Source organism: Mytilus galloprovincialis, chromosome 3 (assembly GCF_965363235.1).
Source record: "Mytilus galloprovincialis chromosome 3, xbMytGall1.hap1.1, whole genome shotgun sequence".
NCBI lineage: Eukaryota > Metazoa > Mollusca > Bivalvia > Mytilida > Mytilidae > Mytilus > Mytilus galloprovincialis.
The window spans coordinates 77,315,384-77,459,562 of record NC_134840.1 but is presented as its reverse complement, the minus strand read 5'-3'; the positions used below and the strand labels follow the sequence as shown (position 1 = coordinate 77,459,562).

Below are 144,179 nucleotides of genomic sequence, written 5' to 3'. Positions count from 1 at the left end.
ATTTACATTCCAAATAGGAGTGAAATAGTGAGCAAAGTTTTTTAAATATTATATTTTTTTTATAGTACCAGTATAGTTTATGTTTAGACCATATGAAAACATACGAAATGTCATGTCATTCTCATTGTAAAAATTATTTAAAAAAATATCAGGAGATGGGGTATGATTATCAATGAGAAAAATATCGCCCTAAGACTAGATGAAAAGGTTCTAAACAATTGCAAGTCAAAGCGAAGCCTTATACAATAAGAACAACCCATAAATCATTTATTGCATATTCAATGTGCGAAATGAATATACAACTGCAGATTTGTTCTGTTTCATATAAACAACAAACAAACAATTGAAATTTGAAATTTTGCTGATTATTTATCATGGCATTTATTCAACAATATTCAACAATATAAACCAACAAACAACCAACATCAACAAACTAGTCAACAAGTTAAAACTTGATGACAATTGGTCACTGAAGGGAAACCAACAGTAAATGCATAACTATTTCTAGCTGCTGAGCAGATCCATAACAGCTTAATGAACGATATTTTAATAAATCATTGCCAATTGAATCATGTTGATGATGACATATAACGCACTTTCCACATTGAACGGAATGCCATGACGATAGACACTCTTTTTTTTATTATTCCTGCAAATTCCTTGAATATTTAGGTTTCATTGGATATTGAAACGTCTGACACTTTTGATGATAAAAGACAATCTAATAGGAACATTCAATACATTTGGCTCTGTTCACCATGTCATCGGAAAAATAAACTAAAAACAGCAGCAATTTTGTTTGTTAAAGGGAGGGAGGGTGGGTTGTGCAATCGTTGAAAAATACTCGTGGAATGGAAATTTAGCGGGAGCACGTGTTTATATATGACCAAAGTTCACGAGGCGCTTCAAAGCATATTCTTTCGTATGTTTAAATATATGGTTGTAATTATTTAAATGGCAAAACGTAAATAATGGACTGATGTACATTGAAACACAATAAACAACTAAATGTATTTTTAATGCAATAAATCAATTTAATTATTAGATCATTAAATTTTGAAAGTGAACTACCAATAAAACTATCAATAAAATCATAAATATTTTAATGGTTTAGTGTTTGAACATTGCTGTTAAAAAATATTGAAAAATATACAAAGCTAGTAAAATTTTGGTTCGAAAGTTATCAATGGTAGAAATTAATGGATTTTTAAAAGAAGGACGATAGGAACTTCTGTAGAATTTTTGTTTGGAAAAGAATGTTGTCGTTCCTTTTTGAAAACAACACATCGTAATGTGCAAAATTCTTTTAAAATTATAGTTTTAAGAATGAACACCTCTGAGGAGCAAAACATTTCTAGAATTAAACTTTCCTTCTTAACCTGATTTTTGGGTTTATAAGACTGTAACAAAATAATTGGTGAAGAAAAAATCATATGGTGGTGCACTTCTTTCTTTGCTACGGCTCTCTAAAAATGCCCAGTTTTGATGATTTTCCCATTTTTCATCGATTTTTACCTATTTTTGGGCTATTATCATGAAAAAAAATCACAGTTCAACTTTTTTCATACTTTATAAAAAGATGAAGCGTACCAATCTGAATAAATTTTACTTAAAAAAAACTATGAAGGCTGGTGTTAATATAAGAAAGTTTTATCATATTTTGACGCTTTTTTGTGTAAAATTTACCATGAGGTCAATTTTTGTGATTTTTCTCAGTTTTAAAAACAAAATGCATGTTATTTCAACATTTTTTGTTATAAATGATTGAAAAAAGACATATCTAAGAAATTTGAAAAAACCAAAATGGTATGGGATGTACATGATTCCTATAAAATAATTTTTTGTATCCCTTACCCAGTTTCTCAAAATTTTGGCTAAAAATACAGACTTGATTGGTCGTAAAATTTGAAAACTGGATCACTCAAAAACCATTCATTGTAAATACACAATTTTTTCACAGAGTTATGCTTGATTATGATATTTTTAAAATTCTTTGATATTTTCTACTTGTATCACATGTTTTGGAAATTATTAAAGAACGTGATTTCAAGGAGTCTGAACGAGACTAAAAGTCAGAAGAATACATCCTTAAGTCATCTTTTGTTATATATAATTAAACTACATGTTTAGAAATATTTAACAACGTTACTACTATCTAAAACTTTATGTTTGATTGTGTGATACAATAATATTTCTTTAAAAGATTGTAGAAGTTTTAAAAACTGCCACAAGTTTGAAATAATTCAGCAAAAATTGGGCTTTCTTTTCATCTTTCATTCTTTTCTCTAGCTACATCGTCTAAGGACTTTGATCTGACGATGATGATATGTCTGCTGCGCAATATAGGAGGTTTAGTAACATCTTCCACTGGATGGGATCAACTTCCGCATCCGAGTGATACGTTACCTGGTGCACATTTAGCTACAATGAAATGGTACAGAAATCAGATGGCCCACACAACTCTTACTTCTATGGATAATAATGAGTTCACAGACAAATGGACTCGGGTTGAAAAGGTAATTATAATTGTAATTAAGACAGATCTTTAAAAACAAACGCGTTAAGAATATATTGGAAGCTTCAGTTGGGTTATACGTGGTTCAAAATTGATTGAGTTCTTAAAAAGTGAAAGATTTTTTTTCTCACAGCTGAAAGCTCATGACTAAAGAAACACTGAGTGAAATATCCTTTACTATAAAGGCGGATTGATTATGACAAGCTGACGAGATAAATGTTAATAGTTCATTTCCTTATTACCGATTTACATCTGTTATTACACACTGTTGACACAAATAATTTCCCTTTATCAATTCTAGACTGCTTTGACACTATACAAACACTATACAAATTGGCTTATGTCCAAGCAAAGCAAGAAGAAAGTTATTTAGATAGAAAAAGAAGAAGTGGTATGAGTGCCAATGAGACCACTCTCCAGTCAAAATGTGTAAAAAACTCACAAAAGACTAAAAAGTAAACAATTATAGGTCAAAGTATTGCCTTCAACACGGAGCCTTGATTCAAATGGACAGTTAGCTATAAAGGGCCCCAAAATAAAAACGTTAAACTATTCAAACAGGAAAACCAACGGTCAAATCTATATAAAAAACGAGAAAAGAAAAACAATTATGAATAAAATCAACAAAAGACAACCACTGAACAACAGGTTCGTGACTTAGGACAGGTGCAAACAAATGCAGCAGGTGCAAACCTGAAGTAGTAGTGTTACATTACAACTTTAATAGAAAGACACACTATAAAATGTCAATTGAAATAGCTTAACTCAATCAAATAGATATAATAACAAAAACAAAACATAGAATGAACAGATGCATTTGATCTATGACACAATAAAGGTACAATATTGGTAAAACGAGGGGATGTAAAACAATATCAGAAAGACAACATATTTGGGTAGTATTTCTAAATAATTTGTAAGTAAACGAGTACGGAAATATTTTTATTTCAAAATAAATAAATTTGTTGTTCGTAGTACTAGAACAGAATTGAAAATTTATCTTTATACTAAATACTTATCAAAGGTGGAAAGTGAGGAAGGATATAACACAAAATAAATATGTTTCCAAAATAAATACTTTCTGTTCATAGTACTAATTTATCTTTATACTAAATACTTATCAAAGATGGTGTATATAAGAAATAGTGAGACGAGATATAACCCATAACAAGCAAACATTGAATAACAGAAATTGTGTCAACAGGTCAAATTAAGACGAAAGTAGAATATGAGAGTACTTGCAGTAATAGAAAGCTAGCTAAATGCCAAAAACAATTAATAATTAAATATTATGCATCACAGACTAAAATCAACTAAAACAAAAATACCTTATTTTATAGAAAAACAAGGAATAATTACTGGTATCAAAAACTTTTAGGTTAACAAAAATTTGACTATTTTAAACCTTCTATTGTATACAAAATGTGCTTTACAAAAGGTCATAAAACAAGCATTTGATTTATTGTCTATGCTAAACAACCAATTGTAAACATAAAGATATAAAATACATATAGAAAAAAGAATTATTATTATTTGACAAATGTTGAGTCAATTTAAACAAGAATTGCGGAAAGATTGTTAAAGTATATTACTCGTTGTTTTTCTAATGTGGACCCTGCTTTGTTGTCGTGGTACAAAACTGTACAGCACACAGCAAAAAATATTAAAAGTTGTCAGGTTTTCACTATTACCACTAAACTGTGTCTAAACTGCCCCGGATAAAAAATGTTTAGACTCAATGGTAACTTATATCTGGGAGGGTGATCAACCATCAACAGACAGAAAAGGGTAGGATTTTTGTTTATTTGATTGTTATTGTTATGATATCGAATAATATAAATACATACATAACTATTTTCGTTTAGAGGACAATTTATCATTTACATGAAATTATAAACACTTGAATTCCTGTTTTAATTTTGCATTTTTTTGTTATTATCTTCAATATATCATATATAATGATAGAAAGAATAGAAAACAGTAAAAATGGTTAGAAAATTAGGAGTTAAACAAATGTCCAAAATTGTCAATTGAACCACCAAGGAGTTTCCTTTAAAGACAATTTTACGCAATTTGTTCATCATAATTGTTATCTTCAAAAAATATTCTCCTCTGAATTTACGGAAACAATATAAGATAAACGTAAGCGGAATGATCCTTGTGGTATCTAGTATAAAGTTTGTGTTTCATATTATGTCTCATAATAAGGCCACCATGGCTAAAAACATGAATATAGGAGAAACATGTGGTTTTTGGCTTATATCTTTAAAGCCAAGGTATTTGAGCAAATCTGACAATGAGTTAAAGTGTTCATTAGGACAAGATCTACCTGCCCTGACATTTTCAGCCAAACTGGATAACTTATTTTTAGGTTATTGACCCTAAATTGATAATTTAAAAGATTTGTTTCTGTTTTTGGTTATTAGCATGAATATTATAATAGATAAAGATAAACAGTTCAGAGTAAAAAATGTTCAGTGAAGTAAGATCTACAAACAATTCGCCCTTTTAAGTTAATTTAACATAATGTGTTCATCATGTTCGTTACTTGCAAGAAAAGAAAAACTTCGATAATTTTTTAAAACTACAGTTGAGCAATTCATGCTATTGAGAGCCTCTTGTTCTCTTAACTTGACCCTCCGTCTCCCGTCTTCGTGCGTTAAATTTTTACAAAAATGTTCCTTTGATATTACTGGGGAAAATTTAACAAAGTAGTTATTAAAGGTACCAGGATCCTGTATGCAATCTTTTGTTGGTTTTTAAAACTCTTTAATATGATATGGAAAAAAGTGCAGAAAAACGTTATAGCTGGTTGTTATCACAACGTTTCTGTTGTTACTTTTGTTTTATATATGACTTGTGCGATATTTTTAATTAGAAAGCAATACGTTCGCATTTAATAGGCGATTGCATAATAAAAAAGATTGAACACAAAATATTTCCTTACCAGTTTTAAAATGTACTGCGATGTTTGGAGATATCAATCTATAGTTTTTGATACAACATCACTTATAGAGAGGTGTGGAGCAGGTGGTGTATCCTTTTCATGTTCCTTCGTCATTTCAAATTCCTTTGGCACAAAGAGAAAAGGGGAAATCCTCTCTTTTGTTCCATTAAAACAGGTTAGACGATTTAAAGATTTAAAGCTTAACTTCAAAGCAAACCAAAGATAGGTTTGTACATTTAGCATTTTATGGATATACATGTATTTACTCTTGCAGTCTTAAATGCGTAGATACTTTGTTTAAATCAAAATTTTGGGTATTAGCTGTTTATAAATTAAATCTTAGTGAACACTTTTCACATACATTATATTTGTTAAAACAGGTAATATGGTCACAAGGTGTACTAAACAGTGCATATGAGCTCAATAAATGCACGCGTAACTTTTAAAAAAGTGTCCGTGTAACACCCGTTATTGTACGGGTTTTAGCTCAGCTGGCTTAATAAAATGTTTGCGTTGGTATAAATCAATCATGTCGGCGTCGGCGTTATCAGCATCATCGGCGTCGTCGGTAGACACATTTATTTACCGGATAATAATTTAAGTATAAATGAAGGTGTAATATCACAAAAGAAAGGTTGGGATTAATTTTCAAGGGTTTAGGTACCAACTTCAACCACTGAAAGGAATAAAACCAAACGTGGCCAGAAAGTATCTTATGAGGTGCTGACCAAGTGTTGTTACTTTGTATCAAATCAATCAACCAAGATGACTGCCAAAAGAGGACTTAGTTAAACAAAGGACCATATGGGAAATACTAGTATATACAAATGACTTATTTTAGAAAATCTTACATGATATCAATGTTTCTTTTGAGGTGCTGAACAAGCGTTGTTTCTTTGTAGCTGATTTGTCACCCAAGATGGCTGCCGGCTGAGGGAGTTAGTTTAACATAGGACCCTATGGGAAATGCATACAAATGTTTTCTTCTAAAGAACCACTGAATAAAATCATTTACTCATTTATTCATTCATTGACGGACAGTACCAGCTTCAACCACTGAAAGAAATAAAACCAAAACGTGGCCAGAAAGTATCTTATGAGGTGCTGATGAGTCTTTTGTAGACGAAACGCGCGTCTGGCGTATATACTAAATTTAGTCCTGATATCTATGATGTGTTTATTAATTATTACGATAAGTGATTGTTTAAAACAAATTTTAACAAGACGGATATGTTTTAAAATAACATACAGTCTACGCTTGTTATCTCGAAGTCAGTACATACATATACATGCATGTATTTTGAATTTCTTTCCAATAACAATGTTCAAATCAGTGTTAACGTCGTTTTTAATAAATTCGTGGTTTCAAAATGAAACAAAACCGGGTCATAATGTAGTATACAAAATTGACAAAACCGGGTCCTTTCATTTTAATATGACCATATACTTTCGTTCCATCCACAGAAATACAAATATGGAGGTACTCAAAGTGGATAGTCTAGAAATCTCCATGATAATATCTTTCTTTCTGTACCTTTCTTTTCTGTACAACATGCACTATTTTAAAAGAAATAAAACAAATTCGATGCAAGGTTCACTTAGTTCATTACATGTATTTTGGACGTATAAAAAAAGAATATGTGGTATGATTGCCAATGAGACAACTATCCACAAAAGACCAAAATAACAGATATTAACAACTATAGGTCACCGTACGGCCTTCAACAATGAGCAAAGCCCATACCGCATAGTCAGCGATAAAAGGCCCCGATAAGACAATGTAAAACAATTCAAACGAGAAAATTAACGGCCTTATTTATATAAAAAATGAACGAATAACAAATATGTAACACATAAACAAAACAACAACCACTGAATTACAGGCTCCTGACTTGGGACAGGCACATACATAAATAATGTGGCGGGGTTAAACATGTTAGCGGGATCCCAACCCTCCCCCTAACCTGGGACAGTGGTATAACAGTACAACATAAGAACGAACTATAAAAATCTGTTGAAAATGGCTTAACTTATCAGATGGACAAAAATACAAATGGACGTGGCCCGGTACTTATACATCCCGACACAAAAAGACACAATGAACAGATCTGAGAGTACTCGCAGTTATCTGACAGCTAGTTCAAAGCCACTAACAACTAATAAAAAAATCATGCATCTAAGACTAAACTATCAATCCGTACACATCCAACATCCAATGGATTTAGTGTAAAGACGTCATAAACAGCCAGAGAAAAAACATGACCTTGTGCAATGCCAAGTTACAGGTATCGACAGATTGTAGATCCATGAATATGTATATGCATATAACATACTAGTAATATTTAGTTAGCTTTTAATTTACTGATAACAAAATCAATATTTATACCAATAAAAACAATATTCAATGGTCTTATTACAATGTTGAATAGGTAACCTTTTAGAATAAGTTTATTTAAAGGAGCGACAAGTTTACATGGATCATTTCTAAATTTTCGGGCACGGTTAACAACATTTCCGTAAAAATGAGGATGTGCTATCCCGTTTGAAATAAGTTTTCTACAGGTACAACCAAACTTCAAAACCTAATCTTTATATCTATGGAAAAATTTAGTAAAGGTTTTAAGTAATTTATGGTAACGATATCCCTGGTTTAATAATTTACCAGTTATACATAGGTTGCGTTCGTTAAATCAAAAACTTCACAACAGACACGGGCATAGCGAACAAGTTGTGAAATATAAACACCGTAAGGTGGTGCCAAAGGAACATCACCATCTAAAAATGGAAAATTAACAATAGGGAACGAAAAATCGTCTCTTTTGTCGTAAATTTTAGTGTGGAGTTTCCCGTTTAAAACCGAAATATCTAAATCTAGGAAAGAACAGTTATTACCGAATAAATTTGATTTATTTAAAGTAAGTTCCTTGGGGTAAATTTCAGCAGTATATTGAGAAAATTCTTGATTATTTAACGAAAAAATATCATCAAGATAACGGTAAGTGTTGTTGAATTTATCAATTAAATGCAATTTCGACGGGTCTTTACTGAGTTTAGTCATGAACTGTGATTCGTAACAGTACAAAAACAAGTCTGCTATTAAAGGGGCACAATTAGTGCCCATGGGGATACCTACAACCTGTCGATAAACTTTGTTGCCGAAACGTACATAAATATTATCAAGGAGAAAATTAACAGCTTCAATCATCTCATCACACCTCCAGTAAGTATATCTAGCATATTTACCTTTCTCATTAGAGAAGAAGGCTTTATATGAGTTGCAGCAAATATATCTACATTCAGCTTTACCAAACGACCATTTATTTAAATAGGAAAACTTTTGTTTAATAAGATAGTGTGGAAGTGTAGTGTAAAGAGTAGAAAAAATCAAAACTATTAACAGAATCAAAAGGACCATCAAAAGCACGTAATTTATCTAAAACAACCAAAGATTTTTTTTACACTCCAAAAATGGTTTAAACCACTATGTTCATATATTTTATTACAATAGTTTACGATAAGCTCTTTAATAGTAGTCAATGAACTAGTTAAGAGCACTGAAAGATTAGTTGTAGAACACTTACTAGAGGCCGAGATGAAACGACATTTAAATGGTTTTTTGTGTAGTTTAGGTAGCCAATACATAGTAGGGACCTTCAAATGTACAGAAGAAGCCTTAAGCTTTAATGTGGCTGTGATATGCTTGTGTACTATATGACTCTCTGTGGAGCGGATGGACTTGAATGTAGATGAATTTAAAATTTCATTTTTAAGAACGTCCGTGTAGTATTTACGGCATACCACCACCACATTGTTGGCTGCTTTGTCGGCCGGTACAAACACAAACTGCTTTGAAACTATTTGAAGTTTATTTCTTATTCTGGAAATAGGTGTATTATGTACTCTATTATTTACTTCTAAATTATTTTCAAAATGTGATATTCTCTTATCTACTACATTCATACATTTATTCAAATAAGAATCAAGAGATTTTTTATCAGATTTTTCCCGTTTACACCATTTTTTACAAAACGAGGAAAGAGCATCTTTGGTGACTTGACGACACCCTTTCCAATCTATTTTAGATCGAGAACGATATTTTGGTCCTTTTTTTCAAAAAGTTTTTAACCTCTCTGTCCTGGACGATATTGAGGTCCCCTGTAATAACATGGCCATATGGAACATATCTAAACTTCGACGATTCACAGTATCAAGTTAAGGGAGTATTACTATCTATATTCACGTCTGATGTAACCGACGTATAATTAAAAATTAAACTTCTACTGGGTATTTTGTATACATGTGTATGAAATTATAGGTGGTTCTATATTATCAAAATAGGGAGGTATAAAGTTTTGATCGGTAGAGTCATTAAATATACTAGATAAGTTGATAAAATCAATACTTCTGCTAATATATTTAATTTTCAAAAAATGACGTTTATAATCTTCAGGTTTATCGATACGCGGGAACAGCCTATGGTGGCAAAAAGCTGTAATTATACGAGAATATTCATACAGTGGGCTGAAGAATGAGATAGTGTCACACTCTTTGAAAATATCGTGTAATTTACTAATGGGTATTTGACCCAGTTTACATAATAATTGATGCCTACCATTATTTTTAAATATAGATAGGAGATTATCAAGTGTATAATTTATACGATGTTTAACTCGTTGATTACGATTGATACGTTTTCCATGAGACCTATTATTTCGTTGTTTTTTATCAATAATATTCATGATATCAATAGAAGAAGTAGTAAATATGTTCCCTTGTCCAAGTATATTGTCATTTAGACCCAGGGGATAAGCTGTATGAAGTCGTTTAATCCAAGACAGTTCGATAATTTTACGGGAATCTTCAAATTGTTTATGCGACTGCCCTTGTTGTTTCTGGACCGTATCGAGCGGTTGAAATCTAATAAATTTAATATTGTGGTGGTGTTTACCTAAATGTTGATAAATTATGCTTTTGAATTTCTTAGGTTTTCGGAAGCGGTATAGATGTTCCTGTGTTCGTTTAAAAAACTCCCGTCCTGTTTATCCTACATATTGTATACCAAACTTGGGCTTAGTTCATGTAACCAGATAAATGAGGCTTTGGGTGCCTTTTGACTCATTTCTCTGTTAATCTAAAACAGTTGTAGAAAAAAGTACAGCTCATAATCGGAAATACTTATATGTATTTATATTTTTCAATATCATAAAAATAATGAATAGATAAACAGAAATCCTACATTTTTATGATTGGTGATGGTCATCGTACCAGATAATAGATATCATTGGGTCAAAACTTGTTTTGCCTAGGTAGTTCAATCAGCATGTTCTATAAACTAAAGAATAGCACAGCTGATTAATGCATAACCTTTTTACAAATTTCTAAATTAAAATGTTTTAAAAGTTATATATATGCTTTTAGAGAGAAGGTTTTCAACAATTACTTGTGTACTCTTCTCAATTTAGGCATTGACAGCATTGAATAATGGACAAATACCACACGAGGTAACTGAAATATTGAATTACGATCTTGATGGAGAGCAAGCAAAAACTCTAGCAAACGCAGAACTGACGCAACTGAAAAAAGAATACATGGATTGCGAAAAGGAAAAGGAACAGATAGAAAGTGATTTCTCTTATTACAAGGAAGGTAATCTTCCGAAAAACATTGAAGGTTTGTTTCAATTTTATATTTAGAACAAGGTACCTATAAAAAATTTTAAACTTGTGTCAAGGGCGTAAAACAAATTAACAATAGACACAATAGATAATTTCTGCAAAGTAAGCCAACAGGATGAATGGTGCGAAATTTAAACTGGCATTAGAAAAATGAGGATTTGATTGAAATGGGTTATTATATAACTAAATATGTTTGTTTCGTGACTGACAGTTGGTGTTTTATCGTCGCTTGATACAATTTTGTATCGGTAGATGGAGCAATGGTGTTAGTAAAATGACAATCTAGTTTTTTGTACTTTTAACCTGATTTTCGAAGGAAAAATCAGTTATTAATTTGGGGATGAACAGTATTAGGCGGGCGGGCATCTGCTAACGTTCAGGATAAAATTCGAATATCACGCCCAAGGCCATGTATAAATTTCCAACAAATCTATGACTTCCATGAATTATTTCTTTATAATGTTTGAGTTTTGTTTCAGTTGTGTAATTGATGCTGACTTTGTGGTATTAGACATTGAAAATTGTATGAAAATATAAGTTTTCCGTACTGCTTACTTTCTGTTTTGATTTAGAGTCATTTTATAATATACTTCAGTTCGAGTTTGAGGTTTGTTACATTTTTGCAATTAGTGAAGAAGTTGTGGCACTGAGATATTTACAATTGCTTGAAAAATATCAGTTTACGGCATTTATTTCAGCTGTACCTGCATCAATTGATTGCATATTTTAAGTGTGTAGTCATAATAGTTATCAAAGGTACCAGGATTATAATTTAGTACGCCAGACGCGCGTTTCGTCTACATAAGACTTATCAGTGACGCTCATAAGTCACAGATCAATTCTAGTTTCACGCCTGCTAAACCATCAAATCTCAACCAAATGATTAAGCGAGAAAAACAAAATATTTACAGATTAACATAAATCGACGAAAATTCATCCTACCCTATATATATTTTTATTACATTGTACCAGGAAATTTCAACAGGAAGTGCGAGAATATTTGTTTATCGTTTAACCATCTAGTTGAGATTTCATAGTTTACATGGTGTTAGTTTATAACAAATGAGTGATGTTTGCGGCACTTGTAGCCCTCGGACATAAAATTTTATGGAAAAATAGATTGCGAGGGGTTGCAGTTGTTAAAACATTCAGCATCCTAAAATAATCATTCCTACAAGATTAGATATAAAATTCTAAATCTCCCTCACAATCAATTGCTCGTCCCATATAAGGTAACAGATAATAGTACACTCATCGAAATTTGGATTATCTCCTGCAAATAAATTGTTTCCTCTCGTGATATTGTCGGTCTTTATTCGACTTTATATAGTTTTTGTTTAAAAAATAATTCATGGAAGCCATAAATGTGTTGGACATTTACATATAACTGGTCTGTGATATTCGAATGTTATCCTCAGCGTAAGCGAGGTAAAAATTGACGAATACCACGGTCAAGCCATGTGTAAATATCCAACAAATCTATGGCTTCCATAAATTATTCCGATCCTTATAGGACAAATACGGTGATTTTCCGAAGAGTCGTTTAATTGGTAAAAGTTTGTGTTTATGTCAGTTTAAAAAGAACCACTTAAATTATTGGGATTTGGTATGCTTTTATATTAGTACATATATTTCTCATTTCTGTAAAGGTTATTTGCCCCTTCAAATACAATCATCGTTCATTGCTTTGAATGTTTTTATAAATTACTTAAAGCCGAGACATATATGTGTGTCAACAGAAAAGTGCCCCTTGATTGCACAGAAAATAATAAATTTCTTATTTGCTCTGTCAGATAAAAAACTAACAAAATATTCCTGTTTTACCCAACATGGCAATATCAGTTATACTGGTATATTTATGAATCTTTTCAGAAACAAATGCAATTTTGGTTGAAACATGGAAAAAAGATGACGTAAGTTTTTACGAGACAAAGGGATTAGAACTTGTTTATGATAAAGTTATGGATTGCAGTTGTATTTTGCTGACATCAAATTCAGGATTTGGAAAGACAGCCACTATCCGGCATATTGCATTAAAGCTTCAACAGGAAGGATTTAAAATTGTGCCCATAGAGTCCCCAGATGATATAATCAAATACAAAAAAAATCAAAATCAAGTTTTTCTTATTGATGATGTCATTGGTAAAAATAATTTAAGTCCTACCCTGTTGGAAAAATGGGAAAGAATTAACGAAAAGCTAATGAGCTGCCTGAAAGTAGAACAAGGTTCAAACAAACTGTTTTGTACACTACGATTTCAAATAGCAAACCATCAAAGATTTAAAAATGCATCGACAATTTTAAACCAAGAAGTCATAAATATAGAGAGCGAGTCTTATGCACTTTCCGAAGAGGAAAAGCAGAAAATATTGATGAAACATCTTAAGAAAAATAACTTCGAAAAGAAAATAAAAACAGAAGAGGTCGAGACAATGTGTAAAACTAAATATGCATTTCCTCTTCTTTGCAAATTAGTATCAAATGATGAAGAAAGATTTGTAAAAAGAATCGCATTCTTTAGACAACCTTTCTTACTGTTGAAAGAGGAACTTGATAAAATGAGTAATGAAAATAAGGAGCTATTTTGCATTTTGGTGCTATGCATGTTATTTAATGGTTCATTAAGTAGAAGTATATTTGACATTGAATCAGATGAATATGATGAGAAAATATACAGAATAATGCAAGCTTGTGGCCTTCAAAGAAACGTGTCTAAGAAAGAACTTGAAAATAGCGCGTTTTCTGCTTTTGGATCTTATTTATCTGAGGACGGTTACCATTTCCGGTTTATTCACGATGCTCTTGAAGAGACTGTCGGTAGTCATTTTTATAAGTTTGATCCAGGAATAATGTTTTTAGACTGTGATATCTCATTTCTTAGAGATCGAGTCAGAATTCAAACTAAAAGAGAAAACATGAATGATAATTTTGATGAAAATATGGTGATAATTCAGGAAGATGAATTGAATGAGAATCATCTGAAGCCGTTATATAACAGATTGTCGAATGAATTGTCATGTGCAGGATCTTCTTGTGTGTTGATGAGTCAACTGTTTGAGAACAGAAACTTTGTTCGCATATTTGGAATCCATTTTGAAAAAATTCAAAGAATACAGGGATCACAAAATACTTTTTTCAAGAAGGTTAGTTCAGATTTCTTTGGTAAAAAGCCGACGTCTCAAGTAAGCATAGACGACAAAAAAAGACAAACTGCTGTTCATTTAGCAGTTATAAACAATGACATTGAGTTGCTATCTCTTCTGCTTCGTAATAAAGCTGAAGTAAACGTTCGTGATGATTTCAATAAAACTCCTTTACATTACACAACTAGTGAAAGTGCAACAAAATTATTGCTCACTTACAGCGCTCGGAATCAGTGTGGAGAGATAAATCGAAACGCAGAAGAGGGGAGAATGTTTGAAAAAACACTGATGTCAGCTTTCAGTACAATGTGTTTTAATATCACTCTAAAGACTTCTTTCAGACATATTGGTCGTGACTTTATTAACATACCAGATTGGAAGGGTAATACACCATTACATTCTTTTTTAAATAGACTCGACGAAGAAGAAAGCAGTGATTGTATCAAGATATTGCTAGAGAATGGGGCCAATCCTTATCTATGTAATGACGATGGTACCTTTGCATTAGACTTAATAAAGAGCAGTTGTGATTTAGTCATATACAAAAACAAAAGTGAAAGTGCAAAATTTAGACAAACAATTACGAAGACTTATAAAATATTTGCAGTAGTCATGTTCTTCTTAATGGGGGTAACTTTTGGTTTAGCAATATATCTTTCCTCTGAAATAAGAAAGGAAAGTCAAAATGCATTGGTTTGCGTTGAACAATTCGCAGAATCAGGTAATATTACCAAAGAGAGTGTATCCATGGTGCAGGTAACCAGAAGTATAAACGTTATATTACTCACTTTCGTTCTTATTTTTTGGATATCAACAATAACGTTTCACATGAGGTACTCAGATCCGTATCGGCTTTGTTTTTATTTGTTTATAGTAATTATACTACTAGGATGTGGTTTTTCCATATCATTTGGTGCATTTGAATCAATTCAAATCCTTATCAGGTTTATGTATGGAATATTTGTCGCTATTATTCTGTTTTTCATATTTAGAAAAACAACGCCGTTAGTAAGATGTATTTCGTCTGTAGCATCAGCATATTGTGAAAGAGTAAATAATGTTCTTCTAATCTTATTGTTAATTTTATACTGTGTTGTCTTTACCCACTACATTAATTTTTTATGGATTTCTAATGATCTTAAGTTCGAAAATTTTTATAATATTCGCAATATTAATGCACTTGAAATAACAGCTTTAAACTGTACAGAATATATGTTTGTAAATATCTCATGTACAAGTTTGACTTATAATATTTCTTATAATAATGTTTCCGATTTCTCAGTACAATGTAAAACTGATCCAAATTTTAGAAGTCATAGTGGTACACGTGGTACATTAATAATGGATTCAGAATGTATAGACTGGTCAGAAATAGGTCTCATGTTTTTGTATATTTTGAACCTTGCGTTACATGCAACATGTGCCTATTGTTTTTTACAGTGTGTATTGTTATTTGTTATGACAACTACCAAATTTTTCAAAGGAAAAAAACAATTCCAGGTATTAAATGGAATAGGAATTGCTTTGTTATATGTAGATATATTTTATCATAGTTTCTAAGTTATATTTATTTAGTTTAATTGAATATTGTAGAAAATAAATAAGTATTGAAACAATAACGACTAAAATGATGCATCATTCAATTAAATCAACCTTGGCAATAATTAGAAGTCAGAACTAGATAAGAAATAATAGGTGCTTCGGAAGGGTTACACTTGCATGATGAATAACTAAGACATAATTAGAGGAAGAGTATCTTTAAACCAAACAATGCACCTACACAGACACACAAAAACAGGCAAACGGGTTGACCATAATTCATAGTTATGCAGGTTTTGATGCTTAAGCCCATCCTGGACTGTTGTTGTACGTCCTTGTTAACTTTTTTTTAAATCTCCTTTTTAGCAACTGAACCAATAAGGAATGTCAAAATCGTTCTTATCTGTATACACATATATATAATTCAAGTCAAAATTGAAAACTACGTTCAAATCTATGATTGCGTTGGATAAAAACCGCAATTTTTATACGTGTGCATGTAAAACAAATTTCGTCGTAGAAGGGTATAAATACAGCACAAACAACATTTTCCAAAAGACCAAAAAAGTGAAAAAGTATATTTAAACAAAACGCATTTGACTAATGTATATATATAAGTACGTCTGAACCAGTGACAACTCTACAACAGATTTATCCATCGGATCACCAACAGTGATGGTGATACATGGCTGTGTACATTCTAGATATACAACTCGTCTAAACATCAACCCAACAATGTTAGATCTGTAAATTTGCTTTGCAAATGTTTTGTTTTTCCCTCGCCGGGATTCGAACTCATGCTACTGAGATATCGTGCCACCAAATCGCCTGCACTGTATCCGACGCGCTAGACCACTCGACCACCTTGGCTTCAAAAAATTATATAGCGTATGGTGGCTGGTTATTTCCTTTCCTCGTCAGTTTTAATCTAGAGTCGAAATACGGAACATGACATATAAGGCATGAAGATGGTATTGTTACAGATCAGCTGAAATATCTATTGTAAAGGATCCTACAAATGAATGCAAGATACAGTCACAGAAATAATTGTATTTATAAGTACGTCTGAATCAGTGACAACTCTACAACAAATTTATCCATCGGATCACCAGCAGTGATGGTGATACATGGTTGTGTACATTCTGTATATACAAATCGTCTAATCATCAACCCAACAATGTTAGATCTGCAAAATTTTTGTTCTTCCTTCGCCGGGATTCGAACTCATGCTACTGAGATATCGTGACACCAAATCGCCTGCGTATGAATATAGTTTTAACGATCCTTTTTTTCCTATGGTGTACTTACTGATAAACATCACATTAGAATCTTACTTTCACTTAAGATACAGCTTTACATGGTTACCTGATTGGTCACTAGTGTCACTTAATGTATACCTTCATTTGTTCAACTAATACGGTAAAACATCAGTGTGACAGCTAAATCCTAGTCTATATACATGTATATCATGACTTGTTCGTATGACTGATAAAGAATAATCACTCATAGTATCTAAATGACTGATTAAACTAACTAATAAAACATCACATGAGAATCTTAGTGCTACCAAAAATATACTGTGACCTGTTAATGAGAGGGAAAAGATACTAAACGGAAATTCAAACTCATCAGTCGAAAATAAACTGACAACACTATGGCAAAACAGGAACAGACAATCAGAAAAACAACAGCACATAGAGAACATCAGAACACTATAAAGACTGAGCACAAGGATTTAAGCATATTCTGAATGAACCATTTGTGACACTCGTAAAATGAATACAATGATGGTTGGTTGAAAATCAAACTTTACGACAAAAGAGATGATTTCAGCTTCCCAGTTGTGACCTTTCCATTTCTATGTAGCAACATTCTAGCAGCGTCTGCTTACGGTATATATATATATATATATCTCCCAATTGATACGATATTCCCGGGCTTGTATTCCCTATCATTATTTCTTTGATAGAGGATTGCTACTCACAAGAAAGCTATTAAACCAAGAGTTCCAAATGGTGAATTTGAAATCATATCTTCGTAAATTTTACGGACGCCATCACGAGTTGGTTGACCGTTGTGGAATAATCGTTTCACGTATGATATCGGATATGTTCCTTATGTCGTAACTACAATATCCTTCCCTTTTCACGAATGTGACCTACCGAATTAGACTATTTACCGGATTTGTAATAACTTAAGCAACACGACGGCTGCCACATGGTGAATAGGATCTGCTTATCCTTCCGGAGCACCTGAGATCATCCCTAGTTTTTGGTGGGGTTCGTGTTGCTAAGGCTTTAGAATTTCCATGTTGTGGTTTCTGTACTACTATTTGTCTGTTTGTCTTTTTATTTTTAGCCATGGCGTTGAAAGTTTATTTTTCTATCTATGAGTTTGACTCTTCCTCTGGTATATGTATCTTTCGTCTCTCCGTTGTGTTTCACTAAGGAAATGCCATTGCATGTTTAACTGACAGGTAAAACATCACATGTTATTTCTAGATACACTAAATGTATACCTTGTAATGTTTAATTGACTGGTAACATCAAAGGATTGTCCTAGTTTCACTTAAAGAATACCGTGATATGTTTACCCGACAAGTAAAACCTCACATGAGATTTATAGTTTCCTAAAGTTACCTATCATGAAAAGTAAGTCAAGTTCAAATTTCATTTGCTGAAATTTTGAATCTGTGTTAAGTCATCTGAAAAGTCTTAACAAAACATGCCATCGAAAGGTTAACAAGTACTTAAGATCAATTGTTGTTGATTTTCTGCATTACTGCCTATCATGTATTTGTTGCTTTGGAAGCATCTGATGGCTTTGCTAATTCTGAGTGTCAATAAAAGAAGTTTGATATATAACATATACATAGATAAGACAGCAACGGAGGCACAAATAACCAAGACATCTAGATATCAATAGAAGGTCAAACTTACTACCTCTGTGTGGATTTTTAGTCAGAGTTTGTATCATCCGCCCAGTAGCCAGTATTTTGGTAGTGACATGTTTACTGTTTGGTTGGAGTCTGCATAAAGAGAGCTTTTGAAATCGTTTTAGATCAAGAATAAATCTTAGTCCGGCCGATTGGTGCAGATATAGAGCAGCATTGCTCACTTGATGAGAAAAGCATGAAACTTTGCATAGTAGTTCTTGGTTATATACCCTTTGATTTCAGCTATGGACCCACTCGGAAAAACGGTATAAATATCAAGATTGTCCTAAAGGTATTCTATATAATTTCGGAAATTAAAGTAATGATTCTTCAAAAATGGACTTTATGTTCTTGAATTTGTTATCAATTAATTTTAAAATATAAAAAAAAAAATTGGTTATTTCTATAACACATACATTTGCAAATATGGCTGCATATACAAAACAAATAGTGAAATTTAAATGTTAATCAATATGTTACATGTTATTGTAATTGTTCTTTAAACACTTTCAGTTTTAATGGTTGGAATGAAATAGGTTGAAACGAGTCGATTGCACATTAATATAGGTCGGTTAAATGTGGTGGAATAGTAGGTAACTCATCTGAACTTTGAGGCAGTGCCGAGGGCATCTTGTCTCGTGTCTTTTCAATGCCACGTTATACGTATACGTCACTTATCGCGTTTTCAGCTGCGGTACCCACTTCATCGTCAAATTATTCTATGTAATCAATAGGTGTACCTTTCTTCATGCGGATTAGACGATTGCCATCATTTAAAATGGTTATGGGGCAACTATTTCCTTTTCCAACTATGTGCGAAACTTATTCGCAACTATTCAGCGAGTATGGTTCTAAAATGCACTCCTGGTCAGCACTTTTAATAGTTTTAATAGTAACAGTCATTTTTGAGTTTGGCGGAACTGTGATGGTTCGTTTTATGCAAACTTGCTGAGTTGAAATTTTGTTTCCGCTGTTAACAAATGGCGCATTTATCACTTTATTGTTGATGGTAATTGTGGAAGTACTCAGATTTATCACTGCACCCAGTGTGTCCAAAATATCTAGCCTAAGTATAACATCGTCTGTTAATGGCTCTTTGCACACAACCCATTGTATGTTTATAGATATTGGAAGATGTGGTGTGAGTGCCAATGAGACAACTCTCCATCCAAATAACAGTTTATAAAAGTAAACCATTATAGGTCAATATACGGCCTTCAACACGGAGCTTTGGCTCACACCGAACAAAAAGCTATAAAGGGCCAAAAAATTACTAGTGTTAAACCATTCAAACTGGAAAACCAACGGTCTAATCTATCAATGTCGAGAGTCGTTCTTTATAATCTTCCCAATAACAAGCTGTTAACCTAAACCACGTAGCGTTACGTTCTCCAAATATCCATTTCTGCCGGCATTAATTTCTCATTTACTAATGTTATCATTGCAGCAGTGTCCACAATCATGCTCACATTCTGGTCATGTATAGTACCTCGTACTGCTAAGCTCTTTCAAATGGTTCGTCTGCTGACAATATCGGACGAGGCCGTGGGCCTCTGTTCGATTTTGTGATGAGATAATGTTTCATGGCCAATAGACTTTGGAATCGTGCGTTGGCATACTGGCCCGACCCTTTGCTGTTTAAAAACTTCTTTGTTGGGGTTACACTTTGATTTGCTCCGTATCCTGGTGAAGGTGACCGTTGTCTGAAATAACCGGAATTTCTGGTGTTTGTCCATGGAGATGCTAACCGTTTTCTTTAGGGACTATATGATCTATAGCTCAGTGGGGGTGTTGCTGGTCGATATGCATTAAGCTTGGGTGTATTTCTAATTGGCGATCTACCGCGATTGTATTGCTCAGGAGATCTTACACGTGTATATTGATCAGGTAATCTTCCATTGAACTGATGATCTTCCATGATTATTTGATCAGAGTCCGATGTTATATTGATCGGCCAATCCACGGTTATGCTGATTAGTTGAAAACATAACATCAGCTACTTTTGTGACAATTTTTGTGAGGTCACGCACCTCATTATCCAAAGGACTGCTCATATTTCCTTTATCGGTCGGTGATACTGCGCCATCAGCAAAGTAGACTTGTCGATGGTCATAATTGGCACAGGTTTTCAATTGTTTTAAAGCCTAGTTGAATGTTTCTGGGTTTCTCTCTATTACATGCCTTGAAGAATCTTTGTATTTACATCCTCGGAAGATTGCTTCGGTTCCAATCAGGTTTGATCGTCTTTCTTGCTGAAGCGCTGCTCCAAATGAATGCTTGTTTTAAGGCCTTGGAATCATCATCTGTGTTTACCTTGCGAGCGTACTCAAAGCCAACATCGGCCTGGCAATCTGGGGCCTACACATTTTTCCTTTTTTCCCATTGTCATCTACCGGCAGTTCGTTCAAATTGGTAAATGAACGCCTCCAAATTCAAGGATCATCTTCAATTGAGTTTTTGCATTATTTGGAGCTGTGAGGCTTCGGCTCTGGTCCCTTGCACCAAGATTTTCTTGCCATCGGGTATATTCTCTCTCCAATGAGTTGTCTGTTGCCACACTCTTTTGGTTTCCTCTGCCCTTTCCTGGATCTGTCAGTGGAGTCAGCTTGCTGTTATGGGAAGCCTGTTAGAGCTCCATGAGCTGACGAGGTTGTCATAATTGGAGTGATAAATTGCATGTGGGATTTGCCATTGACTCGACGGGGATGATACCGTAAGTAGGCACTGCATTCAGCATTGGAGAAACTTGATAGGATCCACTTGCAGTCAATTGTTTCTGTAATGGTCTGCTGCTCTTAATCAAATATTATTGACTCATAGTAGATGGTAAGTGTGCGTAAGAAGACACATAAGTCTTTTGCTGGTATCCTTGATTAGTACTAGAAGTTTATAGTATTTTCTTAAATGAAGATTGTTGTTGAACAATTTGAACTGTCTTATGCAGGGCAAAGGGACGATATAGGACTTTTGACTTAAGGTGAAGACACCTTCAACAGAGTTGGCGCGGTTGATGGTTCATGCGAACTACAATTGGGGAAAGACCCTAGGTATGGATTTTGTTGTGTACTTTTGGTAAACTAGCGTTGTACTGGCTAAGGTCAAATTTTGGCTTAGATGATGTGTCCATTGCAGGAATTTTAACTTCTTTATTTCGATTGTCCACTAATTCATTTACAACAGATGCCAGTTGTAGGAAGGTACCCTGTTGTTCAAATGCAATTTTAAATTGAACTGTGTCTCCTACCTCAGTTGTTGTCAGTCTGTCCATCCGTCTCACCACAACATTGAATATCTTATTGGTCTAACCATCAATTCCACCAAGCAATTACCACTAGCCATGTGGTCTATCCTGTCTTCAGACTTCTGAAGTTGCTGATATATTGCTCCCATCTGTTCGTTATTAATATTCATTGACTCTTTCTGTTCAGCTTGAATCGTAATGACACCAACACATATTTTATCAATTCGCGCTTCGCTCTGTTTTAAATTGCGGTACATCTCAGCTGTTCTTTGCGCATTAGATTTTCTATATGCTAAAAATTCTTGGTACAATTGTTTAATAGTTATTTCTGAGTTGTCCTCAGTTAAAGCGTCTTAAGCTGTGGGTTTCTCCATATCCCCATGTGATTCAGTTTCTGCCATTTCAATGTTCTTGTCCTTGTTGTCCTCAATTACTGCCTTTTCACTGATACTAGTATGTGTTTAAATGATTCTTAATTCACAGTATAATATCTCAAATTGCCAAATATTGCGACCCAAGAAATAACAGAGGCACTGAATAATATCTTAAGGCAGATAAATCCCAAATCACAGATTTTATGTGTGACCCAAGACAACAAATAGTGCAGCTTTTAATGAAAGCTACTACTGCGGCTTTTTATGGAAGCTACTATTTTGTGTATTAAATGACAAGCAAGGCAAAATCAAAAAGGACAGAACTGTGACAGATACTAAATGACACAGTGACTATACATCAATAAAATGCTTATATTTAGGTCAATTCTCAATAATGAATATTTGCTTATTTTTCAAGGCGGCCATTTAGAATATAGCCGCCATTTTGTATTTCAAATATAGATCAAAACAAAATCTTGCTAAGAACATCAAGTCTTTCAAATATGTTGATTTTTGTGCTTCTACTGTGGTTTGTGCAGTACTGAAAAATATTTTAGAACGACGGTACGGCAGCCATCTTGAAATAAGCCGCCATATTGAATTTTGAGGGTGGGTCCATAGCTAATATTGCTCAGTACACAAAAATGTACCATCATGCAAAAATTGGTGCTTTCCTCATTATTTGAGCAATTTTTCACCGATCGGCCGGACTATTGTATCTGGTGCAGTATAATCGGTTTCGTTAATTATTTACTTCCACTTGGTCGGTACCTCTGATGATGAACTGTTAATTCCAAAGGCAATCGACAGCGCACTACCAGTTCTTCGGAACTGGCATCAAAATTTACCCGTGTTTTGAGTGTTAAAATTTACAGTTTTAATAATCTCTTGACACTTACGTCCATATCAACGAGTTGCGTGGGTCCAATGATATAAACACCGTAAAGTGGAGACAAAAACAATCGTGAAAAAAATCCTTTTGTCGTAAATTTTACAAGAGAGTCTTCAAGGCCATGTGAAAAGGAAATATGTAAATCTAGAAAAGGGTAAAGTTATTAATGTAAGTTCCTTTAAGTAAATTTTGGCAGAATATTTGCGATTCTTGATTATTTATCGAAACACATATTATTAAGGAAACGGTAGATGATAGTATCAATATCAGAGACAACTGTGGATATTTAACTAGAAATTTTATTAAACGAAATGTGGTCTCTAGTACACTTAATAAGTGACTTAATATGTAAATGTTAAACAAAGAAATCACTAAATACTCAAATGATAAGAAAAAAAATAACGGTTTTGGGGGAAAAAACATAGCAACGGCCAAAACAATGTGTCTTATATAGATATAAGAAGATGTGGTATGAGTGACAATGAGACAACTCTCCATCCGCCAAGTCACAATTTATCAAAATAACCCATTATAGGTCAAAGTACGGTCTTCAACAGGGAGCCTTGGCTCACACCGAACATCAGGCTATAAAGGGTCCCCAAAATTACTAGTCAGTGTAAAACCATTCAAACATGAAAAACAACGGTCTGAATAAATATGAGAAACGAGAAATGCTTATGAACCACATTGATCAACAAACGACAACTACTGAACGTTAGATTCCTTGTCTTGTCCACGAGTATCTATAGTCAAAAGTGATACTTGGAAACCATGCAAAGCTCAATAGTTATCAAAAGTACCAGGATTAAAATTTTATACGCCAGACGCGCGTTTCGTCTACATAAGACTCATCAGTGACGCTCAGATCAAAATAGTTCAAAAAGCCAAATAAATACAAAGTTAAAGAGCATTGAGGACCCAAAATTCCAAAAAGTTGTGCCAAATACGGCTAAGGTAATCTACTCCTGGGGTAAGAAAATCCTTAGTTTTTCGAAAAATTCAAAGTTTTGTACACAGAAAATTTATAAAAATGACCATATAATTGATATTCATGTCAACACCGAAGTGCTGACTACTGGGCTGGTGATACCCTCGGGGACGAAACGTCCACCAGCAGTGGCATCGATCCAGTGGTGTAAATAGTTATCAAAAGTACCAGGATTATAATTTTATACGCCAGACGCGCGTTTCGTCTACATAAGACTCATCAGTGACGCTCAGATCAAAATAGTTGAAAAAGCCAAATAAATACAAAGTTGAAGAGCATTGAGGACCCAAAATTCCAAAAAGTTGTGCCAAATACGGCTAAGGTAATCTACTCCTGCGGTAAGAAAATCAAGTCAGACCAAAAGTAGAATATTTTCTCCCTTGTTTCACTCCTCCGAAAATATTTGTTTTCTTAGCTATATATCGTAAAGGGGGGGGGGGGGGGAATACACAGTATGGTTATGCGTTCGTTACTAGATCGCCTTTACTATAACAATTTTAAACATAAACATATAGAATCAGCCGAGTAAACATAAATGCATCAAATTTCACCATACACGAGTCGATAAGAAACGATAAGGTTACATATAAGATGGTTATATAGGGTGGGAGGGTTTGGAATAGTATACCGCGAATGCTAACTTTGTACTTTGTCTTTTGCATTGGTCAAGAGCGCCTAATTTTTTTTTCCCCATATAAACTATCGGAATCGTCCTTGCAGAAAGGAATGCAATGGGTACAATCATATGTAGTATAACGTAATCAGAGATCAATATTTTAATTAGATTGACAATGGGTACTATCCTATCTCATTTAATGATATTGAAAGACCGTTATATAAAACATAGGACCGTAAAGAAATGTAATTATTGGTGAGCACTTTCGGATCCAAAGCAGCAACTTTGACAAATTGAAAAGTACAGAGATGAGCCATATACTGCTTCCGACATGTGACCGCTTCTACAACTCAGATTTACTCCAATGCATGTGTTAAATTTTGATTTAAAAAATCATTTTTCATGATTCAGAATAGACTATTATCAGAAAGTGCATCATAAGCCTATTTGGCTGGCTGATTATGTTGTATTCTAAAACTGTGACATGCATTTATTTGTATATTCAGGTTGCACTATTGTAATGGCCTGACCATTAAGTATAACCACGATTGGGCTCAAGCAATAAGAATATCAGGTGCTGACAATTTATTCTTAAACCAATCTAACCAATGGTAAAAAGCTGAAAAACAAACAAAATACAATTTTACAATGTGTTCAATTAATGTTATTAAAACGAAATGTCAAAAGTAATAGATAGCACAGTCCGTTGAATCCGAGAAAATGTCGTACTTTCAAGAGCAGTTAAATTTCCAGTGTTTCACAGAGAGAATGTTCAAATATGTATAGAGTAATTTGAAGGCTTCAAAAACAATGTTGTAAAGTTAACTCACTCTGTGGTTAGCCACGAATTGTGTCCTAGATGACGTTTGTCCTTTGAAAAGTTCTCCAGAACTGGTATGACCTTGCAATGTTCAGTTTGAGATTTGTGTGAGAAGGGGAAAGGTAGCGATGATACGATGTTTTAATGTTCTTATAAGGTTAAAGATGAATAATCCTCCTAGACTGGAACACATAAACAGATTAAGAATATAATCGAAGGAAATACACAAATTGAGGAAAGGTGTAACAGAATACTCCCCGTCTGATGTCTATCTGATATCACTATTCCATAAATTAATCGCATATGAACATAAGATCTAGATAAATGAATAAATCCAAATATAAATTAAATATATACAGGTGAATTATCCACTATTTGTCTCGTGAGAAATATCAGGTCTGAACGACTTTTCACTATAAAGGTTCCTGAATGTATACATTCCACGGGAAACTGGGTTGGCACAGTTTCTTGTCCTTTGGATAAAGGGTGTCTCGGACGACATTGTTGTGTTCTGTAGAATGTTCCACTTCTGCTGTATCAATTATATGAACTGTTTTCTCCAACGTTGTTAGACGGCGATGACGATCGAAGATGGTCCTCCAATAATCATGACACGTGTAAGTAGTTGGTACTTGTCCGTTTTGGCGAATTGTCACATTCTTTTGTGTATCAGACGAAATTAGGCGTTTCGTCATAACGTTCAATCCTGCAGATCTAGTCGCTCTATCTGTAGAGTGGCGTCCTCTATGTTTGATTTTGTCGTAGTAATGTCCAAGAAAAGGTGTTACTCTGTGACGATGTCCAGATAAGACTACTGGTTCCTTTTCACTTATATTCAAGTCAGATTTGGCAATACTGCTTCCTTCTCGTAGTAGACGTTGCTCATGCAATGGCAGATTGAGATTGGCAATAGGTCCTTCTTTCGGAATAGGTTTGTGAATGCTATTGATTTCCTCTCCATGAACTTTAGGTTCGGTTGATTTCGGATTGAAACTTTCTTTATCTATAGATTTTGCTTTTAGTGACGCGAGTGATGTCCCTTTAGATGAATTTGTGCGTTTACCAGGCTTGGTACTAGGTCCTGTACATTCAAGGGATTGTATTGAATGCGATTTAGCGACCTTGGCATTCGAATGAAAGTTTTTGTCGTTAGACTGAACAACAATTGGATTATTGTCCTTAACGGCTATTTCCGGTCTTGAGGCAAGACGTTGTTTTGATTCCGTGATTGAAACGTAAGTTATCTTTGTGTTGACTTCAATAGGAACAGTTTGCTTGTCAATGTATGTATTTCCAATTATGACCCAACCAAGTCTTAACTTTTGGGCAAATGGAGTTCGGGATGGTCCTAGGCGTTGTTCAAGGACGTGGTGTGCCTCTATAAGGTCCCTTCCAATTAGGAGTAGAATTTGACAACGTTCCTCTAGTGGTGTAATACTTCCTCTGAGTTCTGTTAGATGAGGATGATGCATTGCAACTTCAGGAGTAGGAATTTCGTCTCGATTATTGGGAATATTATTACATTCAATTAATGTAGGCAGATCAAATTGTACGTCACTATGTACAGATTTTATGACGAAATCTTTTCCTCTTTTCCCGGAAGTAGCTACTCTGCTGGAGCATGTCGTAAGAGAGTAGTTTTCAGGTTTCTCCCGAACGTTGAACAGACTGAAGAATTCAGGCGAGGCAAGAGACCGGTTGCTTTGGTCGTCAATAATGGCGTACATCCTGATAATTTTGTCTGTCTTGTCCTTGTGGTACACGTCCACAGGTAATATCTTGGCATAAGATTTCTCGCTCTTATGATCTTTGTAGATCTCTGTGCAGATCGAACTTACAGAGGTTAACTTTGTTTCAGCTGACTCTGTCTGCTCCCCGCCGTAGGCTTGTCTGGGTGAGCTAAACTGGGAACTTTCAGATTGTTGTGGTCTAGTGATGTGAAGTGCTGTGGTATGTCGTTCACTTCCACACTCGTTACAACTGATACTTGCGTTGCAGTCCCGACTTCTGTGTGTGGTTGACTCACAACACTTGTAGCACACATTGTTTTGTCTTAACAGTTCCTTGCGTTCCTCGATTGGTTTGGCTCGGAATGCTCGGCATTCATTCAAGGTATGCTTTGTCTTGTGTAGGATACACAGATTTTGTTGTTGACTGCTGTCTTCAGTTTGCTGTTCAACAGCCGTCTTATGGACGTTGACTTTAGAGTACGTCTGAGGTGTGAACCTTGGCGTAGTGTCTTTTGTATTTGGTGTTACTTTTGATCCAAAGATGAACCCAGGATCGTTCTTAATTTTGCTCATTTCCCTGATGAAGGCAGAGAATTCTGTGAATGGCGGAAAGGCAACTTCATATTTGGACTTGTATCTTGAAGCCCTTGTTATCCACTTTTCTTGAAGTCCGTATGGTAGTTTTTCCACAATAGGATTTATACCGGACGAAGAATCGAAATAAGCAAGCAAACATCCCAGCTTGGGATTTTCCTTGTGATATTCGATTTCTGATAGAATATCAGACAAGTCATAAAGACGTGCGTTATCTTTGTTCGTCAAGGTAGGAAAATTGACGAGTTTACTCGTGATAGATGCTTCCAACATTTCTGGAGCACCATATCGCTCATCCAGTCTTTGCCATAACCTCTGTAGGCCTCTAGTAGGGTTGTTGGCATTTGATGCCCTTATACTCATGGCATGTTTACCGGACTCTGGTCCAAGCCATTTAATAAGTAGGTCTATCTGTTCTGAGTCAGAAACTTGTAGTTCGTCTATGACGTTTTTGAAGCTAGATTTCCATGTATGGAAGGATTCTGCCTGGTCATTAAAATTTGTTAGCCTGGAGAATAATAGGTCTTTGCGTAAAAGAAATCTAGTTATCTCCGACGTGGGATTGATTTGTTGCTGGTATGCTACAGGGTTCTCTTCTATTACGCCTTGTTTTGGGTGTGAAACAGGCATCTCATCTGAAAGGTCTAGTTTTTGTATGCCGGTTACTATTCCCAGATCTGGGATTAAGGTAACTTCCGGTGACTTAGTATCGGAAGGCAAGACAGCAGATGTCTGTGGCGGCAAGTTCAGTGCCACGGATGGCACGAACGCTGGTGCTTCATGACTCAGCTCAATCTTAACAGGACTTCGTCTTATCTTTTGAGTTCGTGATACTTCCTTTACATCAGTTGACACAGGAAGTGTATTGACGAAATCTTGCACACGCTGGAGCGGGTCTTCCTTTTCGTCAGGGAGATCGCTAACCGCTTGGCTATCATCGTATTCCAGGATACGAGCCTCGGCTTCTGCGGCTGCAGCTTCTCTCTGTGCTTCAAGAAGGTTGAATCTGGCTTTCAGCTCGGCTTTTTCACGGCTTACCCGTACGGCTTCATGTTGCATTTGAGCCTTCCTGCGCATAGCCTCTTGTTCTAATTGCACTTTTCTGTGAGCAGCCTCCTGTTCTAGTTGAACTTTATGTTGAGCGACTTCTTGCTCCATTTCTGCCTTTTTACGTGTGGCTTCCTGTTCCATTTCAGCCTTTTTACGTGTGGCTTCCTGTTCCATTTCAATTTGTCTGAACAGGGCTTGTTCCTCTAACATTGCTTCCTGTTGTAGGATAAGGGCATGTTTTTCGACGAATGCTATCTTAGACTTTGCAGTCTCTGCCTTGGCACGCTTTCTCCGTGCCAGGCTTGACATGTCTGACACGTTAGAGCTACCGCTGTGCGAGGTTTTCTTACCCCTTGAAGTCTTTGTTTTAGTTGATTTGGCTTTTGTTAGGGCGAGGCGATGCTCGTGTAGTTTTTCCATGACCAGTTCCACTCTGGACAGACGCAAATCCAAAGAGAGTTTACATGCATCAATTTCTTTTTGACTCTCCAATGTTCGGGTCCTTTTCAGAAAGTCTAGGTATTCATCTGTGAGCCTACGATAATTATTACAGGCTTTAACAAGTTTGTCCTGGACTGTTAGGAGTTGCTGGAGATCGTTAGGAGGCGTTGTTACTTCCAATAACTGGGATTCAATGTCTGCCCAGAGAGCCTCTAGTTCCTGACAGAAGTTGTCACGTTTTTCAGTGAAAGCTCCTTGTCCCTTTTCCGTGAGGTCACGTACTCGCCTAGCCTCGGGATCATCTGACTGTATTTTATTAGATGGATTTTCTAATACTTCAGGGACATCTCCCTGTTGGAGCTGAATCTCTTCGTGTTGTTCCTCATGACTGGGATCCATGTTGACTCAACGTTGTTAGGTTGCTGTCGAGTACACACAAGATATGTAGTCCACTGTCAGTGTAAAGGTATGTACGTTGCTACGTTGTCGTTCCTTGTCTGGATATGTAAAGACAGGTTGTCGTCAATTTACTGTACGTCAAGGGATGACGCGTACATGCAGGGCTCAACAGGTAGGTTGCTGTGTAGCTGTGGAGTGGCGTTATCTGTGAGACACAACAGGCAAGTTGTAGACTTTTTACTGTAATGGCCTGACCATTAAGTATAACCACGATTGGGCTCAAGCAATAAGAATATCAGGTGCTGACAATTTATTCTTAAACCAATCTAACCAATGGTAAAAAGCTGAAAAACAAACAAAATACAATTTTACAATGTGTTCAATTAATGTTATTAAAACGAAATGTCAAAAGTAATAGATAGCACAGTCCGTTGAATCCGAGAAAATGTCGTACTTTCAAGAGCAGTTAAATTTCCAGTGTTTCACAGAGAGAATGTTCAAATATGTATAGAGTAATTTGAAGGCTTCAAAAACAATGTTGTAAAGTTAACTCACTCTGTGGTTAGCCACGAATTGTGTCCTAGATGACGTTTGTCCTTTGAAAAGTTCTCCAGAACTGGTATGACCTTGCAATGTTCAGTTTGAGATTTGTGTGAGAAGGGGAAAGGTAGCGATGATACGATGTTTTAATGTTCTTATAAGGTTAAAGATGAATAATCCTCCTAGACTGGAACACATAAACAGATTAAGAATATAATCGAAGGAAATACACAAATTGAGGAAAGGTGTAACAGAATAACTATAATAAATAATTCTTTTTTTCTTGTACTGGTATCATGACAGACCTAAACTGATAACCACTCGAAATAAGTCGATTAAGATACAGACTTGTATTCTTTTGCAACATATAATTCTATGAAACTATTGATGTCCCAATATTAAAAACTTATCCTGCTATAGACAATAGAACTAGACACAACAGTCCACACTCGTATATACGAACAACATATAATCGAAGTCCATACAAGCTCCTGACTGTTGGATGTAATACGTACCGACGCTCAGTGAATATCTTTACCGTTTTGAACAAATAAGAATTGCTGTCTATTAATATCCTATAATATAAAGATAATTTGTTCAAAGTTCTGTCAAATATTTTCTTCACCGACACATTTATAAAGAATATCACAGTGTTTCAGTAGAAATGAAAAGCACAACTTCTTTTATTATGTTTTTGAACAATTAAAATACAAAATCTGAACATAACCGACGTTGTCGATCTGACTGCAAAAACAATAAAAGATCATAAAATCGTGTATAACTATCAAAAAAACTTTGAGTAAAACACACACACACAGAATTCATCCCCCCTAAAAAAAATCCCCCCAAAAAACACACATGATATAAGACATATAATCCCCCAAATAAAACACCACAGGCAACACAGGTTTTATACGATCCCTAAAAACAGGGGATATAAACTCCTCATTTTTGAAGTTGATAACACAGGCATTTGTCTCTATAGAAATTTTTTTTCTGAGACAAGTGCCTGTGGTTGATAATGATTGTTCAAACTTCTCTTGTACAGTTGTAGACTATCCTCCTTATAGTTGGGTGTAAGTCCCAGACAACATTTTCTTTTTTTAGCTATTCAGTCTATTGATTATAATTTCTTGACCTAATATTTTCCTTTATCATAAGATTTCTCTCATAAGGATAACTGTCATATCTTATCCATGAATGAAGTGACAAATTTACGTAACACTAAAATTCAGGTCAAATCTATAAATAAATCTTTAATCGCCAAAGGTGTGTTTTGTTTAACCAATTGCGCCGTAATAAAGAGGGCGTTGTCTTCAATTTGGATTTCAATAGACTGGTTTACCAATTCTACTTAATGCTTTCCATTAAATCTAATAAAAGCGTAACCAGTCTAGTATTTACGTCAACAGCGGAAGTTTATTGGAGCACCTCGGAGTTTTACTCTAACCCTGGGATACCAATCAATAAACAGCGAAGTTGTCTATAAGAAGGGTTAGTTAGGACTTGCGTCTGGCCGCGAAAAACCAAAATGCCTAGTCCAGCAATAGCACCGTTTCTTGGGGCCACTGGAAGAATGATGCAGTATAGAAAATACAGTGAAGCTTCAGCAGTTGGCTTTTTATCCGCAATATTATTTACAGTTTTCTCTGATCCAGTCAGAAGTTACGTTGATTTTGGCGAAAAATGGCTAGAACTGTCTGGGTTGCCTTATCAGATGAATACAGCATTGCTGGGTTTTATTGTTGGTTTTGGCACTGTGAGGATACTGCTATTGATGCGGCTACAGCTTTTCAAAATGTTGTTGAACTATCGTGGCTGGATGCATAACCCTAAATCAACCACAACAAAAGTAAGAATATGTCATGTATATGTAAATTATGCTTATAATTTGCCCTTCTTTGTAAAATGGTCTGTCTGTCCTGTCTAGCATTAATTTAGTTGTCATTGGGAGATCTATATGACACATTGTCTTTTTAAACATTATTATATTGTCATGATTGTTCAAATGACATGATGGCATTGTTATCATACATGTATGTAGAAACATTATAAATACTTATCTAAATAATTATGAGGTCTTGAAAGGCTATTTTAAATTTGTTTTCTGTGACGTCTTAAACTGTTAAAGCTTCCTACAACCGCCATCCTACAACAAATTTGAATAACATTTACCTTGAACCAATTTACAAGGGTAGGAATGCACTTTACCTTAAGGTGTCAACCAGTCATTTCAGCTACCGTTAGCGTTATATTTGTTAAAAAATATCCTTATCGTGATTCATCAGAGGTCTCAAATAATAATTATTTCTGTTATTTATGGAAAAAAATAATGGGATTTGTCAAAACTAAAAGAAAGTCAAATGAAAGTGTACATTTTATCATCATGCACCAAAAAATATTGTTAACATCATTTGGCAAGAATTTTTACTGTTATTCCTACCCCCATTATACAACATGCATATACATTAGCATGTATTAGTCCAAGTATTTACATTTACATGTACAAAAAATGATGTATGTGTATTCTCATGTGGTGCTGTCAGATCCTTATTATAATAAATAATGAAAATATATGAGTTGCGTATACCAGTTAAGTAAGTTTTGAGAAGATCATCACATACAATTGAATTCTTACATTCCCTCATAAAGTCCTAGTTCTCAAACAATGGTGAATGCAGTTTGGTTGTGAAACAAGGGTCTCTGCATGCTTCTGGGGAATTTTTTTTGTTGGTTAAATTATTCCTTAAGAATGCCTTAATTTCACTTTTTAAGTAAAAGATAATGATATTTCAAAGATGAAATGCAGTGAAACCTCATACCCGTAGCCAGGGGGGTCGGAGGCACTGTTTAAGTCGACATTCTGTTCAAATTGTGACTGTTAAAGTCGAGTTCATAAGTCCAAATCCCCCCCCTTTGGAAATTCCTGGCTGCGGTCCTGAACCTTGAAGTTAGTTTATTGTATTGCTAATCTATTTGATACCAACATGACCAATTTACATTAAATTGTACTTGATAAACCAAAATTAAAATGACTTCGAGTCCAAATTTCATGGGCAGAAATAAAGATACCAATGCACATGTACATATCAATTTAATAACAACAAAAATTTGAATTCATACATACATGACATATGTACATATATCAACATTCAGTTTTGTCATATGGCAAACTTATATATTTTCAACAAACAATGCATCATAACTGAAATTTCCTGAAATTATTTATCATACAAGAGTTGTTTTATCATTATTTTTTACCCTAATTATTTACTTCAACAATTAATTTACATAGTAGAAGTTGTCTGATTAAAGACGACCAGTATATATTTCTTACTGCATTTTGAATATATATATTGGAAAAATATTATATATGTATCAATTAGACTTAGGTCCAGGGATAACATTTGGATTATGATAGAAATGGTCAGAAACACCAGCTTATTTTCTTCTGAAGTTTTATTTTGATCTTTTAAAAATTGAACCAACAAAAAGTAATTATAAGAATACTAGATGACTTGTAAGATTCCATGGAGTATGCATGTACATGTATATATGTGGCCTAATTATTAACTCCTTCAGCCAATGGAGATAAGTATGGAATTGTTAGTTTTGATAATGTAGCAATTGGGCTTAAGTTAAAAACATAAATTGTCCAATCACAGAAAAATTAGTTTAATATATAAATTTAGATTGTAGACAAATTGCCTTTAAATAAGTATTTGATAAGTATTGAAGTTTCTTAATAACCATGTGAACATCAATGTATGACTCATGTAAAAAATAATGTAGAAAACACTTAAGAGTTCTGATGAAAAATGAAACAATCTTCGTAATCGAAATATGTTACATTTATTATTTATAACTATTACTGATACTTCAAAGCATAAGATAAAAATAAACATGCAATTTGAACATTTGAAAGCCACTTTCACATCTTATTGATTTATGGTTTATTGAACTTGACTTAGCTTTGATTTTATCAAATAGGTGAGTTTACCTAGTTTTTAAACCACAACAAACCATATAAGTCTAAAGTCCATTGATTAAAATTGTTAAGGTCTTATGACATGTATGACCTCAAAATTTGTCATTGGGTCATGAATAGGTTAATTATTATCACCCATTTCAAATAAAGTTTTCAGATAAAGAAATTGTATGTCACAAATTAAAACCTTGGTTTGAAATTAATCTTCAAAGGCATTTCTGACCTAAACTTATTAGTAGAATGATATTGATATTACATGTACATGTACCTACAATGTACAAAATGTATATATATTAGTATACATTTATTAAAAGTAGAGGCATAATTAAGATCAAGTTGTTTACTTGATAAAATATTTCTGTGAAATTCATAATTTAAAATTTTGCTTTTGGCTTTGTCCTATGTACATGTATTAATATTTTATGAGAGGTACATTTCATTTTTTCTTTAACTTTTTTTTTTGGCTAGCAGTCAATTTACCATGTAACAATTTACAATTGTAATTGAAAGGAAAATATCTCTAGCTACATGTACCATGTGTACATTTTTGTGTACCATATAAACTATTCCAGAGCAGCTTGGGGTTGTCATTTGTGTAATTTTTTTTCTTAATCAATTATAGATTTTTTTATATGTGTTTTGTGAATTATTGTTCGTCTTTTCCCCCATGGCCAATTGTTTTGATTATTATCATGCATCAAAAATGTTCTTTTAGATGGACTGGAAATGTTTTGAGAGAATTACAAATAATTTTCTATCTTCTTTTCATTAATATTTTCAGTCATACTTATCATGGTCATAATTGTGTGTGATGTGACCTATAATTGCTTACATGTATAACGTACATCCTTATTGTTTGAACTCTGATGAATAGCTTTTAGTTATCTCATTGACAATCTTACCACATCTCCTTCATCTTTTTATATGAAATGTGACTGAAAAGATTGAATGACAGCTACACAAAAAAACAAATGTAACCACAGCTGCAAATATTACATAATGTTCAAGGCGTTAATGTGTTGTTTAAAATGGATATTTATTCTGAACACCTTGAAAAAGTTTTAGCTTATTTATATATATGTATACAAATCTAAATTGAAAACAACATTTAAACCTATGATTGTGTTAGATAAAAACCTCAATTTTTATACTTGTGTGCATGTTAAAGAAATTTCTTGATAGAGGGGTCTAAATACACATGTACATATTTAAAAGGTAACCCTTTGAAGTTTGCAAGAAGACATCTAAGATAAAGGGGATTTTTTGTTTTCTGAGTTTGAGCCAATCAGTTTTTTTATTTTTTTTTAGGAGTAGTAACAAAATCATGTACCAATATTTAAAGACTGTTCCATTATGGGTTAAAGCTATTAGTTTTCACACCTCTATCAAGCTTTAGGATTTTGATCAGGGTCTTCATTTTTTGTGTTATCTTATTTATATGTCATTTGCACTTGACAGTTCTTTTTATATATTCCCCCATTATATATTTGATCACTTCATTATTTACTATTCCTTATTTTTGTTTGGCCAATTGTTTTGGATTCAGACCCTGAAGCATTGTGACCACCAAACTTAACAGATGGTTGTAATTGGAAATGAATAATTCCTTTTATTGCATAGCAATATAATATTTCCAACAGAAAGTAACCAAAAATTAGCGTGCAATAAATTCCAATATTGCACTAGTGCAATAAATCTTCAAAATTCATGACGTCATCAACGACAAAATCTTAGTTTAAACTAAGTTTTACTTTCAAATATTATATTGCTATACAATAAAAGGGTTATTGCATGAATATTGGGGAATATTGTCCCTCGTAGAACATATATTGCACTCGCAAGCTCGTGCAATATAAAGTTCTACTCGGGACAATATTCCCCAATATTCATGCAATAACCCTATAGTATTATTAAGTTTTTGATTTCCATACATGTAATGTCGATCAATAGGAAATGAGTAACACTTACATTTAGAAAGAAAGGAATTACCTATAATGTTTTATTAATTCTTTATTGCATGTATTATTACATATATTTGTGAACAAATTTTTAACATGTTTCTAAGTAGAAAGGTTCACATTTGAATCAGAAAAATATGACATATTGACATAATTTACTTGAGTTGAGAAGAGTATGAAGATTCAATTGTTATTGATGATGTACAAACAGTGACAAACCATACTCCCTCACAAGCACACACTAAAAAAGTGAACTAGTTGTTCAACTATTGATTTTTTTTATCTTCCTCCCTCACAAACACACTAAAAAAAGACTAGTTCTAAATAAAATTAAGTCACTAGTTATTCAACTATTGATTTTTTTTATCTTTCAAATTCTTTCAAATGGTAATGTGCCTTAGAAAATGGTTTAAGGTTGACATGGGTGACCATGTATACTTAAGGATATATTATCTTATGATATACTTTTCCCTTTTTAAAGGAGGAAGAGATAACATTATTAAATAATTATTTAATGTCTAAGCTTATTGCGATGTATTATTTAGAAAATAATATTATGTTGTACATTTTCCTTTTAAAAGAGAAAGAGATAACAGTATATAATGATTATTTTATTTTAATATCTAAGCCTTTTTCGCTGTATTACTTATTAAATAAGGAGATGTATAAAAAAAATAGAAATGGTTTATTGAAGTACAGAGTTTCAATATTTAATTCAGCTAAATAGAGAACTTTCAAAGCCATAAGATATAATAAGGATAAATTTGGTTCAAAATTGAACTTTCTTCTATACAACATAAAAAGCACTCTCATTTTGTTTATCCCTCAGATATTTGGACCTTGAATACATTGTTGCATAAGCAAACATATCAATCAATTTCCATGTCATATTCTAGGAAGTTAACAAATAGGCTGTACTCTGTAGACCTACAGAGGTCTATATAAGATAATTATTATATAATTATTGTGTAGGTCCAGTCGTTCAAGGCTATAAATGAAAGTTGTTTTCTTGGGTCAAAATGTTTTCACCTATTTAGGCTGGCGGTGGTATTACAATCTTTAACTTTATTTGCTTCATTTATACATGTTATATTACTTATATATCCTATATATCTGCATTAGGCATGTTAGGGAGAACAGGGATATGATATATAGAAAAAGGTCCTGTATGCAGTTGTCTGTCCTTGAATAAAATTCTGTATATATATTCATTGTACATTTGTACTTTCCATTCTATAAATCAATGGGTAGGACAATATATAATTGGCCAAAATCATGAAAAATCTTAAGACGAGTTGTAGTGATGGTTAAGATGAGGGTACACATATTATTTCCAACGGTCAGTTTTTGTTAAGGAGGGTATACATGGAGGTGAACTACTTGTTCAAGTCTTTCAGGACAGTGGTTAACGAGGGGTCCAAGTTGTCATTTACAGTGATCACTAGGCAGTTAACGCTGAGTTTGTGAGTCCTGCAAGTATCAGGCGTCAAAGAAAAAAATATAATAGCCTTTCAAGATGTCATAATTATTTGGACTAGGGGGCTAATACATTTTAAATTCAAATGCACTTAAATTTATGTCTTATTAAATTAAAAATATATTTTATTTTTTCCAGATGTGGGGTCTTATGTTAAATGGTATGAGAGGCAAGGGAAACTTCCCAACATATTACTTCCAAGAGGTGTTACCAAAATTACCAGTACCAGACCTAAATACATCATGTGACAGGTATGGTAATCATGATGTCATGTGACACAGTATTGATGTCATTTGATGTTTACATCATGTATAATTTTTCAATATTTGATTATTGAGTGCTTGATTAAGATATCTTGTGACATGTATATATACATGTAATTCATACATCATCTTGTGTCTCAAAACATCTTATGACAGTTAATTGATATATTAATAGACATGTAATGACAAGATAGGCTTTTGCCAATTAAGTCTTTCTAGTGATTAGTGATGCAAAAATATTTGGAAATCCAGAACTTATTTATAAAATAAAGAGCTTAAGACCAAAAAGGACAAAAACTAATCCAAAGCTGGGCAAGAAATCATAGAGTTCACTGTTGCATAATGGAGATATAATTCCTTAAGTTAAGATTTGAATAACACAATTTCCGTATTTTCTTGCCAGTACAAAATACTGTCTACTGGGCTGGTGAGATATCCTCTGTGACTAACAGTCCACTAGCAGTGGTATCAACACAGTGGTGGTAGTAATATTTTATCTATACATTTACTTGTTTGATAAGATAGATTAAAGAATTTGTGAAAGAATTGCATGAAAATAAAAAATACAAAAAAAATTGTTTAAAAAGCTAAAGCACACAGGTACACAAGGATATATGGTTTTGCAACTGATGTATTGTTTCCATGGTGACTGGTCTCAGTACATGGGAATTATGGGTAAATCACTTTGAATATTTCACAGTTCTAATCATGTTAAACTTAATTTTATAATTAATTTCAGTCAGAGGGAGTCAGAAACCAGAGTGTTATCAACTTCAAACACAAGAAATCACCCTTTTTCATTGAAAATCAGAATCTGTCAAATTAAATTATTGTGTGATAAAGATCATATCCTGTGACAAGTACATGTAATTTATACATCATCCTGTGTCAGAATATATGACAGTTAATTGAATTATAAATATGTTAATGTTATATACATGTCCATATATATATATATATATATATATATATAGAGTCTATAAGAATCTACCAACCAGTAAACTTAATAGGTATTGGATCATCAAACTTGACAATACTACACAAACAGGAAAAATTATATGAGTCTGAAAGATTGTATAACAATACCGATAAATAGATGGAAAACAAAACACTAAAAAGTGTTGAATATCATTGCACAAAGATGGAAAAACTGAACAGATGATATAAATTATACAATAATTGCAAATATTTCGGCTCAACAAATGGCCTTCTTCGGTGACAAAAGTTTTAACAATAATGAGATATAATGTATAAGGTGTAAACATAGATCACTAATCAGTGTTCTCCCCAGAAATTTTGGATAGCATCACATTTTGCGTAAAAAAAATAACTGTATTTTTTTTAATGTCATTTGTCGCGTCGCGTTGATGCTCTATTTCCTTTATATGTTTTAGTTTATATTGTTCAATTCATAACTGAGAATACAATTAAACTATAACCACAAAAACAGTTGTTTCAGTTTATGTTTTCTTTATTCATTTATAGTTACCGAATTTTTTTTTTCCTTTTGTGCCAAACAAAAATAAATATGTGGTTTCAGTTACCCAACAATAAGTCAAATGAATGAATGGTTCATTATAGTGCAACCTGTATATATACAAAACTAAATATCTAGTACACAAAATTAACTATTTTTTATATTATATTAAGTAAAGATAAAGTAGCAAAAGTAGCAAAAAAAATCAATTTAAAAACTTTTTTTTTCATGTTTATGAAATTCATTGTTTCATGGCACTCAATGAATTAGTCCCAGTTGTTTCTTATCTTTACATCAAAATAATATGTATTCTAACAAATAGTCTGTTAATGCGTAGTTTTCTCTCTTGGTATATTTTTTCTGTCTACTGTCCATCTGTTGTCATTATCGTCAAAAAATACAGATTTTTGTCATATCTGGTCCGGTTCCTATCCGTAATTTACACAAAAATGTGCAATGGCGGCCGTAGAAAAATTTACGAAAATGAGTCCGAGAATAAACATTGTTTGACAAGAGATTGTGAATGAATAAGACGCTTTTAATGCATTAAATGGATTAAACATAAACTTAAGCCAATTATGATAACCTTTTAAAGAAGTATTAAACTTATTTTAGCTCTTTTATATCCCCTTCTTTTCAATAGCCTGAGAAATATACTTGTCCGTGCTGACCTTTCCAAACCTAACCATACTGTAGGTAATTGTCAGCCTTGTGGGGATAAGCGCTGCAAATGTTGCAACCAATTGCAGCATTCATCAACATTTCACAGTAAGACCACAGAAAAGACATACAAGATCTTCTGCAATGTCAACTGCAAAAGCTCAAACGTGATTTACGTTCTTGAGTGTCCTAGATGTGGTCTCCAATATGTTGGTGAATCTATGCAGCCATTTCACAAACGCCTCAATGGCCACAGGAGTGACCTCACAAAAAAACCGTATATTCCTGTCAGCCAACATTTCAGGTTACCAGATCACAATCTGAAAGATTTTGATCACATGAAGATCCTTGTGATCGAACAGGATTGTACATGGCAAAATAGGCAAAGAGAAAATCGGGAGAGGTTTTGGATAAAAACACTGGGTGTCCTCCATCCAGATGGAATCAATAGAAAGAAATAATTAAATTTACAGTCTAGTGTTTATATTATTATATTCAGGATTTTGGATTAAAATCAATCGACCAAAACTTACCTGTATTATTAGTGATCTATGTTTACACCTTATACATTATATCTCATTATTGTTAAAACTTTTGTCACCGAAGAAGGCCATTTGTTGAGCCGAAATATTTGCAATTATTGTATAATTTATATCATCTGTTCAGTTTTTCCATATATATATATATATATATATATATATATATATATATATATATATATATATATATATATATATATATTGTTGATAACACTAGTATTGAACACCACAAAAAAACATGACAGAAAGTTCAAGACTTAACACAACAAAAAAACATGGCAATGAAAGTTCAGGATTTAAGGTGACTCAGGACTATTCGACTATGCATAATTTCACGCATGAATTACAAAAGTATTTGTCTAAAATTCGATGTAATTTTTTTGTCGAGCCTGCAACTTTTGTTGCAGAAAGCTCGACATAGGGATAGTGATCTGGCGGCAGCGGCGGTGTTAGCTAACTTCTTAAAAGCTTTATATTTTAGAAGGTGGAAGACCTGGATGCTTCATACTTTGTATATAGATGCCTCATGTTACGAAGTTTCCGTCAGTCACATGTCCAATGTCCTTGACCTCATTTTCATGGTTCAGTGACCACTTGAAAAAAAAGTTCAGATTTTTTGTAATGTTGAATTCTCTCTTATTATAAGTAATAGCCTATAGGATAACTATATTTGATATGTGCGTACCTTGAAAGGTCCTCATGTCTGTCAGACAGTTTTCACTTGACCTCGACCTCATTTCATGGATCAGTGAACAAGGTTAAGTTTTGGTGGTCAAGTCCATATCTCAGATACTACAAGCAATAGGGCTAGTATATTCGGTGTATGGAAGGACTGTAAGGTGTACATGTCCAACTGGCAGGTGTCATCTGACCTTGACCTCATTTTCATGGTTCAGTGGTTATAGTTAAATTTTTGTGTTTTGGTCTGTTTTTCTCATACTATATGCAATAGGTCTACTATATTTGTTGTATGGAATGATTGTAAGGTGTACCTATCTAGCGGGCAGATGTCATGTGACCTTGACCTCATTTTCATGGTTCAGTGGTCAAAGTTAAGTTTTTGAGTTTTGGTCTTTTTATCTAAGGGACCGTTCAATATTTACCAGATGGATGGGCCGGTGCATTCTTAATATTGTTTCATTAAAAAAGCTAACGCCCATCCTTTTAAATTCTGAAAAAAAGTCCTTGCCCATCTAAAAAAATCTATAAAAAAAGTCCTTGCCCCTCTAAAACTATAAGACAATCAAAAATGATTTAGGTTCCTTTTCTATTTTAAAGTTTTTAAAATGTTATGTCTTGAAATCAAAGAATAAACTTTGGTGTTAATACAAAATTTAAAATGTGCTAGTTAATTCCATATATACATGTATGTATACATTTAGTTCAAATATGAATATTCCTTTATTAGCTCACCTGGCCCGAAGGGCCAAGTGAGCTTTTCCCATCACTTTGCGTCCGGCGTCCGTCGTCCTGCGTCCGTCGTCGTCCGTCGTCGTCCTGCGTCCGTCGTCGTTAACTTTTACAAAAATCTTCTCCTCTGAAACTACTAAGCCAAATTTAATCAAACTTGGCCACAATCATCATTGGGGTATCTAGTTTAAAAAATGTGTCCGGTGACCCCGCCAACCAACCAAGATGGCCGCCATGGCTAAAAATAGAACATAGGGGTAAAATGCAGTTTTTGGCTTATAACTCAAAAACCAAAGCATTTAGAGCAAATCTGACATGGGGTAAAATTGTTTATCAGGTCAAGATCTATCTGCCTAGAAATTTTCAGATGAATCGGACAACCCGTTGATGGGTTGCTGCCCCTGAATTGGTAATTTTATGGAAATTTTGCTGTTTTTGGTTATTATCTTGAATATTATTATAGATAGAGATAAACTGTAAACAGCAATAATGTTCAGCAAAGTAAGATTTACAAATAAGTCAACATGACCGAAATGGTCAGTTGACCCCTTAAGGAGTTATTGCCCTTTATAGTCAATTTTTAACCATTTTTCGTAAATCTTAGTAATCTTTTACAAAAATCTTCTCCTCTGAAACTACTGGGCTAAATTAATCCAAACTTGGCCACAATCATCTTTGGGGTATGTAGTTTAAAAAATGTGTCCGGTGACCCGGCCATCCAACCAAGATGGCTGCCACGGCTAAATATAGGACATAGGGATAAAATGCAGTTTTTGGCTTATAACTCAAAAATAAAAGCATTTAGAGCAAATCTGACAGGTGTAAAATTGTTTATCAGGTCAAGATCTATCTGCCCAGAAATTTTCAGATGAATCGGACAACCTGTTGATGGGTTGCTGCCCCTGAATTGGTAATTTTATGGAAATTTTGCTGTTTTTGGTTATTATCTTGAATATTATTATAGATAGAGATAAACTGTAAACAGCAATAATGTTCAGCAAAGTAAGATTTACAAATAAGTCAACATGACCGAAATGGTCAGTTGACCCCTTAAGGAGTTATTGCCCTTTATAGTCAATTTTTAACCATTTTTCGTAAATCTTAGTGATCTTTTACAAAAATCTTCTCCTCGGAAACTACTGGGCTAAATTAATCCAAACTTGGCCACAATCATCTTTGGGGTATGTAGTTTTAAAAATGTGTCCGGTGACCCGGCCATCCAACCAAGATGGCTGCCACGGCTAAATATAGGACATAGGGGTAAAATGCAGTTTTTGGCTTATAACTCAAAAATCAAAGCATTTAGAGCAAATCTGACGGAGTGAAATTGTTTATCATGTCAAGATCTATCTGCCCTGAAATTTTCAGATGGATCCGACAACCGGTTGTTGGGTTGCTGCCCCATAATTGGTAATTTTAAGAAAATTTTGACGTTTTTTGTTATTATCTTGAATATTATTATAGATAGAGATAAACTGTAAACAGCAATAATGTACAGCAAAGTAAGACCTAAAGATAAGTCAAACGAAAAAAATGGTCAGTTGACCCCCTAAGGAGTTATTGTCCTTTATAGTCAATTTTTAACAATTTTCATAAAATTTGTAAATTTTTACTAACATTTTCCACTGAAACTACTGGGCCAAGATCATTATAGATAGAGATAATTGTAAGGAGCAAGAATGTTCAGTAAAGTAAGATGTACAAACACATCACCATCACCTAAACACAATTTTGTCATGAATCCATCTGCTTCCTTTGTTTAATATTCACATATACCAAGGTGAGCGACACAGGCTCTTTAGAGCCTCTAGTCTGTTCTACTTTTGGAAAAAGAAATTATGGTCCTATTAAGCAAATATAGGCAGGCATGTTTTTGAATTTGATGCAGCCTTTTTCGCCTATTAATTAATTCCTTAAATTTGACAACTAAACACCAAACTATAAAAAACCTACCATTCTGTAAGATTGATATATAAATGAGAAAGCTGTACAGTTATATAAAAATCTAAGTTGATTTGAAATTTGGTCCAAACTTAAAATGGCAGCTTTTTTTTAAGCTATTAACTAAATCCATAAAAATGACAGCAAAATAACAAAGTACTAAACAATCTGGCATTTAGTAAGATCAATATAAAAATGATTTAGCAGTAGAGTTTTATGAAAATGCAAGTTGATTTGAAAAAGTTATGAACAAATTTAAAGATGACTATCTTGAAATAACCTAAAACAGAAAATTTAGCTTTTTCTTAAACCTTTTTATTAAATCCATAAGAATGACAGCAGCACACCAAACTACCAACAACTTGGCATTCCTTTAGATCAATATATAAATGAAATAGCTGTAAAGTTTTATGGAAATCCATGTTGATTTGAAAAAGTTATAAAAAAAATTAAAGATGACTATCTGGATTTAGCATAAACTGAAAATTTGAGCTTTTTCTTAAACCTTGTTATTAAATCCATAAGAATGACAGACATACACCAAACTACCAATTAACGTGGCATTCTGCAAGTTCAATATATAAATGAAAAGGCTGTATAGTTTTATGAAAATCCAGGTTGATTTAAAAAAGTTATAAAAAACATTAAAGATGACTATCTAGATTCAGCCTAAACTTAAAATTCTAGATTTTTTTTACCTATTTATAAAATCCATAAAAATGACAGCAATACACCAAAGTACCAAACAAACTGGCTTTCTGTAAGTTCAATATATAATTGAGATAGCTCTTGAGTTTTATGAAAATCTAAGTTGATTTGAAAAAGTTATAAAAAACATTAAAGATGACTATCTAGATTCAGCCTAAACTTAAAATTCTAGATTTTTTTTACCTATTTATAAAATCCATAAAAATGACAGCAATACACCAAAGTACCAAACAAACTGGCTTTCTGTAAGTTCAATATATAATTGAGATAGCTCTTGAGTTTTATGAAAATCTAAGTTGATTTGAAAAAGTTATAAAAAAAATTAAAGTTGACTATCTGAATTTAGCCTAAAATGAAAAATTTGAGCTTTTTTTTCTTACCTATTAATAAAATCCATAAATTTAACAGCAATACACCTAACTACCAAACAACCTGGTTCCCATTAAGATCAATATATTAATGAATAAGCTGTATAGGTTTTTGAAAATCCAAGTTGATTTGAAAAATTTACAAAAAAATTGACTATCTGAATTTATCCCTAACTGAAAATGTGAGCTTTTTTTCTCACCTATTAATTAAATCCATAAATTTAACAGCAATACACCAAACTATTAAACAACTTGGTATTCCAAAAGGTCAAAATAGTTTATAAGATAGTCCGAACAGAAAATTTTAGCTTTTTTAATCCTTAATTAAATCCTGAAAGTTGACAGAAATGAACCAAGCTACCAGTTTTTGAGTGCCCGCAAAAGAAATTTCTTACACACCGATAAAATGAATAAAATTTTTTCCTATAAAATATGTTCTGGCCCATCCACTAAATATTTAAAAAAAAAGTTCTCGCCCATCCAAATATTTCCACAAAAAAAGTGCTTGCCCCGCCCCATTTTGCACCGGCCCATCCATCTGATAAATATTGAACGGTCCCTAATACTATATGCCATAGGCCATCTATATTTGGTGTATGGAAATATTTTATGATCTTTATGTCAGTCGCGCAGGTTTTATTTGACCGTGACCTCATTTTCACTGTTCATTGCACAGTGTTATGTTTTTGTGTTTTGGTCTATTTTTCTTAAACTATAAGTAATAGGTCAACTATATATGTTGTATAGAAGCATTGTTAGCTGTACATGTCTGCCTGGCATGGTTCATCTGACCTTGACCTCATTTTCAAGGTTCATTGGTCTTTGTTTAGTTATCTTGGTTAATGTTAAGTTTATGTGACAGTTGTATTAAAGCTTAGCTTTATACTTAGGACTATCAACATAATATCAATGATTAGTATAGAAGGCGAGACATTTCAGCGTGTGCACTCTTGTTAAAATATTTTGATTGAATAGAAATGTTAAAATAAATCATTGAAGTTATGTGACTAATAGAATATTTTCGTTATTATACATATTTGTTAAAGGGTCAAAAATGACATTTCACCCATTTTCACCATTTTCCCTCCAAAATTTGGGTTTCAAGGCAAAATAAAAAACATTCCTTATCGGCGACCTATGTTTTTTATTTGCTCATTCTTTGAAGCAATATTTCAGCTTTTCATATTGCAGTTTTGGACCAAGTGTCATAGAACGTTTTTTTGATATTCTGATAAAAATTTGTGAAGACCTCTATTTTCCCTATCATCTTCATTGAAAAATGGTCCTATTTACATACCGGTTTAAAAGAAATATTGAGCTTAAATGGTCTGTGACCCCTATATTTTTTCGACCAATTTGATTCACTTTCTGTAAAGAATAAAATAACAAAAAATACGGCACTTCTGATAGAAACTTTGAATAGGCCTGAGCCACCTTAACACTACAAAAAACATGACATTGAACACCACAAAAAACATGAATCTAGAAAGTTCAGGATTGAAAACCACAAAAAAACATGACATAGAAAGTTCAGGATTGAACACCACAAAAAAACATGACATTGAAAGTTCAGGATTTAACACCACAATCCCCAACTAGGGGGTACTGTGGGGACAGGAGGGATTTAAATATAAATTCTAAAATGAAGATAAAAAAATAAATCTGATCATTTCAGTTTATTTATTTGTAAGTTTACCTTGATTACTGGTTTAATAACAGTTTTAATAAACTCTCATATTGTGTCAAATCAGCTAGTGAATAATGGAATAAGAGAGAACAAAGATAAAAACAAATTTTATTCCATTTCATAAGCTATGAGTTTCATATGTTTCCTGTTTAATTCAAATAATTGGCCATATCAAAGCAGCAGTATTGTAATGTTTATGTAGAAAGATTAGTACCGTTAATCGCATGTGACAATGTAAATCAAGTATGGAGAAAATACTTATATAAATCAAAAATAATGTGTGTGTGTGTGTGTTTTATATAAATCAAAAATAATGTGTGTGTGGGTGTGTGTTTTGGAGTGGGGTTGGAAGATTGAAATAGAAACCAAACAAAAACATTAAAACCATAAAAAAACAACTTTAAGAGGTACAGTAACTAATTATTTCTCATTTCAGATTTCTTGCATCCATGAGACCCATACTGTCTGATGATGACTACAGAAATTTAATGACAGAAGTTATTGATTTTAAAGAAAAAGATGGACCAATTTTACAGAGTTATCTTTTACAAAGGTGAGATATAAAGAAGAAATAAAAAATAGCCCCTTTTATCGGAGCCTTTAAAATTGTTGTTATGCAGCATCTACAATAATAGAGGGCCAATATGTTTTTCAGTGTGTGCCTCCATCTGTTCCATATCAGGTTAAAGTTTTGGTTTATGGTCAGGGCAGGGGAGGATCCAGCCATTTTTAAAAAGGGTGTTCCAACCATATGTCCCCATTCTAATGCGTTTATCATCCAAAAATAAGTTTTTTTGTGGTGTCGCCAATAAGAAACTCAAGTGTAGCACATTCATTTATGAAGTAAACTGTTATATATATCATGTATTATATGTATGATTTGCCAAATTGTGGTTTGACCCAGATTCTGAGGTTCATTGATCATGAAAAAAGGTAATCGGAGCATGGCATGGTGACCATGAACACATGTATATTCATGTTAAGTAATATATTTGGATTTGTATTTCATACCTTCAAATGGTGGTTTTCTACAGGCACTCTGGCTTCCTCCACCGATAAAAACTGACTACAACGATGTAGCACAATAGTGTTGAAAGTGGCATTGAACACCAATCAATCAACCATCATACTTTTAAAATGGATTGTGATAAAAAAAAGTTCTAGCCTCCCTGACTTTGAGATGGAGAACAGAAATAAAATAATTGTTCTTTTGCTTTAAATTTTTGTGTGTATTTTGCTGTGCCTTGTTTGTGGATACTTGACTTTTCATCTGAACAATTTTCATATTAATGATATTCAGTATTATTTATTTAAAAAATGACTGTAATATTTTTTATGTTATTTCGAATAGACAGAAAAAATATTAGTCATTTCTTATAATTTAATTCTAAATTTCATTTTAAACCATAGAAAACAATGAAAAAACGTTGATGATGTCACAATCACATGACTAAATTATGTCTATGGGCTGATATCAAAATAACGTCAGCCAATCAAAAGACACGTTACATCCAAAATTAAATTATTTATAGTTGTATCTGATAAAACAAGCTTATTGGCAATAAATATGAAATGGTAAAATAGAGTAAATATAAAAAAAAAGTATTTAGAAGTTTAATCGCATTTATCCTCTAATGAAAGGAAAATATATACCTTAAAGGAAATAATAATATATTTATATGTATATGTATTGGAATTTGACTCATGATAGGTTTTGAAAATGTTTTTGATTTATCTGTTACTATGGTAACAATCCAACCTAGTATTTTCTAAGGTTGCAGGGTAATTATATAGAGATGTTTGTTTGTCTTTATAAATCATTTGTTTGTGAATAGAGTGGGGTGATCATTTTCACCATAACTTTCCATGTTTTCTACAGTTTATGTTCAGGTCTATATGTTTTTGAAGTACACTGATATTTCTATATGAAGATAACTTCAAATGCAAAACATTCCTAAGCTTGAAAACACGTTTGTTGGAAAATAATCATCTGTAAAGTTAGATTAAAGGGTGTTTGAAATTTCCTGATGTTTTGTCAATGGGGGACACATATTCGCCATTTTTACACATCTATTTAAAACCAAATAACTGCAGCTTTTTATAATATTTATCGAATAAATTTCATTCTAGATAAACAGCAGACATTTCAAAGGTGTAAAAAACAGAAATTTAGGCCAATCAGTCAAAAAATTACTTTAAAAAACTTCTTTGAAAATCGTGTTTTTCATTCAGGAAATTGACCGAAAATCGTCTTCCGTTTTTCTGTCATTTGCAGTAAGTGAAGCAATTTTGATTAAGTTTAAAAAATAATCATATTTGTAATAAAATTATAATTTATCGGCATAGTTCTTCCATTTTCAGCCATCCTTTGAAGTTTTTACACCTCAAAATCATAAAACGGCGAAATTGTGTCCCCGGCGAATATGTGCCCCCCACTCTATAACGGTGAAGTAATACCCGGTAAATGTGTTAATCAGGGGTTAATAAATAGATTCAAACAGTTAGAGAATGAAGGCTTTATAAGTTGAAAGGGAAGTGTTTCTATTTTTGATAGATGAATACTTTCAATTGTGTTGAGAATTAAGATTTTGCCATTTTTCATGATCAGTTGTTTAAGAAGAGAAACATCTGACAAGTATACTAGTATAGAGAGGGATGGATTATGTTACATCTAACACAAATATTGCTATTTCCTTATTAACTTGTAACAAGTATTTCCCCTCCTTAACTCCTACATCTTTTTTAACCGGTTTCCTAGTTCAGACGTTCAATGCCCACTATGTACAGTATTATAAACTGTATTTACCACGGGGAGGGTTAGTCTGATCTACAAATATGGATACAGACTTTGGTTTAAAGACATGTAAAAATCCATTCATATATTGTTTTATGTGCAAATCCCTACCCCTTCATATATTTCATAGGAAAATCATAACCCATTTATATATATTTCCCTAGCTACCATGGCATCTTATTAAGATGTTAACTTATTGGGATCATTCATACAATTAGATAAAAAGACTAGACACAGTATTTAAAGACATCTTAACAGCATATAAACATTATTGACCCATTGACATATAAATTTCTACTACCCATTGATATTATATTCTGTGAAATTGCACCCAATATATATATTTGACATTCCAAAAAAGTTACCCAAACAAGCATTACGCCTGTATTTACTCTAATACAGGAAGAGACTAAACCTAGTGTAATTTACCCATTATATAAGACACTTATTCTGCTGCGTAATTTGGTTATGCAATGATACTTTAAAAAAATCATTTGTAAACCTTTTAAGTTTAATATGAAAGTAAATATTATTAGTAAAGCCTCAGTACTTCAACTTTGTTATAGACATGCATATTTAATAAACGCCTATACATTATTTATTTAGCAACATAAAGCATATTGATTTAAAAGCTTTCAGAAAAAATCCTATTAAATCACATGGTATGATATCCTTTTTTTAAATTTCATAATTAGGGATTTAATTATGTTATATAAAAAATGTCTAACAAGTAAAGTGCATTTTATGTCAATATATTGCTATCAATTTTCATGCTTGAAAAATCATATTCCCATGTTAAAAGCTGGAAAATTTATACTTTACATAAGATTTGATCTTTAAAAATTGGCAATGAACATCGGAATTTCATGGATGGTGTCACATGCAATAATTTTACAGTGATTACCTGTATTTTCATGTATAAAATGTCAATATCAGTTGATAAAAATAGAAAGTGTTGACTTTTTTATTACTGATAATTACAATTCATTGTGTATATGTAGTCTGCTTCCTTAAAACCCCCCTAATTACATAACAATACTTTTTATTTGTATTTTGCATATGATTTCAAGAAAAGACTTTCATCAGTATTTTATGTTGAATGTAATGAATGAAGACAGAAATCTATGGCAACAATTATTAATCAATAATAGGAACAAATCATATATTTGAATTCATTGATGCTTTCAAGGACATTTAAAAAAAACAAAATTTGCAAGGGGAGATGGTGGAGGTGAAAAGAAAAGAAAAGTTTTTTGGAGAAAAAAATATGGTTACTAAGTTTGTGTGGGGAGGTGGGGTTGGGGATTTCCATTTTAGCTCCCTTTGGGCAGTCCGTTCCAAGTTTAAAAGTCTAGTAAGGTAGCCACTTATTTTTATTCATTTTAAACCTAAGATTCAATGGTTGCCTATCTTAGATGTTCAGATGACTTTGGTACCCGGTTATACAGTATATTCATTACATTTATTGAATAAATAATATATTCGTAATTTCTTTTTTTTATTTGATCTGCAGTTTGCATTTTTATAAATTTTTTGGATGGTCACTAAATATTTTAGTTATTAAGTTGTTAATTAATTTTATCATTTCAGGGCAACAAGAACAAATAATTGGTTAACAGATATATGGCTGAATCTAGCATACTTATCTAGTCGCAAGCCTATAGCAGGTAAAGACAAATAATTTAAATGTTTGTTGCTATTTGATTGGATAAAATTATTTGTTGCACAGTTGTCAAATCTAGACAAATTCCACTCTTCACATAAACCACAAGCTCTACATCCCAGGCCAGTATAAATGGTGTTGGGCTAGTAAAATTGTCATGAAAAGTGGTGTCACAAGCAATATTGGTTTTAGAAATTACATGAACAGGATTGTATGGTCAAATAGTTTTTCTTTCACTAAGACTGAATCGATATGCTATCTTGTTATACATGTTTTAAAAGTCTTATAATTTTTTTCTCATGACAAGTGATGAGCAGCTGGCAATATTGGGAGCTAGAACTGCAGCTGCTTACCTTCTAGAGCACCTCATTTCAAAACATGCATTTATATGAATCTGTGTTACACACACTTACATTTTCTTTATTATTTTTATGGCCCCCGCAACAAAGTTGTCGGGGGCATATAGTTTTACCCTTGTTCATAATTCCGAAATTCCGTCATTCCGTCATTCCGCAACAAACCATTATACTGGTTTTTTTTCTAAACGGCTTTAGATATTGGACTGATTTTTGGTATGTGAGTTAACCATGATGAGTTACAGATCAAGTTTGTGTTTCATTCCACTTCACTAGTTTTTGTCGAAATTACAGTTAGATAATTGTTGAAAATCACAGTTATACAAACTTTTTTCCAAAACGCTTTCAGATATTGCACTGATTTTTGGTATGTGAGTTAACCATGATAAGTTACAGATCAAGATTGGGTTTCGTTCTGCTTCACTAATTTTTTTCGAAATTATGGGCTTTGGACTTGTTGAAAATCTCAGTTATATGGGTTTTTTTAAGGCCTTAAGATTTTGAGCAGATTTCGTATATGTGAGACTACCATCTTGTTTGTGTCCACATGTGTTGTTGAAATTGCAGATTTAAAAAATTTTTGGAACAGGGCTGTTCATGTCGTTTTGACACATCTAGTTTTTTTTATTTTTTGAATTCACATATTTCATCTCTTCAAATAAGTTTCACATACATGACATAGGTCTTTAAAGTCCTTAGAAATAATTGAAATGTTTAAAACAGGAAATGTGATATTATTGAATGAATGAAATAAGGTAGAACCGCATTTGAATGACACTTACCCAAAAGATATCTTAAAGTCAAGTAAAGTTACAAGGAACTGACACTTATCCAAAAGATATCTTGAAGTCAGGTAAAGTTACAAGGAACTGACACTTACCCAAAAGATATCTTAAAGTCAAGTACAGTTCCAAGAAACTGACACTTACCCAAAAGAAATCTTAAAGTCAAGTAAAGTTACAAGGAACTGACACTTATCCAAAAGTTATCTTGAAGTCAGGTAAAGTTACAAGGAACTGACACTTACCCAAAAGATATCTTAAAGTCAAGTAAAGTTCCAAGGAACTGACACTTACCCAAAAGATATCTGAAAGTCAAGTAAAGTTACAAGGAACTGACACATACCCAAAAGATATCTTAAAGTCAAGTAAAGTTACAAGGAACAAGACACTTACCCAAAAGATATCTTAAAGTCAAGTAAAGTTACAAGGAACAAGACACTTACCCAAAAGATATCTTAAAGTCAAGTAAAGTTACAAGGAGCAAGTGTCTATAATATATGTGGAATTTTACTAAAGCATGTAAAGGTTCTGCTTCCAGGAAAATTTCTGAATTATATGACTTTAAATTGTTGAAACAGAATATAATCTTTGCAACTAAATGTAAATATGTGTTAAATTGTTTCCCCGGATCGTAAAATGATCTTTTGTTCTTGTTACATCACTAACCTAAAACTGACTGTTTTAACTTATAACCATGGTAACATTCTAATTTAAATAAAATAGCATTTCAGTAAGGGATCAGATTGCCAGGTATGCAGCTAACTTTATTAGATTTATTATAATAGCATATAGTAAGAGAAAATCAATCGCTATTAAATAGGATATCTGATTTGGTCGCTGCAACATTGACATATCTACAATGCAAATATAAATATAAAAAAACAAAAACCAATTGTATTCATATCTCCATAGGAAAAGTAAAGGATAAAGAGGAGAGGAATTAGCTGCAACGGAAACAATGAAAAACCGTAACTTGGATCTCTCTTTCAAAGTCCTTGCAACGTAAATTAAATTGGGAAATTTATTGTTAGCTAGGTTAATGAAAGGTGAAAATTGTTAAGTAAAATGTGAGTAAACTTTGATAGGTGAAAAATCTTAATTAAAATCTCTATTCCAAAGTCCATGCAACGTAAATTAAATTGCGAAATTTATTGTTACGTTAATGACAATTAGAAATAGTTAAGTAAAAATGTGAGTAAACATTGATAGGTAAACAAACACGAGTTTCTGATAATAAACTAAAGGTAGATCATTGTCATTGATCTCTTTGGCTATATCACTGTACTCAATCCCATAGGATAGATAGTATGTATGTCAATGTCTTTCCCTAGTTCATGAACTTTGGCCTGGAATTATCGGTCTGATAATTCGAACATTTGTACTTGAATTTAATCTGCTTTAATTTTTAATCTAAATACATTAAGTTAAATGTCTATTATCTTTTTATTAAACAAAGAAATCTTTTCTCACTTTGAAATACTGTGTGACTTTAAACTCTTTAGTATTGTATACATTAAAGGTAAAATTCCTAAGACATAATAGATAGAATAAATTGGTCAGCGTTAAGATTTTGTGTTTAGGTCCTTTTCTTAGATACTTCTAAGCAATAAGCCATCTAAAATATCCTCATGGACAGTTTGTAAGGTTTACATGTATTGGAAGGGTTCGTCTTACTTGGCCTCATTTTCACGGTGCATTAGTTAGTGTTAGATATCTATATAGCCTGTGTAACTTGTTTAATAAAAGACCTGAAGAGATTTCATGTGGTCTTGTTAGGTAGAATAAGAACATCTTGCTTTGCATAATAGCAAGTCTGATATTTTATTAAAGTTGAAAAGTTCATTATCAGTAGATTCTTCACATCAGGGGTCATACATATCATTAATGTAAATATAAACAAATAATGGTCAATAGTCATATGACAGGAAAACATCAAACATTAACACAGGATTTTAGATTAAAAAAGTTTATTCACTTATTGGTCTATGTCACAATGCAAAGTCTGATATGTTGACTTCAGATACCCCTAACTTATCACTGACGTCATACAGTCTGACCCAGCATTGACTTCTTAATCAAAATATTATTATTATAAATTATGTGGGTCTGAAGTCCTTTTCTTGATTTATCTTAACAAATATCTCAAACTGAAACAATTGAATATCAGTTACATATATATCTAACGTCTTATGTCCTCTTTTGTTAGCTTATAAAACAAGCAAAAAACTATTGTTTTAATCACCAAAACCAAGCAAATACAGTCCAAAAACTTAATTGATCAGTAATTTTAAAACTCATATGATTGGCAAATATTTATTGCCTTCATGGCAAAATATAAGAATTTTGAATTCGTTCATTGCACTCAACTGCAGAAAAATTACATAATGTGACTCACAGCCAATATTTTGCAATAACAGCGTGCAAAAATTTATAATTGATACTTGTCATATTTTTCTGAATACTATTACGACTCTACTAGGATAGAATTTTTATGTATGAGATTCCATCAATGGCATCATTAAATGGATTTGTTATACCTTCACCACTCAGTTGCTGGACATACACTGTTATAATTCTCTATTAATCCATTGTTCTTTTCATTTTTCATAAATCTTACACTCTATACTACATGTATAATTTTAATATTTAATGTAATTAAAAACAATATTTATATTTCAGTTAATGTGAACTGTTATGCCACAGACAGACTTAACATACCAAGTACAAAACAGAAGGCAAGAGGAGCTACCCTAATACACTGGATTCTCAGGTAACAGTATAATATTATAGGCCACTGTCATTTACTAGTAGACAAAGGGCAATTGAAATAAAGCCCTTTTAGAAAAGGAATTAATTGACTTTTCTGGCTAGGTAATGTAGGATATATTGTACCAGATACTTTCATTATCTACACCAAAACAGAAATAACAAGGAATTGATAACTAATTGTTGATATACACGTAATGATTTTCTATTCTTTGACTTAATTATTATAGATTCCATGAACAATTACAAGATGAAACATTGAAACCACAATACATGCAGGACATGATCCCAATGTGTATGGAAAGTTATAAGTAAGTCTTAGATGGAATATTTTGTTTATTAAACTTTCACCTATTGCAATCTTATATATTTTGTGTAGGTTCAAATTATGACTTGAATGGAGAGTTGTCTCATTGGCATTCATACCACATCTCCTTATATCTAATATGAATAAAAAGATGTCGGGTATATGTCATTTAGACAGCTACCCCAAAACATAAAAAACTCAATACATTTAGAGGTCATCAAATAGTTTTCAACAACAAAAAATTGCTGAAACTATTTCAATCACTGAATTAAAGGTGATAACTCTCTGATTTAGGGCACTGGTATATATTACATATGGAATACGAATACGAATTTGTTTATTATAGTGACATGGTGTATATATACAGTACATGTATAATAATAATATTTATCTATACAATGTTTGTACACCCGGCCCATTGGAGCTATAAGTCACTTATAAAATATAAATCTTAAAATCATTTCATAAATACGTAAAGATGAATATTCCATATTGACTCACCAACAACCACAAGATTTCATTATGAAATATTAAAATAGGAAGATGTGGTATGATTGTCTACCAGAGACCAAATGACATTGAATCTTTCAACAATGAGAAAGACTCATACCATGAAGTCAGCATAAAAATCCGCAAAATTACATGTAAAACAATTCAAACAAAAAAATTAACAGCTTGATTAAGGTGGTACCTAACACTACAGGGAGATAACTCTGAAAAATCAGCAAAACGTTTTAATTACGTTGTGTTGTTAAGGGAATATTAAGCTTTTCAATGATCAAAATAAGTGTTTGTCAAACTGCTATATAACCAGTGTAATTTAAACGATTGGTTCAAATTTTTTAAAAGATTTATATTTTTGTCAAAGGGTCAAAGTAAATACTTTGTCAAAATTTTAAGAAAATTAAACGAGCCAAACTAATTTTAGTTAAGGTGTTGGGTACCACCTTAATGCACAAAACAATAAACCTAAAACAAATATGATATATTGTAACAAGCAGCAACCATCAAATGAAAGGCACATGCAGAATTACAAATGTGTATATTTTTTTACTAAATACATTGTGACTCCTCACGTTATAAAAGATATAATCTTTTTGTGTATTTTTTCAGAACACAATTCAGTACAGTTAGAGTTCCATGTCCTGGGATAGACAGATTGGATACGTACAAAGATTCTAATTACATTATAATTACAAGGTGAGAATCAGCTTTATTTACACAATGAATTGCTACACGTTCAGATTAACTTATACTTGAATAACCATGATTTATTCTTATTAACAATGGACACAAATGGAAGGTTAATTATTTCTATATCATGATATACAGAATATAAAATAATGCAATTAAAATTTAAAAATTTATACTTGTATATATTTTAAACCTTCAATATGTGCCATATTCTAATTAATAAAATTTATAAAATTTATACTTGTTTATTTTTATACCTTCAACATGTGCCATATTTTAATTAATAAAATTTATAAAATTTATACTTGTTTATTTTTATACCTTCAATATTTGCCATATTTTAATTATATTTTATACTGTAGGAGAGGATTATATTATAAGTTAGAAGTGAAGGCACCTGACAATGATGGAAAAGACAGATTATTGACAGTATCTGAAATATATTCAATATTAGAGAAAATATTTGAAGAAACAGAAGGTAAACTTTATATTCCATTATGATTGAAAATGGTATTAAGTTATTTTTTTCTCCATTTAAGCATATATTTTAGTGAAGATTTTTTTAAACAATTAATGTATTTATATCATTTTTGAAATCTTAGTTCCATAAACTTTATTTTATATAATATTCCACAGTATATTTCAGCTTTGCTTACATTGTTTTATGATATAGACAATTCCTTCAATTTCTGATAAGGGAGACAACTTTTTGAATTACAATAATAGGGTATACATCTGTCTCAACATTAGAGGCTAAGTGATGCAAGGTATAATAATGATTTATTTTCCTGTTTTTTTCTTTCATATTTCTGCACTCTTTAAATGCCATTTTCCCGTAACATGCAAAAACAATGAAATAACTTTTATCGAAGGTTCAAAAATCTTTGATATCTGATTACAGTACCATGGATTTTTGGTTCTGGAAACCTTAAAAACTATTGTGATGAAGTTGATTACAGTATTAATTACATTTTATAGTAAGTTTTAAATGCCAACAACTCAGAGAAATAATTTAATTTCAATTTATTGATTACAGCTTCGGAAGAATGCCACCAGGTGTCTATATTTACCACACAGGATAGAAACACATGGGCACAGGTAAATACTAAAATAATTCTAGGTTTTACTCATCCTCCCTTTTTTAAAAAATTGCTTATGTTTGTTAGATGCATACCTTTAATTTTACAATAGTTCTAAACTTGAAAAATAAGAACAACAATGCTAGGTGTATGTACATTGTAAGTTCCATGTTATTTTTAACTATATATTTCATATAACCTGTTTAAACCTTATTTTGTTTGAGGTCTTTAATATCCATTTGCAAATTACCGATTTGATTCTGTTATTACACACTTTTGTACCAAATTACTTCCCTTTGTCAATCGTAGACTGGTTCCATACCGGACAAAGTTGGCTTTTGCCAATGCAAAGTATGATGAATTGAAAGTGTTGTTTTGGCAGTTAACATAATTTTTCAAAAAAAAAAATTTCTAATGTCAAAAGTATTTAGATTAACAACAAATTAATGTAATTAAAAGATTTGAAAACCTTAAATATTACTCACATTACGCACTGGTAAATTTGCTTGTTCTGCTAGCTCTCCATTATAAATGAAAATTAATGTCCCTCATAAGGGAGACAACTGAAAGAGGGATCTCTAATTACAGGGTCAATTACTGGAATTGGCAAATAGCCTATTACACCCTTATTTTAGTTTTAATTTTCTTGTGAAATGAAATACTGTAATATAATCAATATATCATATCTTTTTTTTTCATGGTTATTGTTCTTGTAAAATTGAAAAGGGAGAAAGGAGATATCTGTATTTTTATTAAATTTAGTTCTTAAGTCAAGTTTTCATCTTTTATTTCAGAATCGTGTAAAATTAATGGAAAATCCTACAAATAAAGAAAGTTTACATACAGTAGAAGCTGCAATAACTGTGTTCTCTTTTGATGACGAAAAACCATCAGTAAGTATAAATAGAAATAATATGGGGTTTTCCCCTTCACATTTATATTAACTTGAGGCCTACGTATCTGCTCAAAAGCTTTGCTAGAGAACCTTCTGTTGGTTGAGAGTTAGAAGAGCAAGAGTAAAGACTAATAAGTCTACAGTTATAAAAATGTGGTCTGGTAGGGTAACAAGTTTTCCTGCGGCCTGTGTTTACATATTAAATCCAACTCATCTTGTTTGGATAGTACAAAGCAGACTATCTAAGTACTGTATTAAAATGAAATCATCCTAAATATGCATCTAATATTTGCTGCTTCTCTGTCAGTGCCAAGCATCTGACATTCAGGAACAAGACGGGTTGGCTCGTAGTTAGAATAATGTTTCCAGGTAGGGTAACATGTCTTCCTGCGGACACTTACCTTATGAGCTAGTATCTTTAAGAAAATTATACTCAGCATGTCAGTCTTAAAGTACAAAGCAGGCTTTCTTAATATTAAATCAACATGTTGTCATCTGAATATTTATGTAATAATTGATGCTGGGTGTTAAACAGCTATCATTTGTATACCTTAGGATGCTATATCCATGACTGATATAGATGAGTGATTTTAGAAGGATTGTGATACAGAGTTTTGAACTGTGTCAGACTTGTTAACCAACAGTAAATATATATAAATATAGGAAATGTATTTGTAATTTGGAAGTTCTTTTAATGTTTTATTACTCGATTTATTTCACTTGTCTGGGCGGAGTTTAACCGGTTTGCTCACAATAAACCAGTCCATCTATAGATAAGTGTTTAAGGATAAACTCATCAAATGAAGTGTCCAGTCATTGTTTTGTAAATTCTTTTGATGACACTGACTGGTAATTAGAAATCAGTAATAATTATAACGGCAATCATCCTTATCACACACATCTTCAAATAGACTGTCCCTATGCAAATTAAAACGTAAACTCAGCCCGATCAGGTGAAATAACATTGGTAATACATGTACTTCCTTCGAGCAAAAATTGAAATCGGCATAGATGCACTTTAGATATAAACATTGGAGGTAGAAATGAAATATTAGAAATTTTTATACTTTTTAAAAGAGGACGCATAATTGTACATGTATGCCTCAGTGCTTTAATGGTTTGGGCTTGCCTTGAGTGATTAAAGATCAGGATCAATCCCCAGCTGAGTCAAAACAGACCCAATAGAATTAGTATATTTTGTCTTTCTGCCAAGTACTTTGGATTAAAAAGTAAAACCGATTGGTTCGGAGTTAGAATAAGGTGTCAAGTTGTAGTGACTTATTGTCCTTCATACTTGTACATTTTGAACATGGCATTTTAAAAATGTGGTTCATTATGTTCATATCAAATTAACATGTTATCATCCAGACTATAAAATTGAGAATGGAAATGGGGAATGTGTCAAAGAGACAACAACCCGACCAAATAAAAAACAACAGCAGAGGGTCACCAACAGGTCTTCAATGTAGCGAGAAATTCCCGCACCCGGAGGCGTCCTTCAGCTGGCCCCTAAACAAATATATACTAGTCCAGTGATAATGAACGCCATACTAATTTCCAAATTGTACACAAGAAACTAAAATTAAAATAATACAAGACTAACAAAGGCCAGTCAACAACTTTCAATCAATTAATTAATCGTGCAGGTGTTTAAATATTTTATTTTTGAATATTTTGTGAATTTGTGGAAGAAAGGTTTATGTTGTATATGGAGAGACAAAATAATTTCAGCTGTATACTGAAAAATAATTTTGAAGCAATATAGAGATATTTATAAAGTATATATTTGCTTTTTCAATTTCAGTCCATTGATGAAAATGGTTTATTTACTTTATGTGGAAATGGAACAAACAGGTAAGTTAAATTAACAAAGTTATTATTAAAAACGTTTACTTATTATCATCACTTTATTATTGTCATAAATATATAGAAAGATGTGGTATAAGTGCCAATGAGACAACTCTCCATCCAAGACAAATTTATAAAACCATTATAGGTCAAGGTATGATCTTCAACTTGGAGCCTTGGCTCACATGTAACAACAAGCTATAAAGGGCTCAAAAAAAAATTACTAGTGTAAAACCATTAAAAAGGGAAAGCCAACAGTCTAATCTATATAAAAAATGAGAAATGAGAAACACTTATGAACCAAATTTAACAAACAACATCTACTGAACATCAGATTCTTGACTTATGACAGGTGCAAACAATTGTGTTGTTTTTAAAACAAGAATATGTGGGGGAATATGTCAATGAGACAGCAACTAAACAAAACAAAAATACAGAAAGGGTTCAATGTATACAGGGTTGTTTTTATGATTTTACACTTTCTATTTATAGATGTGCACAAGACAGTTATCAATTTAAATAAAACTTTTTATAGCTACTTTATTTAAAATATTTTGTTTATACAAATATTTCTGTATGTTTTATCAAATTGTATTCATTGAATTGAGTTCGTCATAGTAGGATTTTCAAACTTGATTCTGTATTTTGATTTTTACAGATGGAATGATAAATCGTTGACATTTGCTATATTTTCTAATGGAGTTGTTGGTGTAAATGCTGAACATACAGCTGGGGATGCAACCGTAAGTCTCTTTTTTTTTGCCCCACCTACGATAGTAGAGGGGCATTATGTTTTCTGGTCTGTGCCTCCCTATGTCCGTTTGTCTGTTCGTCCGTCTGTCCCGCTTCAGGTTAAAGTTTTTGGTTGAGGTAGTTTTTGATGAAGTTGAAGTCCAATCAACTTGAAACTTAGTACAAGTGTTAACTATGATATGATTTTTGTAATTTAAATGCCAAATTAGAGATCTGACCCCATTTTCACAGTCCACTAAACATAGGAAATGGTAGCGTGTTTGGGCATCCATGTACTAGGGACACATTCTTGTTTTAATAAGCTTCAGTCATAAAAAGGGCTTATACCGAGGTACCAGTACATTTTAGTTTTAAGGAATGAATGCAAATAAAAGTTTCCATGCCATTCTTATACCTTGGGGAAGAGGGGAGAGACCTTGTAATATCTTTGATTTTAGATTCTCAACCTTATAATAAATCACAAAGCTGGAAATAGTCAACTTTTCCAGAAATTAATCCAAAGAACACATTACATAGTAAGTGTCCACCTCAAGGCTTGTGGATAAGAAGAAAATTTCAATGTGCTATATAATACTTTTAAACTAGTGTTTGTGAGTTTTGTTAAATCACTTTTCATTTCAACTGCTAAAATATGAAAAATAAAATGTTTTTGAGGTAGCTGCAACAATATTATTTTTACTTTCCTTATGCTACTATTGCATGAAATGTAAATTATTATCAGGTAGGGGAGATAACTCATTTGTTTTTTTTTTTCAATTTTAATTATCAAACTCAATACTATTTGTGCTTTAAAGTCATTGCTTTTAACATCATTATTTTTCATAAAATGATGAGATGACTTTATTTTGCATGTCAGCTCTTTAAATTCTAAATAACAATTAAATAAATACCATTTGTGCAATTGATTCTATAATGTATAATACATAAAATTTAAAAAATGAAATAAAAACAGATCTGAATACAGACAGGTTTTTGAAAAAGATATATACTTAAAATTTGATTTCTTGAAAGGAAAGTGTTGCCTTTAGACTTTTCAAATGGAATATTTGGAAAGAAAAGAGTATTTTAGACTTTTTTTTTTTTTTCTTTTTTTTTTTTACAAATATAGGGTTTGCTTCCTGTTAATGTAAATGATGAAGAATTCAGAGTGGTTACAAAATATTGAGTTAAAAATTGAGACATGATGGTCTTGAATTACCACTTTTCCTTTGCTCATCTGTAAATGTTATGTATTGTAGTTACCCGGGAGAATGTGGGAATTTTTTATGCAAAGTGAGATGTATACAGCTGAAGGAAGCATCATCAGTGAACAAACCAGAAAGAAGAAACTTCCTGTCCCTCAAAAGTATATTTTTTTAAAATTATTAATCAATATTCTGATTGGCTGAAAGTGTTTTGCCTATCAGCTCATAGAAATAATTTTGTCATGTGATCGTGACGTCTTCAACATTTTTTTTATGATTTACTCCGGTTTAAAATGGAATTTAAAAGTAAATTATAAGGAATTATGTTAAATTGATAATATTCTGTATAAATATGTTAAGGCTTTTTTATACAATTCATTTGTTAATTATACTGTGAACTCATTTATTTTCATGGGTACCAATTTTTAAGGATTGAGTAAAATTTGCATTTACCTGGATTTTTAATTTCATGGTTTTGCCAAAGACCCAAAGTCTAAATAAATCTTTATAGAATATATGCAAGGCGTGGAACATTACTCATTATATTTAGCGTTTGTGGTTCCCATCCAACCATGAGAGGGGGTATGAGGGGGTCCTGATCCCGAAATCCCGGCTTAACAACACCAGATTCCGAAATCCCAGGCTACAAAACACGAAATCCTGAGGTCCCAAAATTGAAATAAAAGAATTCCCGGATCCCGAAAGGGTTAATCCCGAAATTCCGAGCTTAAAAACACCGGATCCCGGAGTCGGGATAAAGGTCCTATCCCCCCTCAACCATGTAATCCATGAAAATTGGTATCCAACAAATGATAAAAAAATCCACAGTATTCTTTGAAATATGTTGAGATTCGTTTGAAAAATTCCTTCACTTCTCTTCCATTTCGGTAGATATTTACACATGACAATGTTCAAATTAATATGTTAATTGATATTAAAGATAGTGGGTATAATAAAACAACAATATGTCTGTGTAAACATTATTTTGGTTATACTGTGTACCTAAAAAAACAAGTTCGCTATAAAAATGAAAAGTATATTAAATGAAGTCTTGAAAATAGTTGTTACACTGCATATTTGACATGATCAAACTGGTGTAAGCAAAACACTTTCTAATTTGAACAAAATTGTTAATACAAAAGTTGATTTGATAAGACAGATTTTACAGTAATATTAAAAAAGATTTTTTTTCTTTTCAGAATAAATTGGGATTTGAAATACATGGACTCAGAGCTAGAAACTGCAAAGGAACACTTCAGAAAATTGGTAAGAATTCATTTGTGTGATTTTCTTTTAAACTGTTGGGTTGGTTAAAATAGAATGAAAAAAATAGATGATTATCAAAGAAAAGTCACATTTCAAAGAAGTAGTACTTTGAAATCTCTCATCTTCCAAAGAAGAGTTGCAATAACAAAAGTTTCTTTACTGTACAAGTGGAAATAGTTCTTGTATGATGATTTTCACTTTCTAAATGGATCTCTACAAAATTGAGGAAAATAGAACTTCAAAAACATTGTATGAAAAATACAATCATATAATATTATGTTCATGTTATTATCCAGCTGTGCAAAATGAATTCAGTGTACCTTCCAATATTTTTGGACTAAATTGAAAGCGCCAAATTGGATAAAGAGGAATATACCAACAGAATAAACAGGAAATCATATGATTTTATATAAAATGAAGGTTTATTTTGTTTCAAGGATTTTTCTAAAATATTTAAATGTTTTTTTTTTTTTTTAGTAAATCATACTTCATTGATAATTTTGACATTTGTTAGTTGATACATCAGTTGATACATCAGATAACGGTACCTTATCCTGGCATTGATATGATATCTTGCTTATTTTATAGAGTCACAGTTTTGAACTTGTTGTATCGTCACCAGAATATGGGAAAGGATTTATCAAAAAGAAAAGAATGAGTCCTGATGGATATATACAGGTGAGGTCATTTTAAGTTGTACTAAACACCTTGACTAAAATCAACTTGGCTCGTTTGATTTTCAATAAATTTTGACAAAATGTTTACTTTAATCCTTTGACAAAAATATAAAAATTTCAAAAAAATTGAACCAGACACATTATAGGAATAAAAAATGGATATATATCAGTTTGACCAATACTAATTTTGATCCTTGAGAAGCTTCATATTTTCCTAACAATATAATGTGATTTAAATGTTCAGCTGATTTTACAGAGTTATCTCCCTGTAGTGGTATGTCCCACCTAAACAAAAATTGTCAGAATTTGGGTTCCATATAACCTGACAATTAACAAATGCATAATCAGTAATTGTTTTTGAAAAAAGAAAAAAATATTAAGGAGCATTTTCTTATCTTGAATTGGGTGTCATATTATATTTTACTAATTTGTGTGTGTTATAACACTGTCAGTTTAAGAATGTCTGATACTACAGAAAATTCTTTTGACAACATGAATAACAATATGATTTAATATGATGTGATAGTCATTATACCAGTATTAAGACTGCTTCATTAAAAAAGATAAAAAGAATAGCATACACCATAGATATAAGGAGGCATATTTTCACATCACCAAAGGCAGACAATGGTTATATATAGCATCATCATAATTGATAAACTTAGTAGTGAATCTTTGACTACTGTGGATTCATGATTATTCGTTGGATACCAATTTTCGTGTGTTTTGTGGGTAGAGGTGAACCACGAATTCAAATGTTCAACGAATAACATATGTCCATAGGCTCTGTATACAGTGATTGGCAAAACCACGAAAACAAATATAGGCGAAAATGCAAGTTTTCAGCAATCTACGAAAATTGATACCCACGAAAATAAATGAATCCACAGTATGTCCTTTTCATATTATCACTATATTTGACTTCACATATTGATATCAATTGACTATATTTCTAGATGGTACTGCAGTTAGCCTATTACAAGTTATATCAGAAAGTACCAAAAACATATGAATCTGCATCAACAAGGTAATATATATACAATAACCCTGTCTGTTGTCGATCAGACCCCTTTAAAAATAGTCCTAACCAAGTTTTATGTTGATCCTAAATCTGACAATGTTAGATAAGTATTTCAAACTTTCTTGTAAATAGATATTTTGAAGCTCCACCTACGATAGTAGAGGGCCATTATGTTTTCTGCTCCATGCGTCCGTCTGCTTAAGGTTAAGGTTTTAATCAAAGTAGTTTTTAATGAAGTTGAAGTCCAATCAACTTGAAACTTAGTACACATGTTCCCTATGATATGATCTTTCTAATTTTAATGACAAAATTAGAGTTTTTACCCCAATTTCTTGGTCCATTGAACATAGGAAATTGTAATGCGAGTGGGGCATCCGTGTACTACAGACACATTCTTGTTCAACTTGACATAGGTAAACAGATATATTAATATTCATTTGCATATTAAAGGTTGATATCTATCCAATGTCGCCCATATGTTGACACTGATCATAAGGCCAAATAAAAAAGTATGTGTGGTTCCAGTTACATCTGAAAAAAAGTTAGGGTAGGTAGGTATTGATTTTTTTTTATTTTATGGGTTTTTTTTGCATTGAGTCTATGGGAGCAACATTCTGACTATAACAGTGCTTAATGAAAAATGACGATAAAATCTTTAGGGTAGGCTATTTTAAAGCCGAAAAAGTAGGGACGGTAGGGTAACTGGAACCACACATATATTTTTATTTGGCCTAAGACTATAAAATTGGCACAAAAGAATAATCAGATCATCATAAATTGTAGGATATTTTCTGAAGGAAGAACAGAGACAATCCGTCCAGTTTCAGAATACTCAGCGCAGTTTGTGAAAAGTATGTTGAGCGAGTCAGCAACACGTGAACAAAAACTCATGCTTCTGAGAAAAGCTGTTCAATATCAAACTCAAATTAAAATGGATGCCTGCTGCGGATTAGGATGGGATCGCCATCTACTGGGATTATTTGCCTGCTGTCAGGAATTGAAGCGTACACCTCCTGCACTCTTTATGGACAAGGTATGCACACTGATTTTTGTGTAGTAATGACTTAGTAAAAAAAGCATGATTAAGGCATGCTGTTTCTGGGTGCAGTAACATCAACAAAGTAAATGTTAGTGATTAGGTTGGTTTTAGGAGAACAATTAGTTTAGGTCAATAATATTTTGTATGCAGTTGTATTAGGATTTTTATGCCCCACCTACGATAGTAGAGGGGCATTATGTTTTCTGGCCTGTGCCTCCGTTCGTCCGTCCGGTTAAAGTTTTTGGTCGAGGTAGTTTTTGATGAAGCTGAAGTCCAATCAACTTGAAACTTAATACACATGTTCCCCATGATATGATCTTTCTAATTTTAATGCCAAATTATAGTTTTGACCCCAATTTCATGGTCCACTGAACATAGAAAATGATAGTGCAAAGTTCAGGTTAAAGTTTTTGGTCAAGGTAGTTTTTGATGAAGTTAAAGTTACATCAACTTGAAACTTAGTACACATGTTCCCTATGATATGATCTTTCTAATTTTAATTCCAAATTAAAGTTTTGACCCCAATTTCACGGTCCACTGAACATAGAAAATGATAGTGGGAGTGGGGCATCCGTGTACTATGGACACATTCTTGTTACATCTCATTTCCAGAGACATTATTTAGCTTGACCCCTCAGGCATGGTCTATTGACTTTGAAAAGTTTGCATGTTTTATTTGTGTTGAGGTTAGTTCAAGGTGAAGTGGGAGGTCAATAATATTTGTATGCAGTTTTATAAGGATTGCCACAATTCATTGCCGTGATGATTTTTTGAAGCTTGACAGAAACCAAATTTCATATATTAGATATATAACTTTAAAACATTTGCATAGCCTCTGTTTACTGTTTGATTGTAATGAAGCATCGTCAAAACTTTTATTTTTCAGAATTTTTTTGCACCTGATGTTTTGAGTACATCCCAGACCCCAACCAATTACACAAACAAATGGACCATGGAAACATCCTGCATGGGAGGTGGATTCTTTGCTACTAATTATGAAGGCTATGGTGTATCCTATATGATATATGGAGAAGATCTCAGTAAGTTGTTGTGTATCATTGTATGATAAATACTTATTATTAGGCAATACACAGTAAACATTTGGTTCTCAAGACAATAAAAGTCTAATGTTATACACAGACAGTTAACCAATTATAAATCATTTGAAAATTTAACATGATTCTTGCTGTTTTATGTGAGAATTATGGTCAGTTCATATGTTTTCATAGGTCATATGAATTTGTTCTATGCATGCTTTTTTAATGGAAATAGTGACTTCACAATGCATTCCTAATAGCACAAAAACCCATGAGAAGAGAATACTATTTTCAACAACAAGCAATTTTTAAAAAAATTCTGGAAAAAACAGTGAGAAAATTTACTAACATTTGAATGGTTACTTTTGTGAAGTTTATCAACAGAGCAACCTCTTAAAACAGGGTATAGGGAAACTTGTAACTGGTGTTAGATTTGATATTTAGTTTAGACTTCTATCATAATCAGTTGTTTGTCAATTTAAATTGTTTGCAAATATAACAAATTAACATTAAATACTTGACAGTATACAATAATTATTGCTAAAAGTTAAATTATCATACGTTTATTTAAAATTAGAAATTAGAAAATTGCATTGAATATTTTCCTAATTTTTTTTTTTAGTAAAATTCCATGTATCATGTAACACAAACTGTCCAACTACGTCAGCAGCCAAGATGTCTGATGCAATAAATGAAGCCATGAATGAGATGAGAGAGATTTGTTCGTAGAAGTTCACAAGAGACTAGTTCATACTGATATTGACAGAAACTTATCTGCATAATACAGACTTGCTATTTTGTTGTTCATATGTAACTTTCATATGTCTAATTTAATGATGGATTTTACATCTGAAATATGTTACATTTTTTGGCTCTGATGATCTGTGGACTTTTGTACTAATTCAAAACTTTCTCTGTCATGGGAGGAATTTTTTAACGGTTAAAAAATGTTTCATGTCACAGTGGATAATGATTCATTTCACAGTGGAAAAAGATTTCATGTCATAGTGAAAAATGATTGCATGTCAACAGTGGATAATGGTTTCATGTCACAGTGGAAAATATTGCATGTAACAGTTGAAAATATTGCATGCCACAGTTGATTTTTTTTCTTCGTGGATATTGTTGCATCAATCTGAGTAAAATCTTGCTTTTCATTTTCATTGTAGAAAAGTCTTTTAAGCCATCTGTCTATTTATAGGGATGAGAATTAATCTATAGAATGACAGTAGAAAGATGAAATGTTAATTGACTTCAGTACGCAGGAATGAATTGTTTTTATTAGTTTTAATATCTTTTACTAGATACAATATTCGGGTCATGTAATTTTGCATGTTTTTATGAAAATGTCTCTTGAAGCCAAAAAAAATGTCTAATGAGCAACAATGAAGCTAGAAATAAAATGGGCACAAAAATTGAAGTGTGAATATTAATATAACGGGTGGTTCGAAAATGTGAATAGTCTGAGCTGTTCCTTATTGTAAATGCTCCCTTTTTGTGATGTGTAATATACATACAAGGTGACCAGAAAATGTGTAATGCTGAAAGAAATGGCTTGTAATTTTAATGTATCAAAATTTAGAAGAATTGAGAGGTCATTGAGTGTTGATTGAACTTGAAATGAATAATTACGATAAGAAAATTGGTAAAGTACTTATTTTATAATTTTTCTTTTTGAGGAATATAATGAAATGGTGTTTTTATGTTTTTATTCAATATTTGTGGAAAGTCAAAAGTATAGTTGATGATTATAAACAGTTATATAGATGTTGTTTCAATCAAGTGTTTAGAAAACATTTATTTTTGCTACATGTATCTTGGCTTTTTAAAAATTTATAGAGCATATATTCATATAGTTCTAAAAGTGTTTTATGCCATTTTATGTATTTTAAGCCATATAAACAAGCATTTGAAACCTTTGTTTTCTTTTTGTTCAACCTTTCCAACAAGAAATCAAAATGTCTTGTAGATTATGTCGATATATTTTTTTAACTAAAAGAATATTTATTTTTGTTTAACTTTAATTGAATGATAAATGATGTACAGAAATAAATTATGAAAGTGAAAGTAGTGAAAGTGAAAGTAGGAAAAGTAGTTCTTGCAAATATCATGAAAGTTGGTTAGCATGGGTTTTCTTATATTTCTTAATTTATTTTTTTTATTAAATATATGAGTTATGTTTTCATAGTTACCAATGGCAATGATATTATTCATTTTTATTTAATTATTACTACATTATTTTTATGGTCATGGGTTTTTAGAAAACTATTTATAGTGTAAAGCTTTAGATTAGAATTACCTCTTCATGTAAATACCATATTGTTTCATCATTTTTTCACTCATCCATAAAGGAATTGTGTTTGCATACAAGTGAAGAATTAATTATATCACCCTGAAACATGAATCATTTTTTGATTTCAAAAATATAATTTGAACAAAATAATCTTCAATCCTTGTATGTTACATAACAGTAACATTGGTTGAAAAAGATATACTAATTTTAAATACAATGGTTTCTAGCTTGGAAGCAAGGTTTAGCACTAAAATATTTGAAGCAAAAACAGTGTAAATTGATACATTTCTAAGCAAATCTCTAGTTCAAAGGAGAAAGAATGATATTGGCAAGGTTAAGGAATCTCTAAGGGGTAGTTACAGTTTATGTTTAACCAGGATTTACATAGCATTTGAAGATAAAATCTACAAGAACAAAGTTATCAGGAGATTATGGGCATTGACAGCTTGAATTATCTCCCTTTGATGGTAAAGGGAGACTATTTATTAAGGGTACAGTTCACCTAAGGGAGTTAACTCTTAAAATAAAATGAATGTTTTAATCCCCTACTATTACTTAAGAGAAATTAAGCTTCTCAATGACCAAAATAAGTTTTTGTCAAACTGCTGTATATCTACTGATATTTTTCCTGTAAATTGTACCATGTGTGGTTCGAATTTCTTAATAATTTTTTTTTATCACCAGGTCAAAGTAAATATTTTCTCAACATTTTATGAAAATTAAACGAACCAAGTCTATTTTAGCCATATTTTTAGGAACCCCTTTAACATTTTGAATTTTGATAGTTTATCATCTTTTTAGGGAAAGGGAAAACATGCCATATTCTGCAATGAGGTGCAATTAACTTTTTTTTAAATGATATTTTATTTTTTTAATTGTTCTATGTATAAGATCATGAACTTCTTTAAGATGTGGCCCTTTTTGTGTTTCAAATCATTTTTTTTTTTTTTTTTTTTTTTTTCTTTTTCTTTTAATAATCAGTTTTGTTTAGATGTTGCACTTTTTGTGGCAAGGTTTGTGTTTTAATCATATGTCATTTTTTTATCTTTTCATTTGGTTGGTTTTACACAATCACTAGGTTATGATTATTTGTTGATTTTTTGTTATTAAATCATTATTATATCATTATTTATATATTTTATCATTTGAGCAACTATGAAATCCTCATTACAACTTTGTTTTCTTTGTAAACATAAAAAAATAGCAAAGTGAAATTTGTGTCTTAAAACTATCTGTATGTTTTAATGTATACAGTCTGTGTCTGCTTTTGAAGTAAATAAAAATGAATGTTTTTGTGTATAGTTGGCTTGTTTTTACACACAATACACAGGTTTATTTAGATATTATTTTTAATATTCTTAATGATAACACATATTATGTACTAGTCTATTTAAAGGAACAAGGTTTTATATGAAAAAGAGTGACAACAAAAAATTATTTGAATCTTGAATAGTTTTCAATTCTGAAAAAAATAATAAGAAATGTATGATGAAAACTTACCCAACATTAGGGGTTGAGCCATGTGCGCATGACAAAGGTTCAATTAATTTAACTGATATTGCATTAAGAAATAACTAACCCCTGGCTAACCCTCTTACATTGGGTTAGTTTTCATTATTCATTTCTTATCAATTTTTCAGGTTTCAAAATAATATCAGATTCAAATAATTCCTTGTTTTATGTTGATAGGTATTCAGAAGTATTTAAAGCCAAACAAAATGTGTGTGGTTATGTTTCCTACTAAAGGAGGAAACATAGCTAGGTTGAATTTTATTAACTTGGCTCAATTATAAGCGGAAACCTGCTATTTTGTAAAAATTCATCATCTTAAGTGCAAAGTATATAAGTACATAAAAAAGATTAGGAAGGGAAACTCTCAATTGTCAATTATGTATTTATAACTTCACATGTCTTACGTATAGTAGATATAGGACAATGAAAGATAAGGTCAGTTACTCGATTCATAAAGAAAACTTTGTAAATTGAACAGGCAATTTCTGTAGTATTATATAATGGGACCAAACACTTAATCGATAGTATTCATATATGAAAGTATGTATGAACTAGGTCTTAATTTAAAAGGATTAAGGCTGTCATACAATACAGGCCATTTTGTTCTATTCTTTATTTATGTCCTTTTTTTCTATTCTGTAAACCGAATTCAGAACCTCATGTATCTTGACAGGTACCCCCAGTCAACCACAGCATGATAAAATCTAAATACTATTTGTTGCATGTAACTCATAAAAAATACACAGTTTTTAAAAGTAAATTTAAGAGAAAGGGCATATCTACTTTGAAGACACATCAATTTGCTTTACCCCAGGTCTTCCCCTTTAAAAATTTATTTATAGTCTAACGATATGGCAGATTAAGTAAGGGGGGTTAAATATTAAATTAATTTTAAAATTGCAAGACATATGCACTTATTTTATATGAAATATTAGGTGTTGCATATACTACAGCAGTTTTGATGACAAATTAGTTGATCTGTGTTTGAAGCTAGGATTGCTCTGAAATGTTTAGTTTCCAAACATTATTTTTGTGTTCTTAATTTATTTAAAGCTAGTTGATATCGGGTTTCTTTTGAAAAGTGTTATATTTTTCAAGCTTTTTATGGTGATTATAAGACGCCAGTTTTATCAATGCAAATATTTATTTAATAAAATCTTGTGTGTTATAAATTATAGTTGTATTTATTCTTGAATACAGAGTGAAGAATTAACATGTTTCTTAACCCATTTCTTTACAGAACTATGAACCACATAAGATTCTCAGTAAATATTATAGTAAATTATGGCAACCGTTGTTAACTGATAGTAAATTAAGAAGAGAAAAATCAAGGTCTGTTGGTATTGACATAATTTCGATGATGGCAAGTCATCTAGGATACCAAATGAAAATAACACTTTATGATTTTGGTGCTTCTAAAGATCTTTTCTGGATTTACAGTCTTAAGAATGCCTTAACACAAAAAATTGGAAGTAAAGGATGTATAACTATTTCAAAACAATATAAGCTATATGACCAGGAGGTACATGATTAAGAGTAGCCAAACTCACTTTGTAAATTTTGCTTGAGGAATTAGAACCTTAGATTCTTAATAATTTCTAAATTCATCAATTCAGAATTTAAGAGGGATATGTTATTTGTCAAGTCAGTACAGAAGGACTTGAATACCGAGGATGATAACCCTGCAGGACTTAACTTTCAGTACAGAGGGACTTGAATACTGAGGATGATAACCCTGCGGGACTTAACTTTCAGTACAGAGGGACTCGAATACTGAGGATGATAACCCTGCGGGACTTAACTTTCAGTACAGAGGGACTCGAATACTGAGGATGATAACCCTGCGGGACTTAACTTTCAGTACAGAGGGACTTGAATACTGAGGATGATAACCCTGCGGGACTTAACTTTCAGTACAGAGGGACTTGAATACTGAGGATGATAACCCTGCGGGACTTAACTTTCAGTACAGAGGGTTTTGAATACCGAGGACAACCCTGCAGGACTTAACTTTCCACGAGCACCAGTAAGTACCCAGTGCAAGAAAATAAATTTAACTATAAATTTGGTGCCTCCAAAGCACTTTGCTTGGAATGAAATGATTTTTTTTTTATTTCAAGGATTGAAAAAAATTGTTCGCCAGACAAGCATATTGTCTTCTATATCATAGCCATCTTAAATACCTCTGTTTGTTAGTGCTCGAAATATAGTCCCGTAGGATCAACATTCTGCATTAATAATGTATAGTCGGATGTTCATTATACCAAATAATATGCATGTAAAATTGCCATACTTCAACATGTGTAGGAAGCAGTTTTATGCGCTTGTCGTACAAGTGAGAGGTTAAGCTAGCTATAAAATCATGTATAATCCACAATTTTCTAAATAAGGAAATGCATGTACTAAGTCCGGAATATGATAGTTGTTTTCCGTTCGTTTGATGTGTTTGAGCCTTCGATTTTGCCATTTGATAAAGGAATTTGTTTTGAATTTTCCTTGGAGTTCGGTATTTTTGTTATTTTCCGCCCGGTCAGTTGTAATAACATTGGTAAAACACCACTGTCATAATTTCATTGAATGCTTGAGCGTTCAAACACACATTCAACCCCACCGCATTCTTTATTTGCCTATCCCTAGACACGAGAGTGTACTGACGTGGTTGTCGTTGGATACCGTCTTTCCTATTTGTTTTTTTTTATTATTTTATTATTGTAATATAAATCGAGTCGTAGATTTTCTATTTTGAACTGTTTCTCAATTTTTCATACCAGGCCCGTGTGTGGATTTTTCTCATTATTGAAAACCGTACAATGAACTTATATTGTTCTCATCTGTGTTCACTGAACCTCAAGGGTAGTTGTGTAATTTGCATTTTACCACATCTCCTTTTTTCACATTTCTGGTTAGAAAGAAACCTCACCAAAGATACCAGTCTTTTAATTTAGTATGTTAGACTCGCGTTTCTTCAACAAATGACTCACCAATGATGCTCGAATCAAAACAGCTATAGGCCCAATCGAAAACCAAGTTTAAGATCATTGAAAAGTCGAAAATTCCGTGAGGTTGAGTCAAATACGGCGAATACAATCTGTGACTGGTAGTAGAAAAATCAAGTTTTTTTTAATAAATCAACAGCGAATTAGAAAAAAAGAACACATCAATCCTATTTCATGTAAACACAAAACCTCTTACTAGAGGACTGGTGACAAAACGGACACCAGTACTGGCATCTTCACATAGGTTGGGTTGTAATATGGTTCCTCAGACGCGCGTTTCGTCTACATTTGACTACATAAAATTAGGGGCAGGCAACTAGTCATGTTAAATTATTTCTATTAATATAAGCATTTGAGTTAATGTACATTAAAAGAAGATTGACTGATTGCGTAATGGTGCATGATTTTCACATGAACAGGATTCATGTGAGTATAAGCATGACTGTTTTCAAGTAGTTAACATAATGCATATGTAATGTAAATTATTTCAGTGGTGCAAGAACACAATAACTCTAGAGATCGGTGAATAAATTTGATTAATTTTACATCACTGCGTAACACATTTTGCAAACCTGCATATGATTCATGTGAGTATAAGGAATTTCAAATTTAAAGAAATTCGTAAAACTTAATATCCAATCAATTGCCTGCTCAAACATATGGAACCAAAATCGATGGTTATACACTACGGTAATCGAATGATCTAAGGTTCAAGCCAAATAAGTATTTGATTTGATTTTCAATTTACATACAATTTCTCTTTTCAAGTAAAGTACATTTAAAATATGCCATGCAAACATATCTTATAACATTTTTTTTGTTATTTTTTTACGAGAAATTTCTAGCTTCTGTTTCTGAACAGGTACTTATATGTTTGGATTTTATTGATATAGACGCTTAATTATATATCACAATGGATTTAAAATTATTAAGAAACTTAGATTCCAACACTCTCAGTTGACTTTAGGTATACTTGGCTATCTGTTTTGGTCTGTTTTGGTCATAAATTAAAGTTTTTCAATTATTTAAAAGTAATTATACATCCCTGGCTTTCAAAATTGTTGATTTTTAGCATTCCTGGTGATGACAAAAAACAGAAAAGCGCTTCGGATGCACCCACTTAGTAAATTTGCAATTCTATCGTTTCAATTTTAATGACAACAAAGACATCTTCTGTCATTGGTGAGTCTTTTGCAGAAAAAAAATGGTACCGTTTATGTTATTGTAAGCGAAACGCTTGCTTCCTACACAATTTTAACCCTGTAATCCAGGTATCTATAATGAGTCTATTTACTACATCCAGGTTAGTACGTTAAAAAAATGAACGACAGTGGTATTCTTTTATTATTCTGAAATACAACTATTACCTTTAAAGGCACACTCCATTGCATAATATAATTTAAATAACAAGTGTTATATGAAAATGAAAAACCATTGTGCATGAAATGTTGAATAAATAAATTATATTTTGAATTTTTTGGTGATATAATAGTATCTAGCTCGTCTCGATCTTATATGATTATAGTTTCAATCTCCGTCCGAGTCTGATCAAATTTCGTGAAAGTCATATTTGCTGCTTCTCCGTTTAGGACGTTTATGAATGAATTTCTCAAAATTTAAGTTTTAGATATTGGTAATCATATTGATAATCAAATTGAATAACAAATGAATATATTTCAAGATGTTAAAACAAAAGTTCAGAAAGTTAAAAGAATGTATGGAAACTGCCCAGATGCTGTATCAACCTAACAAAGGATTCCCCTAAAATTGTTTTCATAAATTTGACATGTCATTTAGATACAAGTATATAGATTTCGATTAAAACAAAAGTGTTTATATACAAACCCATTCAGAACCTCATATGTCTTGAAGGGTACTTCAATCAACCACAGCATGAAAAATTAGGTCTACCTCTTTAAAATGGTTTCTGTTCTGGAAACTATTTATAGTGAAATGACATGGCGAATTCGGTTAGGGGAGTTGAACATAAATAAAAATTGAAATTGACAAGAATTATGCAATAGTTTTTGATTAAATGTTTTAAGTGTTGCATAGACTTTGATTTCTTTGTATATATGAATTTAGTGTCTGCTGTGTTCTTAATTTATTTAAAGCTAGATGTCAAGGCTCGTTTGAAAAGTGTCATACTTTTCAAGCTTTTTTTGGGTGATTATAAGACACCGGTTTATCAATGCAAATATTTATGTAATAAAATCTTGTGTGTTATACATTATAGTTTTATTTATTCCTGAATGCACAGTGAAGAATTAACGTGTTTGTAAAACCCATTTCTTCGCAGAATATTATCAGTAAACATTATGATAAATTAAAGAGACCATACTTGACTGATGATAAAATATCGTAAATTCATTAGGAAGAGGCAAATCGAGGTAACACCGAAAAATCAAAGAAAGTACATGAAATGAAAAAGAAGCAAGGTTGGGTGGGTTTACATAGTAAGCGTCTCCTATATCATGCTTAAAAATAAAATATTCCTAAGTCGAATGGAGTGATTAACTTTGGTTTGCATAATTTCTGGTGTTAATTTATAGATTACCTTAGCTGAATTTGGCAAAACTTTTAGGAATTTTGGTCATCAATGCTCTTTAACTTCGTACTTTATTTGGTCTTTTTAACTTTTTTGAATTCGAGCGTCACTGATGAGTCTTATGAAGACGAAACGCGTCTGGCGTATATACAAAATTTAGTCCTAGTATCTATGATGAGTTTATTCATACACACTCAGGAAGGAAACACAATAAACAGGGAGTCACAATTAGTAGGTCCTATATTTAAAGGGAGTCAACCAGTTGGTAACTTGTACTATCGCTGTTAGATATAAATATAAAATTTTTCTTTGCAAAATGACAGCTTAAACCCACATTAAAATTGGTTGCATGAAATCTGCAAACGGACTTTTTTCAAAACACTGGCATTTACTTTGAAATTGTTGATTCAAAAAAATTTGTGTGCATTCAGTATTGAAATTGTGGCCATTGACAAAAATGTGAAAATAATGATTGATGGAAATGGAAGGAAGCTGTTTTTTTCAAGGATGAAAATAACATGCTTTAAACAAAAAGTCAATTTGAGTATTAGGAAGATATGAGAATATTTAATATATATATATGTTTGTTTGTTCTGTTGGTATTGACATCCTTTTTCTGTGGCCTTTGTCAAATTTTGCTGATGGCAAGTCACCTTTGATACCAAATGAAAATACCACTTTTTGTGCGTCTGAATCACTCTTTGGGTTTACAATCTTCCAGAATGCTTAAACCCCAAAAATTGGAATCAAAGGATGTATAACTACTTGAAAACATGACAAGTTATATGACCAGGAGGTACACGAATAAGAATAGCCAAGTTCACTGTGTTAACTTAACTTTAGGGAGTAAGAACCTAAGATTCCTAATAATTTCGAAATTTATCAAATCAAAATTTAAGACCAGTATGTTATTAGTCAAGTGAGTGCAGAATGACTTGAGTACTGAACTGATGAAAAACCCGTGGACTTAACACCACCAGCAGCAGTATGGACCCAGTGCTAGAACATGAATAGAACTATGTATTTGGTGCCTCTAAAGCTATGCATTCATTTCGAAAGGAATGAGAGCTTTTTTTCTCTTCAGATTCCTATACTCTGCTTTATTATAGTCATCTCATCTACTACTGTTTGTTAATACTCCAAATATACGCAGTGAGGTTTATATTCTTCAGATCATATAAATAAAAGCAACAGTAGAATACCGCTGTTCAAAACTCATAATTCCATGGACAAAAAGAAATCGGGGTATCCATGGCAATTTCAATCAATTTATTAATGATATATAGTCAGATATCAAATTTGCGAAATGATGTTGATATAATTGCAATACAATACATGCATTTGAACATATAAAGAAAGCGACTTTATCAAGAATTTAAAAAAAAAGTTGCAGAAACTAATGCATAGCATATGACTATATGTGTTATACCTACAATAATGGACAAAAGGAGATAACTTATTCAAAATAAAAATTACCTTAATGTTTTATTTTGCTTAATACGATGCAAAATTTCAAAAGTTTTCAGTGCAAAATGAAAGCGGTCTATAATGTCTGTGCTCACTGGTGATTGGTTTGTGTCGCTTCTTCAAATACTAGGTTGATTTAATTTATATGTGCCTGTTTCATAAGGCTATCAAACTCGGTGTAGGTCAGTGAAATATGTTTCTAGAAACCAACAAAATACCTTGTGTAACAAGATTGGTACAAAAAAAAATCAATAATTTAAAACAAAAATGCACAGCAAAGTTCTTAAATGAAAATAATATCAGTTAAAAGGCTAGGAAAAAATGATTCCATGAGAAAATGTATATGTAAGATTCGCTTGGCCTTGACATAATATTAATGATTCATTGATTATCGATTGCTGTAATTCTTTTGAAAGTTTAGGTATGTTTGTCATTTGATATAATTCATAGTTCAACTATATTTATTTTTTAGAAAAAATGTAGATTAATGTAAATTTGTCCAACTGACAGGGTCCACCTAACTTCTATCTCATTTTCATTGAGCAGGATTAATTTTTCATAATTATGCCTGTAATATTGATTACGTTATGAGTTTCAGTTTTTGTAGGTCAAAAGTCATTTCATGCTATCTGCTTAATCATTGTTAGGTCAAGGGAACAATACAAATATATATTCGGCTTTTATGGTACACACCTAGTGTGAATTTTTAAATTTCATATATTTACTCATCGGTATTACTAAAGAGATATTACTTGCGAAATGCACACCTGGATTAGTCAAATTGGTACCGTAAATGGTATTGTGTTATTTGCTTCATAACATACAGTTCTTACATTGTATACCGTTGCATTGATGGTTTTTACGTTTGAATATATTCTCAAATATTGAATCGTCCTGAATATGCATGAAATATTTGCCACTGGACGTTAAGCAACCAACAATCAATCAAATATTGAATTGTATTTTATTACAATCAGGTTACTACGTTAAATAAACGAAAGACAGTGTTATACTTTTATAATTCTGAAATATAACCGTTAATATGATTTTTAAAGGCACAATCGATTGCATAATATTTATTCAAATTTCAACATTTATGTGAAAAATGAAAAATCATTGTGCATTAAATGCATCTAGTTCGTCTCGATATTATGTGATTATGGGTTTCAATCTCTGTCCGAGTCTGATCAAATTCTCTGAAATTAACATTTGCTGCTTCTCCATTTAGGAAGTTTATGAAGTAATTTCTGGAAATCTAAATTTCAAATATTAGAAATTAAATTGAATAACAAATGAATTTCAAAGTTAGATTTCAAAACGTTAAAACAAAAATTTAGAAAAGTTAAAAGAATGTCTGAAAACTACCAGATGCTGTATTAACCTATCAAAGGGTTTTCCTATAAATGTGACTGGCTCCTTAAATGGTTAGATTTCGATTCAAATGAAAGTGTTTATATAGAGACCCATCTGTATATTTTATAGATGATGTCCTTGTCTTTTTTAAGACCAGTCAAATAATTTTAAACGATAGACATGTATAAGTATATGTCCAAATCTTTAAACGAATCCATATATTGATTTCTTAACCGAAACAATAGTAGACAATGATCACTAAATTCAAAAGAAATCGATAGATATATTTGCATGGCAGATATAAAATGTACTAGTATATTAATTCTTTGGTTGTAGGCTGTTGATTGATTGATTGTTGGTTGCTTAACGTCCAGTGGCAAATATTTCATGCATATTCAGGACGAGAACAAGTTAACAATAAGCACAATAGGTAGGTAGTTATAATAGAGGATGATGGTCGGGGAAATTTGAACTGCCACTGGAAAATGAGGGTATATTGAATAGAGACAGAAATTTTGCCTTGCAACAGGCCACTTATAGACCCCTCAAAGAGTTGTTGCAAGGGTTCCTAACGTGCAAAGAGCGTGATACTCTCTTTACACGAGGCATCGAATTTAACGTCCCCCTTTTGACCGGACGTGACTGCGAACTTGATACATTCCGTACAGCCAAACGGACGCCCCACTTCGGCAAGTGTTTTACTGCCGGTCTGGAGAGAACCAACTGACCATATTTCTATACCCCCGGCACCCTTGGGGTGTGTAGGCTGTTGAAATTATATTTAAAGTAAATTGAAAATAAATAAAACAGTAATAAAATAATGATCAATTCACTACTGTTTTCAATTAGGTTCTTATTTTTACCATTTCTTTTGGCTAATTAAATTGTGTTGACCAGTGGATAGAACAAGCACTCAAAAATACGCTAATTTGACAGTAGGTTTGAAAAAGGTAAAATTATTCATATTTATTCCCCTTCGTATTGATTTTTTTTTTATAGTTCTTGTGGCCTTAAAATAAATTCCAGTATCAAATATATATATGTAAGGCATATGAAATTGTCTTGCTTTAAATGCTTTTCATAGGAGTGACATGCATCACTAGATATCAAAGTCAGACGCCTTTCTAGGTACACTAAAAATAATCTAAATGCTCAAATTAGATAAAAAAAAATAGATTAAAATAAATAATTGTACATGAACAGTATGAAAAATATGCAAATGGACCAAAGCAAATGGATGTTTACAACGTCATCTCACTGTGAGATGTAAAAGGTTGCTTGATAACAAATTGTGAAAAAAACTCAAAAGAAATTATCACGGCCTGATATAAGCTAACAACTTTAAACGAAAATTAAATATGACAAACAGCAACAAACGGCAATCACTGAACTACCTACTATGTTCGTTTTGATCACACATTGTTGTCAACATAATGGCATTGTCTGCGACTGTCATACAAGTGAAAGGTTTAGCTAGCTATAAAACCAGGGTTAATCCACCACATCTACATAAGAAAATGTCTGTATCAAGTCAGGAATATGACAGTTGTTTTCCATTCGTTTAATGTGGTTGAGCTTTTGATTTTGCAATTTGATAGGAGGCTCTTTCCGTTTTGAATTTTCCTTGGAGTTCGATATTTTTGGTATTTTACTATCAACTACAGACTCCCTGATTGGAACAGGCAGATAAAGATTTTCCGATGTAACACGTCTGTCATCGGACCGATATCCAATGTAGCCTTATGCCAAATGACATCAACAGAAGTCGCTTTAACTAATGGCAAATGTTAGTTGCAAATAGCATGATAATAACAAAGCAAAGCTAGTATGATACAGCTAATAATTAAAAAAGTTTAATTGCAAAGCAACATTCATTACATAGGATATTTTTTTTATGACATAAAAAATCCTTTTCCTATTTCATCGTCTTCCTCCAGTGAAAATGAAGAAGTTCCAGTGTAGTGTCCATTGCCTGACACCTCTACCACGACAGCATCAAAGTGTTCACATTTCACTGCTTTTACAGGTGTCGCTCTGTATTTGCCTCCAGTTCTACTTTCAAATACCCTTGTTTGGTCTAGCTTTATCAGTCCTCTACCGTACTGTTGAGCTATCCTAGCACATGATCCTGACCCACATGGTGCCCGTCCCACCTATATAAATCAAATTACATTGTGTTTTAGGTTTTGTTAGCTTGATATATCTATTTCCAACGATTCAACGAAATCATTATATTTTTCTGCAACTATGCGAAAAACACAGTTGTATTTATTTTCAGAAGTTCGTAAGACATTAGTTTGTCGGACATTGGCATAAGGGCTTGAGAATTCTTACAGTCATTGCGATGCAACAAAAACTGCCAAAATAGCCTCATTTTGAGATCTTGTGAAAAATCAATAGATATGAGCAACAGCTTTACCCTAACAAAATTGTCTAATAAAAGAAATTTACAAAAATGTTAATATGTGTAAACAAATCATTTTGGGTAACGCTGTTGCTATGTTTATCTGGACATAAAATCTTTGCACGAACTTGCCATTTTCGGTAAATATATAAATTTCGACAGACGAATGACATTATAGTAACATCAAAAGTATAAACTTTAGTGTCGGATTATATTTACCTGTTAATTAATCAATATAATTGATATAATTTTGAAAGTTTTGGAGGAGTTTACTAGTTTTTCAATTAGAGAGGACATATAATCTTCTATTTTCCTATATTTACATTTAGTTACATGCATTGAATTATGCTATAATGAGTACATTCGAACATTCAATATTAAATTCCAGTACTACACGGAGTATGAACAAAATACCTCATCATAGATACAAGGATTAAAAGACGCGTATTTCGTCTACAAAATTCTTATCAGTAAAAAAAAAAGTTTAAAAGGCCATATAATCAAAGAACGAAAGGCATTATGAAAACTAAAATTTAGAAAACACGATTATTATTTAATTATGAGTAATATACCGCATTATCTGCATATAAGGTAAAGTTGGTCGTTACTTCTTCGTTGTGTCCATCTTTCCCATCAGTGACAATAATTCCATATATATACGAAATGTTTGCATCACTATTTTCTGGGTGTATCACTTTATAATGGGTTCTCAGCTCGCCTGAAATCAATCACAATACAAAATAAGTTGTACATTTTTGTGACTTTGTCATTGTACGGGCCATACAATTTTACCGATGTTCGACCATTTTGGCTATTTAAAATCAATCTTTTTTTCACGATGCCTACATATTTTGACATCATTAAAGTACAATACGTGAACTAGGGTATAATGAGACCTATAATCAAAGTGCTTAGTTATGACTGTCTGAACTCTGGCAGAATTATAGTCATTGGACGTTCATGTAATGTACTGGTTCAAAGGTTTACTTTTTAAGATCTGTCGTTTTTGAGCTGAAGTTTTGTATATTCGCGTATTTTCAAATTTGATTTGAGTTGCATTTCGTTTAATAGACGTTTGTCGATGATTAATTTTTTAATATATTGATATGGTGACTACAAGATCGAGTTTCAATAGTGCTGGTTGACCTACTTTTGCAAGCAGGGTATTCGTTTAAAACTGAAACATCTAGTTTAAAAAAAAAGTTCACAAATAATTTGAAGCAATGAAGGTTTACGATTACAAAATTGTGATGTATATATTTCAAAGTATTACAATCGATTGCATGAAAATATAAATTGAAGAGTCAATATGCGGAGAGTTAAACAAAAACAATTCATGTTAGTTCATAACGACAGACTCTTTTATGAATATCCAATAATACGACCGGAATAGTATTGCACGAATCATGGGCCATTCTCATCCTTATTACTGTTGACATCGTCTATAATATTTTGCAAATTTTTAAAAATTTCTAAGTTGACAACAACAATTACATAATAACTTTCCTGAAACCTCTTTCATCTTGGCCGAAGAACAATCATTTTCCAAATTAAACTGTGAAGAAGGAACAATAGCATAGAAACCACCACCATAGGCTATATCGACAAAAATTTGTCCAAATTCTGGTACATTAACTGACACGTCTGTAAAAACAATATAAACATAACATATAAAACGCTATATCAATTCCACAATGCAATATTACGAGCCTGTGCATGCATCATCAACAGGCTTTTCCATAGACATATAAAACAGAAGATGTCGTTTATAATGTTTATTTTGTTCACACATTTTTATCTAAACTAGTATATATAATGAATTGTATACGACTGTTATACAAGTGAGAGGTTTAGATAGCTATAAAACAATGTTTAATCCATTATTTTCTATATAAGAACATGTTTGTTCCAAATCAGGAATATGACAGTTGTTGTTCAGTCGTGTGTTGTGTGTCATGGTTTGATTTTGACATTTGATTAAGGACTTTCTGCTTTGAATTTTTATCGGAGTAATGTTCTGTTTTTTGTTGGTTTTTTTAATTCTTTTGAAGATTTATTTTACACTTTTGAAGATTTTTTTGTTTAATTATTTCTTTTAAGTAAGCGGTTCCCAATTACAAATTGTAAATTCAAAAAGTATGAAAATGTTTTAATTATTACAAAAAGTACAACCGTACAATGAAAGCAAAATTCATATTGTCAAAACATATAATTATCTATAAAAAACCCGTAAAGTTCCAACTTGAGAAACCAATATATACCAATTCGAGAGTTGAAGGCAGAATATAATCATTCATTTCAATCTAAATTGTAAGAAACAAAAACCTGTTTTACTTGATAAAACAAGAAACAACTAAAGAGATATAAAAAATGTGATATGCGTGCTAATGAGACAACTAGATCTGTTAGTAGTTTGTTCTTATCTGTTGTGCTTTTATGTGGCTGTCCAAGGCTTGAAGCCTTCAACCTAGTAGTTGTCGTTTGTTACTGTATATCTTATCTGTGTTTGCTTTTCGCTTAATGTTTTGTATATAAAAGAGGGATGAAAGATACCAGAGGGACAGTCAAACTCATAAATCGAAAATAAACTGACAACACCATGGCTAAAAATGAAAAATAGAAACAGACAAACAATAGTACACTTGACACAACATAGAAAACTAAAGAAAAAACAACACGAACCCACCAAAAACTAGGGGTGATCTCGTGCTTCGGAAGGGTAAGCAGATCCTGCTCCACATGTGGCAACCGTCGTGTTGCTCATGTAATAACAAATCCGGTAAATAGTCAAATTCGGTAGGTCACATTCATGAAAGGAAAGGGGATTGTAGTTACGAGCTAATGAACATATCCGATATCATCTGTGAAACGGTTATTCCATAACGGTCAACCAACTCGTGGTGATTGCGTCCGTAAAATGTACGAAGGGATGATTTCAACTTCACCATTTGGAACTCTTGGTTTATTAGCTTCCTTGTGAGCAGCAACCCTCTATCAAGAACATCATGATAGGATAGTAAATCAGCCGGTTATTGTTCTCGTTTGAATTGTATTACATTGGTAAGGTGGAAACCTTTTAAAGCTTGCTATGCAGTATGATTTTTCTCATTGATTGTTCTTTTTTTCTTATTTTGGTATTCTGAATTTGGTAGCCTTTTCTACAAAATTTATGATAAATTGGCGACGCATATTCTTCTAAAAGCCTCACTTACTAATAAAAAATCCGCCACACAGAATGCTCGATCAACTCAGAGATGATTAAAACTAATAACGAAACTTATTTTTTACAATGTATACCTTTTTCATACAAAAAGGAAGGAACACTTAAAAAGCTAACAGCTCCTGTTTTCTTTCCATCATTTTGTACCTTAACCTCGACAAGTCCACATGGACACTGGATTTTAACAACTGTTTGAGGTATGGTAGGATTTCTAACAATGCCTTTATCTACTAAATATCTTCCTAAGGACATAGTAGCATCCCCACACATAGGGCCATATCCTTCATTATGCATATGATCTGGTGGAACCAGTAGTACACCAATCAAATCAAAGTGTCCTCGAGGTTCCCACATCAAGAGCTTACGCAGATGATCATGTTCTTGTATTAAGTAGTCCATCTTTTTTCGAAGTGTGTCTCCTAGTATTTTCGGAAACCCCTTTTCTATTATTCTGATTGGCTGTCCACAGGTATGCATTTCAATTGTTACAAAAGTAGTCATGTCTCTGATCTACAAATAAATTGATCAAGACAATGTAGAGGATATTCAGATTTAAATTTGTCGCAAGATTATGCAATAGATTTCTTGATAAATACACATTACTTATTTCATTCTTGATTCATGTTATTTCTTTACCTATAAAATGTGAATACATGATTGTGCGATTCGGTTGTATAAGAATAAAGTAAAATATCGTTATCTTTTATATTTCAGGCTTCTTAATGTTTTTTAAAAACAATTGTATATCAAAATATAATTAACAGGAAGAATATGGGTCACATGGACACCTTGCCCCGCTTGCACTTTCCCACTACCATATATAATGAACCACGAAATTTTGGTCAAAACCCTAATTGTGTACGTTTAATCAAAATCGTATACAATGTTATGTTTGTTAGCTTTTATTGATAAGATGTGTAGAACATTATATCTTTTATTGAATACATAAGTCTAGAATTAATACATCTGCATTAACCAAATCAAAAATACACAATGTTCCAAACATAATGGAAACAGATATTTTATAATCCAAAAACAATTGAGACAATGACTCGATTATCAAATACACACGCACATACACGTTCCTTTTACAAGTATTTTTTTATCGCTTTTTCTTTGTACTTTGCAAGTTTTAGATGTCTATTTTGTTACAACTGTATTCGAAACTATTGTGCTTTTAATTTAAAATTTTAACAATTTATTCAAGTCGCAGGGTGAGAAAATCTTCCGGGGTTACGATTTGGTCATGTCTTACGCTTAGAAAACGCACCATCCACGAATCCTATAAGGATGCGTTTTTAAAAGAATTGATGATTAATCAGTTCCTCAACATGAAATTAAGAGAATTTTATATATAAAGGTATGAGTTGGATTGAAACGGAGCATGAACTTGTATTTGTATGGTGACAGTTATGTCAGATTTACTTCGACTCATTTCATTAAGGCCTGTTTGAGACTAAATATGGCCAAGATGAACAAAAGCTATAGGTGAAATATAAATATCTATTACGTCAACTTTATTGACTAGATTAACAAAAAGGAATTTGTATTTATTTTATTATCAATATTTTGTAAAATATAGGTTTTTACGTTTTTCTCCGGCAATCAACAATAAACAAGCAAGTAGAAAAAAATCGAATCAAATGAAGTTCTATTGAATCTATATATTCTTTTTCTTTCATATTCATTCTTATTTCTTATTAAGCACCCTTTAAATAAATAAATGTCTACACTCACCGGCTGTGTGTTACCCTTCATTCAGGTCAAGTTCTTGAAGCATATAAATTATAGGTAAATGGGATAAATATTCAGTTTAACAATTTATCAAATAAAGCTATTAGGTATACTATGTCTAACAGACAGGAACCGAGTATACTAAGATATATAATAAAAAGTATTAATAGTTTAACATATAGTTTACAACAATAGAAGTTGAATATCAACTTTTCATGCTCTAACAATAAAAAGGCGAAAATATAAATCACAAGTTTGTAAGAGAATTCTATAAATAAGAACACACTCACACAAGAACCACGCAAAACAAAACATATATTAAACACACGATGAGCAGGGTGCTCAGTTTCTATGTATAGTCGTTTCTAGACTGTTTGCATTTCCGTCGTTTTTGTTTTTTACAATGGTGTTTTCGGTATTTGTTTGACATGATTTCAATTGTTGTTATAGCGTCTTCTCTCCCATTCTAATAAAGATTAGAAAAAAAAAATAACAAAAATAATACCTAACGGAAAGTTTCCTCTATCAAATAAAAAGCTCAATCACAATAAACGAATGGAAAACAAAAAAAGTTAATTAACAATACCGAACTCCAAGTAAAATTCTGAACGGAAAAAAGAAGAAAATTTACAAAAATACCGAACATTTTCCTAAGCAAATGGCAAAATAAAAAGGTCAAACAACTGTCATATTCATGACTTAGGATTTCGAAAAAAGTGGATTAAACCTGGTTGTTATAGCTAGCGTAACTATTCACTTGTTTGACAGTCGCAAAAGATTCCATTATATTGACAACATTGTGTGCGCAAAATAAACTAGGTTGCTGACTTAGGACAATACTTTATTTAAAGAAAATGTGGATCAGTTACCAATCAATGAGACAATTTGCCAGCAGAGACAACATTACGTAGAAATTACCAACTATAAGTTATCATGCTACGATAAATAATGAATAAAACCCCATAACGCATAGCAATTAAGCTATTACAGACCCCCACTCAAGTATTTAAAATGTTAAACAAGTAAATTTACATATGACATGGATGAACTTGAAATTTTAAAATTTACATCGGTCAGTCGATTTACAAAAGGTATATCAAATAATATATGTCTTTGATTTATTTTAAAGGTAAATTTTTCAGTAGATATATGGTTATTTTTGTTGAATTTATTGACCAGCTCAGGTGGAGTATAGTAATTGTCCATCATTGGAAAACACATATATGGTGGCAATATGTTGCTTGTTTTAGGTACTACCAGAACTTGTACCATGTTTAATTTACTTTTACTTACATTGAATTCGCATATAATTGTTAAAACTCACATTTCCTACTGTAATTTATCAACCCTCGGCACAAAAATATTTAATTGATCATCTGAGACCGCATGTAATTTTCTTTTTTTTTTCCTAAGGTGAACTTCGGCTTTGTTGAATTATTTGTGTATGTTGTCTTGCTGATTTGTTTTCATTTCAAATATTTATTCATCTATCATAGTGTTCAAGATAATAGCCAAAATACTAGGATTATCCTTTCAAGAAGTAAATCACATTTGTGGCGGATTACAATGTACCTATATTAGGCAAAACCGTTCGGAATTATGGTTAGAAAGCTCTTCAAATTCCTTTAAAAAACACTGGTTGGGATTCATATTGCGTCCAGGGCCGAGTGACTAGTAGTTCAATTAATGCTGGCATTGAATTGACTACTTGGAAAGTATAGCAAGGTCATTTCGATAAAGTTCTACTTGAAAATCCAAAAGTACCCCTCCTCGGAGAAACGAAATCTAAGATGAAATATAAATCTAAAAATGAAATCAATGTGGTTCTATATTATTAGACCAATTTCTTTTTATCCCTAAATGACTTTTTATGGAGAAGGTTTATTATAGAAAAAAAGATCGTCATTTTGTTTGTTAACAATATAGATATATATCTGAGGGTTTATCTGTGGGCTTATAATATAGACCAGCTGGACACCCCTTGAAATCTTTTGTACATACTAGTACCTCTCTTGTACATTCTATTCCTATAAAATTATAGTATGGATACAATTAATTGTATAAATTCAAATCTGCATATAGCTGTGGAAAAAAATGTCGTCGTCCAGTGCCAATTTATTAAGACATAATTTGTTTGCACATTTAATTTTATCATATGTATCTCTAGTTGTAGAATTTTATAATCAACATTTATATTTCACTTCCATGTTTTAAGAATATCGATTTCCATTTAAAATAAACGCGCTTGAAACCCTGTGTTTCTACTAACATGTGACATTGTTTGTATTTGGTGATTCAAGATCGTCTACTACCATGTGACTTTGTTTGCATTTGGTTTTTCACCTGACGTAGTAGAAAAACACAGTGAACACGAACGTTTTTCACAGAGATCATCGATCGGTAATAATATATTTCATACCTATTCTACTTCATTTAATTAGTAGTATGTTATAACCCTTATTTAATATCGTATTTTTCTAATTAACAATAGTATCATTACCCTAATTTTTGAATTCATACTTCCTTCATATGAATAGATTCGTCAAAATACCACAAGGAGAGAAAGTAAATATAGAAACTTCGTCTTACTTGAGATCATACCACGCCTAAAAATTTTCATCCGTGATATTATAAAACATAGAATTCATAAAAAGATATTAGTGTCAAAAGCTAAAAAGAATGAACTGAGAATCCTAATTTAATATATACTGAGCAAGAAAAGAAAAGCATTTGTTTTATGATTATTTTTAATTATTTTCTTTAAAAAAAACAATGTTTAAAATATTATCAGTGATAGAAAAGAGGGACGAAAGATACCAGAGGAACAGTCAAACTCAAAGATAGAAAATAAACTGACAACACTCTGGATAAAAAATAAAAAGCCAAACAGACAAATAATAGTACATAAAACTAAAGACTAAGCAACATGAACCCCACACAAAACGCGGTGATCTCAGGTGCTCAGGAAGGGCAAGCAGATCCGGCTCCCGTCGTGTTGCTTATGTTTTTACAAATCCGGTAAATAGTCTAATTCGGTAGGTCACATTCGTGAAAAGAGAAGGGTATTGCAGCTACGACATAATGAACATATGTGATATCATCTGTGAAACGTTTATTCCATAAACATTACATGCATGGGTCGCGTTTTATTTTCAAAATAAATAATATTGAAAAGAGGAACTGAAAGTTCATGTCCCATATTTAACGGTTTCAAATTCCGTTTAATTTCTAAAGAACAAAGTCTCTATTTCAATAAATGAAGAACTGTAAATGTGTACGTAACAATACAACTAAGTGCCATAAATGCATATGATTTTTAATTGATTTACAGGAAAGGAAAATATTAAACATTGTTATATAATATTGTTTCTTTTTCTCATGTTAAGATTTATTTAGAAATGGCTTCTTCAGTTCCATGTGGACCCTGTGTTCATGACAGCATGAAAAAAAATGCAGAGAAATGGTGTACCGAATGCAACGAAGGGTTTTGTAATGTATGTGAAAATGCACACAGAGCAATGAAAATATCGAGAGACCATAATTTGATCCAAATCGGCGATTACCTTAGAATTGAAAATGTTAAGGTTTGCTTTGAGTGTAAGGAGCACGGGTCCAAACTTGAGATGTATTGCAAGTTGCATGAAATGCCTATTTGTTTGGCATGCTTTCCAGCCAAGCACAGCAGTTGTTCCGATGCCATTATTCCTCTAGCAGAAGCTGCGAAAAATGTGAAAACATCGACTTCTCTGGCGGACTTAGAACGTACTATTAACAACACAATAGAAAACATACAAGAATGTGTTAAGGAACGCGAGACAGCTACAGAAAGAATGGAAACGCAAGAAATTAGAATTAGGAAACTTATCTCTATAACACGACAGAATATAAATAAACATTTAGATGATCTGGAAAGAAAATTATTAAATGATTTGTCAACGACATATTCATCTTGTAAGTCAAAATATCTGAAGTTAACGAACAAACTTACTACAATTGAAAAGGTAATTAAACGCTTCAAGGAAGAAACATCTCAACTTAAGCGTTTTGCCCCCGACCTACATGTGTTCCTAAGCACGCATCAGATGAACAAAGAGGTCCACGACGAAGTAAAAGCCATTCAAGAAGCTATAAGTTCCATTGATAATTACAACATAGAAATTGAAATACACCAGGGGATTACTTCACAATTAAAAGATGTCGACTGCTTTGCTAAGATAAAAGTGGAAAAAAGTACCATCAGCTTTCCTTTTAAAGATGCAAAGATTGATCAAGCTCAATTACCAGTACAAATTAGAAGAACCGTCCATAATACAAGGCTAGAGTTGAGAAAGAAGATCACAATTCAGCAAAGGGGAAGTATAATGTACATTTCAGGGTGTACTTTTTTGGCAAATGGTAACTTATTGATTGCAGATACCAATGGACAGGATGTATTATTAGAGTATAACGATGACGAAAAATTTATCCGTGAAATACCAATCTCTGCAACGCCTTATACTATAGCATCAATAGATACCGATCGGATTGCGGTTTCTTATGTTCGACCGTATATTGAGATAATAGATATTAATAAGACAATCGTTATTAAAAGACTGAAATTAAAACACAATTGTTTAGGAATATCATACAGTGACGGGAAGATTTATGTTGTAGTAGGCGGTAAAGGAATAGTGGTATTGGATATGGAAGGAACCATAGTAAATACAATCAAGTGTGACAGCACTGATGTTTTTAATATCACAACTAGCAAAAACAGAATCTACTATACAGAAATCAATCTGTATAGTAGAAGACTGTTAACTGTTGCAGTTCAACTGGAGACAAAATATGGAGTTTCAAGGATAAGTCACTTTTATTCCCTGGAGGAATTGCCGTTGATCATGACCAGAATGTGTTTGTTGTAGATAAACACTCTAATAACCTTCTAATGCTACAAGATTGTGGAAAAGTGAGCAAAACGTTACTTACTGAAGCCGATGGTCTACAGTATTCAACACGACTATTATATAACAACAAAAAGAGCCTCTTGCTAGTGTGCAACAAACAATACAGGGTTTTTTTGTTCAGTGTTATTTAGTTGCAATCCGTTTTGTTGAGGCTGACTATACAAAGGGAATACAAACGTGCACGTGTTAAATATTCGATTGATGCTTTTAACTACGTTCTCTTTGTCATGAACATATACAAAAAAAAAGTTAACTATCAATCAAAACAACTATTGACTGGGATATATGTGTAAAAGGAGATGTGGAGAAAACGTTAGTAACTCAACACCCAATTAGTAAAATAATCAAAATAAATTTTGAGAGTAACATACAATCTTTTATAAATTTTGTTCATTGTTGAATGACGAAGAGTATCATGTTATTTATAAGACAATAACAATCAAAACCAAGGAGTCAACAAAGACTCACAAATTAAAACCAAAGGACATTTACACCAACAGTTATAAATATTAATTAAGAAACAACACGAACTCCAATAAACAACCGGGAGTGAAATCAAGTGTTCCGGAAGGGTAAGCATTCCCTGCACCGTATACGGCACCCGTCGTGTTATTTCTTTGTTCAGTTCGGTAATGATGGAAGGTTATTATGACTGATAAAATTGAGAGTGAAAATGGGCAATATGTCAAAGAGACAACAACCCAACCAAGAGCAGACAACAGCCGAATGCCATCAATGAGTCTCCAAAGCAGCGAGAAAATTTCACACCGGAGGTGGTCCTCAGCTGTCATCATATTAACAAATTATGTACTAGGTCAGTGAAAATGGACATCACACTTATTCCGAAACATATAAATTAACAAAAATTATAAAATATACAAGACAAACAAAGGGTAATGGCTCCTGACTTAGGGACATGCGCAAAGAATGTGGCGGCATTAAACATGTTTTGTGAGATCTCACCCCATCTATACCTAGCTTATGTAGAATATTCGGAAATAAAAAAAAAATAGCAATACGCACAGTAAAACTCAGTTTAAATAAAGTTAGAGTCCGATGTCAGAATAGGTAACAAATGAAATCAAAATGGCAATGATATACAACTGAACAAAGGACTACTAGCAGTTACTGGCATTCCAGCTCCAGACCTCAATCAAATGATGTGAAATATCTGAACGTATAAGATGTATGCATGGTGATTATTATTTACGAGTATGTCCGTGAACCGATGATAAAATTAAGTAAAGGTTTTGACTAATTTGTGATATCGAAAACCCTGGTGTAATAATTGTTTACATTCAGTCCTTTTTTACACATATAAACGTTTTATTCCTAAACATTTCCTGTTTACAATTACCTTAGTCGTCCAGCCAACAGACTAATGGTTCCTGTTTACAAAATGAGTCATCTATCCAGGGGTATTAGAATGTATTAGAAGGCTAAAAATGTAGTCCACTTTTTACTTCGGATTTACAATTAGTTTTAAAAAGTTATCCACACAATGTTAGCAGTCAGGATTCAACTTCGTCAAAATTTCTCCCCATTACGCCAGTTCATTTTCACAATCGTAGAAATGGAAGCCATTGTAGGGATGACGCGCTGCCAATTTTGCTCTTGGAAACCGATAAATTTATCCACATTGCACCATTACGATCCTTATATGTCAGTTGTATTTTAAAAGACAAATGTATCAACTAGCTAATGAGCACCAGTTAATGATCTTGTCTGCATTGATTCAACTTAAAACTATTGTCTGATCGGTTGTCAGGTGGAATTTCCGAAAATTGATAAACATTTAAAAAAATTCTAATTAAATATTTCGTGGAAGGGCAGACTAGATTTTTTTAGTGGTTGAAGACTATAAACCCTAGTTTTCACACACAAAAAATTATAATTTTTCGAAGATATGCATTTTCATCATCCAACTTGAAAGACTGTTGTCAAGTACTTTCAGTAAAAAAAATAGCTATTCGAACACACCTACTCTGTTTTTGTGATTCATTAGATAGGTATTTCACTTGACCCATATATTTCATCTTTTAGCACTGTGATTTTTTTATGTTATAAAGTCAACCTGTAGCTTTGATATATAAAAATGATAGAATCTGAAGCGAGACGATGTATGAAATATTCTTGCTTTGTACGATATCAAGACAAAATATTCAACTCAAACACGCCCTAACATAAAAAGGTGCACTCGATTTTCTCTTTTCGATATAATTGTTACCCTTTTTTGGAATTTTTTCTTGAGTCACATAATTGAAGGGCAGACACGAAAATTACTGAACTAATAGATAAATATGTTTTCCGTCCGTGGTAAAATTTAAAAAAAAAATCGAAGGTTATGCATTTTCTACATCCAACTTGAAAGATACCCATGTCGTCGACTTGATATCTAATTGTTCTGCTTAACTATGTACTAAATAAATTGAAAACTTATGCAAATGGTGTTTGTAAAATAAAACACTTCGTAATTGAAAAGAAAATTGTAATTTTGTTTGTTTCTTTTAACTTTTAAAATTTTTGTCACTATAGTAAACATTACAGTAAGCATTTATCGCCTTCTCTAACAAAGAGCTTCGATTCTTTTGTTCTATTTCAACCAGGTTTCCGACTGGTTAAAGGCATCTAACAGTTCTATATCTTAACTTCAACATAGCAGGTAATTAATATGAAACCCACACAAAAGATGTGCATTTAATACAACACACTTGATAGACTAACATTTTTTCATTTTTAAAAATCTATAATTTTATATAATAAACGATAAAAAAGTTTAACTTTGTCTGAAGTTAAACTATATATATCTTCTAAATTTTTGTTATCACCGACTTCAATTTGGTCTAATTGACGACGTCAATGCCTTTCAATTTAGGCGTTTTGTTATATTTAATTGATTTCCTTATTTTCCACAGACTCCGTTTAGATTATGATGATAGTGTTTAGAAAATTATAATTTTCAAGTATTCCTGTGTTTTTACCTCACAGCATGTCCTTTTCAATAATAGGATTAATTTGTATTTCTTGGAGCTTTTTTCAAATTAACTGTGATGTACTACAATTAAAAAATAAGTGTTGCAAGGTTTCCATGTTGTTGTCGTTTTGACACAAATGTGGCATTTTCCATTTGATATCTTTTTTGTTTAATCTTTCTTCAGTATATAAAATATTGTGCATGAATCACGATTGAAATTCATTTATTTTGTTTTCAATTTTCAACTGTTTTAATCCCGAACACATATTTTCTCAAAGTAAATTGTTTCCAAATATTTCTTCCAACTTACTTTGACATTTTAGAGATACATTTTATTTGCTGGCGTATAAATATATTTGAGTTTGGATTTGGTGTTTTTAATGTTTTGTTGTTTAAGTTCATAAACTCAAGGTCATTTGATATCTTTAATTGCATTTCATTATGCAAATTCCATCTTTTGGTATATAGCTTGATATAGTGTACAGTTGTCCTACCACACAACACATGCTTATATAGAGAGTTTATTCAATTTACAAGCTCTAAATCGTTCTTAGTCTTTAAAAAATGTGAATTAATTAAACAGAAGGAATCAAAGATCTGCCATTTAAAAAAGAATCTCTAAATAACGAAAATCAGTCAGGTATAACAACATAACATGTATGTTTCACGAGAATCCGTTAGTTTGATTGGATAACAATAATCGGGCGTCATTCAAAAATTAACCTACATATGAAAATGAAATGTTACATTCGAAATGACACGTGTTTCCAAAACAAAAAGGTAAATAAAAGAAAAACGTCATACAACTTTTTTCTAATGGTCTTTTTAGGCATACAAATGTACTTTCAAGATATAAATGCTTCTTTTGGTAATTTATAGGGATGAAAAAGTTTTGATCGGGTACACTTTTTTGGAATGGAGCGGTTCCGTTTTTTATACAAAATGTGTTTCAGTCTACCCTTTTACACCCCAATAAAATTGTAAAATGAAGCATTCATTTCTTAAATGATCACGACATTTAATCGTGAGATTTTAGGCTTGTAACAGGTACATGAAATGTGGTGGATTGTTTTTTTACAGAACTTCCCCTTTTTAATTCATCTAGCACAAAGGACCAAAGTCTTCGCATGTTTGTCGACTATTATATTATTTGTTTGTCTGTTTCTCCGCGATGAATGTTCTTGTGAATGCATGTACTGTATTTTGTCATGTTGTGCTGTCATTTCATCGATATTTTATTTAGCGTTGTCATAAAGTCGGAGGTTTGGATAGCCGTTCAACCATTTTGTCTTACAATGTCCTATATAAAGTCAGGAATATGACAGTTGTTATCAAATAGTTCTTTTCGATGTATATTAGCATTTTTTGTTTGTTCATGTGAGTATTCATGTTGTTCGTTTGTTTTCCTTTTAAAGTTGATTTGTTTTTCGGTTTTATTTTGTAACCCGGATTTGTTTCCTCTCAAAATATGTATGACCTTTGAACAACGTTTTAATACTGCTGCATTTAAAAAAACCCGGGGTGATTGAACATATACTATATAATTATAAAAGAGGGACGAAAGATACCAAAGGGACAGTCAAACTCATAAATCTAAAACAAACTGACAACGCCATGGCTAAAAATGAAAAAGACAAACAAACAACAGCACACACGACACAACATAGAATACTAAAGAATAAACAACACGAACTCCACCAAAAAACTAGGGGTGATCTCAGGTGCTCCGGAAGGGTAAGCAGATCCTGCTCCACATGCGGCACCCGTCGTGTTGCTTATGTGATAACAAATCCGGTAAATAGTCTAATTCGGTAGGTCACATTCAGGAAAGGGAAGGGGATTGTAATTACGACGTAAGGAACATATCCAATATCATTTGTGATACGGTTATTCCATAACGGTCAACCAACTCGTGATGGCGTCCGTAAAATTTACGAAGGGATGATTTCAACTTCACCATTTGGAACTCTTGGTTTAATAGCTTCCTTGTGAGCAGCAACCCTCTATCAAGAAAATCATGATAGGAAATGCAAGCACGGGAATATCGTATCAATTGGGAGATATATACCCCGTATGCAGGTGCTGCTGGAATGTTGCTACTTAGAAATGGAAAGTTCACAATTGGAAAGCTGAAATCATCTCTTTTGTCGTAAAGTTTTGTTTTCAACCGACCCTCATTGTCAATTTCTAGATGTAAGTCAAGATATGAGGCCGACTTAACTGTATCTGTAGTATCCTTTATCTCTAGCTCGATTGGATAGATGCGTTCCACATAGTCACCAAATTTTGAATTATTTAGTGAAAGAACATCATCTATATAGCGAAAAGTAGAGTTAAAGGATAGTGCTAACTTCTTATCTTTCTTCCTAAGAAGTTCCTGCATGAAGTCAGCCTCATAATAATAAAGAAACAAGTCGGCAAGTAGAGGGTCACAGTTTGTTCCCATTGGAATACCGACAGTCTGTTGAAAAACACGTCCTCCGAACGTAACAAATATGTTGTCAATCAAGAAATCAAGCATCTTGATAATATCAGTTTCAGAGAATTTTTTGTTCGAATCAGAGTGATCCTTTACAAAGTAGGATTTATCCCTCCCTAAGACAAGATACTTGTATCTACGTTGGCCATTCTTTTTTACGAAGCAAAGCAATACCAACTCTTTCAATTTGTCTTTTAGTTTGGAATGTGGAATACTAGTGTACAGAGTAGAAAAGTCAAATGTTTTAATACTGTTACAAGATGAAAGAGAGTTAGATTGTGTGTACTCTAAAAGATCTTTGGATTTTTTAAGTATCCACATCTGATTCACGCCCCCTCTAGAATAGGCAGTTTCACAATAACTTTGAAGCCCGTCTTTGATTGCTGATAAAATAGATGTTAAGAATTTAGAAAGAGGTTTCGTGGAGCACTTGGAAGACCCAGCAATATACCGTTGTTTGTAAGGACACTTATGTAGTTTAGGTATCCAATACAGTGATGGCAGATCCAGTTCTTCATCTTTGGTTGAAATTCCAAAGGAACACAGAACAAACCTATGATTATCCAGGATTTCCTCTTTGGTAAGTGTCGTGAGGGTATATGTTGAGTTTCCAAGTGAATTGTCAATACCTAATTCGTTTATCAAGCAGTTAATGTAATGAGTTTTACATACAAAAACGATGTTGTTTGGGGCTTTATCTGCGGGGACAACAACATATTTGTCATGGAGGTAGGATAGGTGTTTTGCAACATTTGGGTCTTTAAAGATTTAACCTTTATCAATGAGTTTACAAGGCTAAACCGAAATAATTGAACAAAAAAAAAGTCTGCTGAGAGTAATTTGTCCAGAAATGTTTTTGAGAGAAAACATTATTTTAACATGTTTATGACATCCACCCTATAAACGAATCTGAAAATTTTGAAGAAATAACACATTTTATTCAATTAACTATTATATTTTTTAGATTTGTGTCGTACAATGTATTTAGAATTTTGAAAAAGCAAAAATGTCATTTCACACGGAATTTTGAGACAAAAAAACAACTTAAATTTTGTAGTTTATAATTAGATTCAGGGATTACAATGATGTTGCTTCGAATTTTATTTATGAATATCTTTTAAGATATGTTTTCGTTAAAACGTCTCCCTCTAAAAATAAATATTATTACGTTATGATAATAATAGCGATTATAAAATTAACAAAATTCAAACTGTGTCATCAAACAAATGCCACAATAGACACAAGTAACGAATGATAAATGTAATGGTCAAATGTATATTGCATATCTATAAATCTAACATAGGGTGTTAAAGAAAACACCTTATTACGTTTCGTTAATTAGCAAGCCAAACTGTTATTGCCAATTATAACTAGGATTATAACATTAAAAATTCTCTTCCTATGACATCATCTTCTCCCAATGAAAATGAAGATGATCCAGTGTAGTATCAAATTCCTGTCACCTCTACAACAACAACATGATATTCTCAACATTTCACTGCTTTTACAGGTGAACTTCTGTATCTACCTCCCGTTCTACTTTCATATACCCTTGTTTGATCCATTTTTAGCATTCCTCTACCGAACTATTGAGCAATCCTAGCGAAGATACATGTTCACAGGGTGCACGGTCCACCTATATATATCAAGTGACTCTATGCCGTACCATTATATTAGCTATGATTGGTTAAGAAATAGTTAAGCATGTAGTTATGTTTTTGGTAAAAAAAAAATCAAATAACGATGACGATCTTTTGTTATAATAATAATCAGTGAGTACGGGCTTAAGGTTTTATTATATAAGTTACTTGAAGTTCATACGTTGTTTTACCTTTCATTATTTCAATAGCAATACCAGTCTGATTTATTTGGACTTTGTTACAGTTACCTTCTTTTCCTGTGGCATAAAAATGAAAACAACTCAATTTCTTGCGCCCAAAGCCTTTTTTCTTGATTTAACTTCATCTGGATCGCTCAAAGTCGAAAGCTAAGAATTTATAACATATAGAGCTAAAGAGCTATATGACCAAAAAAGAACCTAAGAAATTAAGTAGCTTATTTAATTGAATATAAGTATATTTTCCATTTTCTCAATTTTATGTATCTAGTAGGAGCCATTTGCCAAACAACACAGACGTATACAGTGTTGAATAGTACTTCTATATTTGTACCATTGAAACAATCAATTAAGTACTAGTTTACACTAGACGTTAACAAAAACCCATCCTTACCAAATAAGGCGTGTTAAAAGGAGTGGGTCACAAATAAGACTATTTGAAAGGAATTTGGACCTTTCAACAGATGTCAACACAATCAATTAATGCTACTAATGAAATATAATACATTGAAGGCCTGTTAAAAAATTTTTAGGCAGACCAGTACATGTTAATTTATTTCTTTAACGACCATCCTCCCAATGAATGAGAGAGGATAAAACCAATTATATTGTTCTCGGAGTTTATTTTAATAAACATTTATCAAAAATCAAATTATAAATCTATCGCGAACAAAACAATAATGGTTTTCTTTCCGTAACTATTATTATATATCATAGTCCTGGGCTTGCTCAGGTTAATAAGTGAACCTTTACTCAATGTCACGGCCGCACACCATTTGTCACAGCTGAGTGATTTTTTGTCTGACCACTACTGTATAAGCCCGTGCAGAGACGTGACCAGCCTCTTTATTTTGAAAGGCCGCACGTGGTTAAGTCGACTATGTTGTAAAATAACTTATCCGAATCGGATATATTGAAAATAAATTTCAAAACTTGGCAGAAACTGTCAGCTGTTTATACAGAAATTATGTCCTCTGTACATCGCGTTTAAGCGACAGCGAAAGCAATGATAATGACGATTAAATATTAAAATTATTTGCGTCAGACGAAGAAGTTGTTGCTTCATTTTCTGGTTTTTCTCAAAGTGTGAGCATTAATGACCCGGAGTTGGATAACCCGGATGCACAAATATTAATTGCCGAGGACATCAATTTATTAGCTATCACCATTTTAAACAAGAAATGCTAGATTTGATTTTAAAAGGAATTTCAAAAATACCTTTTTTACATCTTCGGATTTGACAGATGGATATTTTTTCATTTCAATCTATGAATCAGACAGAAAATACTTAAATTCATATGGAATGAAAAATTATACGAATTATACTGTCTACCATTCGGTATTGCTTCTGCTCCAAGAGTATTTACATAAATACTGAAAGTAATATTTTCACATATTCAGAGCATGGGTATTGATTTATATTTTTACATTTATTTGATGATTCCCTTTTGCAAGCAGACAATTTTGATTTGACAATCCAAATTACAGATACAGAAAGGGTTAACAATTTTATAGAGTCAGTTGGGTTTGTCACCAATATTGAAAAATCAGTTTTTATTCCAACCAATAGAATTATATTTTTGGTATATATTATAGATTCAGTACTATTTAAGGTATTTTTACCGGAGTAGAAAGTACAGAAAATAATTAAACTGTCAAAGAAAATGCTTAAAGCTCACAAAGTATCAATAAGAAGTCTAGCACAATTAGCAGGACTTTATTCATCATTTGCACATTGTGCAGTACACTATGCTCACTTGTTTCATAGATATTTAGATTTAGACAAAACACGAGCTTTAAATGCATCAAATAATAATTTCAATTCATTTTTTAATATGTGAGTAGAAGGCAAATCTGAAATAGTTTGGTGGTTAGAAAATGATAAAGTAGTTAATGGGAGACCTATTAGAAATTATTACCCAAGTTATTATTTACATACAGATGCCTCCCTCAATGGTTGGGGAGCTGATTTTCATGGACAGCAAACTCAAGGTCATTGGAGTTTGGAAGAGCAGTGTTTACACATTAATACTCTAAAATTAAAAGCTATCTATTTTAGCATAATAACACTTTGCTTTCACTTAGAAAGAAAACATATTTGTGTAAAATCAGTTCCACTAACTATACTAATAATCGAAGAGAATTAGTTGTACCTTTATTATACATAACAAAACAAATATGGCATTGGTGTATAGAAAACAAAGTTTTACTATCTGCTGTTCATATTCCAGGGAAAGAAAATATTATACCAGATAATTTATCAAGAAATTTTGATGACACTTCAGAGTGGAAACTCAATGAATCGGTTTTTAATGAAGTAACCAAATCTTTTTTGCATCCCAATTAATAATATAATAGTTTTATAATCTGGTTTCCAGATCCTGTCGCTTATGCAACTGATGCTTTTTCATTTTCATGTCATAAATTATATCTTTATATATTTCCTCCTTTCAGTCAAACCAGCAGAGTACTTCAAAAGATAGTAGACGATCAGGTAAGCAGGGCAATTTTAATCGTCCCTGTATGGACAACTCAGTTATGGTATCTAAAGTTATTGAAAGCATTAATAGATTTTCCTGTAAAATTGCCTCAGTTGTCAAACTTGCTAACTCTAGCACACAACAATCAAAGTCATACAATGAACACAAGAAAAATGTTTCTCATCGCCTGTCTTGTTTCAGGAAACATCTCTTTAATCAAGGTTTTCCAGACAAAACTACAAAAATGTTTCTTAAATCTTGGAGAAAGTCAACCAATGTTCAGTATGAATACTCTTGTAGAGGCTGGGTTTGTGATGTAATTCAAGGCAAACTAGTCCCACTTCTCGATCTGTAAAATAGTGACGAAAGATACCAGATGGACAGTTAAACTCATAAATCGAAAATAAACTGACAACGCAATGCCCAAAAATGAGAATGAAAACAGACAAACAATAGTACACATGACACAACATAGAAACCTAAGAATAAACAACACGAACCCTACTAAAAACTAGGGGTGATCTCATGTGCTCCGGAAGGGTAAGCAGATCCTGCTCCACATGGGTCAACCGTCGTGTTGCTTATGCAAATTCGGTAAATAGTCTAATTCGGTAGGTTACGTTTATGAAAGGGAGGGGGGTTTTAGTTACGACGTAAGGAACATATCCGATATCATTTGTGAAACGGTTATTCATCTCGTGATGGCGTCCATAAAGTTTACTAAGTTTCTCTTAGATTATCTGTCCATGTTGTTTCAAAAAGGACGGTCTTTTAGCTGTATAAATAGTCACAAATCAGCAATATGTCAGACATTGACTTTATTGGGTAACTTATCTTTTGAAAATAACAGTTATACTCAAAGATATGTTTAAATAAGATATGAAAGCTGTGTTTAATCTTAGACCACCAAGACCAAGATATTTGTTTACTTGGGATGTTGGCAAAGTATTGAGCTATTTATAATCTCTGTACCCTTTACAGGATTTCGATTTAAAACTCTAAAATGTGTTGCTTTAATTGCTCTAGCATCTGCTCAAAGATTACAAACACTTGCAAGTCTTAATTTAAACTCTGTTCTCAGTACAGGTACATCATTTATTTTTCGTGTCACATCTTTATTAAAGACGACACGACCAAAAAAACATAGGACAATATGTTATTATTCCCGTCTTTCAGAAAAAAAGAAATTTGTCCTGTTGAAACTTTAAAACATTATATTCACAGAAATTAAGACTTGAGAAAAAGTAGTAAATTGTTCATTTCATTCAGAACTTTAAAAGCTATAACAAGCTGTTCACTTACCAGATGGTTAAAATTGGTACTGTCTAATGCAGGCATAAATGTGTTGAAATAAAGCTCCTCCATATAGATCTGCATCCTTTTCTGCCGCTAAAAGAGCAGGTATATCATTAAAATGATATTCTGAAAACAGCAAATTGGGCATTAGGTCAGACCTTTAAAATGATTTATTGTAAGGATATTGAGGTAGACAATACAAATTAAAATTATGTTCATTCAGTATTTAATCATACTTTTACAGCCTGATCACGTTGATGCTGACAATGACTTAGAGATACAGTTCCAGTGGGGTTTTTTCTGCATCAGGAGATAAACTGTCTAAGAAACTAATAGATTGGAGATGGAGGAACCATTATTCCAGCTGTTGATTCTTAATAGTGAATAGTGACTGGACATTTGCGAAGTTATTTATATATCGCGTAGCGTGTATGGACATACTAAAGATTTATGAACTAGTGATGGACACTAAATAATATTTGTTTTCCAATTATATTGTGTTTACATGTGATGCATATTAATATATACAACAAGGTTACAAGAATTAATCATATATTTTAAATTTTCTGCATTGCTACAAGAATTTTTATGTGAAAGATTTGCTTTATACTGGTTCAAATTAGACTTAATTTTGGTATTTGATAAAATTGCAAAGTATGTGGAATAAAAACTTGAGAGCAAAGACTTGTCCGTTTCAAAACAAAACTTGTCAGAATGATTTGACTGATTTACAAATCAGTTTTGTGTTGTATATTTCTATTTGATAAATTCCTTTGTGTATATCTCAGTTCAAGTTTTCTTTTACTGGTAATGTACATGAGATCATTTAGTTATTAATTTCCATTTATTTCTCATTCTATTTTGGAAGTTGCATTTATTGGAGCTACAACGATTTCACTTATTAACCTGAGCAAGTCCAGGATTATGATATATAAAGTTACCTTATCCAAGCACCATTTATGATGTAAAGGATAAGGTGCATTATATAAAGAAGCCAAGGGCTTCGAGGGTTAATATGTACCCTCCAAAATTATATAATCAGTAATACGCCCGTCCCAAAAATAAATATTAAAACCAATAAATGCCCATAGCGGTTTGGGTTTGTAAAAAAGAGGCTGGTCACATCTCTCCACGGGCTGATATAGTAGTGGTCAAACACACAAAATCACTCAGCTGTAACAAAAGGCGTACGGCCTTGACATAAAGTAATAGTTCACATATTAACCCTAAAAGCCCTTTGGTTCCTTCATATAATGCATCTTATCCTTCACATGATAAATGATGCTTGGATAAGGTAACATTACATGCTATTAGTTTACAAACTAAATCATGCAATAAACAAAATGATATCAATTTTTCAAAATCTGTTACTATCGTTAAAATGAAATTTAATCAGATATATAAAAACAAAAACTATTGCCAGTATTGACTTTCATTTTGGAAATATCCACACATTTAGCACGACATTCGCCATGTATTGTTTGTTTGTACTATTTGGACTAGTTTTGGTTTATTGTCATGCTGGTATGGTAATATTTCGTTGTTGTTTATTTATTCTATACACAATTTTTGCACACAATTTATTCTGCAATATTGCGATTTGTATATAAATCGTCCCCGCTGATTGTTTCACAATTAACAAATATATATTTACCAAATTATTCATTTGGTAAAGGATAATTACGATAATCGCTACTCAATAATAACTTATTTTTATTTCAGAAAAATATAATCTGTCACAGATGCCACACAGACTTTTTTAATCTATGGGAAGAGCTTAGTTTAATTTGACAATTGGGGAAAATATAATAGATATAATAGGAATTGCCAAGTATTTGATGAGTGTTTTTATTTATATCTAATTTGTAAAATGCATTAGACATATGTTGGGAAATAACGGCGATTCCTTGGATATAATATACCAAGAGAGGATATAAAAATCATTAGAAAGACCAACCCGAATACGATGAACTGGGATAGATCGAAGCATGTATTATTTCATATCAATTTTATAGAAACTAGATAGATAAGTCCCTTTTTTTACCATTTGATTTTATCAAGTTATCTTATTTTTACAGATGAATGCAGTTATCCATACCGACGAGTTGGTAAAGGATGTTATCTTATACAAAAAGATAATGTGTCCGGTGATACTGCTTTTGTAAGTTATTAATAGAAATCATCATATTGTACACACTCATCAAATTTAGTCAAAGGGTCACAATGGTGACATCGAAAAGTGGATAAAGATAGCTGTTGCTTGTATGCTAGGTGTAGCATATTATTTTTAGCTATCGAGTGATTGTTGGTCACATGTGCTCAGTTGATTAACTGGTTTTAGTCAGTTACCGTGGTGACAGCGTGTATTTAACTGAGGAAATCGCTATTCAATTTTTTTTTCTTCGAAAATCAAAAAGAGGTGATTCATATTACAATTCTTTGTGATCGAGTGTAACTAAACAATGAACCAATAGAAAAGTGAAATGTGAAAAAATCATTAAGAATCAATGAATATATAGTCAAAGGGAACATACGTAAAACTTTTCTAACACTACCACTATGTTTGCCCATACCAAGTCAGAAGTAATGCTGCCTTGACCAGTTGGTCCTCGTTATCGATACGTTTGTGTGTATTTGTGTTGCTTTGTTTTGTTTTATAGCAGTTTTGATGTTTGATGTTGTTTGCAACACTGTGAATACTATTTTGCTGTCGACTCTTGTTTTCCCTTTTTTTTTCTTTTTTTCAAATGACAGGCATGTTTACTACAATTACAACTCAACGTATAATACATTTATAAAAAAATATTGCCGTATGGAAAGTTAGAGTATCAAATCAAATCCTTCTTGTATGATAAAATTGTTGATGTGATGCCCCTTATCATCCCCTGGCAAGTGACAAATAGGTCTCTCCATAATCTGTGCATTTACTCCGTCAATATTTCTTTTATAGGCATAGTTAGATAAAAACTGAAAATGAAAAGGCAACTGAATTGTCTGCAAAGAAACATGTTGTTGTTTTCCAGAGCCTGTTTGAATATTTTTTCACTAGCCATTTTGGGGGCCCTTTATAGCTTGCTGTTCAGTATGACCAAGGCTCCGTATTAAAGATGGCACTTTGACCTATAATGGCTTACTCTTACATATCGCGAGTTTGATGGAGAGGTGTCTATTTGGCACTCATACCACATTTGCTTATATATAATAACCATCTCACCCTTGTTTTATAATAACAAAAAATATGTTGTATCGTATATTAACATTTTTTGACGTTTTTTGCATGGTTTCAGGCAAAATGCTTACGACGAGGTGCATACCTGGCAAACTTTGAAACTCTAAATGAAGCTATGTTGATGAAGTACGAACTTCTAAAAATGAAAACAGGTATATTAATATTTAATTTCGACGATCAATGTACAAGAACAAAAGTAGGTATAAGTAGAGAACCATAAATTTGGTTTAGTTCGAAAGAGCACACAAGAAAGTAGAACGTATTCTAAACAAACTCGTTTCTTTGTAGTACTGTAACGTTATAAAAAAAAAGTATGTAAAAATATTTGTGGTCTTTTTGTGTGAGTGTGTGTTTTTTTTAAATTAGTGCTTACAAAATTGGGATTCCGCTATAACACTTGATGAAATTTTTGGAAGAAAATTTATTCATCAATTCATAATTGACTATGCTTGAGGTACCTTAACAGTAGTTGATGTGAAATTAACACGTTTACAGAAAGACGCTTTCGACATTAGGTTTTATATAGCTGCATATCATATAAATGATCTTTTTTTACAATTAGATTTATTTTTATTTCAAAGGTGTGCATTATTATGTCGGTGGACGTAACATCAATAGATACAAGACCGGTGGTGATTGGAGATGGATAAAAAAGGACGGAGAAATGGTCAAGATGACGTACTTTGCATTTGACAATGGCGAACCAAATGGAGCATTTAATCGTGCAGAAGATTGTATGTTCTTCTATGCTTCTAGAGGATATAGGTTCCATTCTGTCTGGTGTGCAATGGGTAGTTTACTTGGAGGTTATATTTGCGAGAAATAAATTATGATTTAACTTTAACAATGGTTCATTTATTTTACAATTCATCACCGTTACATTATTTTTGAAAGGCTGCATAGCCAATCAAGATCGTTAAAATCTTCCATCATCATAAAAAAATAAAATAACAAAAATACCGAACTCTGAGAAACATTCAAAACGAAAAGTCCCTAATCAAATGGAAAAAATCTAAAGCACAGACACATTAAACGAGTGGATAACAACTGTCATATACCTGACTTGTTACAGCCATTTCGTATGTAGAAAATGGTTAAGTGCACCTGGTTTATATAGCTGGATAAACATCTCACTTGTATGACAGTCGCACAAAATTCTATTATATTGACAACAATGTGTGAACAAAACAAACAGAAATAGCAGGTATAAATGTCAAAAATAGAAGTACAGCAGTCAACATTGTGTTGATAATCTTAATTACTATAAAATCAAACAAATTTGTCAACAAAGAATAAACATGAAATAAAGGCAAATAACTTGTTGTTCGGTGTGAGCCAAGGCTCCGTGTTGAATGCCGTACATTGACCTATAATGGTTTACTTTTTTAAAATTGTTATTTGGATGGAGAGTTGTCTCATTAGCACTCACACCACATCTTTCTATATCTAAAGCACATTAATTTAGCAAAAACGAAAGACAAGAATACAAAAATTTACCATAGCACAATAACGCAATGACGGGATGTATAAGTACCGAGCCTAGTCAAATAGATATCACTAAAACATAGACTAAACAGTAGAAGTAATAATTTACAAAGATAAATACATGAACTCTATGATATGTTATTAAGATGATAACCCACGCCCGTTCTTAGAATCTATACTTAAAGTATAATTCATTGTCAAGTCGATACTGAATATTTATAAACTAGGTCTTGATATCCTCCAATGAACTTCTTTCGAAAAAGGTCGAGATGTTCTATGACACAACCCTGGTTCATCAACTTTCTGCTCAGACAATGGTGACGTTGTACAACGTCTGATTAGTAGCTGCAATCTCTTGAATATAGAATGAGTTGAGAAATGTATGTCCCATATGTAGATGAAGCTAATATATTTCTACTAAGGGGTGATATGTAAAACAAAATCATCTTGTTCGTCGTAGAATCTGGTACTGAGTTGACCGTTTATGTCAAGTTCTATGACTAAGTCTAAAATTGAGGAGTAGGAAACCGTGTCTGTTAATACATGATACATGTGATAGTATGCTATGAAAATGCATTTCCCTTCGTGACATATGAACAGGCTAATGAAACAGAACAATAACTTGATGAAATTAACTTCATTAAACGTTCGTCTAGGATGTCAAATGTTGGAGAGCTATTTAATGCAGTGTACTTGGACCGTTTAATGACTTTCATTTTTTTGTGGTAAAGGTGCTGTGCAATATCAATGACAGGATATCGTGTATCAATTCAAGCCATTGCATGCACTTGACAAACGCAAACAAATAGCGCTTTCCTTAACGTTCTTCATTTCGAATCACAGTTTAGCCTTCAACCTTGATAAAATCTCCAAGCTCACTGCAAGTCCCATATAGCGTTCAGTACTGGTGGTTTGTGGAATTATTCCCAAGATGGCTATTCCCCATCATTGTTTATTAAAGAACACATTTGCAGTTTCATTTTTCACACCTTGTGATTATTTAAGTTATAACAAGTACTGTGAAAAGTCTTGTTTTATTTTCATACTTGAGTATACACAGCACAAAATTCAACAAAATGTAAAAATAATTAATACTACAAAGGAAAAAACCTATGGATAGGAAATCAGAAACCAAGAAATAAGACATCAGTAGTTTACCACTGTTAAATAGTCATTAATCGATGAAGCGAAAACGAATCCAGGTTACAAACTAAAATCGAGGAGAATATATCAAGTATAAGAGGAAAACAATGGAATACCAGAAACACTGCAACAAAAACACTATTAGTTAATATCAAATCATATACCGCTTTATCTGCATATAATTTGAAGTTGGATGATACTTCTTTACTGTATTCATACTTGCAATCAGTGACGATTAATCCATAAGTACGTGGCTGCTTCTCTATTTTCTGAGTGTTCCACTTGATAATGTTTTCGCAATTCGTCTGAAATTCATCGATATCAATGAAATATAAAATTAAGCAGGAATCTTTTTTAAATGTTTGATTCTGGTTTTTCTTTCCTTCTTTTTTATGAGGATCTTAAAAAGACAACATTTCACTCCCGGTTTTTAGTGGAGTTCGTGTTGTTTCTTATTTATTATTTGTAACTGTTGATGTAAATGTCCTTTGGTTTTGTGAATCTTTGTTAACTCCTTGGTTTTTATTGTTATTGTCTTCTAATACTTTTAAAGAGCGACTTTTTGTTTACTTTATTCAAAAGTTGTACACACAAAGTAATATTGCACCAAAATTTAAAGTCATAAGAAACGAGCGACTGGTGAAAAATAATGTTTATTCTATTTTGGAACCAAGCCATGCATATATTATAAAATCGTATAATCGTCAAATTTTGTTTGCATGGTAAGTGTTGTTGTGAAACATTGGCTGCTAATTAATGGTCGTGTTTGGAAACAAAAATAAACTGATTGTATGCAACTTCGTAAACAATCAACAAAGAAGAATAAATATACAGGTCGATTAATTTTTTCGACTGGCAAAACATATCTTTTGTGGCAACCATGGTAATTTCTTTTGCCTTACATTAAATTCTTATTTACCTATTAATGTCAAAAGTCAATTTGATGGCCACAGCATTGCTAATCGATTCAAAGTTGCTGGACTATGACATAGGGACGGGGCCTTGAAATAGTCGTCACATTTATTTGTAATGCTAATAATGCAACATGAGCGAAAATATCTATCACAACTAGTTCCTATAAAAATAACTAAATAAAATGGAGAATGGAAATGGGGAATGAGTCAAAGATACAATAACCCGACCATAGAGCAGACAACAGTCAAAAGCCATCAATGGTGCTTCAATGCAGCGCGAAACTAGCATAGAAGTCAACATTGAAAACTGCTAAATAGTTTAAAGTCGCTGGACCCTGAACTAGGGACAGGGACTCGATAGAACTGATATGTACTGATAGAAATGCAACTTTATAAAAAATATCATTGATTATTTACAAGTAGTAACGATCAAACTAAGTTTCGCAGAACTCTTAACCATGAAAATTGCTTATCAACTATAATTCGAAAGACCTTGACCTACAGGGCCTGGCCTCGTCAAACTACTATGTCGTAAAAACTTATATGCACTAAGAGTAATGCAATGTTATACAAAATATCATGGATCTAACACAAGTTGTTCCTATCAAACCGATTTACTAAGCAGAAAGCAATTGTTGGTTACAAGAGCGCATTTATTCGTAATGCATTTTCCATAGGGTACCACTAGTGTTCCGTTTTTTTTTTCGAAGACTACACAAACTAGGGAAAAACGAGTAGCAGTTCCTGTTACTGGAAATCCGAGTGTTGCATTATAACCAAAAAAATATATAAGGTCATGCGGCTCAAATTGACTTAAAATGCAGTTGAAAAAGATCGTCTATTTTTTTCGCTGAATGAAAAAGGCCTATTTTTAAAGGCTCCGATCGACGTGCAGAAATAGAAGATATTTTCTATACTTAAAAAAATGTTAATATGATTTTCGGCAATTTTTAAACCTAATTGGATAAGCTTTCGATTAAATGTAATTCCAATCTTGTATCAACCAATCAGAAGCCGTATAGGATTATATTCTGAGTACCATCTTAAAATGTCAACAATTTTATACATCATACACCGTCGCCGCCGCTTCCGTAAAACAACACATATGTTTCTCTTTCTCTGACAAACGATGCAGGCGAGATAAAAAGAGTTAATATATTTTCATCATAAAGAAATGTTTGTCAAAAATCTTTGAAAAACGATGCAGTTTATGTGACTTAGATAAGTTGAAAAATCTTTACTTGATGTTTTTTTTTCTTTTTTCAAATGGTAAGTGGTGAAGATTGTACATCAGGCTTTTTTATTGTCTCTCAACGCTTTTTATTATTATTTTGAATAGATAAATATACACAGTCATATTGGCGAGTAATTGGAAAGCTGTGATTGATATTTTTTAATGACTGTGTTTAAACTTTCACTCGGATTTCCTAAAACAAGCAAACCCTACATAAAAAACAAAAGTCTTCTATACAGTTTTCCATCCATTTAACGAACCCATTTGTAAATATCCATACTCGCCAAATTACAGGTTATTTAATCAATAAAAAGTACTTTTCGGGAACACTATGATATTAATTAAAAATAGTTGTTTCTATTGCTTTATAAAATCTTATAAACAAATGTCATTTTTACACGGTGCTATATGTAAAGCAGGATTTGCTTACCTTTCCGGAGTATCTAAGATTACCCCCAGTTTATTGTAAGGTTCTTGCTGCTCAGTCCTCAGTTTTGTATTGTATACTGTTGTTTGTCTTTTGAAAGTTTTTCGCTTTTTTTTTTTTTTAGTTTATTTTCAACTTATGTGTTTGAATATCCTTTGATATTTTTCCAATCTACTTAAAATTAGTTCTCCGCACTTGCTCCTCGTTGTTTATATGCCACGCGTGAAATAAAAATAACGAGAAGCAAGTGCGGAGAACTAATTTTAATTATATTTGTTATTTTTCGTTTCTCTTATACTATAATAGCACAAAATATCAAATCAACATCTGATATGAAGGCTGAAATATGAAAAGAAATTATGTCGTTAAAGTCCTTGTCAAAACAAAAGGTTAACTGGAAAAAAAACCTGACGGTTCTAATAAAAAAATCTATCATAAATCACAACATCCACATAGTTTGCTTGATACGAAGTTGTTCTATTCATGAATAGCAATAATGTTTTGATGGTGGGAAATATGCTTTCATTTTAAAAGAAGTTAAAAATGTCTATTATTTTTCGTCATGGTGAGAAACTTGAGTTTGATTTTCGCAGTCGTTGTTATTTCTTTTTATGTTGTTTGTTGTTGACATTTTTATCTATTGTGTCTGTTTGTTTTGTTCACGCATCGTTGTCAATATAATGGAATAATAAAAATTAATAACACACTCAATTGGTATCACCTACAGTTTGACGCCATGTTTTAATATTATGATTATTTTGGCAGAATATTTTAATCTAGCAGATAAAATACATCAGGCATGAATTCAATGTTTCTTTTTTCTTTTCCGATTCAAACAATAAACGATTAAAATATACATATGACTAAAATTCAAATGTCCACGTAAACTTGTCATATCTGATCTGCAAGAGATTTTCTGAAATCTGATTGTTTTCTGATTGTTTGTTCGTTTGTTGTTTTTGTTGTTTTTTTTTTTGGTTTTTTTTGCTTCAGAAAATAACAATTAAACGTACGAACAACGTCTATTTTACGCATTCATGGCATTTAACGGCAAAAAAAACAAACGTGTGAATGATAAATTGCATGCCTACTTAATTATGTCTTTTCTCACTTTCTGTTTCTTGTCCTCGGTACATGGGGTTATTCAGGTCAGGCCAGTTTCTTGAAGCATATAGTTTATTTCCAATGAATGAGCAAACCGTTTTATTTTGGTAAAATGATAGTCATTACGTTATTTATGTACACAAATTTAACCTCCAATACATATGAACATGTAGATGAATGCAAAGAGATATGAAATATTTGACAATGGGAAGTGAACCGTGAACACAAAATATAGGAAACAGCATACGAATTTTCATCATTTTTATTTTAAGTACCGGTCTTTGTAAGAATCATGCAGGTTCCTGTTGATGGGCGATTCATGACCCCTCTTCAAATGTCTTTATATTTTGTTTATGATGAAGGTATGGTATGAAAATAAATTTTCTGTATTAATTTTTTCTTTTCAACTTTGGTTGCCATGGAAACCATCCTTACAAAATTTTGCCTAAATACGTCCATAAGTAGCCTTTGAAAATTGAAATATAATGGATTTTAAAGAACCATAGAAATAAAGTTAATCAATACAAACAATATGTATATTTACAGTATTGACAAACACAACCCCAAACTATACAAAAACGTTAAAATTTTGAATTTACTAAATGGTTTGTTTCCATAGCAACCATTTAAAAATGTGTTAAAATTCGAAAATGAAAAATTTCAAAAACTTTAAAATTTTAAATCTGTTTATCTCCCAAGACCAACAATACCTTGACATGTCATTGACAAATTTTGAAAGACCACATTCTATATATTCAGAAAATAAAAAGAAAGTCGTGTGTTTTTTTTTCTTTAAAAAAATAATTTTAGTCAAAAATTGTCAATTTTCACCAAAATTCAGATTACCAAACAGATGAATACTGAAACATTTTGAACTTAAAAAGCTAAAACATTCCATTTATGCGTGCATTCCTGACACAAATTTGGTAATTATAAATGAGAAAATATGATTGATAGAGATATTTTTGTAGAGAAGGACATTTTTTCTTTCTGGGCATGGTGCCCCCCCTTTTTTTCAAAATTCAAAAAATCATTAATAAATTTAAAAGATGGAATTCAATTGTGAACATTTTGAGCATTAAAACATGAAATTTCTACAAAGGGTGAGGGCAATGATAGAACCCCCTACACCATTTTTATATATTAGATTTTTTTTTAGAAATGGGGAATGTGTCAAAGAGAGAACAACCCAAACAGAAATTTAAAATCTTTAGATTCTATTTCATGGTCTTTAAAATTGACTCTAAAGAACCTGAATCGATCACCTGTAATTTTTGGTTAAATCTTGCATCAATGATTATTTGTCCCTTCAATATATATCAATGAGTGGCTTAACAATTCCATTTAAATGTTCTTTGTATCTGTCGTTTTTTCTTCAAAAGCAAAAAATGAATTTTACCCCTATGTTCCATTTTAGCCATAGTGGCTAAGTTTCTTGAAGTACAAGGAAATAAAAAACTAAATTTATACAAGATTATAACTCCCAAGTTGGGCTGAAATTGATTAAGCATATTCAATATCAAAAGAAGATTTTTTTTTAAAGGAAGCAAACTAGATGAACAAATTGTGAAAAATTTCTTTAAAGGGCTATAACTCCATACGGATTCAATTGACAATTCTGGTCATATAAACTTATTTGTAGATCCTACTTTGCTGAAAGTTGTGCTGTTTACAGTTTATCTTTGTCATTAATAATATTCAAGATAATAACCAAAACTGCAAAATTTCCGTACAATTAACAATTAAGTGGCAGCAACCCAACAATGGGTTGTTAGATTCATCTGAAAATTTGCTCTTAAAAGGCTTTAGTGTTTGAGATATGAGCTACACACTGCATTTTACCCATGGCGGCCATGTTTTTTTACAAAATAGAAAATAGAACACAAACTTAATTATAGATATCCTAAGGATCATTCAGTTTATAAGTTTTACTGGAATTGGTTAAGTAGTTTCAGTGGAAATGTTTCAAATATTTTACACCGGACAGACGACAACGGAAGCAAAGTGATGGCAAAATTCACAGTTCCTTTGAAACGGTGACCTAAAAAAAATACGTCCGTTCTATCAGAAATAAACTGAAAATAAAAAATAAAAAATTTGTACCATCGAGAGCGCTAACAAGGCAACTTTCCATAAATTTTAATATTTTTAAGGGTCATAACTCTTTTAAAAAAGTCAGTTGTCCATGATTATAGAACTCATCCGAGATATTGTTGATATTAATCTAGTGTATAAGTTTTATTAAAAATCTGGCAAGAATTGTACCTGTGGGAGCGTTAAAGGGGCTATTTTCCATAAATTTATTATTTTCAAGGGTTATAAATGTTTTTATTAAAGTCGATTGACCACCAATATCTAACTTGTTCGAGATATTGCTTATAATAACCTAAAGTATTAGTTTCTTAAAAATCTGACATAATTTGTACATGTGCGAGCGCTGCAAGGACAGCCAGATGGACACAAGGACGGATGGCAATCAAAATTTTAAGCAGACCATGTTTAAACGAAAAAAATTAAGTTCTAATTTCGATTTTTATTAATTGAAAATTTTTTGGTCGCATATGGGCAGGAATTCGCTAGTGAAATTTTAGGGTCAATAGTGTTTATCCAATTAAAAAATAAAGAAATCATGCAAATATGGAGAATAAACATTGTTTAAATATCAAAGTGGGTTAGTCTTTATTGCCAAATGCAAAAAAAATGGATCCAATTAAAAAAATCAACAAAAAATCAGCACTTGTTATGTGCTGGTAGTTGAAAACTGTAGACAAAAAGTGTGACATTTCTGCAGTGGCAAAACCCCTAGTCATATTTAGAATATGCCTGAAGAATTGTTCTACTATAATAGTTGAAAATCAACTGCAAAATGATCCGTCTATCATTTAGAAACCCCATTTTGTACAGAATCCGATTATTGCTGCAAATAAAATACGTTTGAAAATGGACAAGTGCATGTAACTTTTCCCGTCAACAAATGTTACATGCACCTTTTCATTACCTGATTAGCTTTGGAAATAAGTTATTGGTCCAGCATGGCAAATTTTGAAAGGTGTCAACAATGGGTACAATTTGGATTTCATGATTTTTATCAATCAACTGAAGTTTGAAAAATATAGAAGGTAAGAAAATTTATTTCATTTTCGTGTCAATACTATGATATTATTACGTAAGTATTTCTGTATTGGCCTTGTTATTGGTCCGAGGCTTGCTGTATTGGCCTGAGGCGAAGCCGAAGGCCAATACAGCTGGCCGAGGACCAATAACAAGGCCAATACAGAAATACACGTAATAATATCTTTATTAATTAACTACAGTGTTACAATATTTTTTTAATATCATTTCAAGAGATAAATATTTTTACCTTGAAGTGGAACTATCCAAATCTCAGTTTGTTTCTTTGTATTAGATGCAATACATAATGATCTGGTGCACAGTCAAGGGTCTAACTTAAATAAGTTATTAGAGAAAATAACATACATGTTGTTATTGTGGGCTAAATTATCAAAAAACTGTGATAACATATGTATGTTACATGTTTCAAAGGGAAAATATACAACCTTTATTTTGTTAAATTTTTCTCAAGTTCTATTGGTATTATAATTTTCTTTAAGTATACTAATCTTTGCAAAGATATACCAGCTCATAGTTTACCAATCATGCATAGTACACCTATGTTATTACAGAAAATATATTCCTGCAATAACCAAAGGGTGTTATTACAGCATGTACAGCTTCTCTATATCTCTTTAGAGGCTTTGCTCTGACATGCATAACAATGTATTTCAATTCATTGTAAGAAATGATGATCAGAGCTTGTAATGAGGCACTGCGCAAGATTCCAAGTGTCTCATTTACTCTCATATAGTAAGTTACATGCTTGTAATAACTAAGCCTTGTTATTACAGCTTTAGTTTGCCCTTAAAGGCCTTGTCTCATTAATTTACCATAGTTGATCAAAATTGTATTAATGGAATTAGAAAATTAGTTATCAAGGTAATATATTAAGCTACTGCGCAAAGTTTTAAGAATTCCCAAGTGCTGATTAAAGATAAAATATATTTAACCGATAACAAACATATGTTATTACAGATTAAGGAAAAAAGAGTAGACAACCCATGAAAGTTTCTGTAATAACACTTGCATGTTATTTTTCTCTGATAACTTATTTAAGTTAGACCCTTGACTGGTGCAGTTTCCAGGTGTCTTCAGCATTTTCTCATCTGATGAATTTTTCTACCCTTTTCAGTCACTATAAAGTGTTACAACTTAAATTTAGACGCAACACATAAATAGTAATTGGAAAGGTACTGCCATTGCATGTGTTATGCAGAAACTAATTTAAAATCGATGTGTACAATCGTGAAATTATGAGGTCGTCAAGAAATGAACTTTTGTGATAATCTACTCGTTCCCCAAACCTGAAATAGTTCTATCGTCTGCTTTCAAAATACCTTTTAAATGAATGTAACCGTCTTTAGCCTGAAATGTATGCCATTCTGACATTTTCAGCATGTTTAAGATCACTAAATGACAACTGCGTCTTCAAAACAACTGTTTACTTTCAGTTTGTGTTTATCGTGACTTTCGATGTAAAATCTAGAGACGTTCCGAATTCCTGCACTTGTGTCAACTCGGCCAATATAGAATAACTCGGCCAATACAGAAAAAAATCTGTATTGGCCGAGTTATTCTGTATTGGCCTAGTTTACACATTATATTGCATAGGCAGTTTTCATCATATTAAGTCCAATAACAGTGTAGTTAATTAATAATGCCCAATAATACTCATCTTTTTATAACAGTTGTATACTTTTTATAGTAAGCATTACCATAATTATTTTTTTCACATTTCAACCCACTGACAATTACATTAAAATGTGGCTTTGTCATCTTTCACACTAGGCATCTACCAGTGATCAAGCAGATGATAAGAGAGTGGGACCAGGTTATTTTGACCTCACAATGAAGTGTTACATGCACTTTCTGTGTAAATTAGGTTCTTTGATAATGATGTGTGACTTGCTTTGCAATTTTGTCAAAAAATATAAGTTTATCTTGTATTTAAACAGGTTTGACCCTTACGATATTCATTTTATTGCTGGAGAGATTTCTGTACATAACATTGACACGAAAATATTTACCAAGGAAAGGTGTCTATGATGCATGCAAAAGCTTTTTTTTGTACGGTTTGCCTTATCAATCTAATTTTTTACATGAAATACCACAGATTAATTGCCAATTTGATTAACTAGTACTTGTATTCATTCTCAGCATTATAAAGATAACTGGCCACTTAATTTGATAACATAAAATGTAACATTGACACCAGAAAAAAAAACAATATTACTTTATTACACTTAAAGTATAATTGGCCAGTGCATAATATTAAATCAAATGTAAATTTATGCTGAATTCTTAACAGAGAAGTTGTTGATCTTTCTTGATTTCTAGACTTTACAATATTTACTTGTAATTCTTATCGTTTAAAGGCATGTAACATTGACACATCTTCTGCGTCCAGGTTACATGCTACAACCTAATAAATGTGCATACAATTATTCAATCAATAAAATCTTGTTGAAATTTAAATTTGCTGCATTAAAATGATATTAAAGAAATAAATGAATTTTAATTATTTGTGTTTATTTTTTTCTCATCATTTGTTGGTGTTCCTGTCAATGTTACATACATAACCCAGAATTATAATGTTTTAAAAGCATTGATTTCCAAACCTCTGTTATGAGCTTTAAAATGAGTTTATCTGAGTTTATAAATGACTAACATCTGAAATATTGTCATCACACAATTTCTTTGATGCTCCTATGATAACTTTATGAGTAACATCGGACTACGATTTTTGTATCAGGTCTTTTTTGTGTTACATGAGAAGATTTTAATGTGTTGAAATCAACAGTTAATCTAATTTTTAATATTCAAAGTTATTATTATGATACCTATTTTAAAAAATAATGTATAAAGTAAACCCAAATTAAACTTTTTTTTCATTAAGAAATTGTGTATGTAACATTGACAGAGTCTAATTATTTAGACTTTTACATGTTCAGGCCAGTGTTACATGCATAAACAAAACTTACTGCCATATGGAGCTATTATCTTATTTTTATTTTACAAAATTAAAGCGTTTTCATGTTTTCCTGTTTAATTTGTCTTTTAACACTAGTTAGTAACATTGACAACAATATTTTGTGTCAAGATTTTTTTGTTACATGCAAAGGTATTACTTCCTTAAAGTCAGACATTTACATAACATTTTATAACCTAAATGATTAATTAGATATTACTGGGCAGCAATTATATTATTTCTCCAAAGTTGACTATTAAGCACACCACTTTCATCTTCTGGTCTTCATGTATGTAACATTGACATACAACCTTTTACTTTTCTGTCAATGTTACACGCATGAACAGAACTGATAACATTTACTTTGCTCTATAAAGAGATTATTGATAATTTAACTTGTTTTACCACCATCAAACTTCATCTTTATTTCTAAATATAGATATTCTTTTTAGAAGTGTATTTTCTTCATTGACAACAAAATTTACATGCAATTTTGAATTAAAAAAATCTACAGGCAATATAAACCTAAGAAAGAAAAAGATGATCAGCAATAAATGTGATGAAGAAAACTCTCAGGAAGATGCTGTAAAAAGATACTGTCCCTGTCAACCAGTCAGATGGTGATGTCCCTGGCAGCCAGACAGATGGTGATGTCCCTGTCAGCCTGGAAGATGGTGATGTACATATGAGTCAATCAGTTAGTTGGTGATGTTCCTGTCAGTCAGTCAGTCTGTGATGTTCTTGTAAGCCAGTCAGAGGGTAATGTCCCTGTCAGCCAACAGATGGTGATGTCCTAGTCAGCCTGGCAGATGGTGATGTTCATATTAGTCTGTCAGTTGGTGATGTTCCTGTCATTCAGTCATATGGTGATGTTCCTGTCAGCCAGTCAGATGGTGATGTCCCTGTCAGCCAGTCAGATGGTGATGTCCCTGTCAGCCAGTCAGATGGTGATATCCCTTTCAGCCTGTCAGATGGTGATAACCCTATCAGCCTGGCAGATTATGATGTCTGTGTTAGCCAGTCTGATAAGGTCCCTATTAGTGATTCGGGTGGTGACGGTCCTTTCAGCCAGTCAGATAGTAGTTCTGTGTCAGAAAACCAGATGATGGTGACTGTGTATGCAGACATACTAGTGATCTCCAATTTGACCATTCTACAGCAGTGTAGAAGATAGTTATTTCAAAATCTTGTTTATTTATCCCTTTTCATTCACCAGTCAACACATGTATCATGTGTATTTACTGATGCTCATTATAGAAATCATGAGGAATTCAATTTGTAACATTTTTTTTTTAATTGTTATGCCAATAATTGACATTCCAGAATATCTTTTGCATTATAAGAGGTTCAGGCTCCTTCTGATTTCAAAATAATAATAATAAACTCATCATGGATACCAGAATTGAAATTTTGTAGGCCAGAAACGCTTTTCGTTTACAAAAGACTATTCAGTGACGCTAATGAAACAAAAAAGTAAAAGAAGGCCAAATAAAGTTGAAAACAGGACTATGGTCTAATGGGTGTTGGTTTTCTCTTCTGAATTGTTTTACACTGGTCATTATGGGGCCCTTTAAATTGTGGCTTCCTGTAGTTTAGGTAACAAGTTTTCAAGATGAAATGGCATTGAAAAATCGAAACAAGATATTTGAGAGTTTCTATATTATTATTGTAAATTTTATAATCTATGCATGGATTTTGGTTGTGATTGAGGGTAGATTAATTGTTGTTTTGTTTTTTTCTTTTTTCAGATAGATAGTTGAAGATGTTGGAGACAGAATACAAGAAACAAGAAACTTGTTTTGAATGTTTGAAATAAAATTTATTGTTTAAACCTTAAAAAGTTATCATAAATGTAAGATTAACCAGCAGAAATAAAACGAGATATAGGGTAATATGTCTATCAGACAACAACCTCAAAGATGAAACCCAAATTGTTCTTTATAGAAGTTATGTAAACGATTGAAAATAAGATTCTCAATAAATGCAGCTGTATCAACCTCTCATAGATTTGTCCATATTTTGTCTTGGTTTTTCATACTATTAGTTTTAAGTGTAACTGTGTCACATGAATGAAGGATACATGTAATCATTTTGTACCCTTACTTTGTCAGTATTAGTTATTGAGTGAGAAACTTTGTGGATGCTGATGGTTGTGTGGTTGTCTTCTTATCAATCTCATCCCTGTGCATAAAAAAACGGGTTGCTTACTTACTGATATAAAAATGTTTCATGTTGTGGAAATTTTGGATGACTCCTTCATCAATTGATCTATCTTTGGTCTTAATTTTATTTTTCTGGTTATTTTGACATTTGAATATCTTTTAATTTAGCCTTCCATAGTGTACCACCATGAACAAGCATAACTACTGGTATAGTTAAAAAAATATGTCTGCTCAATGTCTGAAATTTAGGTGAATGGTTTTGGTATTAACCACTATTTAAATAATATCATATATGAGAAATGTGGCAGTATAATTGTATAATTTACATTCAGATGGTTGTTTGGAGGCTTTTTATATCTTTTAAGGTCAATTCTGGCATGATTCATTATTCATATTTTTTGTGTCCACGTTACATGCAACATTTAAGTCACTATTTTATGACAGAAATGAGATAATTGCAAAAATATTAATAAAAATTTTTAATGTGAGGGTAACACAATGAAAAAGAGCCTATGCATGTTCAGAAAGAAAATGATTCTTACTGTATTTATCTCTTAAACATTGCATGTAACATTGACAGAAAAGTAGAAGAAACTTGTTTTCACAAAATTTCTGAAAGAAATGAAAATATACATTTTAGAGTTTTGATGATAGACAATGTTTTGTGATCAATATATATGATGTTGAATGTTGAATAAGTTAAGGAATCATTAATCTCAATTTGGAAAAAGTGTCCATGTTACATGCTCCAAATTCATTATTTGCTTTGGTTCCAAACTGACGCAAGTTTAAAAATGATTTTTTTGGTTACAAATAGAAGGACACCATTTGTAGCAATAATTTGTAAAAAATTTAGAAGCTTATAATGATTTTTATTTTTTTCTTACAATGTCACACTAAAGTAGCATTAGCGAATTCCTGCCCATATTGGTATCACGTTGGCGTCGTCGTCGTCCAAAGACATTTGGTTTTCGCACTCTAACTTTAGTAAAAGTAAATTGAAATCTATGAAATTTAAACACATGGTTTATGACCATAAAAGAAAAGTTGACATTGATTCTTGGTGTTTTGGTCCCAACAGTTTAGGAATTAGGGGCAAAAAAGGGCCCAAATAAGCATTTTTCTTGGTTTTCGCACAATAACTTTAGTATAAGTAAAAAGAAATCTATAAAATTTTAACATAAGGTCTCTATGACCACAACAGGAAGGTTGGGATTGATTTTGGGAGTTTTAGTCCCAACAGTTTAGGAATTAGGGGCCAAAAACAGGTCCCAAATAAGCATTTTTCTTGGTTTTTGCATAATAACTTAAGCATAAGTTATTAGAAATCTATGAAATTTTAACACAAGGTTTATAACCACAAAAGAAAGGTTTGGATTGATTTTGGGAGTTTTGGTCCCAACGAATTAGGGGCCAAAAGGGTCCAAAATTAAACTTTGTTTGATTTCATCAAAAAATTAATTATTGGGGTTCTTTGATATGCCAAATCTAACCGTGTATTCAGATTCTTAATTTTTGGTCCTGTTTTCAAATTGGTCTACATTAAGATCAAAAGGGTCCAAAATTAAACTTAGCTTGATTTTAACAAAAAAAGAATTCTTGGGGTTCTTTGATATGCTGAATCTAAACATGGTCATAGATTTTTGATTATGGGCCCAGTTTTCAAGTTGGTCCAAAATTATTATGTTAAGTATTGTGCAATACCTCTGCGGTCGTATAAAGCTGCGCCCTGCGGAGCATCTGGTTTATTTATAAAAATACTATTTTTGATATAACAAAAATAAAAAAATAAAATATTTTTTTTGTCTTAAATCAGTGGTTTTGATAAGATAATAACACTCTGTAAAGATTAGACAAATGGGACAGTTTTAATCTTGGTACAGTGTTTCCAATTTCATTATCTATGGAAAATACATTGCCTTGCATCGTTTCTTTTGTGGACTAGTATACTATTGCACAGAGTCAGATTATGTACACATAATGGCTGTTACTATTTACCTCCCATGTAAATCGACATGTATCGAAACCTTTATGCAAACACTTATTTGTCACTATGTCGATTTAACTGTGCTAAAATTGAAATTGAAGAAGAACTACAGAACCTTTCTTTTTATTCTAATATATAATAATCTAACTTATCTAAAAGATTTGAAATAAATGCGGAATGTGTCCATTGGACACAGATGATGCTCCCGCTTCCATATCATAAAAGTCATAAACGGACATGACTGAAGACACTTACCAATTGTGTACTAACTTTTATGGTGATAAGAATTGTGTAAAAGTTTCGTAACATTTGGTTGAGGCAAACTAAAGAAAGAAATACAAAACAAAAAATTCAGCAACTTTTTCCCTCTATAAAGAGGCATTGCATAGAACAGTGAAAGTTACACCACCAAAATTCAAAGTTGATCTGCATTTGGTGATTTTAAGCATTGTGTATAATTTTAATAACATCTGGTAAAGACAAACTAAAGTTAGAGAACAGAAACGGAAATTCAGCAATATTTCTATTTGTAAAGGGGCATAACTCTTGGACGGTTTAAGTGACACCACCAAACTTAGTCTTGTTTTATGGTAATAAGCAATGTGATTAGGTTTCATAACATTTGGTTGAGGCAAACTAAAGATAGAGAACAGAAACCAACGTTGGGACATACTGACGGACGGACAAGGGTTAACCTTAATGCCCCCTCCGCCACTGCGGGGGCATAAAAATATGTAAATATAACAATTGATTAAATTAGGCAAAATTCAAGAATGGCCATTGCACATGGTTGTCATAAAGGTTTGAGAATCAAAACAGTATACAATAGTTCGGACCAGCAAATTTTCCTCAGGGCCACAAGGATAATATTTTTGAGAACCATAAAAAAACGCGATTATTCTGCGGTATACAAATAATAATTCAGTTAGGTTTTAAAAAAAATAATAGACAAGCTGTCCTTTTCCACAATATACAATAGAAACATTGACAAATTCTTGCACAATTAATGTAGATTGTTGGTATATATTTCCTCAGATAGAACATGTAGAATTTGTATGCCCCCACTGTAGCAAAGGGGGCATTAAGTTGTACCCTTGTCTGTAAGTACGTCCGTTCCAGAGTTATACCCTTATACAAATGGAAAAAAAAATGCTGACTTTTTTGTTTCCGTTCTCTAACTTAAGTTTGCCACAACCAAATGTTTTGAAACTTATACACAATGCTTATTTCCATAAAATTCAGAACAGTTAGAATGTTATTGGTGTAACAGGTACTGTCAATAAGTTATGTCCCTTTAAAAATGGAAAAAATGCTGAATTTTCCGTTTCCGTTCTCTTTTTTTCGTCTGTCTGACATAGTTCATCTTACCCTGACCTCATTTTCTTAGAACATTGATAATGTTAAGTTAATATGATACTTGTATTAAAATTTTTACATAACACTTACAGAGTTTCAAAAGTAATTCAATTATAAATAAAACCAACCAGACATTTCAGGGAGAGTGTTCTTGTTTAGCAGATCTTAGTCTAGGGTTAAAGTTTTTAAAGCATCAATCTGTTTCAAAAACCAACAATGAGTTGCATTAAATTGTTACTGTAACTTCTTTATAGCCATTTTGAAAGAGAAAGTATCCTGAGCTATTTTTTTTTTAAATGTTCATTAAGATTTGTTTTATAGATAATCATGTTATGCTCATTGTTGAAGGATATACGGTGATCTGTGGTTGTTTATTTCTATGTCTTTGCTCTCTCTGGTTGAGAGTTAATTGTCGCATTGACAATTACAACACATCCTCTTATCTTTATACATAGACTTACTAGTAATTAAGTTTTGGATTCAACTTTATTCTTTTTCACTGACAGCATCAGTCTTAGACACGACAACGGGTTATGCGTATTACCATTTTTTTTTTAAACTTCTGAGAAATCTTACATATAAGATTGAAGGGAGGGGGTACATATGCTGCCCTCAACTTTAGAAGTTGTGTTATGCTTAAATTCTTAAAATACTTAGTTCACAAGTAAACACAATGAGATACCACATTTCTTTCAACAAATTTTATAATTTTGAAAAAAAAAAAAAAAATCGAAAAAAAAGGGGGGTGCACCATACCCTGAGTGATGATTTTTCATTTTGTACAAGTATATCTTCATTTATCATATATTCTCCTTTAAAATTAACAAATGTGTGTCAGAATTGCACATATAAATGGAATGTTTTAGCTTTTTAAGTTCAAAATTTTTGATTATTCATCTGATTGTTAATCTGAATTTTGGTGAAAATTGACAATTTTTGACTAAATTTTTTAAAGAAAAAAAAACACACGACTTTCTTTTTATTTTCTGAATATATAGAATGTGGTCTTTCAAAATTTGTCAATGACATGTCATGGTATTGTTGGTCTTGGGAGATAAACAGATTTAAAATTTTAAAGTTTTTGAAATTTTTCATTTTCTAATTTTAACACATTTTTAAATGGTTGCTATGGAAACAAACTATTTAGTAAATTCACAATTTTAACGTTTTTATATAGTTTGGGGTTTTGTTTGTCAATACTGTAAATATACATATCCTTTGTATTGATTAACTTTATTTCTATGGGACTTTAAATTCCCTTATTTTATATTTTCAAAAAGGGTCTTTTTTCACATATTCAGGCAAAATGTTGATTTGATGGTTACCATGGCAACGGGCATAATACAGGGAAAATAAAGACAGAATTTTTGACCATCTACCAAAGTTCTTATGATATAGGGCAAAAAAAATTACTTCTGTGACATGCCATGAATCACCTTCTGCATGATTTTTACAAAGACCGGTACTAAATAAATTGAAAACTTATGCAAATGGTGTTTGTAAAATAAAACACTTCGTAATTGAAAAGAAAATTGTAATTTTGTTTGTTTTAACTTTTAAAATTTTTGTCACTATAGTAAACATTACAGTAAGCATTTATCGCCTTCTCTAACAAAGAGCTTCGATTCTTTTGTTCTATTTCAACCAGGTTTCCGACTGGTTAGAGGCATCTAACAGTTCTATATCTTAACTTCAACATAGCAGGTAATTAATATGAAACCCACACAAAAGATGTGCATTTAATACAACACACTTGATAGACTAACATTTTTTCATTTTTAAAAATCTATAATTTTATATAATAAACAATAAAAAAGTTTAACTTTGTCTGAAGTTAAACTATATATATCTTCTAAATTTTTGTTATCACCGACTTCAATTTGGTCTAATTGACGACGTCAATGCCTTTCAATTTAGGCGTTTTGTTATATTTAATTGATTTCCTTATTTTCCACAGACTCCGTTTAGATTATGATGATAGTGTTTAGAAAATTATAATTTTCAAGTATTCCTGTGTTTTTACCTCACAGCATGTCCTTTTCAATAATAGGATTAATTTGTATTTCTTGGAGCTTTTTTCAAATTAACTGTGATGTACTACAATTAAAAAATAAGTGTTGCAAGGTTTCCATGTTGTTGTCGTTTTGACACAAATGTGGCATTTTCCATTTGATATCTTTTTTGTTTAATCTTTCTTCAGTATATAAAATATTGTGCATGAATCACGATTGAAATTCATTTATTTTGTTTTCAATTTTCAACTGTTTTAATCCCGAACACATATTTTCTCAAAGTAAATTGTTTCCAAATATTTCTTCCAACTTACTTTGACATTTTAGAGATACATTTTATTTGCTGGCGTATAAATATATTTGAGTTTGGATTTGGTGTTTTTAATGTTTTGTTGTTTAAGTTCATAAACTCAAGGTCATTTGATATCTTTAATTGCATTTCATTATGCAAATTCCATCTTTTGGTATATAGCTTGATATAGTGTACAGTTGTCCTACCACACAACACATGCTTATATAGAGAGTTTATTCAATTTACAAGCTCTAAATCGTTCTTAGTCTTTAAAAAATGTGAATTAATTAAACAGAAGGAATCAAAGATCTGCCATTTAAAAAAGAATCTCTAAATAACGAAAATCAGTCAGGTATAACAACATAACATGTATGTTTCACGAGAATCCGTTAGTTTGATTGGATAACATAATCGGGCGTCATTCAAAAATTAACCTACATATGAAAATGAAATGTTACATTCGAAATGACACGTGTTTCCAAAACAAAAAGGTAAATAAAAGAAAAACGTCATACAACTTTTTTCTAATGGTCTTTTTAGGCATACAAATGTACTTTCAAGATATAAATGCTTCTTTTGGTAATTTATAGGGATGAAAAAGTTTTGATCGGGTACACTTTTTTGGAATGGAGCGGTTCCGTTTTTTATACAAAATGTGTTTCAGTCTACCCTTTTACACCCCAATAAAATTGTAAAATGAAGCATTCATTTCTTAAATGATCACGACATTTAATCGTGAGATTTTAGGCTTGTAACAGGTACATGAAATGTGGTGGATTGTTTTTTTACAGAACTTCCCCTTTTTAATTCATCTAGCACAAAGGACCAAAGTCTTCGCATGTTTGTCGACTATTATATTATTTGTTTGTCTGTTTCTCCGCGATGAATGTTCTTGTGAATGCATGTACTGTATTTTGTCATGTTGTGCTGTCATTTCATCGATATTTTATTTAGCGTTGTCATAAAGTCGGAGGTTTGGATAGCCGTTCAACCATTTTGTCTTACAATGTCCTATATAAAGTCAGGAATATGACAGTTGTTATCAAATAGTTCTTTTCGATGTATATTAGCATTTTTTGTTTGTTCATGTGAGTATTCATGTTGTTCGTTTGTTTTCCTTTTAAAGTTGATTTGTTTTTCGGTTTTATTTTGTAACCCGGATTTGTTTCCTCTCAAAATATGTATGACCTTTGAACAACGTTTTAATACTGCTGCATTTAAAAAAACCCGGGGTGATTGAACATATACTATATAATTATAAAAGAGGGACGAAAGATACCAAAGGGACAGTCAAACTCATAAATCTAAAACAAACTGACAACGCCATGGCTAAAAATGAAAAAGACAAACAAACAACAGCACACACGACACAACATAGAAAACTAAAGAATAAACAACACGAACTCCACCAAAAAACTAGGGGTGATCTCAGGTGCTCCGGAAGGGTAAGCAGATCCTGCTCCACATGCGGCACCCGTCGTGTTGCTTATGTGATAACAAATCCGGTAAATAGTCTAATTCGGTAGGTCACATTCAGGAAAGGGAAGGGGATTGTAATTACGACGTAAGGAACATATCCAATATCATTTGTGATACGGTTATTCCATAACGGTCAACCAACTCGTGATGGCGTCCGTAAAATTTACGAAGGGATGATTTCAACTTCACCATTTGGAACTCTTGGTTTAATAGCTTCCTTGTGAGCAGCAACCCTCTATCAAGAAAATCATGATAGGAAATGCAAGCACGGGAATATCGTATCAATTGGGAGATATATACCCCGTATGCAGGTGCTGCTGGAATGTTGCTACTTAGAAATGGAAAGTTCACAATTGGAAAGCTGAAATCATCTCTTTTGTCGTAAAGTTTTGTTTTCAACCGACCCTCATTGTCAATTTCTAGATGTAAGTCAAGATATGAGGCCGACTTAACTGTATCTGTAGTATCCTTTATCTCTAGCTCGATTGGATAGATGCGTTCCACATAGTCACCAAATTTTGAATTATTTAGTGAAAGAACATCATCTATATAGCGAAAAGTAGAGTTAAAGGATAGTGCTAACTTCTTATCTTTCTTCCTAAGAAGTTCCTGCATGAAGTCAGCCTCATAATAATAAAGAAACAAGTCGGCAAGTAGAGGGTCACAGTTTGTTCCCATTGGAATACCGACAGTCTGTTGAAAAACACGTCCTCCGAACGTAACAAATATGTTGTCAATCAAGAAATCAAGCATCTTGATAATATCAGTTTCAGAGAATTTTTTGTTCGAATCAGAGTGATCCTTTACAAAGTAGGATTTATCCCTCCCTAAGACAAGATACTTGTATCTACGTTGGCCATTCTTTTTTACGAAGCAAAGCAATACCAACTCTTTCAATTTGTCTTTTAGTTTGGAATGTGGAATACTAGTGTACAGAGTAGAAAAGTCAAATGTTTTAATACTGTTACAAGATGAAAGAGAGTTAGATTGTGTGTACTCTAAAAGATCTTTGGATTTTTTAAGTATCCACATCTGATTCACGCCCCCTCTAGAATAGGCAGTTTCACAATAACTTTGAAGCCCGTCTTTGATTGCTGATAAAATAGATGTTAAGAATTTAGAAAGAGGTTTCGTGGAGCACTTGGAAGACCCAGCAATATACCGTTGTTTGTAAGGACACTTATGTAGTTTAGGTATCCAATACAGTGATGGCAGATCCAGTTCTTCATCTTTGGTTGAAATTCCAAAGGAACACAGAACAAACCTATGATTATCCAGGATTTCCTCTTTGGTAAGTGTCGTGAGGGTATATGTTGAGTTTCCAAGTGAATTGTCAATACCTAATTCGTTTATCAAGCAGTTAATGTAATGAGTTTTACATACAAAAACGATGTTGTTTGGGGCTTTATCTGCGGGGACAACAACATATTTGTCATGGAGGTAGGATAGGTGTTTTGCAACATTTGGGTCTTTAAAGATTTAACCTTTATCAATGAGTTTACAAGGCTAAACCGAAATAATTGAACAAAAAAAAAGTCTGCTGAGAGTAATTTGTCCAGAAATGTTTTTGAGAGAAAACATTATTTTAACATGTTTATGACATCCACCCTATAAACGAATCTGAAAATTTTGAAGAAATAACACATTTTATTCAATTAACTATTATATTTTTTAGATTTGTGTCGTACAATGTATTTAGAATTTTGAAAAAGCAAAAATGTCATTTCACACGGAATTTTGAGACAAAAAAACAACTTAAATTTTGTAGTTTATAATTAGATTCAGGGATTACAATGATGTTGCTTCGAATTTTATTTATGAATATCTTTTAAGATATGTTTTCGTTAAAACGTCTCCCTCTAAAAATAAATATTATTACGTTATGATAATAATAGCGATTATAAAATTAACAAAATTCAAACTGTGCCATCAAACAAATGCCACAATAGACACAAGTAACGAATGATAAATGTAATGGTCAAATGTATATTGCATATCTATAAATCTAACATAGGGTGTTAAAGAAAACACCTTATTACGTTTCGTTAATTAGCAAGCCAAACTGTTATTGCCAATTATAACTAGGATTATAACATTAAAAATTCTCTTCCTATGACATCATCTTCTCCCAATGAAAATGAAGATGATCCAGTGTAGTATCAAATTCCTGTCACCTCTACAACAACAACATGATATTCTCAACATTTCACTGCTTTTACAGGTGAACTTCTGTATCTACCTCCCGTTCTACTTTCATATACCCTTGTTTGATCCATTTTTAGCATTCCTCTACCGAACTATTGAGCAATCCTAGCGAAGATACATGTTCACAGGGTGCACGGTCCACCTATATATATCAAGTGACTCTATGCCGTACCATTATATTAGCTATGATTGGTTAAGAAATAGTTAAGCATGTAGTTATGTTTTTGGTAAAAAAAAAATCAAATAACGATGACGATCTTTTGTTATAATAATAATCAGTGAGTACGGGCTTAAGGTTTTATTATATAAGTTACTTGAAGTTCATACGTTGTTTTACCTTTCATTATTTCAATAGCAATACCAGTCTGATTTATTTGGACTTTGTTACAGTTACCTTCTTTTCCTGTGGCATAAAAATGAAAACAACTCAATTTCTTGCGCCCAAAGCCTTTTTTCTTGATTTAACTTCATCTGGATCGCTCAAAGTCGAAAGCTAAGAATTTATAACATATAGAGCTAAAGAGCTATATGACCAAAAAAGAACCTAAGAAATTAAGTAGCTTATTTAATTGAATATAAGTATATTTTCCATTTTCTCAATTTTATGTATCTAGTAGGAGCCATTTGCCAAACAACACAGACGTATACAGTGTTGAATAGTACTTCTATATTTGTACCATTGAAACAATCAATTAAGTACTAGTTTACACTAGACGTTAACAAAAACCCATCCTTACCAAATAAGGCGTGTTAAAAGGAGTGGGTCACAAATAAGACTATTTGAAAGGAATTTGGACCTTTCAACAGATGTCAACACAATCAATTAATGCTACTAATGAAATATAATACATTGAAGGCCTGTTAAAAATTTTTTAGGCAGACCAGTACATGTTAATTTATTTCTTTAACGACCATCCTCCCAATGAATGAGAGAGGATAAAACCAATTATATTGTTCTCGGAGTTTATTTTAATAAACATTTATCAAAAATCAAATTATAAATCTATCGCGAACAAAACAATAATGGTTTTCTTTCCGTAACTATTATTATATATCATAGTCCTGGGCTTGCTCAGGTTAATAAGTGAACCTTTACTCAATGTCACGGCCGCACACCATTTGTCACAGCTGAGTGATTTTTTGTCTGACCACTACTGTATAAGCCCGTGCAGAGACGTGACCAGCCTCTTTATTTTGAAAGGCCGCACGTGGTTAAGTCGACTATGTTGTAAAATAACTTATCCGAATCGGATATATTGAAAATAAATTTCAAAACTTGGCAGAAACTGTCAGCTGTTTATACAGAAATTATGTCGCTCTGTACATCGCGTTTAAGCGACAGCGAAAGCAATGATAATGACGATTAAATATTAAAATTATTTGCGTCAGACGAAGAAGTTGTTGCTTCATTTTCTGGTTTTTCTCAAAGTGTGAGCATTAATGACCCGGAGTTGGATAACCCGGATGCACAAATATTAATTGCCGAGGACATCAATTTATTAGCTATCACCATTTTAAACAAGAAATGCTAGATTTGATTTTAAAAGGAATTTCAAAAATACCTTTTTTACATCTTCGGATTTGACAGATGGATATTTTTTCATTTCAATCTATGAATCAGACAGAAAATACTTAAATTCATATGGAATGAAAAATTATACGAATTATACTGTCTACCATTCGGTATTGCTTCTGCTCCAAGAGTATTTACATAAATACTGAAAGTAATATTTTCACATATTCAGAGCATGGGTATTGATTTATATTTTTACATTTATTTGATGATTCCCTTTTGCAAGCAGACAATTTTGATTTGACAATCCAAATTACAGATACAGAAAGGGTTAACAATTTTATAGAGTCAGTTGGGTTTGTCACCAATATTGAAAAATCAGTTTTTATTCCAACCAATAGAATTATATTTTTGGTATATATTATAGATTCAGTACTATTTAAGGTATTTTTACCGGAGTAGAAAGTACAGAAAATAATTAAACTGTCAAAGAAAATGCTTAAAGCTCACAAAGTATCAATAAGAAGTCTAGCACAATTAGCAGGACTTTATTCATCATTTGCACATTGTGCAGTACACTATGCTCACTTGTTTCATAGATATTTAGATTTAGACAAAACACGAGCTTTAAATGCATCAAATAATAATTTCAATTCATTTTTTAATATGTGAGTAGAAGGCAAATCTGAAATAGTTTGGTGGTTAGAAAATGATAAAGTAGTTAATGGGAGACCTATTAGAAATTATTACCCAAGTTATTATTTACATACAGATGCCTCCCTCAATGGTTGGGGAGCTGATTTTCATGGACAGCAAACTCAAGGTCATTGGAGTTTGGAAGAGCAGTGTTTACACATTAATACTCTAAAATTAAAAGCTATCTATTTTAGCATAATAACACTTTGCTTTCACTTAGAAAGAAAACATATTTGTGTAAAATCAGTTCCACTAACTATACTAATAATCGAAGAGAATTAGTTGTACCTTTATTATACATAACAAAACAAATATGGCATTGGTGTATAGAAAACAAAGTTTTACTATCTGCTGTTCATATTCCAGGGAAAGAAAATATTATACCAGATAATTTATCAAGAAATTTTGATGACACTTCAGAGTGGAAACTCAATGAATCGGTTTTTAATGAAGTAACCAAATCTTTTTTGCATCCCAATTAATAATATAATAGTTTTATAATCTGGTTTCCAGATCCTGTCGCTTATGCAACTGATGCTTTTTCATTTTCATGTCATAAATTATATCTTTATATATTTCCTCCTTTCAGTCAAACCAGCAGAGTACTTCAAAAGATAGTAGACGATCAGGTAAGCAGGGCAATTTTAATCGTCCCTGTATGGACAACTCAGTTATGGTATCTAAAGTTATTGAAAGCATTAATAGATTTTCCTGTAAAATTGCCTCAGTTGTCAAACTTGCTAACTCTAGCACACAACAATCAAAGTCATACAATGAACACAAGAAAAATGTTTCTCATCGCCTGTCTTGTTTCAGGAAACATCTCTTTAATCAAGGTTTTCCAGACAAAACTACAAAAATGTTTCTTAAATCTTGGAGAAAGTCAACCAATGTTCAGTATGAATACTCTTGTAGAGGCTGGGTTTGTGATGTAATTCAAGGCAAACTAGTCCCACTTCTCGATCTGTAAAATAGTGACGAAAGATACCAGATGGACAGTTAAACTCATAAATCGAAAATAAACTGACAACGCAATGCCCAAAAATGAGAATGAAAACAGACAAACAATAGTACACATGACACAACATAGAAACCTAAGAATAAACAACACGAACCCTACTAAAAACTAGGGGTGATCTCATGTGCTCCGGAAGGGTAAGCAGATCCTGCTCCACATGGGTCAACCGTCGTGTTGCTTATGCAAATTCGGTAAATAGTCTAATTCGGTAGGTTACGTTTATGAAAGGGAGGGGGGTTTTAGTTACGACGTAAGGAACATATCCGATATCATTTGTGAAACGGTTATTCATCTCGTGATGGCGTCCATAAAGTTTACTAAGTTTCTCTTAGATTATCTGTCCATGTTGTTTCAAAAAGGACGGTCTTTTAGCTGTATAAATAGTCACAAATCAGCAATATGTCAGACATTGACTTTATTGGGTAACTTATCTTTTGAAAATAACAGTTATACTCAAAGATATGTTTAAATAAGATATGAAAGCTGTGTTTAATCTTAGACCACCAAGACCAAGATATTTGTTTACTTGGGATGTTGGCAAAGTATTGAGCTATTTATAATCTCTGTACCCTTTACAGGATTTCGATTTAAAACTCTAAAATGTGTTGCTTTAATTGGTCTAGCATCTGCTCAAAGATTACAAACACTTGCAAGTCTTAATTTAAACTCTGTTCTCAGTACAGGTACATCATTTATTTTTCGTGTCACATCTTTATTAAAGACGACACGACCAAAAAAACATAGGACAATATGTTATTATTCCCGTCTTTCAGAAAAAAAGAAATTTGTCCTGTTGAAACTTTAAAACATTATATTCACAGAAATTAAGACTTGAGAAAAAGTAGTAAATTGTTCATTTCATTCAGAACTTTAAAAGCTATAACAAGCTGTTCACTTGCCAGATGGTTAAAATTGGTACTGTCTAATGCAGGCATAAATGTGTTGAAATAAAGCTCCTCCATATAGATCTGCATCCTTTTCTGCCGCTAAAAGAGCAGGTATATCATTAAAATGATATTCTGAAAACAGCAAATTGGGCATTAGGTCAGACCTTTAAAATGATTTATTGTAAGGATATTGAGGTAGACAATACAAATTAAAATTATGTTCATTCAGTATTTAATCATACTTTTACAGCCTGATCACGTTGATGCTGACAATGACTTAGAGATACAGTTCCAGTGGGTTTTTTTCTGCATCAGGAGATAAACTGTCTAAGAAACTAATAGATTGGAGATGGAGGAACCATTATTCCAGCTGTTGATTCTTAATAGTGAATAGTGACTGGACATTTGCGAAGTTATTTATATATCGCGTTGCGTGTATGGACATACTAAAGATTTATGAACTAGTGATGGACACTAAATAATATTTGTTTTCCAATTATATTGTGTTTACATGTGATGCATATTAATATATACAACAAGGTTACAAGAATTAATCATATATTTTAAATTTTCTGCATTGCTACAAGAATTTTTATGTGAAAGATTTGCTTTATACTGGTTCAAATTAGACTTAATTTTGGTATTTGATAAAATTGCAAAGTATGTGGAATAAAAACTTGAGAGCAAAGACTTGTCCGTTTCAAAACAAAACTTGTCAGAATGATTTGACTGATTTACAAATCAGTTTTGTGTTGTATATTTCTATTTGATAAATTCCTTTGTGTATATCTCAGTTCAAGTTTTCTTTTACTGGTAATGTACATGAGATCATTTAGTTATTAATTTCCATTTATTTCTCATTCTATTTTGGAAGTTGCATTTATTGGAGCTACAACGATTTCACTTATTAACCTGAGCAAGTCCAGGATTATGATATATAAAGTTACCTTATCCAAGCACCATTTATGATGTAAAGGATAAGGTGCATTATATAAAGAAGCCAAAGGGCTTCGAGGGTTAATATGTACCCTCCAAAATTATATAATCAGTAATACGCCCGTCCCAAAAATAAATATTAAAACCAATAAATGCCCATAGCGGTTTGGGTTTGTAAAAAAGAGGCTGGTCACATCTCTCCACGGGCTGATATAGTAGTGGTCAAACACACAAAATCACTCAGCTGTAACAAAAGGCGTACGGCCTTGACATAAAGTAATAGTTCACATATTAACCCTAAAAGCCCTTTGGTTCCTTCATATAATGCATCTTATCCTTCACATGATAAATGATGCTTGGATAAGGTAACATTACATGCTATTAGTTTACAAACTAAATCATGCAATAAACAAAATGATATCAATTTTTCAAAATCTGTTACTATCGTTAAAATGAAATTTAATCAGATATATAAAAACAAAAACTATTGCCAGTATTGACTTTCATTTTGGAAATATCCACACATTTAGCACGACATTCGCCATGTATTGTTTGTTTGTACTATTTGGACTAGTTTTGGTTTATTGTCATGCTGGTATGGTAATATTTCGTTGTTGTTTATTTATTCTATACACAATTTTTGCACACAATTTATTCTGCAATATTGCGATTTGTATATAAATCGTCCCCGCTGATTGTTTCACAATTAACAAATATATATTTACCAAATTATTCATTTGGTAAAGGATAATTACGATAATCGCTACTCAATAATAACTTATTTTTATTTCAGAAAAATATAATCTGTCACAGATGCCACACAGACTTTTTTAATCTATGGGAAGAGCTTAGTTTAATTTGACAATTGGGGAAAATATAATAGATATAATAGGAATTGCCAAGTATTTGATGAGTGTTTTTATTTATATCTAATTTGTAAAATGCATTAGACATATGTTGGGAAATAACGGCGATTCCTTGGATATAATATACCAAGAGAGGATATAAAAATCATTAGAAAGACCAACCCGAATACGATGAACTGGGATAGATCGAAGCATGTATTATTTCATATCAATTTTATAGAAACTAGATAGATAAGTCCCTTTTTTTACCATTTGATTTTATCAAGTTATCTTATTTTTACAGATGAATGCAGTTATCCATACCGACGAGTTGGTAAAGGATGTTATCTTATACAAAAAGATAATGTGTCCGGTGATACTGCTTTTGTAAGTTATTAATAGAAATCATCATATTGTACACACTCATCAAATTTAGTCAAAGGGTCACAATGGTGACATCGAAAAGTGGATAAAGATAGCTGTTGCTTGTATGCTAGGTGTAGCATATTATTTTTAGCTATCGAGTGATTGTTGGTCACATGTGCTCAGTTGATTAACTGGTTTTAGTCAGTTACCGTGGTGACAGCGTGTATTTAACTGAGGAAATCGCTATTCAATTTTTTTTTCTTCGAAAATCAAAAAGAGGTGATTCATATTACAATTCTTTGTGATCGAGTGTAACTAAACAATGAACCAATAGAAAAGTGAAATGTGAAAAAATCATTAAGAATCAATGAATATATAGTCAAAGGGAACATACGTAAAACTTTTCTAACACTACCACTATGTTTGCCCATACCAAGTCAGAAGTAATGCTGCCTTGACCAGTTGGTCCTCGTTATCGATACGTTTGTGTGTATTTGTGTTGCTTTGTTTTGTTTTATAGCAGTTTTGATGTTTGATGTTGTTTGCAACACTGTGAATACTATTTTGCTGTCGACTCTTGTTTTCCCTTTTTTATTCTTTTTTTCAAATGACAGGCATGTTTACTACAATTACAACTCAACGTATAATACATTTATAAAAAAATATTGCCGTATGGAAAGTTAGAGTATCAAATCAAATCCTTCTTGTATGATAAAATTGTTGATGTGATGCCCCTTATCATCCCCTGGCAAGTGACAAATAGGTCTCTCCATAATCTGTGCATTTACTCCGTCAATATTTCTTTTATAGGCATAGTTAGATAAAAACTGAAAATGAAAAGGCAACTGAATTGTCTGCAAAGAAACATGTTGTTGTTTTCCAGAGCCTGTTTGAATGGTTTTTCACTAGCCATTTTGGGGGCCCTTTATAGCTTGCTGTTCAGTATGACCAAGGCTCCGTATTAAAGATGGCACTTTGACCTATAATGGCTTACTCTTACATATCGCGAGTTTGATGGAGAGGTGTCTATTTGGCACTCATACCACATTTGCTTATATATAATAACCATCTCACCCTTGTTTTATAATAACAAAAAATATGTTGTATCGTATATTAACATTTTTTGACGTTTTTTGCATGGTTTCAGGCAAAATGCTTACGACGAGGTGCATACCTGGCAAACTTTGAAACTCTAAATGAAGCTATGTTGATGAAGTACGAACTTCTAAAAATGAAAACAGGTATATTAATATTTAATTTCGACGATCAATGTACAAGAACAAAAGTAGGTATAAGTAGAGAACCATAAATTTGGTTTAGTTCGAAAGAGCACACAAGAAAGTAGAACGTATTCTAAACAAACTCGTTTCTTTGTAGTACTGTAACGTTATAAAAAAAAAGTATGTAAAAATATTTGTGGTCTTTTTGTGTGAGTGTGTGTTTTTTTTAAATTAGTGCTTACAAAATTGGGATTCCGCTATAACACTTGATGAAATTTTTGGAAGAAAATTTATTCATCAATTCATAATTGACTATGCTTGAGGTACCTTAACAGTAGTTGATGTGAAATTAACACGTTTACAGAAAGACGCTTTCGACATTAGGTTTTATATAGCTGCATATCATATAAATGATCTTTTTTTACAATTAGATTTATTTTTATTTCAAAGGTGTGCATTATTATGTCGGTGGACGTAACATCAATAGATACAAGACCGGTGGTGATTGGAGATGGATAAAAAAGGACGGAGAAATGGTCAAGATGACGTACTTTGCATTTGACAATGGCGAACCAAATGGAGCATTTAATCGTGCAGAAGATTGTATGTTCTTCTATGCTTCTAGAGGATATAGGTTCCATTCTGTCTGGTGTGCAATGGGTAGTTTACTTGGAGGTTATATTTGCGAGAAATAAATTATGATTTAACTTTAACAATGGTTCATTTATTTTACAATTCATCACCGTTACATTATTTTTGAAAGGCTGCATAGCCAATCAAGATCGTTAAAATCTTCCATCATCATAAAAAAATAAAATAACAAAAATACCGAACTCTGAGAAACATTCAAAACGAAAAGTCCCTAATCAAATGGAAAAAATCTAAAGCACAGACACATTAAACGAGTGGATAACAACTGTCATATACCTGACTTGTTACAGCCATTTCGTATGTAGAAAATGGTTAAGTGCACCTGGTTTATATAGCTGGATAAACATCTCACTTGTATGACAGTCGCACAAAATTCTATTATATTGACAACAATGTGTGAACAAAACAAACAGAAATAGCAGGTATAAATGTCAAAAATAGAAGTACAGCAGTCAACATTGTGTTGATAATCTTAATTACTATAAAATCAAACAAATTTGTCAACAAAGAATAAACATGAAATAAAGGCAAATAACTTGTTGTTCGGTGTGAGCCAAGGCTCCGTGTTGAATGCCGTACATTGACCTATAATGGTTTACTTTTTTAAAATTGTTATTTGGATGGAGAGTTGTCTCATTAGCACTCACACCACATCTTTCTATATCTAAAGCACATTAATTTAGCAAAAACGAAAGACAAGAATACAAAAATTTACCATAGCACAATAACGCAATGACGGGATGTATAAGTACCGAGCCTAGTCAAATAGATATCACTAAAACATAGACTAAACAGTAGAAGTAATAATTTACAAAGATAAATACATGAACTCTATGATATGTTATTAAGATGATAACCCACGTCCGTTCTTAGAATCTATACTTAAAGTATAATTCATTGTCAAGTCGATACTGAATATTTATAAACTAGGTCTTGATATCCTCCAATGAACTTCTTTCGAAAAAGGTCGAGATGTTCTATGACACAACCCTGGTTCATCAACTTTCTGCTCAGACAATGGTGACGTTGTACAACGTCTGATTAGTAGCTGCAATCTCTTGAATATAGAATGAGTTGAGAAATGTATGTCCCATATGTAGATGAAGCTAATATATTTCTACTAAGGGGTGATATGTAAAACAAAATCATCTTGTTCGTCGTAGAATCTGGTACTGAGTTGACCGTTTATGTCAAGTTCTATGACTAAGTCTAAAATTGAGGAGTAGGAAACCGTGTCTGTTAATACATGATACATGTGATAGTATGCTATGAAAATGCATTTCCCTTCGTGACATATGAACAGGCTAATGAAACAGAACAATAACTTGATGAAATTAACTTCATTAAACGTTCGTCTAGGATGTCAAATGTTGGAGAGCTATTTAATGCAGTGTACTTGGACCGTTTAATGACTTTCATTTTTTTGTGGTAAAGGTGCTGTGCAATATCAATGACAGGATATCGTGTATCAATTCAAGCCATTGCATGCACTTGACAAACGCAAACAAATAGCGCTTTCCTTAACGTTCTTCATTTCGAATCACAGTTTAGCCTTCAACCTTGATAAAATCTCCAAGCTCACTGCAAGTCCCATATAGCGTTCAGTACTGGTGGTTTGTGGAATTATTCCCAAGATGGCTATTCCCCATCATTGTTTATTAAAGAACACATTTGCAGTTTCATTTTTCACACCTTGTGATTATTTAAGTTATAACAAGTACTGTGAAAAGTCTTGTTTTATTTTCATACTTGAGTATACACAGCACAAAATTCAACAAAATGTAAAAATAATTAATACTACAAAGGAAAAAACCTATGGATAGGAAATCAGAAACCAAGAAATAAGACATCAGTAGTTTACCACTGTTAAATAGTCATTAATCGATGAAGCGAAAACGAATCCAGGTTACAAACTAAAATCGAGGAGAATATATCAAGTATAAGAGGAAAACAATGGAATACCAGAAACACTGCAACAAAAACACTATTAGTTAATATCAAATCATATACCGCTTTATCTGCATATAATTTGAAGTTGGATGATACTTCTTTACTGTATTCATACTTGCAATCAGTGACGATTAATCCATAAGTACGTGGCTGCTTCTCTATTTTCTGAGTGTTCCACTTGATAATGTTTTCGCAATTCGTCTGAAATTCATCGATATCAATGAAATATAAAATTAAGCAGGAATCTTTTTTAAATGTTTGATTCTGGTTTTTCTTTCCTTCTTTTTTATGAGGATCTTAAAAAGACAACATTTCACTCCCGGTTTTTAGTGGAGTTCGTGTTGTTTCTTATTTATTATTTGTAACTGTTGATGTAAATGTCCTTTGGTTTTGTGAATCTTTGTTAACTCCTTGGTTTTTATTGTTATTGTCTTCTAATACTTTTAAAGAGCGACTTTTTGTTTACTTTATTCAAAAGTTGTACACACAAAGTAATATTGCACCAAAATTTAAAGTCATAAGAAACGAGCGACTGGTGAAAAATAATGTTTATTCTATTTTGGAACCAAGCCATGCATATATTATAAAATCGTATAATCGTCAAATTTTGTTTGCATGGTAAGTGTTGTTGTGAAACATTGGCTGCTAATTAATGGTCGTGTTTGGAAACAAAAATAAACTGATTGTATGCAACTTCGTAAACAATCAACAAAGAAGAATAAATATACAGGTCGATTAATTTTTTCGACTGGCAAAACATATCTTTTGTGGCAACCATGGTAATTTCTTTTGCCTTACATTAAATTCTTATTTACCTATTAATGTCAAAAGTCAATTTGATGGCCACAGCATTGCTAATCGATTCAAAGTTGCTGGACTATGACATAGGGACGGGGCCTTGAAATAGTCGTCACATTTATTTGTAATGCTAATAATGCAACATGAGCGAAAATATCTATCACAACTAGTTCCTATAAAAATAACTAAATAAAATGGAGAATGGAAATGGGGAATGAGTCAAAGATACAATAACCCGACCATAGAGCAGACAACAGTCAAAAGCCATCAATGGTGCTTCAATGCAGCGCGAAACTAGCATAGAAGTCAACATTGAAAACTGCTAAATAGTTTAAAGTCGCTGGACCCTGAACTAGGGACAGGGACTCGATAGAACTGATATGTACTGATAGAAATGCAACTTTATAAAAAATATCATTGATTATTTACAAGTAGTAACGATCAAACTAAGTTTCGCAGAACTCTTAACCATGAAAATTGCTTATCAACTATAATTCGAAAGACCTTGACCTACAGGGCCTGGCCTCGTCAAACTACTATGTCGTAAAAACTTATATGCACTAAGAGTAATGCAATGTTATACAAAATATCATGGATCTAACACAAGTTGTTCCTATCAAACCGATTTACTAAGCAGAAAGCAATTGTTGGTTACAAGAGCGCATTTATTCGTAATGCATTTTCCATAGGGTACCACTAGTGTTCCGTTTTTTTTTTCGAAGACTACACAAACTAGGGAAAAACGAGTAGCAGTTCCTGTTACTAGAAATCCGAGTGTTGCATTATAACCAAAAAAATATATAAGGTCATGCGGCTCAAATTGACTTAAAATGCAGTTGAAAAAGATCGTCTATTTTTTTTGCTGAATGAAAAAGGCCTATTTTTAATGGCTCCGATCGACGTGCAGAAATAGAAGATATTTTCTATACTTAAAAAAATGTTAATATGATTTTCGGCAATTTTTAAACCTAATTGGATAAGCTTTCGATTAAATGTAATTCCAATCTTGTATCAACCAATCAGAAGCCGTATAGGATTATATTCTGAGTACCATCTTAAAATGTCAACAATTTTATACATCATACACCGTCGCCGCCGCTTCCGTAAAACAACACATATGTTTCTCTTTCTCTGACAAACGATGCAGGCGAGATAAAAAGAGTTAATATATTTTCATCATAAAGAAATGTTTGTCAAAAATCTTTGAAAAACGATGCAGTTTATGTGACTTAGATAAGTTGAAAAATCTTTACTTGATGTTTTTTTTTCTTTTTTCAAATGGTAAGTGGTGAAGATTGTACATCAGGCTTTTTTATTGTCTCTCAACGCTTTTTATTATTATTTTGAATAGATAAATATACACAGTCATATTGGCGAGTAATTGGAAAGCTGTGATTGATATTTTTTAATGACTGTGTTTAAACTTTCACTCGGATTTCCTAAAACAAGCAAACCCTACATAAAAAACAAAAGTCTTCTATACAGTTTTCCATCCATTTAACGAACCCATTTGTAAATATCCATACTCGCCAAATTACAGGTTATTTAATCAATAAAAAGTACTTTTCGGGAACACTATGATATTAATTAAAAATAGTTGTTTCTATTGCTTTATAAAATCTTATAAACAAATGTCATTTTTACACGGTGCTATATGTAAAGCAGGATTTGCTTACCTTTCCGGAGTATCTAAGATTACCCCCAGTTTATTGTAAGGTTCTTGCTGCTCAGTCCTCAGTTTTGTATTGTATACTGTTGTTTGTCTTTTGAAAGTTTTTCGCTTTTTTTTTTTTTTAGTTTATTTTCAACTTATGTGTTTGAATATCCTTTGATATTTTTCCAATCTACTTAAAATTAGTTCTCCGCACTTGCTCCTCGTTGTTTATATGCCACGCGTGAAATAAAAATAACGAGAAGCAAGTGCGGAGAACTAATTTTAATTATATTTGTTATTTTTCGTTTCTCTTATACTATAATAGCACAAAATATCAAATCAACATCTGATATGAAGGCTGAAATATGAAAAGAAATTATGTCGTTAAAGTCCTTGTCAAAACAAAAGGTTAACTGGAAAAAAAACCTGACGGTTCTAATAAAAAAATCTATCATAAATCACAACATCCACATAGTTTGCTTGATACGAAGTTGTTCTATTCATGAATAGCAATAATGTTTTGATGGTCGGAAATATGCTTTCATTTTAAAAGAAGTTAAAAATGTCTATTATTTTTCGTCATGGTGAGAAACTTGAGTTTGCTTTTCGCAGTCGTTGTTATTTCTTTTTATGTATTTTGTTGTTGACATTTTTATCTATCGTGTCTGTTTGTTTTGTTCACGCATCGTTGTCAATATAATGGAATTTGATGCGACTGTCATACAAGTTAGAGGTTTGACTTGCTACAAAACCAGGTTCAATCTACCATTTTCTACATGAGAAAATGTCTGTACCAAGTCAGGAATATGACAGTTGTTATCAATTCGTTTGTTGTATTTCAGCTTTTGATTAAGCCATTCGATTAGGGAATTTCCTTTTCAAGTTTTCCTCGGAGTTCAGTATTTTTGAGAATTAAATTTTTATGCACTATTAAACAGTTTGACATTCTCTCAATTTCAATTAAAAATTATTAACACACTCAATGGGTATCACCTACAGTTTGACGCCATGTTTTTTAATATTATGATTATTTTGGCAGAATATTTTAATCTAGCAGATAAAAAACATCAGGTATGAATTCAATGTTTCTTTTTTCTTTTCCGATTCAAACAATAAACGATTAAAATATACAGATGACTAAAATTCAAATGTCCCCGTAAATTTATCATATCTGGTTTGCAAGAGATTTTCTGAAATGTGATTGTTTTCTGTTTGTTTGTTTGGTCCGAGACCACAATTATTTCGTAGTGCATTTCTTCAAGAACATAAACATATACCTGCGCTTTCTCAATGAAATTTTTACAGTGTGTTGTACTACTTTTGGGACAAATTATATCAAAATAATAGAAAACTTCATCGGCTCTAACTCAAAATATGGACAATTTTATGTTTAGGGTGTCTTGAAATCTTTTGACAGCT

The 144,179-nt window shown here is 32.1% G+C and overlaps 4 protein-coding genes and 2 long non-coding RNA genes across 6 annotated transcripts in view; 5 read left to right on the top strand and 1 right to left on the bottom strand.

The window, feature by feature from the left end:
* LOC143069017 (uncharacterized) overlaps nucleotides 1–15,890 on the top strand; it is an 18,890-nt gene extending 3,000 nt beyond the window's left edge. The window contains exons 3-5 of the long non-coding RNA XR_012976294.1: nucleotides 2,290–2,516; nucleotides 10,925–11,132; nucleotides 13,010–15,890. This is a non-coding gene — a long non-coding RNA (uncharacterized LOC143069017). The remainder of the gene's footprint in view (nucleotides 1–2,289; nucleotides 2,517–10,924; nucleotides 11,133–13,009) is intronic.
* Nucleotides 15,891–31,857: 15,967 nt separating this feature from the next.
* On the top strand, nucleotides 31,858–68,451 carry LOC143069016 (carnitine O-palmitoyltransferase 1, liver isoform-like). The gene is made up of 19 exons (XM_076243448.1): nucleotides 31,858–32,291; nucleotides 38,001–38,113; nucleotides 47,352–47,468; nucleotides 51,300–51,376; nucleotides 55,190–55,280; nucleotides 55,507–55,587; nucleotides 56,697–56,783; nucleotides 57,140–57,255; nucleotides 57,814–57,875; nucleotides 58,651–58,749; nucleotides 60,556–60,605; nucleotides 61,258–61,342; nucleotides 62,591–62,697; nucleotides 63,736–63,802; nucleotides 64,391–64,480; nucleotides 65,436–65,506; nucleotides 66,284–66,533; nucleotides 67,426–67,579; nucleotides 68,199–68,451. Exons 1-19 carry the CDS (start codon nucleotides 31,971–31,973, stop codon nucleotides 68,303–68,305), a joined length of 2,145 nt encoding a protein of 714 aa, XP_076099563.1. The 5' UTR covers nucleotides 31,858–31,970; the 3' UTR covers nucleotides 68,306–68,451.
* A 10,941-nt stretch (nucleotides 68,452–79,392) lies between these two features.
* LOC143066811 (trans-L-3-hydroxyproline dehydratase-like) lies at nucleotides 79,393–85,663 on the bottom strand. Its single transcript, XM_076239621.1, has 4 exons — nucleotides 85,447–85,663; nucleotides 83,644–83,793; nucleotides 82,722–82,867; nucleotides 79,393–81,898 (listed from the first exon to the last, which is right to left on the bottom strand). Exons 1-4 carry the CDS (start codon nucleotides 85,661–85,663, stop codon nucleotides 81,638–81,640), a joined length of 774 nt encoding a protein of 257 aa, XP_076095736.1. The 3' UTR covers nucleotides 79,393–81,637.
* Nucleotides 85,664–89,415: 3,752 nt separating this feature from the next.
* On the top strand, nucleotides 89,416–92,422 carry LOC143069014 (uncharacterized). Its single transcript, XR_012976293.1, has 2 exons — nucleotides 89,416–89,503; nucleotides 90,490–92,422. It is a non-coding gene; the product is annotated as an uncharacterized LOC143069014 (long non-coding RNA).
* Nucleotides 92,423–104,507: 12,085 nt separating this feature from the next.
* Nucleotides 104,508–107,185, top strand: LOC143066576 (uncharacterized). The gene is made up of 4 exons (XM_076239456.1): nucleotides 104,508–104,639; nucleotides 105,194–105,276; nucleotides 106,403–106,496; nucleotides 106,926–107,185. The coding sequence occupies exons 1-4, from the start codon at nucleotides 104,588–104,590 to the stop codon at nucleotides 107,168–107,170; spliced, it is 474 nt and encodes a 157-aa protein (XP_076095571.1). The 5' UTR covers nucleotides 104,508–104,587; the 3' UTR covers nucleotides 107,171–107,185.
* Nucleotides 107,186–135,739: 28,554 nt separating this feature from the next.
* On the top strand, nucleotides 135,740–138,417 carry LOC143066575 (uncharacterized). The gene is made up of 4 exons (XM_076239455.1): nucleotides 135,740–135,871; nucleotides 136,426–136,508; nucleotides 137,635–137,728; nucleotides 138,158–138,417. Exons 1-4 carry the CDS (start codon nucleotides 135,820–135,822, stop codon nucleotides 138,400–138,402), a joined length of 474 nt encoding a protein of 157 aa, XP_076095570.1. The 5' UTR covers nucleotides 135,740–135,819; the 3' UTR covers nucleotides 138,403–138,417.
* Nucleotides 138,418–144,179: the final 5,762 nt, after the last annotated feature.

Excerpts from the sequence above, each read along its gene's own strand:
- LOC143069016 (XM_076243448.1), top strand. The coding sequence starts at position 31,971 with ATGCCTAGTCCAGCAATAGCACCGTTTCTTGGGGCCACTGGAAGAATG. Across the intron at positions 56,784-57,139 it reads AATTACATTATAATTACAAG|GAGAGGATTATATTATAAGT; the intron begins GTGAGAATCAGC and ends TTTATACTGTAG. Across the intron at positions 62,698-63,735 it reads AAACTTCCTGTCCCTCAAAA|AATAAATTGGGATTTGAAAT; the intron begins GTATATTTTTTT and ends TTTTCTTTTCAG.
- LOC143066811 (XM_076239621.1), bottom strand. The coding sequence starts at position 85,663 with ATGCATAATGAAGGATATGGCCCTATGTGTGGGGATGCTACTATGTCC. Across the intron at positions 82,868-83,643 it reads GGTTTCAGGAAAGTTATTAT|GCGAGCTGAGAACCCATTAT; the intron begins GTAATTGTTGTT and ends GATTGATTTCAG. Across the intron at positions 81,899-82,721 it reads CCTTATATGCAGATAATGCG|GTGGGACGGGCACCATGTGG; the intron begins GTATATTACTCA and ends TGATTTATATAG.
- LOC143066576 (XM_076239456.1), top strand. The coding sequence starts at position 104,588 with ATGTATTGTTTGTTTGTACTATTTGGACTAGTTTTGGTTTATTGTCAT. Across the intron at positions 104,640-105,193 it reads TTTGGTTTATTGTCATGCTG|ATGAATGCAGTTATCCATAC; the intron begins GTATGGTAATAT and ends TTATTTTTACAG. Across the intron at positions 105,277-106,402 it reads TGTCCGGTGATACTGCTTTT|GCAAAATGCTTACGACGAGG; the intron begins GTAAGTTATTAA and ends GCATGGTTTCAG.
- LOC143066575 (XM_076239455.1), top strand. The coding sequence starts at position 135,820 with ATGTATTGTTTGTTTGTACTATTTGGACTAGTTTTGGTTTATTGTCAT. Across the intron at positions 135,872-136,425 it reads TTTGGTTTATTGTCATGCTG|ATGAATGCAGTTATCCATAC; the intron begins GTATGGTAATAT and ends TTATTTTTACAG. Across the intron at positions 136,509-137,634 it reads TGTCCGGTGATACTGCTTTT|GCAAAATGCTTACGACGAGG; the intron begins GTAAGTTATTAA and ends GCATGGTTTCAG.